Source organism: Osmerus mordax, chromosome 8 (assembly GCF_038355195.1).
Source record: "Osmerus mordax isolate fOsmMor3 chromosome 8, fOsmMor3.pri, whole genome shotgun sequence".
In the NCBI taxonomy this organism is placed as follows: domain Eukaryota; kingdom Metazoa; phylum Chordata; class Actinopteri; order Osmeriformes; family Osmeridae; genus Osmerus; species Osmerus mordax.
The window spans coordinates 8,325,971-8,465,818 of record NC_090057.1 but is presented as its reverse complement, the minus strand read 5'-3'; the positions used below and the strand labels follow the sequence as shown (position 1 = coordinate 8,465,818).

Below are 139,848 nucleotides of genomic sequence, written 5' to 3'. Positions count from 1 at the left end.
ACCATAACTCTATATTGTAATGCAGTGTGGGTACCTTGGCAAGCAGCATGGAGCCGCCAATCAAGAGGCCTGCGGGCACAGAGCCCAAGAGGAGGTGAGCTCCATGGCAACACTGAGACTACCGGACACTGATTGACCTTGTCTCTCTATCTCTCTGTACTATCTCTCTCCCTCTCTCTCAATTTGATATAGCATACTGACAGTTTATTTCTCACTTTTTCCCTCACTATAACATATACAATATATACTGTATAGTACTGTGTGTATTTATACGGCTGTCTTGAACTCAAACTAAAAAGGTTTGAATTATTTAATGATAAGATTGTTTTACTGTTTGCATTGTTAAGGAATGATCTGAACTCTTGAATCAGACCAGAATAGTCAAGAACAGATAACTGAGAGAATGTTGGATCTGCAGGAACAGAGATAGACTGTCAGCTCTCTAATCTTATGATGATAGAGAGCGAAAGAGAAACTAAAACAGAAAGAGAGAAATAAAGAGAGAGAGAGGGGTAAAGACAGAAGGGGAGCGGGAGAGAGAGAGATAAAGAGTGGGCTGGCACAGCTCTAATTAAGGCACCTAATGACCATTTAGTCTGACCTCTCATCATCTCCTCCTCTCTCCCTCTGGCATGTCACACATTCTCTCTCTCCCCCTTTTATTCAAACTCTCACTCTCTCCCTCCCTCCCTCTTTTCCTCATAATCACTCTCACACTCCCTGTCTCCTTCTCCCTCCCTTTCTCACATCCGCACCACCCCCCCTCTCCTTCCTCCCCTCCGCTCACGCACACGCCTCTCTCCCCCTCCCTCCCTCCCTCCCCCAGGGTGGGGCGCCCATGCAAGCAGAGGAAGGTGGAGGAGGAAGAGGTGGAGAGCGAGGTGTCCTCAATCACAGAAACGAAAGGTACAGTCTCCGCCACGCTCCCTGCTCTCTGCCTATCACTCTTTCTCTATCTACCTCTCTCCATCGGTCTCCCTCTTTATCTCCCTCTTCATCTCCTCTTGACGAGACAGCGGGCCATCTCCAGTGTGCCCCTCCAGCAGGGTGTGTGAGTGCGCTCCTTATCCAGCAGCCAGAGGGTTTGATTTGTATGTCTTCCACGGAGCAAGGCTCTGATAATGGTCGGATTTCATTCCTCTCGAGTGGGGTTGTCGCTGCTTCAGTCTCATCAGCACACACGTCGAGCGCACCATACCAGAGACAGTGTTACTGTACACGAGGCTTTAATGTAGTGTTGATGCACTGGTGTGTGCCATGGGCCCCCTGTCTCAACATCCCACACTCGACTCGCTCCCACGCAATGTCTCTCTGCATATGCCTCACATCTCTTTCCCTCTCTATCTCTCTCTCTCTCTCTCTCTCCCTCCCTCCCCCTGTCTTCCTCTCTCGTCATGCCTCACATCTCTTTCCCTCTCTAACTCTCTCTTTCCCTCCCTCTCTCCTCATGTCTCACATCTCTCTCAGCTTTCCCTCTTTAATTCTCTCTCTCATATTTTCTCTGGCCTTTATTCTCTCTCCTTCCCCCCCTCCATGTCTCCTTGCCAGGGTAGGGGCAGGAGTAGAGGCAGGTGAGAGGGTGGGGGTTTGAGAGAGGAGAGGGTTCATCCCAAACTTGACTGAAGCTCACTTTACACACTGCTCAAACACAACACACCCTGTACTCGTCTGTTATAGAGGTGCGGTGATATTCTGAAGATATAAATTATGGAACTGCAATTATGCTTTGTGGTTAATCCCCTGACGCTGGAAGGAGTCATGTGTGTGTGTGCGTGTGAGGGTTTGGCTCCAGAAAGAACAGATGATGTGATTCAAAACAAACTAATCTGATGCATGTGTAGAATCGTGACGTTACCATGGGAATCAGAGTGTTCCTCAGTCTCAGAATCACTAGTATGAATTATATCTTTCTCTCTTTCCCTGTGTCAGTTTGTCTTTTTCCTTCTGTCTCTCCACATCCTCTGGCAGCATGTATCTAAATTCTATCAAACCTTCAGATTAACTGTGAAGCAGTTAAACACCTCCCTCCACCAGAGCTGTCGCTGGCAATTATCTCTCAAACCTCCATAAACAGTGGAGGAAGCTCACAGCAGTGTTGACGCCTCAAGCAAGGAAACGACCGTCATTGAACACACACACAAACTCTAGTTAGCTTAAAGTGTGATTAGAGCGAACATTAATATTGTTGCACGAATGGTTCTAATTCACTTTTGTCAGAGACAAAGTTTTACTATGAGTTGTGTGTGGACTTGTTAAGCTATTCTTTTGGGGGGCCCTCAAGAATACTGAAACAAGGAAAATGTGAAATTATGAAGACAGTTTCTTGGTCCCATAGCAATACAAATATGTGCATGTGTCTCCCATCTAGAGCTAACTCTTCAGCAGGCGCTACATCAATCGGTCTTCCTGCCCAGCCCCACCCCTACCCCCTCCCTCAGCCCCACCCCCTCTCCCAGCATGCCGTTCTGCTGGGACCAACATAGCAAGCTCCTCCCCACTGTGGAAGGGATCACCGCTAGCAAGGTGGCAGCCTGGACTGTGGAACAGGTAGGAGACACACTAGAGAGTTCTACCTGTCTGTAGTCTGTCAAGGACCTAAGGGTCTTGTCTGAAGTCTGTGTAATACCTGGCCGGCTGTTTAACCTGAACGGTTGACCATGTTCAACAGGTGTCTGAGTTCATCCAAGGTCTCCCTGGCTGTAAGGAGCACATACGCACCTTCAGAGAGGAGGTACGGCTCATACACACACGCAGTCAAAAATACACACAGACAGACATGCACATCCAAATTGTTCTAGGAAAGAAGCTACACATTCCTGCTAAGGTTGGTATTTTTCTGCTGCTAAGCTCTCTGTGGTACCAAGACCTGTCTCTATCTTTACCTCTCTATGTCTCTACCTCTTTCATCTCTATCGCCATATCTTTATCTCTCCTTTTCTACCTCTCCTTTCTCTCTCTTTCTCCACCGCTCTCTTTCCCTCTTCTTTGAACTCCCTCTATTTCCATATTTCCTCTCTTTTGGAAAACGAGAGAAATTAGTTACAGTGCACAGAACTCCAATGTTCCCTGTTTAGTGAAAGTTCTGCACAGACAGGATTCTAGTTTCCGTACTGTTCCAGAGTGCGGAGAGGTTTAGACTCTCTGATCTGAAGATCAGGCCTTTCCTGCCAGCCTGGGAAACGTCAGCTGTAATTAGCCATGATACGGCCGCTCCACGCTGTCTGTTCTGATGCGTCATTAAAGGTAGAATATGATCCTCCGGCGTTTCAGTCTGAATGTGAGTGTTTAAATGTAGAAGATGACTCAGGGGCTCCATCACCTCCGCCCCTAACAAGGCCAGGGTCGTTAGCACAGCCGTCATGAGAGATGCCTAACGAGCTGTGTGTTTGAAGTCCTGCTGATCCCATGCTGGCTGGAGAGTCAGACACAGAAGCTTCTAGAGCAGGAGAGAGGTTGCTACCTGGGTGCTTCGAGGGCGTATGTCTGAATAAGACGCTCCTATTTAAATTTGTATGGTTTATCTCAAACTCTCCTCCCCTGTCCTCCTCTTTTCAATGATCCTTTATGCCCCTTTCTCTCCTCTCCTTTCCCCTCTCCTTTCCTGTGAGCAGCAGATAGATGGAGAGGCATTGCTCCTATTGAACCAGGTGGACCTGCTAAGGATTCTGGGTATAAAGTTGGGTCCTGCCATCAAGATCTACAACAGCATCCTCATGTTCCGCACCGCAGAGGAGAGAGCCTGCAATGAACTCTGACACTTTCCCTCTACCAAGCCCAGCCAATCACCAGGCCTGCTGCACTCTGGGCAACCAATTAGGAGGGCCTATCATTGACTTGCTAACCAATCAAGAAGCCTGTGGAGACAGGAAGTGAAGCACAAAGATCCCGCCTGTGTCTCCTGCACATATGACTTTATTTCACAAGTTATGATCTTAAATGTAATCTAGTGTCTGATACAGCCATTAAACCCACTAAGAGGAATATTCCATTTGTGTGTGCAATACCTAGCCTGCCCAACACCCTGCTATATGTCTGATGCTACAGGAGGCCTGTATCATGGAACCGCTCAGGGTTGTCAGGTCATAGTCTTCCAGCCAGCAGGATCTCCAGTCTTTGGCAAGGGAGACCACACTTAGTGACCCTTGTCCCTCGCAGTACATGTAGTCTCAGACTCTGGCAGACTGCTTGTGTGGTCCAGAACAGGGAGCTGAGAGAAATGCTGATTCCTCCCAGGCGCAGGTTTCTGGAAGCCATATCCAGTGGCTCAGCAGCTACCTTTTAAGCTTCCTATTGATTTATCTCTAACAAGCCACTTTATCTATGCTGTTCTATTGAGGTTTATGAGGTGAGAGGCCCTCCAGCTAACAGCCTCGACACTGGCCTGGTCTCTCTCTGTGAGAACCAGATGCATAGAGACTCTTAAGAGGGATCTGCACGTCAGGCCAAAGCAGAATACTGTAATATTTTCTTATTCACTTGCCTGAGTCTGCCGCCAGTGTTAGATGGACATGGGTTTGCATATTTCGGGATATAAGATAAGGTGTATTGAGTCAGACAAGAACAATCAAGCACAGCAAGGTAATCTAGGCTGTGTCCGACAGTTTCATCACATGGCAGATTTGTGTAACATGGCTTCAACATGTCGGCCTAGCGCTACCTACTGTGTATAGATACAGCAAAAACATGATACAGCAACATGGCGGTAAACAGCGCCTGGCTCTGCTTCAGTTTTCATGTATTACTGTCCCTGTTTAATGTTATTTATGTCTCTTAGTTGTGCAGTATCACGGTGTGATGTGGGCTGTGTATGTGTCTGCAGGGAGAGATGAAGAGCGCCTCGCTCTGAGAATATACTAACTTTAGAAGTATCTGCCTTCCCCTCCCCTCTCAGCTGTAACGCTCAGGCACCGATCAGTGTGTTTTAGTCTCATTCTTCTCCCAGGATCCTTCAGAGGACTTGCCACGTCGTCTGTGCTGGGTTTTAACTCCAGGAAGTGATCGTGAGCCAGGAGAAGGATGGCTGCAGCATTTTATTGGCAAACACAGACAAAGCTAGATGCTAATTACTTTAATTGCAAAGTATGTATTTTGTTCTGCGTGCTGATCGTCTTCAAGGTTAAAAGATGTATACCAGCTGTGTAGTAGCCAGACACACAGGGCTGGATAGAGCCAGACACACAGGGCTGGATAGAGCCAGACACACAGGGCTGGATAGAGCCAGACACAGGGCTGGATAGAGCCAGACACAGGGCTGGATAGAGCCAGACACAGGGCTGGATAGAGCCAGACACACAGGGCTGGATAGAGCCAGACACACAGGGCTGGATAGAGCCAGACACAGGGCTGGATAGAGCCAGACACAGGGCTGGATAGAGCCAGACACAGGGCTGGATAGAGCCAGACACAGGGCTGGATAGAGCCAGACACACAGGGCTGGATAGAGCCAGACACAGGGCTGGATAGAGCCAGACACACAGGGCTGGATAGAGCCAGACACACAGGGCTGGATATAGCCAGACACAGGGCTGGATAGAGCCAGACACAGGGCTGGATAGAGCCATAGAAGTGGCACTGGTTGAAGGAACCTTCATATAGCCTGGCATCTCTCCCTCCAATGCCTGCTAGCAGGACTGACAGTATAAGATGTTTGTGTGTTTGAGTCAGAGAGTGAAGTTTCTACTACATGCATTCTATTTTTCCCTGGGTTATTAATATGGATGCTATGGTGATGTTAGCTGTTGTTTCCCTGCTGCACTACAAGGTAACAAGCTTTATTTAGCATCCATCCCATGACGGGGATACACCTCCTCTTGTCAGGCTCCATGGTGAAGAGAGGACCACTTCCACAGTACACCCCATCCACGCTGGAAAACCTTCACCCCATTGTGTATCCCACTGTTTATTCTGTTAGCTTTCTCACTTGTTTCTTGAGGATCAGCTGCATAGAGTCTAAAATGCAGTTTGGTATTTCCTGTGGACTTTAGTTTACAAGTCTGAGAAGCTGCACGTACTCCCCCACACGCACACAAACACAGCCAGCCCCCAGCCTTCTCTCATCCACTCTTATACTGGATTATATTGTTGCCAAGAACAGAGGATGTATCCCCCACTGCAGTGCACACACACATACTATGTATACATTAAATACATCAACACACATACTTACAATGATATGCTGTTTGGCAGGTACTTCACTTTCTTGTAAAAGATCCTGAAATTAGAATAATTTATGATATCTCTGTGATCACATGTCTGTCATTACAGATACATAAGAAGTCATAAGAAGTGCTTACGACATAAATGATGCCTACTGTTGGACATTGAAATTAGATGTTTTATTTATTTTTACTGTATCTTTGGACAGCCTGTGTCTGTATCCTGTCTGTGGGACAGTATGCCTGGTTGGCATTGCTGACACGGTGTCTGGCAAGAATTAATGAGAGATTGTGCTGAAGTGGATTGTAATTTTCTGCAGTGAGAATAGCTTGGAGCCTTTTGAAGTCCTGTTCTCGCTTTGCTCCGCTACTTCTCTCCCATGGAAGAGGCTTGTTTGCATAAACAGGGAGGGGGGGGAGGGTGAGAGGGGAAGATAGGAGATGAGAGAAGGGGGGAGATAGGGAGAGAGAAGGCAAGACAAAAATTGAGGAGGAAGACGGATGATATCAGAGGTCTGCTACTCTGCCTAGCCCGTGGTGAGGAGAAGAAGAGGATGGAGGAAGAGAGAGATAAGGGAAGAAGGTGGAAGGGAGATAAGGAGAGAAGAGGGAGGAAAAGGGGAGATAGAAGAGAAGGGCTAGTTTTATAGAGACAGATTACACAGAGAGAGAAGATATAAAACAGAGAGAGTTATAGAGGTCCCTATTGTGTCAGAGGGTCAAGTCAAGCTCCAGGGCTCTTGGAGTAGAAACACACAAATCCACACACATACACATCCACTCTATCTCTTTCTCTGACAGACACACACACAAACAAACACATAATAACCACTTACCCTCTCGCTCTCCTTTACACACAAACCCTGTGAAAGCCAGTACTTTAAAGCAGAGATGTGGTGTGGATGAGGTGTGTGTACAAGAATGCTTAAACTGAGGCAGAACCTAATGTACGAAACCGAGAAACAAACACTATGTTTACTCGTACCCCCTACGGTGATACAGAAATGTAATAAACTCTACTGTTTCAAAGTGGTAAAGATGCAATATAAACATTCAGAGAGAAATGGCTGTGGGGGAGAAGGGGCCAGTTGTTCTGTACTGCACTCACAGATACACACACATGCAAACACAGTCATACATGCATGCATGCACACTTACAAATTCATATTAACCTCCTGAATGAGCTCGGTTTAAAAAAGGAAAAGGAGGGAAAACACTACTTTACGGTACATGCACACACACACACATACACAGACATAGAGACATACAGACACACACATACTGTAAAGACACACTCACACACAACACAGACACAGACATACACACAGAGTTTTTCAGACTCGGGTCATGAAAGTTTGATTGCAGCCTTGGGCTAGCAGGATCTGAGCTGCATCACTGATGAACATTACCCACCAAACACAAAGAACCACCACCACCCACTAAACGCACAGAACCACTATCAATTAAACACACAAAATTACCCAAACACCACCAACACATGTGGACACCTGCACTATGGAGCAGTTACTTATGCAGGAGCTATAGATATGGGAACTCTTGATAAAGCATGTACTTATACATGATTTATAGATACATGATCGACTGAAAAGTAATCTACTGATAAAGGTCTACTAATACATGATCTTCTATTTCAGAATCTACTGATAAGGGATCTAATCTGACAGGGGCTACTCATACAGGATCTACACGATCAACTAGGAGAAATCTATGACGTGAAAATCACACAACTGTGGTCTTTTGTGAAAACCTAAAATTGCATTTAAACCATGTGCCAAGACACATAGATACTCTTAGCTGTATTCCAGAAGAGCTTTTTGTGAACATGGGTTTTATGTCTGGTCTGAATCACTACTCTCTTTGTCTGGATGTCTTCCAGTGTGTGTGTGTGTGTTTGTGAAGCACTTCTGCTCTTTGTCTAGATGTCTTTCAGCATGTGTGTTTGTGTGTTTGTGTGCGTATGTGCATTTGTGTGTGCATGTGAATCACTTCTGCTCTTTGTCTGGTCGTCCCCCACCATGCTGCCACAGCAACCAGCATCACCGTTCCCATGGAGACGCCAGAGATGGGGGTGGGCGTCAATGCCATTTTTCCCGTTGTACCTGTGTGAGGGTGTGTGTGTGTGTGTGAATGTGTTTAGTGGCATCAGTCCTCCAAAGATCAACACAACACACAATCACTTGTATTCACACACCCAAAAACGAACATACTACTTGTATGCACACATACACATTGGCTAAATAATTTGCTGGATACACACACATACACACACACACAGCTGTTGAAGGCTATGAAGAGAGAGACACAGTCCTATTATGGATGTTTCCCTGATGCTGGTTATGTAAACCAGTCACACGTTGTCTCTGCACATGCTCCTCAGCCCCAGGTCTGAAGAGGGTTTCAGAACCACAGCACAACTCTGGGTCAGTGATGGTCACGGTCACGGTCCTATTCCCATGTCTATGATGTTTTATGGCTGTTCTTTCTGAGTTTCTTCCAGCTCCAAGCTCAATTTCTGGTCTCTGCCAATTTTTCCGTTGTTTTCTCTCTCATCTCTCCTTGGTCGGTTTCTCCCTGGTCTCTGGTCTCTCCCTGGTCTCTTGATCTCACTCTGATCTCTGATCTCTCCCCGGTCCCTCTCTGGATTCTGGTCTCTCTCTGGTCACTCTCTGGTCCTTGATCTCTGTCTGGTCTCTCTCCGACTTCTGGTCTCTCTTTGTGTCTCCCTGGTCACTTCAGATGACAGAGTCCTAGTTACTGTATCTGGGCACTCAGTAACAGACATTGTGGAATTATGGGCTGCCGCCAGCTGTTGTCGTAGAGACCAGCCCTGATGGAGCTCTCTGGACGTGACACCAATCATCCAGACAGCAGCTGGAGTCTCTGTAGGACTTGAGGTCACCATCCACTCAGCCAAGTTTCCATGGCCTGGCTTCCGCTGCACCAATCCATGTTTGGAGAAAAACCTGTGTGTGTGTGTGTCAATATCTTGAGGCTCCGCATGCTAGGGTTGTGTGTGTGTCGGGGGGGGGGGGGGGGGGGGGGGGATGTGTTTGTGGGTTGGCCAAGCATATTCCTTTGGCATTAGCCGGTTCGTCTGCATCAACCATAGTAGGCCAAATATTAAAGTCTTTGAATATTCACTTCTTAAAACATGTAGATATATTTCCTTGACTTTGATGTTCTATACTTGTACCATATCACATTCACCAGGACACCACGGCAATATCCATGGCAACCTCGCTTTCTTCTTTCACAACTCCATGGCTGTCAGAGGTGAGAACGAGACTCTGTGGTGAGAGGGAGTGTCTGGAAGATGGCTAGATGCTCTACAAGATGTAATATCTTGAACAGGAAAATGGCAGAAGGGCAGAAAAAAAGGGCAGAAGCCATGTTTCAAATGACACATACTCTCCAAGAACCTGACACATTTAGGACCCCTGCCCATAACATATTCCTGCATCCAGAACAACTGGAGTTGTTCAGCTGCAACCCCATGCTCAGGTAAACATACTTTAGGTGTTCAGGTCTAACCCCATGTTCAGTTTGTATGGAGGTGACTGGTTGTGTTCAGTTTGTATGGGGGTGGATGGCGGCGTTCAGGTTCAGTCAGATAGTCATTAAGACCTATCTTTAGCTCCTCGAGGATATGTCGTAAGATTACACCCACATTCCAGAGAATGAGACTGGGAAATCAGACACGATAGTTTCTATGTATTTATTGCTTTATCAACTTTAGCTGCACTCTTCTCTCTCCTTCCTCTTGTCCTCTTCTATCTTTTGCTCACATACTCCTTCCTCTCCCTCTTTCTCCTTTCTCCTTTATATATCTTCAAGTGACAGAAAGTAATTTAGATGCACAATGGCCTGCGTGCAGTGAGAGCCAGATAGATGTTAGGAGGCTGGGATAATCAGGTGGCTTTGACTGCAATGGAATCCCTCTGAGCACATGTCCGTCTCTCTCTTTCTCTCACTGTCGCATTTCTCTCTGGCACCCGTCCACCCTCTTTAGTCTCTCTATCTCTATCTCTCTCATGTCTCTGAGCCTCTTTCTCTCTCTCTCTCTCTCTCTCTCTCTCTCTCTCTCTCTCTCTCTCTCTCTCTCTCTCTCTCTCTCTCTCTCTCTCTCTCTCTCCCCCTCTCTCTCTCTCTCTCTCTCTCTTTATTCTATAGAGCCAAAGGAAAAGAGAGAGACATGCTAGGAAGCAGACAGATTCTTTAACATCCAGTGCCAATCCCAGCAACAGCTTACCTCCATGTAGATCCGTTCACAGATCATATGGCTAGTCCTCCATAGAACCTGGGCATGCTCTGAACTGGAGATCTCTGAATTCTAGAACAAGATGTGTGCTACTATTGGACTAGTCCAGGGGTCTGCTGGTTCTGGGTCTACAGTCTGCTGTTCTGCCTAGAGGGTGGTGTTCAGAGATCCAGCATTCCCTGATCTGCATAAACACAGGAAATAGCTTAGCCTCACATCTGTAACGTCTCTGATATGGATCTCTGTGGGGTTAACCCTTTAGCTGTCGACTTCTGCTGCCTAAAGAGTCAGTTGTGGACCTGGACTACTAGGATGTCCTCTTGGTCTAACGGTAGATGAATAGGCTGATTGAGCAGAAGACCTGGGTTCAGTCCATGCTGCTTCCACCAGCACCAAACTGGGCAGACAGTGGAAAAGCCAGGACTGCTGTAGATCCTGCTGTGGTGAACTACCCTAGGAAGCCTTTTTTTGTAACCAGGGAGTAGCTTCAGACTTCTGCACTAGAATGGGGGTTTGGCTAGTCTAGTGCATTCATCGGAATCTTATGTCTGTCTTCCTTTGCAAACATTGGCAGCATTAATGATAATTCTGTATTCAGATGCAACTGCTGTGAGTTCAGTTCTCTCTTTCTCTCTCTCTGTCTCTCGTGCTCATTGTGCGTCACTCCTTGTGGGGCGTCACGTGGGGATGGAGTGGTTGCTTGGTCTTCACTTCCCTGTAATACATTAATTTACCAATCTTATGGGACGGTATCTGCCAGCGGCCCGAGCCCCAGGGCCGTTATCTATACCGTTTCAAACAGCGAGAGTGAGGGGGTACACGCGAGATATTTTTTTCAAGTTTTTTTCAAGAGGAAAACATATTGATTGAGTTAATCTCGGTAGGAGGATTACAAACTGATTGGTATTTCTTTCCGATAAGAAGTACTATTTTTGACATGAAGTTAAATGAGCAACGGGGAGATTCGCCTTCGTAAAATAATTCATTAAACAAACTGTTTCAACGATGTGAAAACATAATTTTTCCATGTTCCACCGTTGACCGGGTAGTTTCTGGCTTCAATAACTTAAAGTTTTGAATGTAAAGAAGAAAGAAAAAAAGGATTCCTCCCGTGTTGTTCTTTGCTTACTGGTTTACCAAGCTTGCGACCAATGGTTCTTCTCGGTGGCGCGCGGTTCTGACATGGAGCGTGATGACAACCGAGGCTTGGTGGCTTGGATGAGTAAGATTAGTCACATCGGCACGCGATTGTAACATCATGGAAATACAAACATGTCCTTGAGCAATGTCAATGAGAGGAATATGGGCTGTCTTGTAATTCCTCGCGCGTAATGGCCAAGTAAGAAGAAGGAAGACGCAGCCTCTTACACAGGTGAGTCTGCTGCTCGTGCATTGACTGATAAATACCCACATTTAACCAGAAGCTGCCTATTTAATAGGACAACATTTTATCATTGAGAGGAACGGTTTCTTTTTTTCTATCAAATATAATTTGCGTGAGTAACATAAGACTATGTTATCCTCTTGATCTCAAACTTCTGTATCATACACCTGTATGATTTCACAGGTTCGACAGTTTTAGTTTTTTAAATACCTTTTAGCTTCATTACACTAACAAACACATCTGCCGTCCTGCTTTAATAAGGATATCGGAGCGGTTGGGAAGGACATCAAAGCTGTAATTGTCCTTTCTGGTCTCTGTGGTGACCAAACCCTGATATTTACTGGAGACCGTCCAGGAGTCTCGTGGAGGTGGTAAACGACTGTAACTTCTGATTATCAGAGTATTCTGCTCTCACACGACTGTATGATTGATGATTATTGTTTACTGTATCACCGAGACACGGCACTTCCCGGTAATCAGCGGTCCTCTAACAGCATCCACCCACACACACGGCGCACACGCGCCTGTCTCTCCTGGATTTGGTGACACAGTCCCAAAGCATCGATGTTTTCTTGGCAAGACCACGAATCATTAGTCTCAGTATCTTCGTGTCTAATTGCCTCACGTTTATTCTGTGTGCCTTATCTGAATGTCTATAACAAATTCTGGTTTATTACGTAAACTTCTTTTATTAGCTCTCCTTGCAATTCTTAACATCTTGTTATGGAACGTTCCTATTCATAACCGTTCTTAACTTACTTTTCCTTACGTTTCCTCTGTAAGAACCTCAGACTCAAGGTTCTTTTTCTTCTGTCCATAGCTGTCAAGCTCACTCTCACTGTCTAACTGAGCCTATCTCTGATCAATAAAACAATAATGCTGTGTAATGTTGGACTTGTGGTATGTGTGTGTTTAAGTGAGAGAGAAATTGTGTGTGCGTGATTGTGTGTGTGTGTGTGTGTGTGTGTGTATGTTTGTGGGTGTGTGTGTGAGAGAGAGAGCGAGAGAGAAAGAGAGAGAAAAAGCAAGAGAGTGATGACATTCTGTGTGTTCCAAACACTTGATGAAAGGTGAGAAAGTAAGAGATAGAGGAAGAGCAAGGGAGATACAACGTAGAAAAATAAAGGAAGGAATAGTCAATAGCAACGGCAATGAGGTTTTATTGACTTACACACACACACACATGCTGCCACCCGCAGGTCTCCTCTCTCATCCTTCCATTTGCTGGTGAACTTCACATCAGTCAGTATCTGAAAGGTTAGAACTCCCCTGCCTACTAACGCTCCCCAGCCTCCTCTACTAATAAAGGACTACTCCCACAGCAGATGCCTTTACTGAGAAGGGGGAGAGGGGAGGGGGAGGGTCAAGGCAACTGTCATCTCTGTCCTTGATTTTCTTATGCTCGTGTTTCAGATCAACACATGCATGTTGGATCAGCTCACCAGCTTGTACAGTGTTAAGGGCAGCCTTGTGCATTGACCCAGTACTGATTAAAGGAAGCAATGAGTGATGTTGCAGCACCACAAACAGACACACACACACACAACTGTCATTTTGGTGGAATTCAACCTTCAAAGTGTGCATTCTAAAAACAGTTTTGTTTTTATTAAAGACATGTTCACTGTCTGTAAGAAATGACCACTTCATGTGAATGGAGTGTTTCAAGTTATGCATTGGTAAACCTTTCCAAATGATTATTTCTCCAAACGAAACTGATTCCTCACTCTAGACTATTCCAGATGATTCTAGACTTCTCTATATGATAGTCCCTCCTCTTCCCAGACTGAGACTGTGCTTAGCAGGATGGAGTGTGAGGATGTGCTTGTTGCTGCTCCAACCTCCCACCGCTGGACTGAACTGTGCCCACACACGCCTTACGAGCCCCGTCCAAGAAAAGACTCTTTGAGGACTCTGCTTTAAGAGTGTTATTGACTAACTTCCTTGTCTGCTTTTAAAACTTTGTTAGTATGACACAAAGATGATGTTACTGGACAGGCAGGATGGACAGGGAGAAAATGGAATTTGTGGGTGTGGGAGAGAGAGAGAGAGAGAGAGAGAGAGAGAGAGAGAGAGAGAGAGAGAGAGAGAGAGAGAGAGAGAGAGAGAGAGAGAGAGAGAGAGAGAGAGAGAGGGAGAGAGAGAGAGAGAGGGTTGCATCAACGATCCTCCTGAGATGTGAACTGGAAATGTAAATAGAGTGTGTGTTCATAGAGGGAGAGAGAGATGGAAAGCAATCTAGAGAGAGAGAGCAAGAGAGAGGGCAGAGTAGAGTGTGGGAGAGGGCAGAAGAGGGGAGCTGGGGTTGGGGGTGAGACACAGAGAAAAGGATCTGGAGAGATGGAGAAAAACAGGGATGAGAAAGAGATAGCGTGTAAAGAGACAGAGACAGCTGGAGCAGAAGAGAGCCAAAGGTCACATGTAAAAGAGCAATCCTCAATCTAAATCTGGTTCATCCTGCTGGCATTAAAGCATTCCTTCCTTCCTGATGTTCCAGATGCACATAACCTCATCTTATCAATCTCATACCAGGATGTATATGAATCAACCGACATTTAAATGGACCACATTATGTGAGGGAGAATACCCACAATATACACTGACAGTCTGCACTGTAATCCTATACTGCAATAAAAATGTCCTTTCAAATGCCAACCTCGGGATTTCAGAATCAGAATAACCAAAGATGTTCTGAATGGCTGTCTACGTACAGTACTGTATGGTTCAACTTCTTAAACTGTAAATATTTGTGTGGACCTGAGCTATTGTGTGATTTGCTGGAGAAGCATCAGATGGTCAGCCCTCTGTTGAATGATAACAACCACACAAAGACATATGTCATCTGAATGCTGTTTGTGTCTCTATAGCTTGAAGGAGAGTGTCTATGTGTCAGTCTGTCTGTGTCTGCCTTTGTCTGTGTGTGTACGTTTAGTGCATTGTATATGTTTACCTCTATGAGTGTGTGTGTGTGTGTGTGTGAATCTCTCTGAGCATGTGACTCTCCTCCCTCCCCAGGGGTGTGTCCAGCTGCAGTGATGATAGCCACGGGTGGTGTGATCACGGGGCTGGCAGCCTTAAAGAGACAGGATTCCACCCGGTCCCAGTACCACCTCCAGGCCCCGCCCCCTGGCCCTGACGCCGCCCAACAGAGGAAGAGGAAGCGTCGGTCTGATGTGGTGGTGGTCCGAGGCAAGGTCCGCCTCTACTCTGCCTCCGGGTTCTTTCTGGTTCTGGGGGTTCTGATTCTGATGGTAGGCGTGGCTATGGCGGTGCTTGGCTACTGGCCACACAAACACCCATTCCTGGATGGCCCCGCCCCTGGCCACACCCCAGAGCTTAAAATGACGTCCAATGGGTCATCTGTGACCTCTGATGAGCCTGTGGTGACTTCTGACCCCCGTGGAATTCTAGCTAGGTTTCTGGAGCGCTACTTGCACTCAGAGAGGATGAGGATGATGGGGCCCTTCACCATGGGCATCGGAATCTTCATCTTCATCTGTGCCAATGCCATCCTGCACGAGAACCGAGACAGGTACAGCAGGGTGGAGGGAGGAAGGACTAGAGGGATGGCTGTCTGTCGATAGGGTTCTTTCTCTTCCATCCTTCATCCATTTCTTGCTCTCCTCTCTTGTCTTCATCTCCTCTAACCTTCCCTTCCTCTCCTCAGGGAGACCAAGGTGATCCACATGAGGGACATGTACTCCACCGTCATCGACATCCACAGTCTGCGCCTACAGGAGCAAAAGCAGATGAACGGAGCCTACGGGGGCCCCCAGTACACAGGGCCCCTCTACTCTGGCCCCTACGCCTCCTACTCGGACCAGGAGCTCCGGGAGGAGAAGCAGAGCGCCTCCCGCCTGGCCGCCAACACCCTGCTCACCTTCTCAGGCCAGGGGGGCGAGGGCCGGGGGCCAGTGAGGGGTCCGGGGCGCTGCAGGGGGGGGTCCCTGAGAGCCAGCTCCACAGAGGAAGAGGAAGGGTTGCTAGGTGAGGCCAAGGGGGGCTTGCTGTCGCCCCTGTACAGGGATAGGTCTGGGTCGGTGTTTGGGTTCCAATCAGAGCATGGGGCAGGACGGCAGTGGGAGGAGAGGGGCGGGGCTTTGAAGCGCTGCCAGACACGGTCCATCGTCTCCTCGTCGATCAGTGCGTTCACACTGCCAGTCATCAAGCTCAACAACTGCGTCATCGACGAGCCGGAAATGGACAGCATCACGGAGGACGGCGAGGTGGCGGGGGAGAGGTCACGACCTTCAGTGATGATGTCGTCACTGGCGGTTCCTGTTCCGGTCGTGGCAAAGGCCCACAAACCCCCCGGCCTGGCTCTGCTCAGGAGTAACTCCGCCTCCGAGTATCATAGCTCCTCCTCCTCACGCAGCTCACTGTCGCCAGGCTCCGCCTCCGGTCACTACCTCTCTCCAGGCGCTGCTCGGAAAGACTTTGGCTCAAACAACTCCCTGCACATGCTCAGTGCTCACTCCAAGTCCCTGGATCTGGAGCGGGGCGCGGTGTCCCTGAGCGTGGCGTCGGAGCAGAGGAAACATCCCAGCTGGCCACGGCTGGACCGCTCCAGCAGCAAGGGCTACATGAGGCTGGAGGACCGGGAGGAACCAGGGGACCGGCTGCTGGCGCCCCCTGTGGCTGTGCAGAGGGACTACACCAAGAAGGAGAAGCTGCTGATGATCTCACGCTCACACAACAACCTGAGCTTCGAACATGACGACCTGCGGGGCAGCCAGCTGAAGAGGGGAAGCTCAGAGACCCGGTTCTGACCCGCTGGAGTTCTAGAACATGGAACACGAGAACCCCAGACATTCGAAAGGGGACCACAGTCATGACTCAATGTCTAATATGGAACACTAAAATGTAACCTTATACAAAAGATAGTTACAACCTGGATCTTATATTTACATGGATCATTCTAACAGAACATAGAAACCATACCTTGCAATGGAACTCTGTGATGGAATGTTGGAGCGTGAGGTTCTAGAATGGCCCAAGTTGGTAGGCTGCAGGTATCAATAGGTTCTCTATGTCCAATATGTTTGTCAGATGGACACTCAGGTAGACTCACAAGTTTGATGGGAGACAAGCCACAGAGGTCTTAAAGGTGTGTGTGTGTGTGTGTATACCTGTGTGTGTGCAAGTGTGTGCAAGCATTTGTGCATCTGTGTGTGTGTATAGAGAAATGTGTGGGGGAGCTGATGTGAATTCACTAGCCCATGTTGACAGTAGTTTCAGGAGCAGGTGAGGTGGGGCTCACAGCCCCTGGTGTCGTATCAGTGTATTTACCTGTCCTGTTGTGTTGTTCCAGGATCGGGCAACAGGTAGTTGTTTGTTTTCAATGCTCAGTGTACACTTTTGAAAGTTAGCTAGATGTTTTGTTGCTTCAAAAATATTTATTGTTCTCCAAACACACTGTTATGTTTGGAAAGGCAAGAAAGGAGTCTAAATGTACATCTAAATCGTTTCTCAGAATAAAACCCATTTTTTCAGTCAAGGGTGTTAGTCTGTGAGGACACCTCTCCTCCTCTCTCTATGCTGTGAAAGTAGATAACATGTTTTTTTAATTCTAGCCACTGATGTGTAACCCAGCATCTGTGTGTTAGCAGAACTTGTCAGAATCATTATCACATTGTGAACACTTCCAGTCCTACTCACCTCCAGCCCTCTTCACCTCCAGCTCTGCTCACCTCCAGCTCTGCTCACCTCCAGCTCTGCTCACCTCCAGCTCTGCTCACCTCCAGCCCTCCTCACCTCCAGCTCTGCTCACCTCCAGTTCTTCTCACCTCCAGCTCTGCTCACCTCCAGCCCTCCTCACCTCCAGCTCTGCTCACCTCCAGCCCTCCTCACCTCCAGCTCTGCTCACCTCCAGCCCTCCTCACCTCCAGCTCTGCTCACCTCCAGCTCCGCTCACCTCCAGCTCAGTTCACCTGCAGCTCTGCTCACCTCAAGCTCTCCTCACCTCCAGCCCTCCTCACCTCCACACCTTGGACCCGTCTGTGCGGAGGTTTAGCATCAGGCGGAGAGAGGGCAGAGAAGCCGTTGGCCCTTGGTCTGATGGTAACCTAGGTAACCTTGGTGTTTGGGAAGGTTGGAGGAGAGTTGGAGACTGTGGTTCAATCTCTGTTAAGTTGTGTTGGAGACAATCGCCTGTTACTGCCAGAAGGATGGTATTGACTCTTTGATTGAACAGTGTTGACCATCATGGTGTGTGTCACCAGAGATGTACGTGTTAGAGGAACTTGTATATACATGTTGGGTATTGAACATGTAGGTGTCTAGTGTCTTTTGTTCCATCAGTTTCAACAGACGTCAAGGATAACATTATTTCACAAGAGCAACACCGAGACTACCAAGAATACTAAGAAAAACATACCCTCCCACTCTTTCTCGTTTTTCATCTCTCTCCTCTCCTCACTTTCATGCGCACCCAAAGCAGAGTGCTACCATACAAAACATGGGTATTGCAGGGCATATAGGAAGGGATATAGAAAACTGCTATTTGTTAAAAAAAATCCCTCTATTTAGCACTTTCGATATCTGTCTCTTTCCACTCCACATCACCAACCCAATTCTCCTGCATTAGTCCATAAAGCATCTTTTTATCCTATCTCCCTCCTATGTCTCTCATTTGTCAGAGTGGTTTCTCTTTTACCCTTCAGCCTTACCTCTTAAAAGAGGTAAGTGATTCATGCTTGTCTGCATGAATCACTGGTAATCCTTTCATCAGCGAGACCCTATCCCTTAGCGAGTACACAAGCGGGCCCAGAGAGACCCGCAGAGCACTTCCATGCCAATCCGGAAGATAATAGGAGTTATTTCTGATCCTCTGAGTTGGTAGGCTGATAGTTTTCCCTCATACTCTGGGTTGTACCACCAATCCTCCATGGTAGATTGGTTATCTCTATTATCTCTGACCCTGTAAGGTAGTATATTTATATCTGGAGGATCAGAATCAAATCTAGAAAATGTGGTTGCTTAAACCCAGCTGGGATCTCTGAGAGGGCCGGAGAAGATTGCAGTTGGGGTTTTAGAAAGAGAGGATAAGGTTGTTTGTTGAACACCTAATAAAATTAGCTCTATAATAACAATTCACCAATGATAATATAAAGCATTATGAGTCACACCACATACAATGCAGATGACAAGATCCAGTCCAACCATGTGAAGTCCTAGCTGCTGGGGAGGTATCTGTCTGTCCTTGGTGACAGCATGTTCACCTCAATGCCTCCAGACTCCAGTAAACTAAGGGATTATTTGACTCCTGTTTCCTAATGAGCAAACTCTCCCCAGAGATCACTCAACCCCATCCCACAGAACGCTATCCTCTTTGACCTGTGTGTGTGTGTGCATGAGCATGTGTGTGTAACGGTAAGCTGTCCCCAGTGGAACACAGGGATTCCTCTAATGATGTCTGGAAGGACGCCCACACTCTAACCCCTTCCCCGGTCTTCTACCGGAGCTCATTATAGATTGACTTTCACACGCTTCCACACATTCAAACACACTTGGACACCCATACACAAACACATGCACTTCTGTTCCCTCACACACACCTGCTGACACATATACAGACACGCATATCTTGGGGATACGTGACCACAAGAATATGAAGACCCTCTACAGTAGCATGCAGCCGGGTCCTGGAGCTCCCAGAACCCCAACACACCCAGCTCAGAGTATGAGCCACCGCTGTTAATATTTCATCCTGCTGGTAAATATTGTAGTGATGGAGAGAGGTCTGTCATGGCCTGTCTGTAGGCTGGCTGTACTGCAGGCCACCAGGGAGCTCTCTGGGACTGGGGGGTTATTGGTAAGTGTTGACCACTCTGATATAAGATGTGTGTGTGTCTTTCTAGAAAGTCTGGGAAACATTCATTTCATTTCTCTCTCTCCCTCACTCTCTCCCTCCCTCCCTCTCACTCGCTCTCTCCCTCCCTCTCCCTCTCCCTCACCCTTTCTCTCTCTCTCTCTCTCTCTCTCTCTCTCTCTCTCTCTCTCTCTCTCTCTCTCTCTCTCTCTCTCTCTCTCTCTCTCTCTCTCTCTCTCTCTCTCTCTCTCTCTCTCTCTCTCTCTCTCTCTCTCTCTCTCTGTCTGTCTCTCACTCTCGCTCTCTTTCTCTCCTGACAGTCTACATCTATTTACATGTTCCTCTCTTGTCACTGCCTCTGTACTCGCATGTTAACCTCTGACTTAATGGTACCTTCTAGAAATAGCTACTTTTATCACCTTCGCCTGGCTTCAGCCTCCAAGCCCCTCTCCTCTCAGCCTCTAATCCTCTCCTTTCAGCCTCTCCTCTCTGCATCTCTCCTCTCAACCGCTCTGCATCTCTCCTCTTAGCCTCTCTCCACAGCCTCACTCCTATCAGCCTCTCAGCCTCTCTCCTCTCAGCCTCTAATCCTCTCCTTTCAGCCTCTCTCCTCTCTGCATCTCTCCTCTCAGCCTCTCAGCCTCTCTCCTCTCAGCATCTCAGTATGACTCTATCGTCAGCTTTTAGCTCTCAGGTCTCAATCTGTCAGGTCAAAACTACTGTCTAGTTTCTGTGGCTGGCTGGCTCTGCTCTGCTCTGCCTGTGGGATGTTATGTTTCCCATAGCTAAATGGTTGGTTCTATGGACTTTCTGTCAGGTTTTGTAATAGATTGTTATAACTGCTAGTCTGCTGTTTAATGTGGTGTTCTTCAAGCAGTGGAGGTGATGTAGTTAGGTATCAGTCAGGCAGAAGCAGCCAGGCAGAAGCAGTCAGAATAATCCATCCAAAAGCAGCTTTCCATAAACAGTCAATAACAGCTTACTCTCTGATCAGCTTCAAACACCGCATGACTCACAGAGGATGTGTGCTAATACCCTGGTATGCTAACCATCCTGAGACATCGAGAGATGAAGGGACTTTTTAAATGTGTGTGTGCGTTTGATTGTGTATGTGTGTTGGGAGGGATCTTGTCAGTCTTTAGAGACATTTCATTTCAATGTGTATGCGTGTGTTTCTGTGTGTGTTCTCATTTATGTGTGTGTGAACATTCTGCACTGTAACCATCAGAATGAGAAAGAAATGATCTCTTCATCTAGCAAGCAATTCAGAACGCAGCTCTGCTCCCTCTGAGACTCCTGGGAAATGAGTCTGGTGATCACTGTTCAGGTGCAGCGTGGGTAGGATGTAATATACCACAATCCGACTTCACGTGGGACTCCTTATCAAAACAGATCACTTCCTGTCCCACACTCTCTTAGTTTGAGCTTCCTGAATGAACACCAATCGTATAGCTCTTTTCACGCAAATTGAATCAACAGTCCACATTTGAGATCTCAAGTGCAAGTTGAGAGTGAAACTGTGTTCATCTTTACCCACCACTAATGCAGATCGTGTTATGTATTTATATGTGTGTGTGTGTGTGTGTCCACACGTGCATTTGTGTGTGTGTGTTGTCCACATCCTTGAGGCACGGTCTGTGTTGATGTCAGAGCCTTGTCACGTGAATGGAGATGAAACCTATCATAAACTACCAGTTACAAACAGCTCATCTGCAGAGTAGTTCCTCATATAGCGATGAACGAGGAACACACAGCTGGGGTGCACAACATATGACTACTGCTGACTGTATACAAACATGTACAGTTGTGAATTCTGCATATCAACAAATACAGTGGTTCATGCTGTATATAAATAGGCACAGAAGTACATACTGGAAACAGACAGATAGTGACTCATACAAGAGTGACTGTCATGGCAGCTGTGCAGGTTAGGATACGTGTCCCAGCTCCACCTAATGATTTATACGTGACTCTCTTTCACTTGGCCCGGGGAGAAGCTGAGGGAGGAGCAGGGCTGGGTGGACTAACTAACGCTGTGTGTGTGTGCGTGCGTGTGTGCGTGCGTGTGTGTGTGCGTGAGTGTATGTGTGTGAATGTGGATGGAGAAGGACCAGAAGCTTGAGCCGAGATAAAAAACTGTTTTACATACTAACCCTAAACCTATTCTATTGCACATCACATGTATGTATCACTAGTCAATCGGACCGTGTAGCTGTGGTTTAATAGGGGTAGCTCTGTGAGGGTAACGACCCCCTGGGTGGCCGTCGATGTCCGACCAGGGGGGTTGAGTCTCAGACCCACTTCCTCTCTTCCGGCCCGAGCTGACATTAGCCGCCAACACGTCCAATCACAGGGGAGGAGGTTTCTGAAAGCCCCTCTACTAACAAGCTAATTCAAGTTTGGAGGAAGAGACAGAAAATGGGAAAAGAGAGAAGTGAGAGGAGGGAGAGAGAGAGACAGGGGAGATAGAGGGGAGGAAGAAGAGTGCGGGTGGAATGCCACAGACAGCGTCTCACCCACCCCCCTCTGCCTCGTCCCGCTCACTTCCCCCATCTCACCCCTTACCCATCCCTCCCCTCCCTCTCACCCCTCCATCTCTATTACTCACACCCCTCCCTCTGTCCTCCAACCCTAGATGCATCATCCTCCATCCCCCATGGAGGTCTCTCCCCTCTGCAACCATCTAACTATCTTACCTGGTACACCCCCACCCCCCCCCACACACACACACACACACATCAGTTCATCATGCTCTTCCTCATTCATGTGAATGAGCTGGACTGAGTGACTGAGTGACTGAGTGACTGAGTGACTGAGTGACTGTCCTCCATGCCCAGTCCCGGCCACAGCCATCCGTTGGCACACACATCTGTGACATGCCTGATGATAAAGTCACACGCTGGATGAGAGAGGCAGGAAGCAGGTAACAGGATGGTTGCTCCCAGAGGAGTGCTGTCTCTGCTAGCCCTGCAGTGTCATACAAGCTCCATCACTGGTGGAGTCCAATATCTAACCAATCCAAACGTTCTTCAGGGTTCATGGAGGAGCGCAGTGCTGCTGGCAGCCAGGCGGATGGATCCATCTCTCCATCCATCTCATCTTAGGAAACCATTTGTGAGACGGAGGTGACGGAGGGAGGCAGAAACCATAAAGACTCTGATTGGTTGAAATTGGTTCATTTCGACAACTAGCCCCATCCTCCTGGTGAGAACACAACCATCCAGCACTGGGAAACACACACACTCACACACACACATTTACCAAGCCACACATACATAAGCACACAAATACGCTTCCATCCACACACACACAAACGCACACACCGCACACATACACCACATTTACCAGCCTAATTAGATACATTTGCAAATCTACTTTCACACATACACACACATACATTCACACATACAACCACACTGATGTGTCTTTCTCATCTTACCTCATCTTCCAGACCTCTCCACCCTTGGCAGACCATTCACATGTCTCCATGGTGATGGTTGCCATTCCAACACCACGTCTTTGGTATTTTGATGATCAATAGGAACAGAACCATACACGTTTTATAGTATCCTGTACCCCATTAGAGGGTGACTGCCTTTGAGAGCTCTTGGAGAGTTGGTATTCACATACAAATACTGTACACATGTACAAACATACACACACAAACATGTCCATATGCACATACGGACAGACAGGTTCTCTGTTTTTATTCAAGTACAGTTGAGCTTGGCACACCAGCAGCCCTCCCAAGGTCTCCCTTTCACTCCTTTTTCTCTTTTTACACTTCACTGACTTTTCTTTCTCTCATCATGATTATATAAATATTTCAGTATTCGACGATGCAATGAGAATGAATAATGTAGAGCCTGAGCATCCACATGCCTCTGCGACTGCTTCTGTGTGTGTGTGTGTGTGTGTGTGTGTGTGTGTGTGTGTGTGTGAGAGAGAGAGAGAGATACGGGGGGGGCGAGATTCAGAGGTCAGCTTAGTTGAGGTTTGGTTTGGGTTCTCTGACTCACAGTCATTGGCTGAATATTAGTTTGTGAGTTCAATCGGATCTCACAAACTAAATGGCCTTGCCATGTGTGTATGAGAAAGAGAGAGTGTCTGATCATCTCTGGTCACTAAGGTGTAGGTAAGGTGTAGCTTTATTGACCCTTAAAACACATTAATTGTATGTATTGCTGGCCTTTCCTTGACCTCACTTTACCTCACTCCTCTCCTTCACTCTCATCCACTCTCCTCCGCTTATCTTCCTCTCCTCTCCCTCAGTCTCGGTAGGGGTGGTCATGCCCTCCAGGAGTATCACAGTAATGAAGCTCTAAATTAAAAAGAAAGTCTAAGAGGATTAATACCATAGTAACCCTTATATGGTACACCCCTAATCCTAAGAGATGGGAGTGGGGAGGAGGAGAGGAGAGAAGACCGAAGAGGAGAGAAGAGGAGGTTTATTGATTAATCCTTTTCGGTGACCCCACTTGAAAACGTAACACCAGAAATGTGGGCAGGATTACACTTTCATTATACTTAAATATATCAAAAAGTAGTGATTTGAAGATCAACACTGAATGGTTGAGAACCCCATGACAGCTGAGGACAGTGGGACCTGAACCTTTCAAACAGAGCCGAGCTGCTCTGATGCGCATGCCGTTTCTATAGCAATGCTCTTTGCTGCTGGAACCCCCACACAACCTCAATCACACCCACACACACACACACACACAAACACCCGCCCCTCCTCCTCCTCCTCCATCAAAGCACAAACAGCAGATTAATTGCCAATTATCTCATTAGTTTTTTGCTTCTCCGTGTCATTGAATAGTCATGACAGATGTGGTGCTGTGTGTTTTATACCAATAATATACTGGACATCTGATAGCATATAGCTTTTTTTGAATTCACAAAGCTCTTTTTCAGATACTGTCGTCTTGAGGATGACGAGTGCGTCCTGGGTAATTCAGCAGGAGGTTTCTTTATCTCATCAGTTTGACAGAACCTGGTCAGCTTGTTTCAGAAGAGGTGCTGTCCAGCTCATGTTTTGGACGTGTCTGTTCTGAGCAGGTTATAAAGGAGCTGTGGGAGGAGTACAGGGTAACAGATACAACACAGGAGAAGATAGGCCATCTGCCTGCATTGGTCAGTAGAGGATCATTGTAAATAAGACTGCCTCACTACATAAACAAGACTGATAGATAGGGAGCTGTGCTGCCCAACCTCACAGCAACATCCCTGTTCTGGAGTTAGTTACTGGTAGTGGGAGTCGGGAGAGAGAAGAGAGGGAGGTACGGAGAGAGAGGGAAGGGAGGAGAGAGATGAGAGGAGAGATGAGAGAGGGAAGTCGAGAGAGGTAGAGATAGGGAGAGCTGGAGAGAGAGCTGAGCAGGAGAATGAGAGATAGAAAGGACTGAGAAAAAGATGACAAAAGAGAGAGGAAAAAATGAACCTTCTCATGCATCTGTTCTGAGTTATTAAAACACATTCCTTCTCTAATCAGTTCCGTCCATGGCTGGGTATGTCACTGAAGCAGGGAGGAGTTCTGAGTCTCAGTGGGCCTGGATCCCCAGGGCACAAGTATATGGATCTAAGATGAAGAGACCTCAGCTGGCAACTACTAATCTCTGATTGGCTCCTCTCCACAGTCACCAGCCAATTGAGACAGCAGAGCGGCCAGCTGGAACACTGTTCTGTCCTCTGGTGTTGACTCATTGGATCTGTTTTCCTGGCATTCTCCACTTCAAATGTCTGGCTCTGTTATTGTGGTCAGAAGCAAGGGCTTGAAGAGACCTCGCACTCCTTCATACACTCTATCTTTTCTTGCTCTCCATTGCTTTCTGTTCCTCTCTAACTCCCCCCTTTCTCTCCTGCTAGGGCGAAGGCTGAGACAACGGAAAGGCTTGCATCATCGTGGGTCTCCTCAGGCAGCCCATCACAAAGGTCCCGAACCTTAAACAGACAACAAAAACACACCCATGATTACAGACAAGACATACATCTTTGGCTCCATAACACACACACAAACACACACATGCACGTGCTCCCATGCATATACACACCTGCAATTGGTTCTCTGTACAGTGTGTGCAGACTGACAGGCATGTGTGAGACGTGAGAGACAGGGCAGATGGCGTGATAAGACGCTGCAGAGAGACAGAGACAGAGAGTGGTGACAGAATCCGAAAATGGGGACAGATAAACAGCCCTGTGTGATGTGAGAGGGTGGCAGTGGAGTGAGATGCTGAGAGGCACAGAAAGAGAGAATGAGAGACAGAGAAAGAAAGAGGGATGGACAGAGGAGGGGAAAAGAGGCAGGAGAAAGAAAGGAAGAGAGAGAGGAGGAGAAAGAGATGCAAAGAGAGAAAGAGAGGTATTTATTTAGTGTTGACAAAAAGTGTGTGGCTTGCCTAATTACAAGCTCTAGTCGGTTTAGAATGTTTTCAAGCGCAACGGGAACTTCCTGTCGTTCTGATTAAGACCTCTGATTGGCTATCAGCCCTCCAGAGTTATATTTAATCCTGATGATGATGATCATTAACAAGGCTTTGATGATTAAGACACTGATTACAAGGGAGGGCAGAATCTCAGATCACATAGAAAATATATTATTAATAAACAGACTGCTAGGCAGTCCTCTACAGATGTGCGCATGAAATTCTGAATCCCTGATCAATCAGTGAAGAGGTATATCTATAATCTGCTAAATCTTGTGGATCACCTCTCAGCTTCCCAACACTGTAACTTTGACGTCAGTTGCTAGAGCCTATGGAGTGACTGCACATGGCAACCAAAAATCTAATATTTCTGACATACATGCAACAAAAATTGAAAAAAAGGAGAGATGTCTGGAATGAACACATAAACCTTGCTAGGAGTCTAAAGACCTACAAAAACAATACAGGTTTCACATTTTCACTTTATCTCTGAACAATGTTTCTGATCAGATCACTTCACTAAACTATCCTCTACTCAACAGCCAAGCAATCACTCAACAGTCAACCACACTGACACCCTCACAAGATTCCAACAACCTCACAACACACCTTCACAACAGCCAATCTCAGTGACTCTTGAGAGATGACATAATCATCATGCATTAATGATCATACTCATACTGCTAAGAGGTCAACGACCCTCCAGCCCTCCTCCCCTCTGGGGTAACCATTAACCCTCCTGGTCAATCCTCTTAGTAATCATGGGGTTGTTTGAGCTGAACAAAGTCCACGGCGTCATCATTAGCTGTCTGTGGCAGTGCTGCTATTTCTACAGCAGAAAACTTGGCGACAGAGAGTATTGGGAGAACTTCGAGACACGTCAACTCCTACAGTTAAGACCAGCAGAGTTGGCTTCCTGCTACTTGGTTAGCCCAGCACTACAGTTAGCTCACTGCTAAAGAGTTAGCCTAGCATTACAATAGAGGTAACATAGCACAACAGTTAGCCCACGGCTAAGAGTTAGCAACCTTCAAAGCTATAGTCAGAAGGTGACCTAGTATCTCCATCTTTCTCCAGACCGACCGGGCTGCCTGAAGAACCTCCAAACTTGCCTTCACGTTCTAGTGTGGGACAGTCCTGACCAGGACCTACCCTGCACCGTTCGATGGTGGGACACGTCCCAACACTGCTGCTGTGACCTACCCTGCAGTCTCCTACCAGACACACCTCTCCAGTAGCAGCCGGGTTGCCCTCTGACCCAGCATGGCCCTGGCCTCCCTAACCCTGCTCCTGAGAGAGGCCCCTGGCTGGCTGCTGTGGGCTGGCATCTTCCTGCCTGTCACTCTGCTGCTACTGATGCTGCTGCTTTGCCTCTGCTGGAGGCTCAAGCTGGGTGAGACACACACACACATACCCATACACATACAAGCAAGGTCATAAATGCCTACACTCCAAACCAAGGTGTGACACACAGAAACACAGCTAGTGGCTTGCAAACTGCAGCAGTGTGCAACAGGCTCCTTCATGATCCAAGTTGGTTTGACCGCTACTTAAAAGTCTTAACACTGGAGAGAGAGTTTGTCAGAAAAAAGAGATGTGTGTGTGTGTGTGTGGGTGGAGGCTGACTGGTCGATGCTCCTCTTCAGTTCTTCAGTATTGATGTGGTTACTGAAAGAGGTCCAACTCTGCTGGGAGGAAACAAACACACACACACTTCTCTCCAGCCTCCAAACACACACCTCTCTTTAGTCTCACCAAAAACACACAACTATCTTTAGTCTCACAACAAACACACACCTGGTGTAACACACACAATGTCTCTCCACAAACACACACCTGGTGTAACACACACAATGTCTCTCCACAGTTGAAGAGGAGCTAGACTCTGCCCCCAACCCCAGGACCACTGCCTATAGGCTGGCCTACGGACGTCTGCCCCCTAGAAACAGACGGAGGGCGGGGACACAGACACACACCAGAGACCTCACACACACACACGCCTGAGACCACACACACACACCAGAGACCTCACACACACACACACCAGAGACCTCACACACACACACGCCTGAGACCTCACACACACACACACCTGAGACCTCACACACACCAGAGACCTCACACACACACACGCCTGAGACCTCACACACACACCAGAGACCTCACACACACACACACCTGAGACCACACACACACGCCTGAGACCACACACACACCAGATACCTCACACACACACACAGAGAACATACACGTTCACTGAAGAGACTGTTTCTCAGTTTTAGAGTTCTGATCAGTAATCAGAGTGACATGATAATCCCTTACCATGAGGATAGACACTGTTATTGATCTGTGATTAATGTGAGAACCGGAGACACAATCAGGCCAGTCAGAGAGGTCTGAGTAGAGAATAACAACCCTTTATTCCAACAGTGTTACAGAGAGGGGGGGTGGTGCAGGGGGGACGACACACGACACAATCTTCAAGCTGCTAAAAATCTACGATTGTATGGTCTACACAGGGTTCAGGTCACATGGGGGGTGGGGGTGAGGCTGGTCAAGTAGAAGATCGCCATAGCAACAAACTCCTCCATCGTCTAGTGGTAAACTAATATGGTGGCAATTCAATTTATCATGTGTTTCTTTTTTTAGTTGTCAAAAAAACTTCTGAAATATATTAAAAATATTTAAAAGTGGGAACTAGAACTCAGCTCTAAAATCAGCTTACAGATGAGAGAAATAAAAGATTGAAAACAAACAAAAAACAGATTATAAGAATGTTTCTCTACAAATATGTTTCTTACTTATGGTCCAGAAAAGGTTTGGAAAAGTAAATACGATCCCAAGCTGCCCAGTGTTAAAATGATGTTTATTTATTTGTGTTTGTGTGAGGGAGGTAGAGGGATAGTAACTGCCTCTAGTGGAATGTTCAGACTGCATAGTAGAATGCTGAGTGTGTGTGTGTGTGTGTTTGTTGGCACTGTTCTGTAAATGTACAAGATGACACAGTGCCCCATCCTCACCTTGATTGGTCCCTAGAAAACTGTCCTCCAATTACAATTGATCTTCCTGCTTCCTCACCCCCGGTAAACTGATTAACGTGTTACCATGACAACACGGCACGCCAGTGAGTTCCGAGCTCCGCCATGCCGTCCTACTGGCCGGCTGACTGAATGCCATGGGCGCAGGTAGATGATGTCACTGGACTGTTCCCTCACTCTAAGAGCATCTGTACATAGGGAAGGTGGTATACAGGACCATGTTCTATCCTAATCCTGGCCTCTCTCATTCTCAATATGGTAGACATTTCTTTTTGCAAAAAGCACTAAAAAAAATAAAAAATAAAGACAAGCTACGAATGTTAGCTAAGTGGTTCTCTTCAGAATTATGAAACAGGAAGGTGTGTGATGCACAGACACAAAGGAGGGTCAGTCTCTCCTCCTCCTCCTCCTCCTCTTTTCTCTTCTCCTCCTCCTCTTCTCCAGACAGACTCTCTGACACTGATGTGGGAGTGACAACATACATCCATATATGGACCTCACAGGCTCTTCAACTCTGGGATAGAGAGAGGTTGGTAGAATGATAGAAGGAGAGAGAGGAAGGGGGCAGGGGGTAGAGAGAGGTAAAGGGTTAAACCTGCATCCGCCAACAGTGGAGCTGGACCGAGCTGGTCAATATCCCCCTGGTCAGGTATGGAGACGTTCTCCTCACCCCGAGTCCTCCCCCCTCACCTCAATCCTCCCCTCTTCCTCACCTCAGTTTTCCCCTCCTTCCCCCTCCTCCTCCAGCTCCGTCTCCTTGTGAACTACCACCCTGGTCACTGACATGTCAGGGTGCTGCTCTTTGGCCTCCTTGATGGCCTGGGCCAGGGCCTGCAGTGGGGCACCACCACCACAGGGGGGCAGCACGGCCGGGGAGAGACGGGACACCAGGGAGTTAACAGAAATAAAGGAGTGCAGCAACAAAGGCAACCAACAAACAAACAACAACAACAAAAACTGAGAAGCAAACAAGCAAACCAACTAAGGATGGATGTGGGGATGGAGGAGCAGGGAGGTCACATGGTAGAGCTGGACGTCTGCCCATGTAGGACCCTGGGGGAGGGGGGAAGGGGGCTACACCAGGGACGTGTGGTGGTACCTCATGTATAGACTGTCTGATATCTGCATAACAGCTGTGTTTTTGTGTGTGTGGGGGGGGGGGGGGATCTTCTATGACATGATGCATACCAGCAAATGGTATGGTGCAGGGTTGCCATAGCAACTGTCTCTAGGGTTAGGGTTCAGCCTGGATCTGAGGATGTTTCATCTCCTGCGTGGATGCAGCAGTGTGTGACAGACCTTGTAGTTCCTACAGAGGGAGGTGTGTGGGTCCCCCTGAAAGCCTTAGAGGTGATCTGTGTGTGTGTGTTTGAAAGAGAGAAAGAGAGAGACTGTGTGGGGATAAGAGCTAGAGAGTGTGTGTGTGTGTGTGCGTGTGTCTCACCTGATCATGGTCAATGTCAGAGTCTCCGGTGATGACAATGCGTTTCTCAATCCTGGTCTCTGATAGGCCGCCCTTTAGTGTCTAGAAACAACAACAGGTTGTTATTGGTCAAACCAAGGACCAATAACATGCTCTCAGTTTTTATTTGATGGAATAATTATTATTCCACTGTGGTCAGCCATAGATAACGACCAGGTAAGATTCCTATTACAGCACTATAGCTAAGGTTGCTCTCCCTTAAACATGTACATCATGAAACATCTTGTTCTCGAGATAGGCATGTGGTGGATATTTGGATTTCCTTTTCAATAATAAACAATAATTAACCACATAAACATTGTTTTTCGTTTTTATTTTCTCTCTGGTGTAGTGGAGTCAATTCAATCTTTACATTGTAGGACAGTCACCAAGCAACCGCTACCCCAGCAACATTACTGTGGATGCTGGTATATATTTGTTGAACATGAGAATAAATTGTTAAAGATCCAGATGGGGTTTTCTCCTCCTATCCTCTCCTCTCATGTCCTCTCCTTCTCTCCTCCTGACTCCTACTGTATATATTAGGCCTGAAGGGTGCAGAGGCCAGAATACCTTATGACCAATACACACACACAGAAAACCCTACAGACCAGAGAGAGAGCTGGTCTGTTACCATGGAGATGTGCAGTTACCACAGTGATTTATGTTGTTACCATGGTGACATGCATATGTTTATCCTGGCGGTGTCACTGTACAAATGTGTACCTTCAAGATATGAATAATGATCATTTGTGAGTGTGAATCTTAGTGAAGTGTGTGTGCATGTATCTTGGATATGTATGTGTTTGCGTATGTAATTTGTTGATGAGTGTGTGTGTGTGTGTGTGTGTGTGTACCTTGGTGATGTGTGTTGTGGTTGTGGTACAGAGGGATTCAGAGGTGATGGTCTGGGCTGTCATCAGAACACCCGGCTCCCCATCGGCTCCCCCGTCCAACTGATGAGACACACACACACACACACAGTTACATTACACAAAGAACTACCCACTGAAGGTGGCAAATCGGTACATGAATGCAAATAAATAGTTTAGTAGACAGTAGAAACGCACTCTGCAGTAACACACTGTGTGTGTGTGTGCACACACACACTCTGCAGAGTGTGCACACACACACACTCTGCAGAGTGTGGACACACACACACTCTGCAGAGTGTGCACACCCAGTGTGAGGCTACCTGTGCAGCTTCGTAGGTGATGGTCTTGGTCTCTGTGTGGACGATGGGGACCTCCTTGGTGGCGATCTCTGTCTTCTGAGCAGCGAACGTGTCGGAGATGGTCACCATCTCAGTCTTCACCACGGGCGGCTGGGGGATAGAGCAGGAGTTAGGTTGGCACACACACACACACACACACACAGGGCCCCATGCATTAAGCTTGCTCTACCACAGTATTACCACATGCAAGGAGAGGCAGGGTCACCACATGTCATCTCAGCTTTTACCAGGACCACAACATGAATACACACAACAAGCAAAGCTCCAATCTAGCCACCCAAACACGACCTGGCCCGAGCAGACAGCCTATCGCGTGCAAGCTGCCTTGAGTGAAACCGCATGCAGATGACACGAACAATGCTTCTTGCTTTACTGATAGACATGAGGAAATGAACTGAAAACCGACATCACTGAACACACACACATGCAGTTATTGAACCCAGGGATGAGCCAACGATCACAGAGATGACCCCCGGGATGAGCAAACCATCACAGAGCAGTTTCAGTAAGTGGTTGGTAGAATGATGTTCTACAAAAGGCTGTTGTCATGGTGATTTAGACCCAATAGTACCCATCATCGCCCCAAACACTTAATGAAGACACACACACACACTATCAACAAACCACTGTTCACAAGTAGTTGCACACACACACAGCATGCAGTAAAAAGCACTTCTACTGCCATGCATTTCTATGTAGCATTTAAACACAGGACAACCCAGGGAGAACCCCAGAGGAACCCAGGGAGAACACCAAGGAGAACCCCAGAGGAACCCAGGGAGAACCCCAAGGAGAACCCCAGAGGAACCCAGGGAGAACACCAGAGGAACAAGAGGGGGTATGGAGGCTATGTCACACAGTGATGGAGACAGTAACAGTAGAGTCAAATGAAGCAACAGAGGAGATGGTAGACTGAGACCAGGCGACCCTAAGGTGGGGCTGAGAGCAGGACTGCCCTGCTCCCGAGCTGTCTTTGAGCTGGGAAACTGAGGGGGGAGGCAGAGCGACTGGAACAGCAGGGCGGCTGGAACAGCATGTACTTAGAGGGGGGAGGCAGCGGAACTGGAAGAGCCAGTGTATATGAAGGTGGGTGTGTGGAGCAGATACACGAGATGGTGGGAAAGGTGTGAAGATGTGCATGTGGGTAGGTCGCGGGGTGGGAGGAGCTACAGGTGCGTAGGCAGTAGGAAGGGGGCAGGACTTTGCACTATGTAGCTCTGGGATTGGCCAATTACCTCAGAGCAACATATAACCTGGGGTTGGTGGCGTTCCGTCTCTCCATTTACTCTCGGCTCCACCTCTTCCTCTTCCAGCGCAACCAATCCGGGCAGGCCCTCAGAGTGGGCAGGGTCTTGGGGGTGGACGTGGCCATTGGGGGCCTCTTCAGGGGTCATCATGGGGTCATCAGTGTTCCCTTCCTCCTCTGCTACAGGCACCGCCTCTGACGCCAGAACAACTGCAGGGGATTGGTCTGTCTCAACAATGGGAAGCTGGGGCTCGGGGAGCTCAGATGGTTCTGGTTCTACTTCATGTTCCTCCTTTTTCTCCTCCTCTTCCTTCTGTTCCTCCTGTTTCTCCTCCTCCTGATCTTCCTCCTGTTCCTCCTGTTTCAGCTCCTCTTGATCTTCCTCCTGTTTCAGCTCCTCTTGATCTTCCTTCTCCTCTCTCTCCTCCTCCTCAGGCTCCTCCCTGATCTGGTTGACGGAGGTGTTGACCTCGACCTGAGGATGGTACTCTGCCTCCTCCTCGCTCTCACTCTCAGACGACATGCTTGCCCTCCTCGTCTCCTCTTTCACTTCCGGGTTGGCTTCCTCATTTACTTCCTGGTTGACTTCCGGTTCCACTTCCTGTATGGCTTCCTGGTTCACTTTCGGTTCCACTTCCTGTGGAGGCTGCTCAGTCTCCACGGCAGCGGTAACCACTAGCTCGGGGGTGGGGCATGGCAGCTTGGGGGTCTTCCTGACTTCCTGGATGACCACTGTCTCCTCTACCTCTACCTCAGCCTGCTGTCACCATGGCAACACACACACACGCATGGAGAGAAAAACAACAAAACCAAAATAAACACCACAGAACTCAAAAAACAGCAATTACAGCAACTTAAAGACAAAATGACACGATGGCTGATATGAGCGCTGCAACGGAGATGACGCACAGGAGATCACTGCCTCCAGAGAGAGATCAAGAAGGAGGGATGTAGAAAGAGTGAGACAAAGAGAGAGAGAGAGAGAGAGAGAGAGAGAGAGAGAGAGAGAGAGAGAGAGAGAGAGAGAGGGGGGAGGGGGCTGCAGAAAGAGACAGGTAAGTGCTGGCAGGTAGGATGGCTGTAATGAGACGGATAGATGAGCTGAAGGTTAGGGATGAAGGAGGTGAGGAGGGGTTAGAGGATGGGGGGGGGGCAGTGAGGACCACCTTGCTGACGTCTTTGAGGTCAGGGAGAGTCAAGTCCGTTCTGGGTGGAGTTTTCTGTAGAGGAAGAGAGGTAACCGTGGCAATTGTTACTCAAGTAAAACATGACCTCTACGATCCCAAACACACACACAAACAACACTCACGCAAACACATACGTAAACTTACACACACACAAAGCAGGCAGAAAACATGCAGTCAGAAAAAAGAGAAAGATACAGACAAGTGTGAATGGAAGAAAACAGCCATGCAGCAGTTACTGGTCAGCCTGGTGGGACGTGATAGGTCATCACCACCATGAATGAGGTAGCATGTTATTTAGCAGTTAGCATTCCAATTTAGCATTAATATCAGAACACTAAGGTTAGAATGGTAAGCTGCACCTCAGCAGTGAGCTGGGTTAGATCGCCCCCTGCTGTCTGTCTAGAAGTACTGCAGGAGGTCGCCAGACCAGAGCAAACGCTAGCCGGGTTATTGAACAAGAGGGAGTTGATCTCCTCTTCAAAGCTCTATACAGGGCAGAGGCACACAGAGCAGACAGATCAGAGCCAAACACAGATGGACAGACACAGCGAAGAGAACAGAATGAGAAGAGATGGAAAAGCAGGAAGGAAAGAAGATTACGAAGAAGATTTGAGTGGAAAAAGAGCAGAGGTCGTCACTTTCACGATCAAGCAAAGAGAGCACTGGAAAGATCTTCACTCACACGCACACATACACTTGATCTCGTATCCCCAACTGGCAATGTGTGTGTGTGTATGTGTCTGCGTGTTTATGTGAACCTGTTAGTCGTTTAGCAAGGTGGAAGGATCAGATGTGCACACATGTACATATTACAACCCTACACGGTGTGCATGTGAACATGTACCACTAGACCACAGCAAACACACTGCAACTGAAACTGAGGCGAGTCCTGCTGAAAGGAGAGGGAGGTGTTACATTGGTGCACAACAGGAAGTGAGCAAGCACAGGAAGTGAGGTGAGCACAGGAAGTGAGGTGAGCACAGATCTAAAATACAGCAGTGAACAATCAGACAGCGAACACGCCGACACGGGCAGTCCCGGAGAACAGTGGAACATCACTTCCTGTGTGACGTGAAGAAGAGCAAACACAGACTGGAGCCAGCACAGACATGGCTGCACCTTCACACACAGAGGCTCTCAGAGCAGAGGCAACAACCAATCAGACAGCAGAGAGAAGCTTAGTCATTGGTTGAATGTTCACAGATGTGAGCAGTCGTTGGAGGACTGTTCAGAGGTGAACATTCGTTGGCAGAGAGCTGAGACAGAACCTCTGGTCGTTGGCTAGTAGGTGAGAAGCACAGACAGGTTCCATCCCAGTTGGGATTGCTGGTCTATAACACTCTAAATCTATACACAGGCAGGCACAAACACACAGGCAGACATCCAGTCAGTCAGTCGATCAGATAGACATCCAGTCAATCAGTCAGCCAGACATGCTAAGTCCTCACACAGTGCACAGAAACACAGCCTCCTAGTAACACAGCAGAGATGCAGTGTAGATATGGTACATTCTAGAACAGCATAGACATGGCTAAAGGGGGGGATCCACACCCCACCCTGCCACACAGAGAGAGAGACAGAGAGAGAGACAGAGAGAGAGACAGAGAGAGAGGAGAGAGAGACAGAGCGAGACAGAGAGAGAGAGACAGACAGAGAGAGAGAGAGACAGAGAGAGAGAGACAGAGAGAGAGACACGTGCAGACGGCTCAGGGGGAGCACACAGGTTCCGTACAGTGACAGATACACACTAACGGTACGGGCGTGCGTGTTGGGCTGAGGGGGCGGGCGGCAGACGGACAGACGGACGTACCCCTGGTCCCTGCAGCCTCAGGCTGGTGGCCGGGCTGGCCGTGAGACGCTTCTCCCATTGGCTGGGACGAGGCTCCGGCGTGGCCTCCATGAAACTGCGTTTTAACTCGCTAATGCTAGCCTGGTGCTTCAACACCTCGTCCTGAGTCTTATCCAGATCCTAGCCCCCCAGGAGAGGAGAGGAGACACCCCCAGGACAGGACACCCACCGCAGGCCAGGGGAGGAGGAGAGGGGGAGGTCGAGGGGGAGGGGAGGGGGGTCAGGGTTGACATGGGGAAACAGGGAACATTAACAGTACATTAGTCTGTCAACCAGGAAGACATCATGGCCGCCTGGCCTCACTGAGCCATAGATGGAACTATTTATATTTTGGGATGATGTTGATGCTGGTATTATACAATGGTTTGTGATCAAGTGGGATTGTGGAGAGTGACTATGACCCCTAGGGGGCGATGCAGAACTACAGATGGGTGTATGGTGTGTGTGTGTGTGTGTGTCAGGCAACAGTGAGACGAGGCACAGCCACCATTTTAACCCTTCAGTTCAGTAGGAGAGTGGACACCCTCTGTAGACCAGACACTGAGTAACCCTAGAGACCTGGAACCCTCAACTCTTAAAACCCTGAAACAAAACTCTCAAAACCCTCGGACCTTGGAACCCTGAAATCCAGAGACCATGGAACTCTGGAACCTTGGAACCCAGGTTGTAGTCCAGCTGGTTCTATTCTTCCTTGGTCTAGCCTAGCTTGTTCTACCCAGCTGTTTGGAGCCTAGCTCTGCTGTCTCCGGAGAGAAGCTGACCCAGCAGGAGAACAGAATGAACCAGATTCTAGTGTGAAAAGGGGCCAGGGGCTGCCATGGTGACGAGGTGTCGCTGCCTCCCTCCTCCACGGTGGGGGCTGAGCGGCAGCAGGTCAGCAGGGGAGGGGGGCTGGGAACCTTTTCACAGTTGACAGAACAGCAGGCCCTTGATTCCTCAGTGTCGGGTCTCTGGCAGGGGGCCAGGCTGGTGTATTTAGTGTGTTAACATCAAACCACACGGACTGACACAGAAGATCACTCCAAGCCAACCAGAGCAGAAACCCCCCCAGGGGAGGGGAGGGGGGTGAGCAGGAGAACTGGGTTAGTCTGGTTAGACTCTGTTAACACCCTGGGAGATCAATACAACCAATTACCTGATCAATGTAATCAATACAACACAGAGGACGATGCCTGTGAGCAAGACAGGCACCGCCCGACCCCCTGCCCCCCGCCCCCGTGTCAAACACATGCACCCCCACCCCACACCCCCCCATCACACACATGCACCCACCCCGACCAAGAACACCCTGAACCCCACGCCATCATGCAGGGCTTCCCAACACACACACACACACCTCACACACATGCGGACACACACAGAGCCTGAGAGAGTGAGAGCAAGCAGCCTGGAAGAGAGAGGTAGAGGTTGGGATCATTGTCTCCCAGCAACAGCGCGGTACCAACCTCCAACATTAAATTGCTATGTCTGACATAAATATTGTCCCCCTGCACTCTCAGCTTGCTCTGTGGATCAGAAGGAGGGACACGTGAGGGGGAGGCGAGGCAGCTGCAGTGTTCAACCAATCAGCAGGCAGAGGTCACAGGTCAAGGGTCACCGTGACCTTTACCCTTGACCTTGAGGTAGCGCCATGATGCCCTGACCAGGGTCACATGACCAGGGCCAGCGTTGAAGCTGTGGAGGGGGGTGAGTACCAGCACTGCTGTGTTCAAGTTGGACGGAGCCAATCAAATTGTCTCAGGAATAGTGAACAAATCGTAGTCCTAGATATGTTATGTGACAGTAAGGTAATGTGTGATTGGACAGGACAGCAGTGCTTTGTACCCATGTTCCCATGACAACCAACACACACAAACAAAACTTGCTTTTATGACTGCAAACAAACAGCATCAGAAAACAACAGCAGAACCCAGCGGCAAAACAAAATCCCAGAGGACGAATCACAACACAGACAGGATGAGAAATCATAAACCCCCAAATGATTGACAAGCCAATACACCAACAGATACTCAGTCACTCGACTGGTTAATCAATCAACCTGGAGCTGGGCGGAGTTTGTCTGTCCTGTCTTCTGAGCGCGTGCGGGAGAGAATGATAGGTTAGTCAGTCACCTGCCCTACCCAGACATCTGTACGCTAGCTTAAAGGCATGATGGGAAAGAGGGCGTTGCCCTGACAGACCTCACTGGTCCCAGTGGGAGTGGCCGCAGCCCCAGACTCCGCCTCCTCTACCTGCATGATCGTTGTCATGGGGATGATCGTGGGGAGAAAAAAAACGGTGACATGGATGACGGGAAATGTGCTGTTTCTCTTTCAGCCAAAGAGTCATGTGACTGATGGGAGTCGCATCAGACTCCTCCCACAACAGAGTGAGGCATGACGGGACGCGATGATGGCGCATGCTGGTCTTGGGGCATACGGGGGGCGTGGCTAGTCTCTAAAGCCCGATCTCATTAGGGGATTGAATCCAAAAACAAGTGTGCTTTCTGTCACCAATGCCAGGGTGTACTGTACCAGGGTTGAGTAGCAGAGGCGCGCTGCAGTGTGACCTGAACAGGGACACTACATCCTTCAGACAGGTACGTTAGAACAGAGTACATCTATGTGCTGCTTAAAGGACACCGTCAGGCTGACAGACAAGCTCTCTGTACATGGTGAGGGAGGCTCAGGTGAGGGGTTAGACAATATAAGGAATTGACTTCTGTCAAACCTAACCAGGGGTCAGGGGTTGAAGAGAGATGGGGGGGGGGGGGGGGAAGAGGAAGTGCAGCACATTCAGCATTACAGGAAGAGCACGCGGGGGGCAGAGAGGTGGGGGGGCAAGGGGGGCGGGTATAGTATAGGGGACAGTTGAGGCGGACGGGTGTGAGAGGAGGAGGGGGAGGACGGGTGTGAGAGGAGGAGGGGGAGGACGGGGGAGGGGCAGGGGGGAATATTTTACGCAGCAGGGTCACACAGCTCTAGCTGCCGGTAGCAGTGAGGAGGGGTGAGCGTGTGAGGGTAGTGGTGAAGTGGGGTGAGTTTGTGTGTGGGTATGACATCCTTCACGTCAGGGAAAGGGCTCGAGCAATCTGCTTGCAACTCTGAGCAAGCCCTCAGACGATTGGATGCCCTGATCTCCAAGTAGCAGAGAGTCAGCGCAAGAGGCGGGGCCAAGAGCAGAACCAAGACAGGTGATTGGCTTGCAGATAAGAGAACAGCCAATAGGAGCAAGAGGCAGGGCAGGAGTGAGGAGGTAGAGTTGGGGAGGTGGCACTGCAGGGCTGCAGGCAGACTCAGGCTGGAGAGGCGGAGACAGCCATCTTTAACCACACCCTTCAGAGAGAAGCCACGCCCCCACTGAGAGGCTGCATCTGGTTGCTGGTCGGCAGGCTTCGCCTCTGGCTCTGAACTGAAAGCCTGGGGGAACAGGTCGGGGTTTATGGAAAGGGGAGGGGCCTCTAGAGGCAGGGGGAGGAGCTGTGCTGCAGTCATGGAGTCTGCAAGCGGCAGTTGGTGGAAGGGGGAGGAGTCAGAGCTTCCCAGGAGGTCTGAGTCTGGGGGTTCTGGCCAGGAGGGGGCGTCGTCCTCCGAGATATCTGATAGGACATCGAGCTCCGAGATGGTGTCGAGGGCGGGGGGGAGGGAGGAGAGGGAGGAGGAGGAGAACGAGAGAGGGAACATGAAAATAGACTGTGGGGGTGAGGTGTACACACACACACACACACGTGTATGCGCACGCACACACACACACGCCAGGTGCAGGTGCATGCAACATTGGGAAGAAAGCAGAGAGAACCACAAACCCAGAGAAAGAAAGGATGAGTGTGGTAAACCATAGGGAAAGGAAAGGGAAAAGAGGAGAGAAATACAGCATTAGTCAGTGAGACACAAGGCCACCAGGTCAGGGGTCAGCATAGTGGGGTCAGACAGAGGGAGGGGGGCAGGTGGGGGGAGTATAGGGTGTGGTACTACAGTGCAACAGAGAGTGATATCACCAGTAGGCATGCAGAGTGCAGAAACAGAGAGAAAGAGGATCTATAACAAGACCTGCTATTGGACGAAGGCATCCGTAACCTGCCCTGCTATTGGATGAGGACATTGTTACCCTGAGCTGCTATTGGACAAGGACATCTGCAAGCTGACCTGCTATTGGATGAGGAGCTTTGTGTGATGAAGCCTTTTCAGCACAATGTCTCTGTAAGAATCAGTCATCTGACAGCCAATCCCAGCTGAGCTTCATTAAACGTAACGTCGTAATAGGCAGAGTATAACCCATGATGTCACACAGCCTGTGAGCTGGACATGTGATCACGAGGTAGCAGCAGTCGTATGTGGTGGTCTGCTATTCCTGGGGGGGAGGAATGTGTTTGAGAGTGTGTGTGTGTGTGTGTGTGAGAGCGTGTGTGTGTGTGAGAGTATGTGTGTGTGTGAGAGAGGTTAGTTGGTCCCAGCAGCCTGCTCTTTCTCACCTTGGAGTCAGAGTTGAGTTCGAGGGCGGGGTCATGTCCGTTCTCCCCAGGGGTGGAGGAGAAGGGGGGGCCGGAGTCTGCATCAGTCACATTGATCACTGGAGCTGGGAGGAGAGAGAGCGCACACACACACACACACACACACACACAGTCAGGTCATCATGTTCAGACACATCTCTGAACATGATGAACATGATAGGGAGTCAGGTGGCTGAGCGGTTAGGGAAGCGGGCTAGTAATCAGAAGGTTGCCAGTTCGATTCCCGGCCGTGCCAAAAATGACGTTGTGTCCTTGGGCAAGGCACTTCACCCTACTTGCCTCGGGGAGAATGTCCCTGTACTTACTGTAAGTCGCTCTGGATAAGAGCGTCTGCTAAATGACTAAATGTAAATCTCGAGCAGTAGCTCTGACTGTCCAGCAGAAGGCAGTCTACCACCGGGACAGTTTCAGTGTTGTTTATCTTCATCATCTCTCCATGACTGAAAGATGGATACACGTTCACGGTTTGTACAGTGTACTCTACATGTATAGCAGCTATTCCTAGCTTGTACAGTAACTATGCCTACATGTACAACTAGCTACACTTAGAATTAGAATATCTATCACTTAGAACAGTGTTCGACACCTCAGATGTGGAGTGCTTCGGAAAACAGTCAGATGGTGTTTATGTCTCAACTAGAGCATCTTCATGCACATGCCCCTGTGTCTGTGTGTGTATTGAGCATGTGCTTGTGTGTGTGTGTGTACATGGCAGAGTGTGTGTTGTGTGTGAAGTGTGACCACCCACAGCGTGATAAGACTACACTGGACGTAGCCATATGGTCGTCATGGATTCCTGGGGCTTAGCTGTGATTGGATGATGCAGTGAGAATGCAACCTGATATCGCCATTACAGGCTGGAGCAGCTACGCTCTATGCATGCACATGCACTCTACAAACACACACTACACACACTGACCCCCCTTCAATGTACACAACCACTCCCACACGTCTACTGTACACCCTCAAAAGCTCTCCAAACCTCCTACACAAACACACCCTCTCCTGTTGGGCTAGTGAACCCTCTCCAGCAGGCCTCTCTCCTGTTGGGCTAGTGAACCCTCTCCCGCAGGCCTCTCTCCTGTTGGGCTAGTGAACCCTCTCCAGCAGGCCTCTCTCCTGTTGGGCTAGTGAACCCTCTCCAGCAGGCCTCTCTCCTGTTGGGCTAGTGAACCCTCTCCAGCAGGCCTCTCTCCTGTTGGGCTAGTGAACCCTCTCCAGCAGGCCTCTCTCCTGTTGGGCTAGTGAACCCTCTCCAGCAGGCCTCTCTCCTGTTGGGCTAGTGAACCCTCTCCAGCAGGCCTCTCTCCTGTTGGGCTAGTGAACCCTCTCCAGCAGGCCTCTCTCCTGTTGGGCTAGTGAACCCTCTCCAGCAGGCCTCTCTCCTGTTGGGCTAGTGAACCCTCTCCAGCAGGCCTCTCTCCCTTCTGGACCCGCTGAGCCTCCCCAAGCAGCTCTCATTTCCTGGTTCTGACCCAGTCCCCCCCGCCCCCAAGACAGGAAACAGATGCTGCTGCTATTTCCTGTATCTAACCCTGACACACTGTGAGGGACGGGCTGCTGTCGCTGACGGCCGCTCCGCTCCACCAGTCTGAGCATGCTCAGACACGCTGACTGAGCATGCTCAGACACACTGGGTGAGCATGCTCAGACACGGTGACTGAGCATGCTCAGACACACTGGGTGAGCATGCTCAGACACACTGGGTGAGCATGCTCAGACACGCTGAGCGTGCTCATGCAGGAGACACTTTCCTTTGATCAACACTTCTGTTGCGCTCGCCCGCTTTCTTCCTTTCTTTCTACTCTCATCTACAGCTCTGCCCCCCGTTCCACACTTTCACCCAGCGATTCTACGCTCCACCTATCTTGCAGTGCCATTCCCTACGTGTGTGTGTCTGCTATCGACTGTTATCAGCTGTCCAAGGCTATGGACCAGGTATGCAAATACTAACAACCTGGGGAACCACAATGACGAAACTGTGGCGTGTACCGTGAGAGAAAGGCATGTGTGTGTTCCTCTAAGCATTGGTGTGCAGAGCATGTTTGTGTGTCTACAGAGTGTGTGTGTGTGTGTGCGGCGACATGTGTGTCTACAGTGTGTGTGCGTGTCTACAGTGTGTGTGTGTGCAAGTGTGTCTTTCTGCAGTGCGCGTGTCTACAGTGTGTGTGTGTCTGCAGTGTGTGTGTGAGTGTGTCCCACCTCCATCCAGGCTGCGGGAGATGCGTTTGCTGGAGGTGCGTTGGAAGTAGGGAGCAGGCCGGTCTATGAGGGAGCTGGCCTGGCGGCTCTGGGCCTGGGTCCGCCCGCTGTACCGGAACTTAGAACCCAGGGTGAGGAACTTGGCCTTGGGGGGCTGCTCTGGAGCCGTCAACCTGAGAGACAGGGAGCGAGGAGGGGGCGTGTTAGTACAGAACACACACACAGGCGTGCACGTACATGCAAACTCACATTTGTTTCGTTTACTACGCGGACGATGTTGGACGCACGCAGCTTCCCAAAAGATAAGGTCACTGAAGCGAACCAGACACGTGTCTGTGTGTGTGCAAGCGTGTGTGCTCATTCAGGCCAGTCATGAGGGAACAGGTACATCTTTATCAGTGTCGTCAGTGTCTGTCTACTACAGTGAGTGAACCGAACCCTAAGTCCTACTTTCCAGATGCCCCTATCCTTTATAGCTCTAACCCTATCCTCATACCATTTGACACAGCAGCAACTCTTTACATATAGAACAAGAGAGAGAGAGGTACAGACAAAGGGGGAAGGTTCTCAGGCCAGATGTGTGCTGATATCTCTACTAGTCTCTCCAGTAGTATCAGGTTTCCCCCCTCCTCCACACCATCCCAATAACCAGTATGATTTAACGTTGTTAGCATTGACAGTCATGGACCAGACCATTAGCAGATGGAGGGGTGGGTGGACACTTGAGGGTTTTCTGGCAGTGATTGGCTGGGCAGTGCCGATGATGTCATTAGTGTGTGGAGGGGCTGGGTCTTGGTCTTGGTTGCCGTGCCAACAACAACAGGCAAGATTAAACTGTCGGGATCACGGAGTCGGGTCTGCTTTCCATTTGGACTGGGCCAACACACACACACCCACATACACACACACACACACACACACATGCACAAACACACTCCAGGTGGAACCCATTTAACAGAGGCGTCGCCGAGGGCTTGTTGGGCTGCTAGGACCCAGGGGACTTTCATCACTCTGCCTGTCTGCAGCGTGGAGGTGCCTCTTCAACAGACACAGAGGAATGACTTCCTACAGGATTCGACATGTCTGTGTGTGTCTGTGTGTTTGTGCACACGCTGCTCTGATTGGATGGGAGGCATGGCTGGAAACCCTGCCTCCTTAGAGACCAACCAATTACACACTAGACTGAGAACACACTCCAGATAACACACAGCTTAGCATGCTTCATAACAGAGATGGAGGGAGGAAGGGGGAGATAAGGAGAGAAAGAGGTTCAGAGAGACTGACGGAAAAGGGGGACAGAGGAGAGAAAGAGAGAAAAAGAAAGCTCGAGAAGAGAAACAAAGAGAGTAGGACTAAATGAAGAGAGGGAGAGCGAGATTGAGAGAAAAAGGGAGATACATAAAGAAAGAGTAGATAGAGAGATCGAGGTTAAGAGAGATAGAGAGAGATAGAGAGAGAGAGGCTGAGAGAGACAAAGGGAGAGAGGAGGGCAGTTACCTGAAGAAGGTGTGGTGTTCCACGCAGACCTTCCACACCCTCTTGGCAGCACGGTGGCTGGGGAGCTTGAACCCCACCGTGCTCTCAAACTGCTCCATCTGGAACCCACAGGAGAGGGTGGTGTGACCAAGACAACAACTACCTCCCCCCCTTCCCCCCCCCCCCCCCCCCTCCTCCTCCACCCCCCTCCCTACCTCTCCGGGGCGGATCTTGATGTAGAAGTTGTTCCTCTTGTAGGAGATCTTGAGGATCTTGGGCCAGGCGAAGCGATTGATCCTCAGGCGGTCCTTGTAGATCAGCAGCCCGCTGGAACACACACCCAGCATGATGTCCACGCCCTCAGAGTCCTGCCCACACACACACACACACACACACCAGGCAGAGACACAGGGTTAGATCAAGGCCCAGAGCAGGGACAGACAGTACTACATCACAGCCTAGAGACAGGCACGGTTAGATTATGGGACAGGCAGTCAATACTAAGTCAGTTAGTAGGATTACGTGATATTGTAAAAGGGGTTCGAGTAGCAGCCTTCTGGGCTTGAGAAATAAGTGAGTGTGTTTGTGTGTGAGTGTGTTTGTGTGTGAGTGTGCACATGTGTGTAGAGTGCATGTGTCTTAAAAGCAGTGAAATGTATTCTGCTGATGACCAGACAGGCAGACGCCAGTCCAGACACCCATCTTTAATCTCATTATCAAACTCATCTCATCTCTCCCAGCCTACACGGTCCTAAAAGCCTGTACAATTATGCTAGCATGTTATAACATGATATGAAGTTAGCGCGAGGACAGAACCAGGCCTTGTATGAGGTCATTGGCGAGAGTCGGCGCAGGCTGATGATGTCACCTTGGCATGGTGCAGGTCCACTCCATACATTGAGAGCTTCTTGGCGTTTTCTAAAAACTGGGCGTCGGCCTGCGCGGGCGTCATCCCCCTGGAGACCAACAAGTAAACAACAACAGATGAGGAGGACAGAAACAAACAGAGCACTGAGAGATGCAAGACTGGTCAGCGGGTCCAGTGCTCTGGTCATGACATGTTCCACGCTGGATACGTCTGATCTCTTTCTGTCACACTCTCTCTGTGTGTGTACATGTGTGTATGGGTCTGCTCTGCTTGTGTCTGTGCCCGGGTGGGTGGGTGTGTGTGTGTGTGTGTTTGTGCAGGTGTGTGTTTACCTGTGGCTCTTGTGCAGCTCCACCACCTTCTCCTCCATCTCCTTGCCCTGGGCCGAGCCAAAGGTGAAGTCGCTGACGTAGTCCGGGAGGCGGGACTCGTCGCTGTCGTGGTCACCGAGCTCGGCCTGCAGCGAATAGGATCCCAGGAGGGCGTGGGTGACGAAGGAGCAGGGGAGGCGACCTGACGAGATGTCCTCTCGCAGCTGGAGGCACAGCAGGTATCTGGAGGGAGGGAGGACAGAGGATGAACAGCTATGACTGAGTCATGTTATACATCTCCCCAGCCTGCCTTCTACCATGCATGAGAAACCTGGGGGTGGTGTGTGTGTGTGTGTGTGTGTGTGTGTGTGTGACATGAGCAGCAGACCCTGCAGTGTCTATCCAGTGTAGCTGCAGCCATCAAGCAGAGCACTTCCACGGCCAATTACACTCTCTGGCCCGGGGCTCTGGGACATCCAGAACAGGATGTGTGTGTGTGTCTAAGTGTGTGTGTTTGTTCCGCAGTGGGGGTCTGTGTGCCTTATCGACTAGCTGTGTCAGGGTTAATGGATGTATCTGCAGCCAAAGCAAAGACCTCCACTCCTACCCAGAACCAAGGTCACACGGCGAGAGAGAGTATGTGTGTGTGTACCTGGTTATATCCTCAGTAAGCTGAGAAGGGTCTGGAGGATAGAACTTGACATTGAAGGAAAACTGCCAGTTGTTGTCTGGAGAGAGAGAGAGAGAGAGAGAGAGGAAGAGAGAGAGGAAGAGAGAGAGAGAGAGAGAGAGAGAGAGAGAGAGAGAGAGAGAGAGAGAGAGAGAGCATACATTCCATTTCAGACAGAGTGAGTGACATATGTTAGTAATTATCCACCAGATAGACACGTGGACCAGCTTTGATCTTCACAACTTCTCAGATTGGTCCAGCAGTGCATCGGACAGTCAGACACACACACACACACACACACACTCTCCCTGGTTTGGTCATATCATTATATCATTAGAGACTAAATATCTTGACTGAAACAGACTTCAATATTTCACCTCTGTATTCCTCTCTCACCTCACCACCCTCTCTCTCTCTTTCTTGCTTCCTCTCTCTTTATTAGCATCTCATGACTCTACTTGTGAGATGCCTCAGAGTCAGAACCAACACACACACACACCTCACCTGAGGAACACACGTTGTGCTACAGCCTTGGCTGTAACCTAGCAACAACAGAGCAGCACAGCTGATCTCTAGGATGATTAAGCGCTTGCAGAGAGGACGACTGTGAGGATGATGGAGGCTATCCCTCGTCCTCTGGGAGCACAGAGACAGGAGGTTATGTAACTAGCGACCACATGTCTGATGTGAGAGACTCAGGGCTTTACTGGGTTGTACAGTAGGGTTACAGTAGGGTTACAGTAGGGTTACAGTAGGGTCCAGATAGATAGTGGGTCGTAGTTGATAGGTTTGGTGGAGGGATTTCAGATTCGACACTGGACTCCCTCGCTCTCTGTCCTCTCATGTCTGCAGAGCATGAGAATGAGACAGGCCATAACACAACGCTGACCTTTTGAGTTTCCATTCAGATAAAAACACATTCACACAAACTCAGTGGGCCCGTCCCGGGGATGCGGGAGATAAGTCATTAAGGAGGAATTCCAGAAACAAGCCGTTCTTCCCCTGAACCGAGCCTGTGTGTCCTGATGAGACACTGGAGCCACTGTGCCGCCCCCCCCCCCCTCACACCCTGAGGACCTGGGGGGTCAGTGACTAGCAGGCCAGAGAAAGGCTGGGTTCTGAGCCACATTAAGAGAGCTGGAATGTGGCCTTGATAGCAGCTGCTGCACATTGTAAGATGTCCTTCAGATCATTCTAGAAAACAGAGTCTATGTCACTGGACTGGATAAAGATCAGTATAGAGCAAAGATTTGACTGTCCTGGAATGATCTGTTCATTATAGATCAGGGCACTCTAGAATGAGACTTTTCTAGAACAGAGACTATGTCATTGGTCTCTGGAAGATCATTCTAGAACAGAAGTGAATGTGTTCATGAGCTCCCAGGATCTATCCTGACAGAGCCCCCACCTCCCCCTCGTTCTCTCTCAGACACACAGACAGGCAGATAGATGGGCAGACAGACAGGCAGACAGATAGATGGGCAGGCAGACAGACAGCAGGTTTATCTGTCTGTAGGTCTAACACTCCAGCCTCTACACCGCAGCCCTTGACTAACATGAACCAACAATGAGAACACTCATTCAGAGAAAGAAAAATAAAAATCTGCTACATTCCTTCTTGCTTCCCTCAATTCCTCCTTTTTTTGTCTCCAGTTCCTCTTTCTCTACTCCTCCCACTTTCCTTCTCTGTTTAGATCCCTTCTCAACCCTTCCACTCTCTGTCCTTCTCTCTCTGCCCCCCTCATCTCTCTATCCCCCCCCCCCCTTCCCCTCTTTCTCTCTCTGACGGGGTCCACAGTGCTGCAGATTATTTGGAAAATTCCAACCCAGAGACGACATCACAGCAAGACCATTTCCTTTTCTCTCTTCAGTCTGCCCCCAGGAGACCAGATCAGATGTTCTCCAGCCCCCAACTCTGTAACCCTGCAGCCCCCAACTCTGTAACCCTGCAGCCCCCAACTCTGTAACCCTGCAGCCCCCAACTCTGTAACCCTGCAGCCCCCAACTCTGTAACCCTCCAGCCCCCAACTCTGTAACCCTCCTGCAAACATTTTTATCCTTCCTGCTCTCAATCCCTCTACCACTTTTTGAAGATGATAAAAATGTAAATGGCCTTAGTGGTCGACAAGCCAATAAGAACTCAGCTGGTGAAGCACACAAACCAATCACAGCTGACACGAGGGTATTCAGACCAATCAGAGCTGAGGGTGTGAGCTACAGCAGGCATGGATTGGTGGGTGTGAGGTTGGGGCGAATTACAGGGTGGGGAGGTGTAGAGCTCTAATTAGAATGGTATGTAGGGTAATGTAATTGTAGGCATGCACACACACACACACACACACACACACACACACACACAGAGAACTCACTGCGGATCTGGCGTTTGATCTCCTTGGTAGGGTCCAGCCAGCACTACAGGAAGAAAGCACAAACATGGTGACTTCAACTTTGACAGGTGAAAAACACACACATTCACATTTGCACTCACAATAAAATTATTCTAGTTGTTCCTGTTGAGTAGGCATGGCTATTGGCAGGTCTTAATAAACTGTTGGATTGTGTAAAAGTCTGTATTACAAATGACACTGTGTGGAAAGAGAGAGAAACACAGAGAAAGGCAAACTTGGGGTTAGAGAAAGTTAAAAGAAAATCTCCAGTCCAGTCAAGTCCAACTTCATCCAGTCTAGTCTAGTCTAGACTAGTCCAGCCCAGTTTAGTTTAATCCAGTCTAGTGTAGAGTGTAGACTAGTCCAGTCCTAACATTGTGGACAGCTGCAGCTCTGGCCCTCGTCCACCAGACAGACATGGCTGTTATTATCACTGTGGCCTACCAATCCTCACTGTAAACACACACCCACAGACACGCACATACAAGTGCAGACACACACAAAGACACACAGACCCATTCCACACTCGGCACACCACAAACACGCTGCTCTCCCTTCCTTTTGCTCTCTCTTTACTCCCTCTCTCTCCTCCCCTCTGTTGGTTCCTCTGCGTTGTGGCTCCTCTCCACGACAGGGTCACTGTGAGGGTAGTGTCTCCTGCCCCAGTTCGACAGATATGAGCAGAACTTGTGTTCAGGAAAGGAGCAGGTCTGTACCTTCTGGTCAGCGTTGTCTCTGTAGCTCAGGCCGAAGTAGTCCTTCTCCAGCAGGTTAAGGTGCTCACACACCTTGAAGAACAGGATCTGGCCCTTGGCTCGTTTCTGGAGGACAGAGAGAGGAGGGGTCATAACCTGGAGTGGAGTTCTGCTTAACTAGCACCCAGCATAGAACATAGCTCCGCCTGAGATGACAGGGGGATTGAGAAAGAGAGAGATAGGAGTGAGTGAGAAAGATGGGGGAGGGAGACCAATAGAGAAAACAGACGGGAGAAGACAGAGAGAAAGAGATATGGAGAGAGGAAGAAAGATCTGTAGACGAGAAGAAAAAGAGAGATGGGTGGAGGAGAAAGAGAGAAAGAGATGGGGGAGCGGGAGGCACTTTAACATGTTCACAGTTATTTTGAACTGCAGAGATGGTAAGGAACACAGTATTCACCCAAAAGGTGTGTGTGTGTGTGTGTGTGTCAGGCTAACAGGAGGTAACTGGCTGAAAGTTCCAGTAAACTCTGGAGAATGCACACCCACAGGGCAAGGGAGGGGCGTGAGCTGACATTTACTCTGTAGATGCACACACACACACACACACACACAGGCATGCACACAAACACGCAAGCACACACACAGGCACGCACACACACATACACACACAAGCACACACACACAGGCACACAGTCGGACAGACTAACAGGCAGGCAGACAGACAGTGTGCCAGTGTAGCAGGCCCGTGGCCTGGGCGCTGGGCAGTATTAGCGGGCGCAGCAGAACTGGACCAGCCTGGTATTACAGGACAATCAGAACAAAAGCCTGTGGATCTGCTGGGCTGGGTCTGGTCCTGATGGTATTTGGGTTGAATGGCAGCAGGGACAAAGAAAGAACTGATCTGACCCCCCCCCCCCCCCCTCACCACCACCTCCTCCTCAGGGACACATTCCCCAGTCTAGCCTGGAGGGCAATAAACCCCCCCAGTTCTGACCCTGACCTGTAGACTGACTGAAGAGGGCACCCAAGACTGATTCTCACCAGCCCACTCTGAGATCTGCTCTCTGTCTGACTGTACAGTAAGTACAGTCTGACAGTACTGTAAGTACTATAGAAGGAGGTATCAGGATTCCAGATTCAAATAAATATGCTAGGTTGCTATAAATAGGCTAAGTCTCGATGATTTATGAAACCAAGAAAAAATATACTGAGAAGTCATGAACATGTTTAGCATCTAAACTTATATGCAAAAAAAAAAAAGAAGTCAAACTTGATGCAAGAACAGCTTTTACTTCTTGCCCAACTTATGCATGGGAAAATATGCCTGCAAAGAAGTGCAGCTTTCCCACTTCTGCCATTTTAGGATTGTTTGTGATTTGGTTTTAGTGACATAGGAGTCCTCTTGACTACCCCTAACTTTTCAAAGATTTAGGAGCTGTTTTTTAACGTTAAAATGCTTTAAGAAATTCCCAAAGATTTAATAGTCCTTAAACTAGGACTGACACGCCCGTAATTTTTGAGTTTCTCCTAAATCAAGTTGGGAGATGCATTTAGCTCTCACATGTTTTGGGAGGTCAGTCCCTACTGATCTGCTTGGGTGTTAGTGTGTGTCTTTGTGCGTTTGTGTGATTGGGACTTGTGATAGTTTGTCAACACTATGTCAACACCTTTAGTATACATGCAGACACGCACAAATGCATGTACCCTTCTGACCTGTTTGGATGTGTGAAAATCCACTCACTAAATGGATTGTATTGATCTTGTAAAAGCTATGTGCTGTTCCAGGACTGTTGCTGTTTGTTGCCGGACTGTTACTGGCTGTTGCTAGGCTATTAGGGTGTAACTAGGCTTGGTAATACACTAGGTGCTACGCTAGGTGTTAGAGAAGGGTGCAGGTGCAGGAAGTGTGTAGCTAGGCTAGATGCTACGCTAGGTGTTAGAGAAGGGTGCAGGGGCAGGAAGGGTGTAGCTAGGCTAGATGCTAGCTAGATGCTACGCTAGGTGTTAAAGAAGGATGCAGGTACAGGAAGGTGTAGCTAGGTGCTACCTAGATGCTAGGCTAGGGCTTAGCCTCATTAAGATTCTTCCAGTGGTCCCTGTAACCCAGTGCAGGTCGTTAGTGTTGAGGACCGAGGGCAGCTAAGGATAACATACACACGGTAGTGTGACTTGATGCAGGATGCAGCACCACAACCAGAGGGACTAGTCTGCAGGGTTACATGGAAAGTAGGTCAGCTGAGATTGCTGGCATTTTACTACTGAGCACACACACAGACAGACACACTTCCTCCCAGATGGTGCAGGGTGCTCGGATATGTGACTAGGTGTGGCTCTCTAGGAGAGCTTCATGAGGGGGGGTTGTCCTGGTAACACATTTAGTGATGAATAATGCAGTAGGTCAGGCAATGGTGCCACACACGTGCACACACACACCTGGCCAGACCCAGGATAAAAACAACCAGTCAGACTGTGATCACACTGACACTTTCTTTCCTCCTCCTCTCCCTTCTCTGGGGCTGAGGCTGACCCTGGGTCTGGGGCCTAGTCTGGGGCTGGGGTGGAGCTGTGGGGTTAGGGAGGGGAGACTGAGACTGGGTCTGGGATGGAGCTGTGGGGTTAGGGAGGGGAGACTGAGACTGGGTCTGGGATGGAGCTGTGGGGTTAGGGAGGGGAGACTGAGACTGGGTCTGGGATGGAGCTGTGGGGTTAGGGAGGGGAGACTGAGACTGGGTCTGGGATGGAGCTGTGGGGTTAGGGAGGGGAGACGGAGACTGGGTCTGGGGTGGAGCTGTGGGGTTAGGGAGGGGAGACTGAGACTGGGTCTGGGATGGAGCTGTGGGGTTAGGGAGGGGAGACTGAGACTGGGTCTGGGATGGAGCTGTGGGGTTAGGGAGGGGAGACTGAGACTGGGTCTGGGATGGAGCTGTGGGGTTAGGGAGGGGAGACGGAGACTGGGTCTGGGATGGAGCTGTGGGGTTAGGGAGGGGAGACGGAGACTGGGTCTGGGATGGAGCTGTGGGGTTAGGGAGGGGAGACGGAGACTGGGTCTGGGATGGAGCTGTGGGGTTAGGGAGGGGAGACGGAGACTGGGTCTGGGGTGGAGCTGTGGGGTTAGGGAGGGGGACAGGCCTCAGGGGACGGGGGTTGGTTTGCTAAAATAAAGTTTTTTCTGTGGAATGCTTTGTTGATCCCTGTCTGTTTGTGAACGCTCCCATGGCACTGAGAGAGAGAGAGAGAGAGAGAGAGAGAGAGAGAGAGAGAGAGAGAGAGAGAGAGAGAGAGAGAGAGAGAGAGAGAGAGAGAGAGAGAGAGGAGAGAGAGAGAGGAATGGTGAAAGAGTAACAGAGGTATGCAGAAGGAAAATGGAAAGAGAAAAATGGCAAGAAGGAGCAAAAAGGAAAGATGAAGAGATCGATGAAGAGAGAGGACATAACATGCCATTATAAATATGCCCGTGGCTTCTGGATGAATTAACTTCAACAATGGCTGCTAGTGATGCTGAGCCTTACTGAGGAGGACAAAGCACGGCCTGTTCAAACACCAGAGCAGAGTATTGTAGAGGAGAGTATTGTAGAGGAGAGTATTGTAGAGTCGAGTATTGTAGAGGAGAGTATTGTAGAGTCGAGTATTGTAGAGGAGAGTATTGTAGAGTCGAGTATTGTAGAGGAGAGTATTGTAGAGCAGAGTATTTTAGAGCAGAGTATTGTAAAGGAGAGTATTGTAGAGTTGAGTATTGTAAAGCAGAGTATTGTAGAGCAGAGTATTGTAGAGGAGAAATTGTAGAGGAGGGTATTGTAGAGGAGAGTATTGTAGAGTTGAGTATTGTAAAGCAGAGTATTGTAGAGCAGAGTATTGTAGAGGAGAAATTGTAGAGGAGGGTATTGTAGAGGAGAGTATTGTAGAGGAGAGTAGAGTATTGTAGAGTAGAGTATTGTAGAGGACTGTATGCTATAGTACAGCAGAGTAGAGCAGAGGAGAACAGAGTGGAGAAAAACAGAGCAGAGGAGAAGAGAGTTGTGTAGGCCTAAGTACAGTAGAATAGTGCACAGCAGAGCAGAGGCAGACTGAATAAAGTACAGTAGAATAGTGCACAGCAGAGCACATAGCTGTATAAAGTACAGTAGAATAGTGCACAGCAGAGCACATAGCTGTAAAAAGTACAGTAGAATAGTGCACAGCAGAGCACATAGCTGTATAAAGTACAGTAGAATAGTGCACAGCAGAGCACATAGCTGTATAAAGTACAGTAGAATAGTGCACAGCAGAGCACATAGCTGTATAAAGTACAGTAGAATAGTGCACAGCAGAGCACATAGCTGTCAGGAATAGAGCATAGAGATGACAGCAGATGCTGCAGGTCTAATCTGACAGGAGGGGGAGGGGGGCAACTCAGTTAGGATCCCCCTTTAATACCCTGGGGGGTACACACCCACCCCGCACCCCCACCCCGCCCGCCCAGCCACCAGACGACCCCCTGCAGAGCGTGCTCCGCCTTTCCCCAGGACATCCCTTCATCACACATCACTGATAAATCAGGAACTGAGTAGGACTCTGATTAGCTTGTTAAATCTCCTAGGGAACCAGTATAAACATCGCAATTATGGAAGTCCCCTCACGCCACACTGCTACAGCTGAGGACACGAAGCAGAGAGGTGAGAGGAGGTCAGCACACAGAGCACACAGCAGCCACGCCCTCTCAGCCCTCGTCCTGTGCAAAACAACATTAGCTATAATGGGATCTCTCCAATATTGACAGCATGTGTGCATGTGTGTGCAAGTGTGTGCGTGTTCTCATTTTCATCAATAAGACATTAGCTGCCAGTGGTTCAGCTCACCCACAGCAGTAATCCCCTGCTTCAATCTCTTGTTCTTCCACAGAACATTACATACACACACACTTCTGACCATTATGCTGCATCACAGGAAGACGATTCTGAATCTGACAGCAATGACAACACCAACGTCACTCATGTAGTGTAACCAAGGGCAACGACACAACATCCACAACCACACATTAACATCCACAACCAACATGCTCGTTGCGAGTATTCCAGAAGTTCCAATCACACAAAAATCCCTTCGTAGCTTGTTCAACGACGGTAGCTGTGTCCCTAGGGTTCCACTCACCTCCACCTCGCAGGGGAACTTGGTTCCGTCCAGCATCATCACGTGACACATGGCCACCTTCATCTTCTTGGTGAGCTTGAGAGGAGACTTGAGGATGGAGTGACCCTCCGGCTTGCAGCTTTTGTCCTCCTCCTTCTTCTCCTCCTTCGCTTCCTCCTCCTTTTCTTGCTCCCCCTCCTCAGGTGGCTTGCTCTCCTCCGCTCCCTTCTCTACACACTCCTCTTTCTCCTCCTTGGCAGGCTGCACACACACACACACACACACACACACACAAAGGATCAATAAGAGAGAGAACCGACCGTCAACATGAACAGAGAGCTCCTAGTCACCAGATCTGCAGTAGTTATACTATCAGAACCAAGTCCTTGCTTTGTCCACCCCTCAGTGTATGTGTGTCTACATGTCTGTGTGGATGTTTTAGTGAGTTGAACCCTCGGAGAGTTCTATCCAAAAACAAGAGTTTCCATTGGCCAGATGTCTGGGGGTGATGATGTCATGGGAGGAGAGAGGAGGGCGGAGGCCTAACCGGGCCAGGATGATGACCTCACTGCTCAGGATCCCTCTGATCGGATCACAATACTGACCACCACACATAGCAGCTGAGAGACAGGCTCTGGGTCTGGATGGAGGTCCGACACATCAGGGCGGGTAAGTTACATGCTGTGTGTGTGTGTGTGAGTGCTTGATGAAGTCACTCTGGATAGCAGCATCTGTTGGGCAGTTATGTTTTATTTATTTCAGCTCAGACTGTTCCAAGATTTAGCAGAAATGGGTTCTACAACCCTAAAACAGCCATCTTCTCTTTCTCTAATAGAGCAGCCATCTTCTCTCTCTCTCTCTCTCTCTCTCTCTCTCTCTGTCTGTCTCTGTCTCTCTCTTTAGAAGAGCAGTCATCTTACCACTCGCTCTAACAGAGCATCCATCTTGTCTCTGTAACAGAGCATCCATCTTATGTCTCTAACAGAGCAGGGCCCAGCTTGTCAGTATGAGCTGATAGCTTTTGACCTTGGCATAGAAAGACAGGGAGGTGGAAGCAGAGAGAGAGAAAGAGAGAGAGAGAGAGAGAGAGAGAGAGAGAAAGGTGGAGAGAACGAGACAAGGAGGTAGAAGAAGAAAGACAGAAAGAGAGGGAGGTAGAGACGGAAAGAGAAGAAGGTTGAGGTAAAGCAAGAGAGGGTAAGAAATAGAACTGGTCCCACAGGAGGAGTCTGGAATCAGGTCATGTGACTACAAGAATTACAGGATCAGGCGTTCACCGACAGATGACTGACAGCTATATCCGATAGAAAGAGCGCAACAGTCGGTTTGTGGATGATCAAACATAGATTAGAATGTTCTAGAATGTGTGTTTCCATAACAACGGCAAAGTACCTGAGTGTCTGCACTGCCTGTGGAGTGGCTCTCCTCCTTCTCTCCTTCCTCTGACTTTACTTCCTCCCTCTCTTCCACTTCCACTCCGTTCACTTCCTGGTTTTCCACTGGGGGTTCTACCGGGGGAGAGGTCTCTCCCACTTCCTGCTCTGGCTCCGCCTTCTCCTCCTCCCCTTCTACTGTGGCCACACCCCCGTCTGTGGGCGTGGTCTCCAGAGGCGTGGCTTCCTTGGGAGTCACTTGGGTCTGGGACTTCTGCTTCTTAAGCCATGGAGGCAGGAAACGAGAGATTCCCTTCTCCTTTACAGGTCCTTCCTTTTCCTTCTCCTCCTCCTTCTTCTTCTCTGGTGTGGTAGCTTCAGGAGCTTCCGGGGTGGTGTTCTCAGAGGGCGCTGCTACTTCCTGGTTTTCCTGCTCAGGGGCGGGGCTGTCGGTGGGTTGGGCGTCAGCTGTTGGAGCTGGCTCCTCCCCTTTCTCCTTCTCGGGCTCCTTCTTCACCTCAGTCTCGGATCCCACCTCTGTTGTCATGGCGACCGTTTACACTGGTAAGGGAGAGAGAGAAAGGTTGTGTTACGCTGGATGTGTACATACACAGATATCACAATAATCGTATGATAATAGCCGTATCGGGTGCAGCAATACTGTCTACTGTTACACTCTACAGAACCCCTTTATGCATCTCCATGGTAACCTGAGAGGTATAGGACATAATTTAACGACTGAAGCAGAGGTGGGAAAACACTAGTGTGAGTCTACTCGACACACACAGCACGCGCACATACACACACACTCAGCCATAGCAAGTCTTCAACCCAAATATCAGTGACACTGCTAGGTCCTGACACTCATTTGCCATGACAACAGGGCCGGGGGTTTGGTCCATCCTCAGTCTCCCTGCTTCAGGTCAGTATCGCCATGACAATGTTGTCTGAACACACAGTTATGTCACCATGATGAAGGACGTGATAGGAGGCCATATGCAAATGAGTCTTTCCATGACAAGTGTTGACACTATCAAGCCTGGGTTAGAGAATCTCTCTGATTCAACACTCAGTCAACGTGTGTGTGTGTGTGTGTGTGTGTGTGTGTGTGTGTGTGAGCATGTGTGTGTGTGTGTGGGGGGGGGGGTTATGAGGTTCACACAGCTCCCTAGAGAACTATATTCTGTGTCCATTCAGGGGTCTATTAATAGAGCAAGATTTTCATGCATGGGAGGAGAGGGAGTAGCGGATGGGAGAGGAGATGAGAGAGGAGAGGATGTGTGTTTGTGCGTCTACTTCCGACAGCCTTCAAACTCCCACCTCAGCCTGTGCTGACCACGTTTACACCGTAGCAACATGCTATCGCAACCTCACTCACCCCCTAGCAACAGGCTGTCCTAGCTCCACCCACCCAGGCAGCCTAGCACTGCCCAACTCGTGCAACAGACTAATCCCGCGGCTGTAGATGAAACAGCACCAACTGTCACAACCAATCACACTCCAGTTCACAAAATGGCTTCCTGCTACAGACCCTGACTCATGCTGACACACCCTGGTCTGTGCCGATATCATCAACCATATCAAACAAACATGCTTAAATACACACACTCACATAAGCAGAGCGAGACATACACACTCACACACAAAACTAATATACTGGTGACAGGGGTGTGAGCTTTACAGTGGACAAACCTTTCGTCCAAAATCTTCTGAGATCATGTGACCTGCATTTGTACCTGACAGTTTGTCAGGGTGTAGGTCCTGATCCAGCACCTTCCGCTGGATCAGGACAGTGGGGGGGTGTTTGTGTTAAGTGATGAGGGACAAGAGATTTGGGATTATCCTTAGTCGGATCAAACACCTTTCAACCCTACTGTACACACATGCACACCACACATAACTACTGATGACCCCACAACTGTCGATTCAAACCGAGATGTTCTGAGAACAAATGCTCTCCTAAAGAACAAGGAGTCCTTCCTGGTTTTCATCAATGAATGAAAGAGAGAGAGAGAGAGAGAGAGAGAGCAGGTCAGAGTTAGTCACGCTCTGCCTTGGCTTTCTCTCAACCACACATAGGGCAGCCTCTCCCTCTCTCTTTTTCTCTCCCTAACCTTATGTCACCCCCTCCCATGGCCCCTTCTCTCTTTTTCTCCTCTATCTCTCTCTCTCCTCTCTCTCTCTCTGCTCTGTCTCCTCCCACCTCCTCTCCCTCCAGTTCCCACAGAGCTCCAGGACAATAGGACTACCATGCTCTCAGTCTCTCACTGGCTAGAAAACACTCCTCCAGCCTGTGTGTGTAACTGTTGTGTGTGTGTGTGTGTGTGTGTGTGTGTGAAGGGACTGGGAATGGACATTTCCGTGCCCCTGCTCTCTGTAGCCAATAGTACACCCCCCCCTCCTCCCATAAGTCTATGTCTATGTAGGTTATGCTTTAAAGTGAAGTGTTTTTGTGTGAGTGTGTGTGTGTGTGTGTGTGTGTGTGTGTGTGTGTGTGTGTGTGTGTGTGTGTGTGTGTGTGTGTGTGTGTGTGTGTGTGTGTGTAAATGTGTTTATTGGGTGTCCTCTCTATGTACGGTATAAGTGAAATGTTTATGAGGCTGGTTACGTAAGGCTGTTGTACCATCTGTAGCCTGTCCCACTAGCTTCCTGCCTGATGAGGAATCTCCAGCTTATACAATCCTCATCCTCTGGTGCTGTCCCCTCTCCCCTCATCCTCTCCAACAGCACCCTGCTCTGGGTGCTGTCCCCTCTCCCCTCATCCTCTCCAACAGCACCCTGCTCTGGGTGCTGTCCCCTCTCCCCTCATCCTCTCCAACAGCACCCTGCTCTGGGTGCTGTCCCCTCTCCCCTCATCCTCTCCAACAGCACCCTGCTCTGGGTGCTGTCCCCTCTCCCCTCATCCTCTCCAACAGCACCCTGCTCTGGGTGCTGTCCCCTCTCCCCTCATCCTCTCCAACAGCACCCTGCTCTGGGTGCTGTCCCCTCTCCCCTCATCCTCTCCAACAGCACCCTGCTCTGGGTGCTGTCCCCTCTCCCCTCATCCTCTCCAACAGCACCCTGCTCTGGGTGCTGTCCCCTCTCCCCTCATCCTCTCCAACAGCACCCTGCTCTGGGTGCTGTCCCCTCTCCCCTCATCCTCTCCAACAGCACCCTGCTCTGGGTGCTGCCCCCTGATCCCTCCAAGGCCACCTCGTGCTGGGATACACTTTCTCAAAACCTTCTCACACTGTTGTTTTTAAGCCTACTGGGCCTAATTAAACTACTGTCTACCCAGTCTCCTTCCGCTGGCAATGAACCTGTCTCCTGCTAAGTGATGGATGACTATGCTAGCTCACTAGCACTGAGGTAACTGAGGGGATGGCTATGGTAAACACCTTGCACTAGTTTGCATTGCTAGCTCCTCTAGTTAGCACTCTCGCTTATTAGCTCTTCAAGTTAATATAGTTAGGTCCTACATACAGCACAGATCGCTTCTAGAGCACACATTGCTAGTTCCTAAAGTTAGCATAGCTAGGTTCTTTAACACATACACACAGCTAGGTCTGGATACTGCCTGCTTGGTGAGAACTCGCAAGGGAGGACAGAGGGCTTGTTTTTCTAACCGTCTGTGTGTGTGTGTCTGCGAGTTGTTTTGCTAGCTCTGTGTGTGTGTCTGTTTGTGTGTCTGCACGTGTGTCTCTTCTAAAGGATCTACCCCCCCCCCCCCCGCACAACCTAATAAAAACACAAACACGCACGCATCAGTGATATCACTAGATGTGTTGTATGTGTGTGTGCAAGCTAAAGCACAGGGTAAACAGAATTCACAGCAGCACCACATGTGTGATCCTGTCTGCACGCACACGCACACACACACACACACGCACGCACACACACACTTACAGTACACACAGATGAAAGGAATGCAGTGAGTGAGCGGTCACCTGAAGCAGGCCACATAAAACAGACATGACCTGACAATGACACGCCATAAAGAGGCAGCGAGCACACCCTTCTCGCACTGCTGGTGGAGGTAAACTGAGCACCTGTTCCCCTCACCAGCTCAGAGTCTACAGCCCACTGCTGGACAATATGGATCTAAACATTACTGAACTTTATAAAATCATATATAAATCTGTGTCCCCTGTTGCGTTAGAGAATGCTACAGCCAGGTCTACAGTCTCTCTCCTATCTTTCTCACAAACATGTCTGTGTCCAACCGCATGACCCAAAGAAGAAGACAGGCAGCTTATTCAACACCTATTGTAATCAGCTGACAACACATTCTATAACATATAACATAATCACATTTGACATAAAACCCATGAGCCAATCTGAAAACAGACAGGCAGCTAGACAGAAGGACAGCTAGACAGGCAGGCAGCTGGAAAGGCGGACAAGCAGTCAGACAGGCAGCTAGACAAACAGGCAGCTCGAGCCTGTCTTTGTGAAGGGCTGTGGTCCGACTAGCTCTGTGATCTTGCGGTCCTATCCCTTCTTGCAGTTATTATATATCTGTGTCTGAGATATACCTTACCGTGATCTCTCTCCCTGCAGCACTGTCTTGTCCTCTGCAACCTTCCCTCTTCACCTCTCCTTCCTGCTCTCCCTCTCCCCCTCCTCTCTCTCTGCTGAGTCCTGTGCTCGCTCAGCCTCCTGCTGTTTTACACACTGTCATTACCACTCTGTCTCTCTACAGCCCTGGAGAATGAGGCCGGGGCAGAGAGAGAGGGGAAGGGAGGAGAGGAGGAGAGAGTGGTAGGGATGGGAGAGGGGATTGTGAGAAAGAGAGGGATGAAAAAAAGAGTTCAATAGAGACCGAGAGAGAGAGAGAGAGAGAGAGAGAGAGAGAGAGAGAGAGAGAGAGAGAGAGAGAGAGAGGAGAAGAAGAAGAAGAAGAAAAAAGTGAGAATCGGGGGAGTTAATGAGGGCTATGGAACCAAAGGGGCATAGAGGTATAGTGAAAGAGAACAGGAGAGGGAGAGAGGAAAGAGAGGAGTGAAATAGGAGAGGAGGAGAAGCCAATCCCTCCAGCTTGTGAATGTGCCTAGACATGGTACAACCACACTCCAGATCCTCCTAAGGCTGGTGGTGGCTTCAAAGCACAGGACGTTCATTCATTCACGACCTGGGCCAATCCTCCTGGTCTAGTCAGAGAGCAAGACCCTGCCCCCTTAGAGACGACTGCTGTCCGGGTTTTAGAGGGCGTTGCTAAGCAACCTCAAGTCCCTGGTGGAGCATGTGGTTACCTGGGCGATGGGAGGAAGAGGAGGAGGAGCAGGCCAGCCTCGCTGCTGTTGCTGTACAACCTAGTTTATACTACTAAAGTTACATGGTGGGTTTACATGATCAATCGCTGACATTGCGATGCCTGGTAATGTTGATATACTGTGCAGGAGCATAAGTAAAGCAGGAGGTTAAGTGGTCACTGTTTACTGGTCTGTTACACAGAGTGATGCATGTTTCTAATGGCCTACTGTCAGTCAACAGTATATCCTCCCCAGAACTCTTACAAAACCAACCATTACCATAACCCCAAACGTTTAGAACACTGGTCCTTAACCCTTTACTTAAATCCCAACTTTCCTAAACTATCCCCACACCGGCCTCCCTCCCCTAGCTAACTTTGCATGGCAGCTTGCTGGGGTCATGTAGAGGGTGCTGTTACCATGTTAACATGCTCACATTTTGTTGGTCTCCGAAATTACTCTCATAGGCCCCTTTCATTGCTGTGGCAACAGGCTCCGCCCCGTGTGATGACCTCTGACCTGTAGTCAGCAGCCGGGATCTCCGGACCCTGCATCCCCACTAGAAACCCACCGTAGGACACCATGACACCAAGAACTGGCTGTGCTTGCCATGGGAGAGATGTGTGGTGGGATCAGGTCAGCCTGTGTGTGTGTTTGTGTGTGTGTGTGTGTGTGGGGGGGGGGGGTACAGGGAGGGTCTGAGTGAAGATGATGTCATGCCTGGTGCTCCAGTTGAGGGCGGTTCCCTGTTCTCCCTCTGCTGTGTTAGAACCCCCCCTGGGAGAACATCACATCTGGGTTCTAGTTTGAACCCTGACCGGTATTGCCTGGCTCCAACCCCACCTTAAGCCCAATGGGGGGCTCTGGTTCTGGTCCAACTCTGGGCTGGACCTCACAATGCCTCAGCTCTCTGGGGACAAGGAGGGGAGGGATGGAGACAGACAGAGATGTGGAGAAAAACACAGAGAGAGGCCTGCTTGACCAGAACTCCAGGTGAACCAACCAACCCTAGTCAACCACTAACCACACCCAGGCAGGGAGGGGAGCATTGAGGGATAGAGAGAGCTATGGAGGAAGGGGTGGTGGGAGAGCAGGGGTGGGGGGGGGATTGTGGGTCGATTTCTAATGGCCTCTCCCTACACAGATGCAAAGCTGTTCACTTGGTAACAGGAGCTACTAGACTCACATCCCTATACAGTTCAAACAGGCTCCATCCAAAACAAACAAACAAACCTAACAACAAAACAAAAAGAAGACCGCATGAACCTTTACTAAAGCGGCTGTTTGGCTTCACGTTTGATCAGACAAAAGATGGAGAGATTCAAAGAGCTTTTGATACCTGTCCTGTCCTCCCAGCTGTCTTTTGACAGGGAGCCATGCCCTTTCATACCCGAGCCCACACAGCTACACAGCAGAGATAGAGAGAAAGAGAAGGAGGAAGAAAGAGAGGGTGAGAATGAAGGACAGCGTGAAGGATGAAGAGACGGAGGATGGGAGGGAGACTGATAGAACATGAGAAAGAGAGAGATAGAGGTAGCAGAACAATACAGTAGTGGGAACTACTTTAAAACAGCCGTTATTACTGAAGAGTATATTTGTGTGTGTCCGTGTGGGTGTGCACATTAGGGGCATAGAAGGGACATCAGATTATCAGCCTATCAGCGACTCCTGGGGAAACAGGAAGTCCTGCCACACAGCGACACGCTTCATCCTTCCCTTTCAGGCCCCTCATTTCCTCCTCTATCTCCTCTCTCCTCTCTCCCTAATCCCTGTCATCCATCCTCTCCCTCCCTCTCTGTCGGTCTCTCTAGTAGTAACACTGAGCCTCTTTGTCTAAATCACTTCAAAACAAGGACTTGTTGCTCACACCAAACATCCCTTATCCATGAGAGGAGAGGAGGACAGGAGGAGTACAGGAGAGGAGGGAGAGGAGGAAAGGAGGGGTACAGGAGAGGAGGGAGAGGAGGACAGGAGGAGTACAGGAGAGGAGGGAGAGGAGGACAGGAGGAGTACAGGAGAGGAGGGAGAGGTGGACAGGAGGAGTACAGGAGAGGAGGGAGAGGAGAGGGGGGAGAGGACAGGAAAGTAGGGCAGGAGAGGACAGGAGAGGAGGACAGAAGGACATGAAGACAGGAGGAGTACAGGAGAGGAGGGAGAGGAGAGGGGGCACAGGACAGGAAAGGAGGACAGGGGAGGAGGACAGGAGAGGGGGACCAGGAGAGGGTTAGTCCCACTGTTGCTACTCCACTAACCAATCAGAGAATGAAGAAACCATCTTGTTTACACAGCTTGAGTTGAAGGGAATTCTCCCACACACACACATCCACATACAGAATGGTATGACCTTTCAATAGAGAAGCCCATCTCTGCATGCAGGGTCACCTGATTTTCTAACGGCCTGGTCCAGTCTATCCTACCTGGTCCAGTCTGTCCTGCCTGGTCCAGTCTATCCTACCTGGTCCAGTCTATCCTACCTGGTCCAGTCTATCCTACCTGGGTCAGTCTATCCTGCCTGGTCCAGTCTGCCTGCGCTGTTCCTGCTACCCTGCCTGGCACATGACCTGGTAAATAAAATAATCTGTTTTTCACTGGCTCGGATGCCCAGCCAAATCAGGCTCCCAAATTAGGGCCACATTCCCTTTCTGCTGTTATCTGTCTTCTACTCTCGCTGTGAGATCCCCGGCAGCCCCCCCTCCTCCACCAGAACCAAGTCCCTGGCGGTGTGTGCCTCTGTGTGTGTGTGTGTGTGTGTGTGTGTGTGTGTGTGTGTGTGTGTGTGTGTGTGTGTGTGTGTGTGTGTGTGTGTGTGTGTGTGTGTGTGTGTGTGTGTGTGTGTGTGTGTGTGTGAAATCAATAGTCATGGTTTGCTGTGGCTTTTGTCAGTGCTGCAAATGAACAATGAAAGCAGCTTGTAGAGAACACGTTTAGATGACAGACCAGTTCTGTATGGAAGGAGACTAACAAACAAGAGAAGGGGTGAACATCTCAAAAAGAGAAAGACAGAGAAAGAGGGGAAGAGAGATGATCAGATAAGCAGCCAGTACAGATAGAGAAAAAGTGGTGACATTCAAGCCTGGTTTGTTTTCTCTGTGCTGAGGATCTATGTGTTGTCCTGTGTTATCTTTGCATGTGTGTAGCGTGTGTGTGTGTGTGTGTGGTGCGTGTGTATGTTTGTGTGTGTGTGAGAGAGAATCCTGGTCAACCTAAAATGATGTGACAGTTAGTGTGACCAGCAAAGGCCAGGCAGGAAGAGTAGCCCTCCAAACTGGATGTTCCCATAGCCCTTCCGAATGGTTGGGCAATGACACACACACACACACACACAGCTCAGCAGATCAGGATCCATGAGGAGACACAGCGACATGGTGGCTGGCCCCGCCCGCTCTGACAGGAAGTTCACGGCGGGAGCCAATGGCAGACTAAATGCTCTCATCCCCTTGTCCAATCACAGGCTGACGTTGTTACCTGGAGCGACAGGTGGGCTGAGTGTTGGTATGTCTGCCTCCTTAGATGTAATTTAGACTTGGCCCATCAGGGTCCAGCTGACAGCCTGGCCAGAGCACCTACTCTCAGCTAGTCCCACCTTCTGGACCCTGGAGAACACTGCCATGGAAATGTAGGATGTGTCACCAGTCAATAGAAATGACATATCTATCCCAAACCGTATTTACAAAAGACAAATTGCAGCATGGCCACATAGTCCGTTTTTGTCTAGTGCTCACTGCCCAGTAACAGGAATTACAGGTGTAAAGGTTTTCTATTTGCATGGAACAATGTAGTAGTGTTAATGAAGTCCCCTTTGGCCTCCGGTAGCAGCAGGAGACACTTGCTGGCAGGGTTACAAACAACAACACCCATACAAAGGTACACTTTGATAAGAGGAAGTCACTCTTAGTTTTCTCCCTGCCAACTTTCTCTCTCCTTCTGCATTATTTTTCCTCTCTCATCCACTGTATATATTGCTCTCTCTAAGAAGGAAGAAAGAAAGAAAGAAAGAAAGAAAGAAAGAAAGAAAGAAAGAAAGGAGATGTAGAGTATTGAAACAGGCTCCTATCTGAGAGGTAGGAAGGTGAACAAGCACACAGGGACACGTGCCCCAACCTTATTGGCTGCTAACTGCTCTGAAACTGGGGAGATAAGAGCAACCGTTAGCCTCCAGCAGATCCAGTTCATGCAGGATTGTCAGAGGCTATGTGGTGATTTCTGTACAATAAAATGATTTGGTTACAGAATGACAGCAGTGTTGAAGGAGGATCTATGTACGATGTTTGGACAGATCTGATGTCTAGGTGAAAGGGCCCACGGGGCCATGAGACAGCATGTCCCCCTGACAGAACCAGAGCTGGACCTGTCCTGTTCATCACCTCGAAGGTAACCCTCAGACCCTCACACCCCTCCACTGACCACCTATTAGAGGCCAGTGCCTCGCACAATCACACAATACAGCCCTGTCCCCGGCCAGACCAGCCCACCATGCTGCCTGCTGTAATTAGGACAGCTCCGCACCAAACAATCAAGCCAACCCTCATTAGTCACTATGACACAGACAACAACAAAGGGACCTCTGTCCCGGTAGACCCTCTCTCCCCCCAGGGAAGGATACGGGACCTGTTGCCATGTCGGTTTAGTAAGACTGGGTCTGACACAGGTTGAACCCCGTTCAGAACTACAGCCTGAAGCCCAGGTGTGTAACTCACCAGTCGCTCTGCACACCTGCCCTTCGCAGCCAAAGACTGACTGATTCCTCTGAACTCTGCAGTGGCACCATCTAATCCATGATCTAATTAACTATAATCACAGACCACTCTCATCACCACCACCTGTTCTGCTGCCAGGAGGCCAGGAATGTGACCTTATCTAGCTTGAGGTGATCCAGCCGTGTGATGCTCCATTCGGAGCCAGCAGCACTCCCCTGCACTCCTGTGTCTCAGCATGATGACATCACAGCCATGCCTCAAAGAGGATTAGACCTAAATCTGGACGGGACAGCCATTGTCTCAATATGACTCATCCATGCCAGCTTCACATAATAATAACGACCCAGACCATGGCAGAAACCATGAAACTAGTACATCTGCAACAGTTAGGTTTCCCAAGTGATGTTGATGCTGTAGCAGGCTCTACCAACCCAGCCATCTGGCCCAACCTCACTTCTCAAGTAAGGTCCTCTGACCATCTCTCTGGTCTGGTTAATTTAAGAAAGTTGAGTTTAACTTAGTGGGAGAGTAGAGCTGTGATATAAACACATGCATCTCCTCTCCCCTCCAGACTACACACCACTCTTGACTACATAGCATGACAAAAACAGGGGATTATGGGTTAGGTTTGGGGGAGGGGGGGGGGGGTGCAGCCTCTTTGGTTATGCTATATGGGTTTACTGCCAGGCTGGTCTCTTGCGGGTCCCGCTACGACTCAACCATCTGTCAGTACATTGGACGATCCTATGGATTTGGTTTGAAGTCTAAAAATGCACACCAACACACACAAACAAACGCTATGCACAGGTGGCTAAATATTTGGAATCATTGAAAAATTCCGCGGGTTAATTAACCAAAAAGGCTATCTCAATTCTGACTTGACATGCTCATAATGTTGTTACAAGTGGTCAGCATCCCAGTACGCGTCACACGGGATCTTAAGATGGCGCCAGGGAGTCGAGACCACTCTGATCGCTGTTCAACAAAAGAGCAGTAAGCCTACGGAATTACCTCATAGAATTGGACACCATAAACAAATCATTTGCATAACGGTGTGATGTAAAGCTAAAGTGCTGCTTTGTTTTAGTGTTGACTGTAGACACATAAACACTAGCAATTTGCCTATTGCTGATTAACTAACGACACGTGCTATTTGTAAACCAGACCTTAGTAAAGCACCTCATGGGGTCATTGGAAAACAACTTTAAAACGTCTGAAAACTACTGTATTACATATTTGACTGAATTCTGTATTTTAAACATAAAATGAATAAATTAACGTTGGCCAACGTTAAAAAGCGCCATAAATGCGCATCATTTACGTTAAAGGCGTTAGCAGATGTTGCAGATGTGCCGCGCTGAGAGGAACACTACTGGACGCTCGTGCTAGGAGCGACATCCTGTTTGCAGTCATCTAACCAGTAACGCCATGACTGCATAAAAGTGTTTCAAGAACTTTACGCAAACATGTAATACATTCCATGCGTTGCTCATAAATCATGATGCCATCGAACAGCTAACCCAGTGCTAAAGAGAAGGGAGATCTATAGTGACTATAACCAGGTTGTGCCATGCTAAAGAGGAGATAGCGGATCACCAGAGAAAAGCTAACGTTGGCATTTACACCGAGCCACATTGAAGAGATTTTTGCTTATTTACCTTTAAATGCAGTGATTTGTTTACAAGATAACCCAGTTACGAGTCTAATTAACGGTGTCTTGTGTCTGGCAAAATGATCTTACCAGCGGTAGTTCCGTTGAAGATGAAATCGAACTTTCTGGACGTGGTCAGCCAAAAATGCGTCCCTCACAACCTGAACGTCCCAGGTCTCAAATTGAAATTCCCAGACCTGGGTCTAGCTGGGAATGAAGCCAACTCTGTCCATCACACATTGGCCCGCCCAGTTTAGGAAAAAAAAACGATATTCTCCATTTTCATTGGCTGCGGAGTTTCCGACGTCGAATAAATAGCAATATGACTGGTTACCGGACGTGTCTTTCTCATTGGTGGTTTGTTTCTACACATAACTGGAGATCACTGGAAATGTTGTTGAATTAGCGCCTACTGCTGGTAGTCTTGAGTAACTGCAACATGTGGGTCATTAGAAGGAAGCTTATTCATAGCCTTAGGTACAGCATTATGGACATGATTTTAAAATGTCTTGCATGTTGTACTACTCTGTTTACACCACAACATTTGAAGGCAAGGAATATTCCAAAGGGCAATAACAATGTTTGGTCTATAGGTTATTATTTGGGTCTGGTTAGAGGATTCAGCGACCAGACCCCCAGGCCCAAGACTGCACTGACCTCACTGATCTGGATGAATGATCACAGAATAGTTGATGGCACTGTGTTGTCACGTTCCACTCAGTAAGTAGGGTATGGGTTTAATCATGACTTTAGGAGCACTGACGACTTAATAAAGGCTTTAGTAATTATCTTGAGGACGTAGTAATTGTAAAACTATGCATGTCAGCGCAAAAAGTGAAACACAAATTGACCAGTTAATCTATACTGGTTATGGGCTCAACCATCACACACACGCATGCACAAGATACACACACACACAAACACCCAACAAAAGCATACTAAATTAATATGATAAGAGTATTATATGCACAACACAGAATTTGTACTTCCTTGACACACACACAGACACACAGTGTAAATGGTAATTGAACTCATTGCATGGTTGTAAACAGAAGCATGTTGGAGAGCATTAAGGGATTATAGCATCATGTGATTGTGGATCATTATGTCAACACAACAGCCTTATATCTCGTACATCACACCCAGCTCTTTCTCACACACACACACAAACACACCCACAGCACACACACTCACAGTATGCAGACACACACACACAGCTTGCCAATACCGAGTTCACGTACACACACAGTTCGCTAAACACATGCACAGTTGGCAAACACACAGCTCGCAGATACACACAGCTATCACAAACATACCAAAACACACAGCTCACAGACACATACACCTCTCTCACACACACACACACACACACACACACAAGTATGGTAACGTGTGTGTGTATGTGTGTGTGTGTGTGTGTGTGTGTGTGTGTGTGTGTGTGAGTGTGTGTGTGTGTGTGTGTAAAACATGGTAACACATGGTAAAGACATTCTTCTAAAGAGCAGAGATGATGAACCTGACCTGTACAGCCACCCAGGGGAAGGTCATATCACCCATGGGTATGGTCATATCATAACTAGATGAATACAGCACCATGTCACCACAGCACTGCACAAACCACAAATTATTCACACACTCACTGCTCTGGACAATCCTCAGACTCAACCCTGCAGCCAGCACAGTGTTGTGTTTGAGGAGAGATTGATACTATGAGAATATGAGAGGGGTGTGACCTCCTACAGTAAACTCACCAGCAGAGCATGTCCAAGTCCAGGTGAAGGAGACATGGTCCAGGTGAAGGAAACATGGCCCAGGCGAAGGAGACAGGCGTAGGAGACAGGCGTAGGAGACAGGCATAGGAGACAGGCGTAGGAGACAGGCGTAGGAGACAGGTAGGTTCCATCAGGACAGTCCATGAAGTACAGGAGAAGCAGAACACAGAGGAGTTAGAGAGGCATCTTTATCTATCGCACCATGACACTCACTCTGACAGGCTAAAACAGGTTAACCCGTTCCATCATAGGACACCTACACCATCAGGAAGCCAAATAAGGCATATACCTAAACCTACACTGGTCTCTGCTCAAGCCACCAAAGAGCAAAGGCAGTCAGCGAGGTCTCTTCCAGTGCTCCAGTGACGGTGGTCAGGCTCATCGGAGGCAGGTCAGTCCCAGAGACTCTGCTCCTTCCTTTCTGGACGCTCAGAGAACACAGGCTTCTCCCGCCGGATTAAGACCAGAATTATCACAATCCACCATCTGGCTGGCCGTTCACATCAAACGCAATGCATCAGCTAGCACGGTACTGCCTGGATGCTGGGCTGGGTACTGGGGCTGGGGTTATTGTTGGGTCAGGTCTGGTTGTTGTGGTCAGGCACGGACCTGGAACTCAAAATAGACCTGATGCTAGCCAATAAGGGAGCTGGTTTTAAAGACATGGGATTAGGGACTGGGGGAGGGGGAGAGGTGAGAAAGACAGACAAAAAGGGGAAGAGAAAAAAAGGTAAAGAAAGGGAGAGAGTAAGTGCAAGAGAGGATGAGAAAGAGAGCAAGGAAAGGAGAAAGAGGGAGTGAGAGACAGGGAGGGAGAAGGAGGAAGGGAAGGTTATAATGGTCATTCCTGCAGTGACTCCTGGGATGTTAAATCCTCTAGTGGTGACCTGTATATGTCCAAACTGGACAGCACAGCTACAGGTTACAGAGACCACATCCTCTACTAACCAATCAAGGATTTGTTATGTGGTTATGTAAATCTTGATAAGTAGGTCAGCTATTGCCTTATTATCTGTTCATGTATTTTGTCTAATTATTAATCCAAATTGAAGTGTTCCTACTGTAACGATATTGTGTTCTGACAGTCACAGGTCTATGGTAAACTGGTAGTATCCGCCTGATTTAATAACAGACAGCTATTGGTATATGTTATCTTTGTTTTCCTTTTCTGTCCTCTGACTTCAAGTCTAAGAAGATGTTGCTATGCTTTGCTGTGTCTGAAACTGACATTTTTTAAGTTGAGGTGTTTATTAATCTCTCTGTCAAATCAGCTGGTTTTCAAAACTCATGCACCCTGGACTGAACTAAACTGACAGTCACACCGTTCTAATGTGTTCTAACGATCCCTAACTAATCTCCAACCATAATCAACTACTACTTTGACTGTACTACACAGGTAGTACCTCACCTGTACTACACACCTGTACAACACAGGTATTGCATCCTCTCTCACTCACCTGACTAGGTAGCATGATGGAGATGGAGAAACACAGGCCACCGGTATTCTTTTAAACCCAACTGGTCCGACCACTGCACCTGCACCGCTGCACAGCGTTCTCTGTAACTGGAACCAGGAATAACGCTTAGAACGCACACAATGGAGGCAGACACCTCAGCCTGGGGTTGGAGTTGTTTGTTCAACACACAATACTACTGACACCTGAGATGAGAGAGAGACAGAGTGAGATAAGAACAGGTTTGGTGCTGGACTTTTCCAAGAAATTTAATTAGTGATTTAACTTATATATTTCGAAGATTTTAGAAGGGTTTTGCATTTAGAACACGTATAGTTTGTAGCAGCCTACTGCTATTAATAATAAGGAGAAGCTCAGTTGCCTGAGTCACCAAGATTTCAACCAGTTTATTTAATAAGCCCTGTCTCAGGGACACTGGGAACAGTTACTTAGTCTAATGGACCGGTCGAATTCGTAGTACACTTGAAAGCTATATTTACACACACAACACCCAGGATACTCTGTTCCTTTCTCTTTTCTCCAATGGCTCACACGCACCTTGAACTTGTAATCTGAGTTTCGGCTCAAAGGTGTGGTAATGTGTGCTCTCCCATAAGATACCTAGTGTGGATAATGTTCCTGGCATTATCCTGGCCGCATATGTTGAGAACTCCCCCTGAGGCGATGTCCTAACGTTTTATCCAGGCTTGTTGCCCATGCGCAAGTTTAGAAAAAGCTTGCGGGACAAACTAACACAGCTCTTACTCTGTACTTCCTGTAAGTGTGAACGGACTATAAAAAGGTATCATAGAGCAGAAGAAACTAACCAAAATAACTGTATTTATTAGAATGTTAATAGACTAATATTGAACATTATATTTTGAATCTCCAAGGTACCAAAGTGCGCCACATAGTACACATTAAGTCAGCCACAAGAAACGAAGAGGTGATTGGAGATGATCTGTGTCTGGAATGTGCCATCAAAGTAATACTGATGGTTCACACATCCTTGCCGATGTATGTGACATTTTTCATATGACTAGTTCAATAAAACATGCGAACAGGACACACGAATAGAAAACCATTAAAAAGACGTGTCACAGTACCAGTAACGTCCTCACAGCTGGATCAAAATGCCTGAGAATGTCATATGACATTAACTTTCATATTTGCTTAAAGCATGTGTGTTTTGATCCTTTGCAGTGTCCGTAGTTCTATAATGCTTACGTTCAGTAACATAGAGGTTGCCAGATTATGTTATAACCCTCATAATTCTGGGAGGGTAGAATTGCATCATGGTGCTACTAGAGGGTGAAAAAACATGGCAACAAAGTATTGCTATCCGCTAGAAGTGTGGCTTGTATGTATGGTTTGTTGCTGTTCTCACAGCTAACATAAAAAATATATATATTATATTTGATTAAAGGCGTTGTCAGTGCATGTTAAGTCAACGGAACGTGCTGGTTTGTTGTGAAGAAAGCAGCCAACTAGCAAGTTATTTACGACCAGTAAAATCACAAATAGATCGGTGTGTTAAAGCATCGCCAGACAGCGGTATAATGCTAATGACTCACAGCTGTGGCTGGCAAACTTGAGTTTGGGTGTTTTTAACAGGTGGTCATTCGTTTGTAATATTATCTTGGACTGACAGATCATTTTGAGTGAAATGACACGACACCTAATGCTGCATTACCTAATTCCTAATGTGATCTAATCCCGTTTAGGTTGACATGTTCGCGCGTCACAGCATCATCATATCAGTCAGAGGGATTTGTGCGCTGCGAAGAGGGTTCGCTGCAGCCTGCATAGCTGAAAGAGTTGCTCAAAGTCTCCACGCTGCAAACAGATTGAATTCAACCACAACCACTCGTCAACATACCTTCCTACTCTCAGTGTTCGCCGGGAGACGGGTCAAGCTGACCGACATGCTTCCGGCCAGCATTGGCGGGGCAGGTAGCGACGCTGGGGGTGTGGAGACTGGCACGGTGCACGACTGTGGCCCGCTGTCAGTGTCAACAGGGGGAGCTGCACCGCTCCTATCCGGACCCGGAGACTGTCATCTGCAGCACAGAATCAAGGACGCAAGCGCCACAGGTGAGAACTGTCCTATTGCAAACCCGTTTCAGTTAGACGCAGTATCAAAATAGATAAACCATTACTTAACATACAACTCATGGCTTTGACATTTAGACTGGTTGATATTTGAACCTAAAAGCATACTTGATCCATGGTTATTTTATAATACAGTAATATGTAAGTGACATTATTGTCTACCTACTACTGGAAACTACTACATTACTTTTACTAATGTAATACTAAGTCATGTAGGATGCATGAGAGAAGCTGGGTAGAGACAGTAACATTGCCTGGAGATAGAGGGCTCTTTGTCTAGTGTCTGTTGCTGCTGAGGTAATTGTCTGTGTCATGGGTGAATAATAGGAACACTCTACACACACACACACACACACACACACAATCACACTATCAAAAACACACACCCACGCACACTGTATCACAAGGTACTGCTTTGCCCAGTGTGAAGTAAAGACTGGAGGGGGTCTTACGGTCATAAACACATTCTCAGAAGGAGAGAACAGCTGCAAAAGAATGTTCGGTTTACACAACATATGTTTAGTGCTTGAATCACACACACAAGCACACTCACACACATAGACACATTTACACAAACCCAATGAACAGACAAACCCTCCCAGTAGAAACCCAGAGCTTCTTGTGTTTTATTATTCTGTTCATTGGTCAGATGGCAAGGTGAAGAGGACCAATCCTAGAGCCAAAAGGGCTCGGGGCCGGAGACAAAAGGAATGTGACAGTGTGATGTCCGAGCTGCCATTTAGCTCCGCCCCTTCCTGGAAGGATCTTGGATGTGAGTGTCGTTCAGCATTCTAGGACTGGACACTTGCTTTCTCATAGGTGTCTGCAGCACCAGTCCCTGCTTAGCCCCAGAGTAACCCAGTCACAACCAATAGCTAGGTTTGGGATAACCATAGTCCCAGTCTATAACTGCAGACTAACCCATAACTATCTCTAGGCTTACTATAGCCCCAGTCTATAGTCTGAGGCTAACCATGTAGTCCCAGCCTATGTATAGCTCCTGGCTAACCATAGTCCTAGAAAGACACTGTATAACCCCCCCCCCCCCCCCCCCCCTCATAGTCACCAGCCCCGAGGAGAAGCAGAGGAAGAGGAGGAGAGGAGCGAGTGGCCCAGTGGAAAGTGAGGAGGATGCTGAGAAGAAGAGACTGAAGAAGGAGACTCTGAGGCCAAACTATTTTGTGTCCATCCCCATCACTAACAGCAAGGTACCCCTAATCACCTTCTCTTTCCCTGAGAGGGTTAGCTGGGTAAATAGCTTTGTGGTTGCCAGGTTTGTCACATTAGTCTTACTGATCTCTCTGCTCTCTTATCCCTGGGTCGCCAGGTTCACAGTATGACCATCTGTGCTGCTTACTGGGATCACCAGGTTTTGAGTGCTGCCCTTTTGTGCTCCTGTAGATCAGTGAGGGTGTAGCTGATGTCCAGGAGGCGGTGCTTGAGAAAGACCCTAGGCTGGGGCGTGTCATGATACCAATAGGAACTCTCCACCTCACTCTGCTGGTCACGCACCTGGCCAATCAGGACCAAGTAGACCTGTGAGTGACTCCATTTTCCTGGCGTTGTTTCCCATTGACAGACAGACAAGAAGACAGACAGGCAGACAGGAAGGCAGAGTGACAGGCAGGTTGTTAGACTGAGAGGCAGGTAGGGTGATAGACAGACAGACAGGCAAGCTGTAATTAGACAAGGCTTTTCCTGTTATGCTGTACTGATGCTTTATCGTTAGACCCTGCAACAGGTCACCCTATCGGCCAACGAGGAGGGGGGCGGGAGAGATATGGGAGGCTTGTGTGTGTATGTGTGTCTTTTTGTGTATGTGTGAGTGGGGTTATGGGGCTTATGTGTGTGTATGAAAAAAAGAGGCTTACGTGTGTACATGTGAGGAGAGGCAGGAAGCAAACATAGCGAGGATTAACAAGGTTATCCGTTTCCCGCCAGAGCGGCGTCCGCCTTGGCCCACATGGAGGCGGGGCTAGCGGGGTTGCTTGGGGGGCGGGACCTTGTCCTGCCATTCTCTGGCATCGGAACCTTCAGGAACGAGGTGGCCTTTGTGGAGCTGGTACCTGGAGGCCACACACACACCCTGGCACAGCTAGCTGGTGGGTATTAATGCTCTGCTCTTCTACTACCTCTCCTTCTCTCCTTCCCTCACCTCTGTATTGATTAGATGCCAGTCTGACAGCAGGATAGGGTTGCTCTGTAAATAGCTGACTGTGACCACAGCGCTTGTGTGTGTGTGTGTGATTGGCTGAAGACTTGACGAGGAAGGCGTTTGAGGAGAAGGGTTTGTCTGCAGGAGACAGCCGAGATTTCAAACCTCACCTGACCTTCATGAAGCTATCCAGAGCTCCAAAACTACGATCCCAGGTACCTCTAACTTCCTGTCCGTCTCTCAGCTTAACCATCTGTCTCTCTGTTTAACCTGTCTGTCCATCTGTATTATATCTGAGCCCCTTAAGATTCTGGTTGTCTATAGTCCTGGCTCCCTGTCAGAAAAATGGTCTCTGAGTGACTCAAGACATGTCCTGTGTGTGTGTGTGTGCGTGCGTGTGTGTGTGTTTCCTATCTTCCTTGAGTGATGGTCCTATGGAGACAGAGAGATGAGAGGAGGGTCAGAGGGGAAGACAGTGTCATCTGGTCTCTGGCGGCGGATGATGGTTCCTGTTTCCTGTTGTAGTTATCGTCCTTGCCAGATGCCCAGGACCCTGGAGACTGTGTGTGTGAGCGCGTGAGTGTGTGTGCGTGTGTGAGTGTGCTAGTCTCTTTGTAAACAAGTCAAAATCTGAGGTCAAACATGAGCATCCTCACGTCTCTGCTGTTCCGTGAGTGTGTGTGTGAGGGCTGCGCTCTGTCAACACATTCACATCTGTGCTCAAACATGAACATCCTCACGTCTCCTCACATCCTACTGGGTGTGTGTGTGTGCAGGGTGTTAAGAAGCTGGATCCAGGGCTCTACTCGTGCTTCTCCCAGCAGTGTTTTGGAGAGGAGAGAGTGGTCAGGCTGGACCTGTGCTCCATGTTGAAGAAGAAGACCCACGATGGATACTATCACACAGACGGCTCCCTCCACCTCGGTGAGTCTCCCTTTTCCTCTGCCTCATCCCCAGTCTCTCTCTCTCCCTTCTCTGAATACTCCCTCCTATTTGTCTCGCAGCTCTTTATCCAAAGAGCTCTCAGAGGCCATAATCACAAATCTGATAATATCCTATAATATTATTATAATTCTTTAGTACGTGAAACTGCCTTGGGGTGTACGTGATCATCACATTTGAATAATTTTCCAGTTTGGCCATCAGAGGGGGCTATGGCCTCCTTTTGTGTTCCCTGGTCTACTGGTAAAATAGAGACCTCTGGTGGCAGGGTGAGGAACTGCAGCCAGTTTCAGCAGACCGCGCTACACAGCAAATATTTTATTTTCTAATGTTATAGGTAAGCCTTATTTTAGCAGACTTGTTGTTATAGTTGATGAGCATTGCAGCCAGAACGATCAACAGTAGGACAGCCTTTATCTTAGGTAGGCTTTTAGTCTTGTCTGAGCTTGACTACAGCACAATATCCTATCATCATTTGTGATATGTGTTGGCCAGGATGCTGTGATGTGGATGTGAGCCTCACGGCCTGGTTTCTACAGGCATGATTAGACAAGATATGAGAATCAGCCGTGCGCATACTGACACATACACCATAAGCACACACACTGCCATGGCACAGACACACACACTGTCATCACAAACACAAATAGACACTGTCCACGCACATGCCTCCATGACTTGTCTCGTTGCCCCGTGACTGCTCTGCAGGCAGGTCCTATAGCTGTGTGTGTGTGTGTGTGTGTGCGGCCCTATGTGTCTGTATAAATGTGTGGCGACTGTGTCTGTGTCAGTTTACTGGTCTCTGATTGGATTACAGAATTCACAAATCATTCTGCTGGTAAATAATTCAGTCATTGCAGTCTGAGGACAATAATGTTCATGTGAAAATCAATGTCATGCTGCCTCAATAGCTGTCAAGATGACAGTTATCGATCTCCGGCCGGGTATGTGTCCTGCATCCTTCATGCTCTCTTCATCTCGGCTCCCTCTCTTTGTCCTCTTCATCGTGTCTTCCTTTCCAGCTTTTTTTCTCTTTCTCTTGCCCTCTTCCATTCCTCTCCTTTCCCTCCTCCCCTGTCCTCTCCTCTCCCTCCTCCCCTGTCCTCTCCTCTCCCTCCTCCCCTGTCCTCTCCTCTCCCTCCTCCCCTGTCCTCTCCTCTCCCTCCTCCCCTGTCCTCTCCTCTCCCTCCTCCCCTGTCCTCTTCTCTCCCTCCTCCCCTCTCCTCTCCTCTCCCTCCTCCCCTGTCCTCTCCTCTCCCTCCTCCCCTGTCCTCTTCTCTCCCTCCTCCCCTGTCCTCTCCTCTCCCTCCTCCCCTGTCCTCTCCTCTCCCTCCTCCCCGGTCCTCTCCTCTCCCTCCTGTCCTCTCCTCTCCCTCCTCCCCTGTCCTCTCCTCTCCCTCCTCCCCTGTCCTCTCCTCTCCCTCCTCCCCTGTCCTCTTCTCTCCCTCCTCCCCTGTCCTCTCCTCTCCCTCCTCCCCTGTCCTCTTCTCTCCCTCCTCCCCTGTCCTCTTCTCTCCCTCCTCCCCTGTCCTCTCCTCTCCCTCCTCCCCTGTCCTCTCCTCTCCCTCCTCCCCTGTCCTCTCCTCTCCCTCCTCCCCTGTCCTCTCCTCTCCCTCCTCCCCTGTCCTCTCCTCTCCCTCCTCCCCTGTCCTCTCCTCTCCCTCCTCCCCTGTCCTCTTCTCTCCCTCCTCCCCTGTCCTCTCCTCTCCCTCCTCCCTCTCATATACTCCTTGCATGACCTTGTTATGTTGTCACCTGCTGGTTGATAATTCTGGCAATTCTCGGGAGGCAGACAGACACACACACGCACACACACCTCTAAGACAGATCTTAAGCGTTGTCTGTGGTTCCATGATGTCACACCCAGGTTGTGTGTGTGTGAACCTCTGTTACCATCAGTAATATAACATTGTGGTAATCTGGGTTTCCCCTCTGGCTACAGTGCTGATTGCTGGGTAATCCAGCTGTGGTCTGAGGGCTGTAATTTACTGCTGTGACATCAGAAAGGATCAGCTGCCCAGATGTGATCCGGCTGGATCATTTGATCTCTGGATCTCCCTCAGCACAGAATCCTGACCTGGGATCAACACTGAATATGATGGAATTAAACAGTCTTAACAAGGTGAGCTAGAGCAGGAAGGCAAGAGAGATTCTGCTTTTAGACTGTCAGACCAAGGGCTGATTGAAGAACAGCATGCACACACAGAGAGTACTGTGCAGAGATCCCACTCACAATTAATAGGCCAGCAAGATGTAGGTCAGAGAAACAGTTTTTTCTAGACTTCCCCTCTCTCTCCATCTCCCTCTCACCCGCCCCCTCCCCCCTCTCCTCTGTCTATCTCTCCCCTTTCTGTGTTTTTATACGGGCCACACATTAGTGATAGAGAAGACCTAGCCATGGGGGATTTACCTGAACCAACCCAAACTCTGACTAGCTACGCTAGAGAAAGGAGAGAGTGAGAGAGAGAAAAGGGAGGGGGGGGGGAGAGAGAGATAGAGATGTAGAATAGGCTGTGGTTCATCTCAAATTATGGTTTTCCTCCCTCTCCCCACCTCTCCCCCTCCCTCTGTGTTGTGTTAGCAGTATAACTGTACTATGTGGGTGGGTGTGTGCTATTGGCTATCTGCTACTGCATTCTAAAGATAGGAGCATCTCCTCTCTTCCCTGCCTGCAGGGATAGCAGCACCACATGATGTTCTTGTGGACAAGTTGTAGCCTCTGTGCCTTGTCAGCAACACTGATGTGTCTGACCCCGTGTCCACAGTCACAGGCGGATCATCAGTAGCCGACACAACTTTCTGACTCATTCTGATGATGTCATAGCATGGTAGTTTACCAGTGTGTTTCATTCTGATCATTTCATAGAGAGGTAGTTTACCAGAGCGGTGGGTTCTGAAGATGTCATAGCATGGTAGTTTACCAGTGTGTTTCATTCTGATCATTTCATAGAGAGGTAGTTTACCAGAGCGGTGGGTTCTGAAGATGTCATAGCATGGTAGTTTACCAGAGCGGTGGGTTCTGATGATGTCATAGCGTGCTAGCTGTGTGTGAGGTGAGCTAGCTAGCATGAGGAGGAATAAGCTTCAGCACTATCTTCTGTGCACAGCTGCTTATCTGTGTGTGTGTGTACCTGCCTTGTGACGAGATTTTATGGCACCATACTGAGTTGACCTTCACAGAATCAGAATGTTGTTTCCGAGGCCACCATGTAAAAACACGTACACACACACACTTTAAAGACTCCTTAGAAGTAGTAGAGTTAAGCCACATGAAAAGAAAGCTTGACTGATGCTGCCTCAAATGTACAAACAGCTCCTCTAGTATATAGTGCACCAATAGTCTCAGGTAAAAACATCTCTTCTAGTCTATATTACAGTTCTAGTCTATAGTACACCTCTAGTCTCTAGTGCAGACATCTCCTCTCCTCTACTGCTTTAGTCTTTAGAACATACACTTCGTCTCATCTAGTGTACAGCTGTACTGTCTAGTACAGACAGCTGCTCTAGTTTTTTATACAGACCAAAACTGGGTAGATTTACATTTAGTAATTTAGCTGACGCTCTTATCCAGAGCGACGTACAGTAAGTACAGGGACATTCCCCCCGAGGCAAGTAGGGTGAAGTGCCTTGCCCAAGGACACAACGTCATTTGGCACAGCGGGGAATCGAACCGGTAACCTTCAGATTACTAGCCCACTCCCTAACCGCTCAGCCACCTGACTCCTGTAGATATCACTACAGTATAAAACACCCTTCATGTGATCAAACAGATGGGTTGACTTCCACCACAAGCTGTATGTGTTTTGTAGCAGCAGCCTTTGCCATGTTGATGAAACCTGTAATTACACTCAATAGCTATTGATGTGCTGCAAATGCCATCGTTTTACCACAAATGTGTGTGTGTGTGTTTGAGAATAGCAGCTATGTGATGGATGCCACTGTTGGAGCCTGGGAACTGTAGTCCTGCCGCACAGATGGTCCACCTGTGTGTGAATGTGTGTGTTTGTGATGCCAGTATTGTAGTACTGATGGTCAGTTGCAGTATTGATGATCTGTGGGGTCCAGGAAGGTTCAGAAGGCAGTTCTGTGTCACTGGGAATCAGACAGGCATTACACGGACATGGGTGACAAGACTGCTGGAATTACAGAGGAAGACGGAGAGGAAAGGAGCTGTGATTCTGTTTCTGGTGTGTCTTTCTTAGAATGTTGACCAGCCAACCAGATGGCAGCTCATAACTCTGGGGAATGTTGGCCAGCCAACCAGATGACATGTCCTAGCTCCGTGGAATGTTGGCTAGCCAACCAGATGACAGCTCCTAGCTTTTTGGAATGTTTCCCAGCCAACCAGACGAGAGCCTTCTCAGTTATGTCAGTCCCATAGCCTTCATTAGGAGATGGTATTCTCATAGAAACGAAACACATGAAAACAGCTGATGAACAGTTTGAGGCTCTATAAATCATTTAGACTGTTGAACATCCTGTCCCCTTATATATTCAGCCCTTGTAAAAACACTCAGAATTATATATCCAATAAGATTACAGCTCCTGGCTCTTTGGAGTGCTTTTTGGCCAGGTAATATAGGTGGAAAAAAAAAAATATTAAAGTATTTGGGTTAGTACAGGGTAATGGCTAGAATAGGATTAGGGATAACAGGGTTACGACAAGGCTAGAATGAGCTAGTTTAGAGTTAGTACATGGGAAGGGTTAGTAAAGGATTAGTGTTAGTTTAGGGTTAATACATGGTCAGGGTTGGGCTGGGTTCAGTGTTAGAACAGGGTAAGTGCTAATATATCAATAACCTTTAGTCCTCTGGTTCATTCAGTCATGTCGGGTTCCTTCATTTGCATGCATTACTGCTGCTGTCTGAATGAATATAGCATTATCATTATTAAACCCTGTCTCTCAGAACAAGAGATGGAGGAGAGAGAGAGATACAGGGAGATGAAAGGAGAGGAGAGAAAATGAAAAAAGAGGAAGGAGAGGGAAGAGGAGGGGCAGGAGGGGGGAGCACACCAGATGTTGAGGATTCTCCACAGAGGTGTCTACACAGATTCCCAACCCTGCACACACAGTAGTAGCAATATAAAACCATTCACAGCACAGTCGCCCAGTTGCAGGCACCCATCACGCACGCAGAGACACGCGCGCAGACAACAAACACACACGCACACACACAGCAAGCTGCCTGCTGGCCATTCCAAAGCAATTATACAAGGCAGCGAGAGGGAGGTGGGGCTTGAGCCCCCCCCTCCACCCCCACTCTCTCCACGCACACCCACACACCCTCCTCTGTGTGTCGGAGCAGAGCAGAGAGCAAGATCAGCCCTGGGTGGTTTGTTCATCTGGCGCTGCGAGCCGGCTGGAGAGGACTGCTCTGACCAGGACGGAGAGAGGGAGCGAGACGGAGAGCAAACACACGAGAGGAAGAGGAGAACGAGGGAGTAGTGAGAGGAGAGCTGAGGAGAAGTGCAACCATGGGCCAGCTATGCTGCTTTCCATTTTCCCGACCAGAGGACAAAATCAGTAAGTGGCTGGCTGGCTGGCTGGCTGGCTGGCTGGTTTGCATGGGGATTCAATCAGAAGTGACAAATTGCCAGGATGATTCATGTTGCGAATAATCTTTACGGAAGTAGGTGTGTGTGTGTGTGTGTAGCTGTGTCTGTTCTAGTACTCTGTACCCGAGGTATGTTATGTGTCAGGAGTGTGTCAGCTGAAGGTTGGGTTCCTAGCTGTAAATCACGCCATAAACATGCTTGTAAAGATACACGGTTGGACCTTGCTACCATACCAACTATTTGGACTCACATCTGTGTACATGGGAAAGGAATACAGTGTTAATGTGCCCCAGAGCTGTTGATTACCAAGAGCTCTCTCTCTCTCTCTCTCTCTCCCTCTCCCTCTCCCTCTCCCTCTCCCTCTCCCTCTCCCTCTCCCTCTCCCTCTCCCTCTCCCTCTCCCTCTCCCTCTCCCTCTCCCTCTCCCTGCCTGCCTGCCTGGTGTATCTTAAGCCCTTTCTGTCGACATTGTTTTAAACTCTGTGCAGCCTGCTGCTCTGACGAAACACTAACACTGCAGCTAGTCTCACACACACACTCACAAACACACACACATCACGCTGGCTGCCCTACTTCTGGCTGGGGGATGGAGCGGAGAGAGGAGAGCGAGAACCGGGAATGAGGGATAGGGGAGAGAAAGGACAAGAGGGGAAGGGAGGGGAGAGATAAAAAAAAAATAAAAAAGAGAGGGAGGGAGGGAGCATGATGAAGGGATGGGGCAAGAGGGACTGGATGAAAGGGGAAGAGAGAAAGAAAGGATGAGTGTGAAAGGGTTAGTCGTTCAAGTCAGATGTTCCACTGGTTATGTGACAATAGTTGCCCCTCGCGTGCAGCTCTGTGACGGTGTGTGTTAGCCTGCTGATAGCGTGTGTGTGTGTGTGTATTCATTTATGTATGTGTGTGTTGTTCTAGCAGCAGCAGTAGATGTGCCGTGTCTCAGACAGCCAGACACTGGGGGAGTCGGGGGAATATGAAGTAGCAATATTTTGTGTGTGTAGCAGAGCATGCTGGGTAGTTCCGGTCTGTCTGACCATGTGTGTTTCTGCCGCATCCTTTGTTCGTCTCTATCTACCTCATCTATCATTCTCCTCCCTCTCTCTTTTTCCCCTCCTCAACCTCTCGTTTCCTCCTTATCTCCACCTCTCTTTCCGTTTTTCTTCCTTTCCCATCTCTTTTTCTCTCCTTCCTTCTCATTATCCTCCCTTTTTCTCCTTTTTACTCTCACTCTCGCTCACGCTCCTCCTCTCTCTCCTCTTCTTATCCTCCCTCTCCCTTCTGAAACTTTCTCTCTCTTTATTTTTTACTCTATCTCTATTGATTTGTTTCCGTTTATACTCTACTGATTTTTCTCGCTTGCTTTGTGAGAAAAATCTGACACACACACACAAAGACACTTTGCTGTGCGTATTCAAGGCCAGAAGTGAGTATGTGTAAGCCTAGTCCCTATGGTGACAGAACTCTGGGACTTTAGCACTCCAGATTCAGTATGAAACACACAGGTCCACAGCACCACTGTAGGACTGAACACCTGCTGACGAGGCCAGAACAGGAGATTCTTCTCCCTCTTTTTCCTTCCTCCCTCTTTACCATCCATACTTCCCTCTCTCACTTTTTCCTCTGTTTCTCCGTCCCATCTGGTGACCTGTCGGTGTCTGTCCGTCATGCTGGGGGGGTGGGGGGGGAAGTCGTGTATCAGGATCTCACAATATGGAAACTCCTTTCCTGAGGAAATACCAGGGCTCCTCCATCCCACCCCCTACGTCATGCCCTCCTCCTCTCTCCCCTCCTTCTCCTCTCTCCCCTCCTCCTCCTCTCTCCCCTCCTCCTCCTCTCTCCCCTCCTTGTCCCCTCCTTCTCCTCTCTCCCCTCCTCCTCCTCTCTCCCCTCCTGCTCCCCTCGTCCTCTCCCTCAGAACCCCTCCCTCCGCCCTTGCAAACAGAAAACGGCTCTTCATTGACACTGTCAACCAGGCAGCTAGAGGGAGGGAGAATATGTGGAGGAGAGAGTGAAAGGGGGAAGAGCGAGAGGGAGCGAGAAAGGGTCATAGTGTCATGTCTGATACTTCAGTGTTTCCCTACCATTATATTAGGGGGCCCCGCCCCCCCTGGAAGGTCAAGTTAATAAAAAATTAAAAACATTATTAGCGCCAAATCACAAAATAAGTCATTTAAGGTTACCTTTCCTATAAAACAGGCCTATAGCTTGCTCTTTTAAATAAACTAAATGGCCATATGTTATTTACACAACGGCATGTCATTTCTGTCTCTACATGGTCGCGCCACCCCCCCCAAAGCTGTAAACCTAGGGGAAACACTGTACTTGGATAGTTTAGTCAGTCTGTCTGAGTTGTACTGTACAGCAAGGTTTGGCTGTTTATGACTTGGACTAGACACCCCCCTATGGTGAAAGATGTTGAAGGCTGTTTAACTAGCCTCCAACCTTATCTTGTGTACTGTGTGTATGTAGTCCTGATTTATTGGTATGTGTGTGTGGTATAACAGCAGGGTTGTATATTCATGTCAGTGTATTATCTATTATTCTTCATCATAAAGCTGCAATCAACATTACCTGTGGGAAACAACTGGCTTTAGCTGCCGATGTTCTGTCAGATACGGTGAGCGTTTGCTTTGGTCTGAGTGGAGAGCCATGCAGGGTTAGCTCCTGCTGTGTGCCAGGACAGATTAATCAACCCAGATCCTAACCTTACTGTAACTCAGCAGTTGTCTAACAATCTGTCGCTGTCTGCTGAGATCAGTGTATGCTCTCAATCTTCCAATCATAATCACTCTCACATGTGAACCTGTGGACCAATGAAAATCCTGAAACAATAAACTGTTACTAAGACCTGTGCCCCTGATTGGGTGAGATGGAGTGTGATGTCATAACTGTTCATCCTTTTGCTAAAAAGCTTGTTTTTAGTTGTTTATTGTTTATTTATTGTTTTTATTTTGCAGATCTATTTCACACCACTCCTCGCGCTCGTTCAAGTACGTGTCTACGCTGCTCTCCTCTTTTAACGCTCTCCCTTCCTCTGTATTCTCTACGACTCTTAATCTATTTCCCACTTTCATCTCTCTCCACTTTGACCTTCACTAGGGCCAAAGGGTCAGAGGTCAGGGTATAGGTCGTAGCTTGGCATTAGCAACCCATATCTGGTTTGTTTTGCTGTGTCTCTAGCCACGCCCCTTCTTTGTTAATGTCCCACTGCTTTTATGCCATCACTAACACACCTGTCACACTGACCAATCACAAAATAAGAGTGGGCACTGAGAGAAAAAACTGTCCAATTCCAGACCAGTTTCAGATCTCTTATAGACCACACCCCTGATATGTTCAGTGAATGTTCACCCAGTCACTTTGCCTTGATACAGCTGAGTTTAAGGTGTGATAGTCTGATCCCGTGGGCCTCTGGCTCTTGTGTGTGTGTGAGGGTGTTGACCGCCCTGTGGTCTTTCTGCTCCAGGTGGGAAGAAGGGGGCGGAGCCAGATGATGCAGAGCTGCAGCGAATCAGCAGGAAGTTGGTGGAGGAGGCGGTGTTTAAGGCTGTGCAGCAATACAAGGAGGAAGCGCATCATCCGAACGGGGGCGGTCCCACAGAACACGCCACCCCCCCCGCAGCTGACAACCTAAACACTAATGTCATTGCTATGACAACAACAGACACGAACCCCAGCAAGTGACCGTGGGTCATCCAGCCAGCCAGACCCAGAGGCTTAAACAGTCAGCAAGCAAGCCAGCTAACCAGCCAGCCAGCTAACTAGCCAGCCAAATCTATACTCTAAGGCTTGACAAGTTTACTAACAGCTAACCAGTCGGCTGGCTGATCAGTCTGTCAGTTAACCAGTCGCCCAGCTAACTAGTCAGCCAGGTAATCAGTCAGCCATCTAAGTAGTAGAGTTGACAGGAAGAGTGGAGTGCCCAGCGTAGGAGGAGTTGAAGGAGAACTGAAGACCTTTTGGATTACTGACCCTTCAATACAGCTGTACTGTCTCTGTTTCCCTGACTGCACACTACCTCCCCCAATCCCTCTGTCTTATTGGGCTGACCCCAGACCAGACACCCCAGACCAGACACCCCAGACCAGACACTCCAACCTGACCCCAGACCATACACCCCAGACCAGGCACCCCAACCTGACCCCAGACCAGACACCCCAGACCAGGCACCCCAACCTGACCCCAGACCAGACACCCCAGACCAGACACTCCAACCTGACCCCAGACCAGACACCCCAGACCAGACACTCCAACCTGACCCCAGACCAGACACCCAGTCCAAACCCTGGGTCTGGAGGAACAACAGATTCCTCTCCAGGTCAGAGGTTAGTGTACATCTACATCCATCTGATGCTGTGCTAAGACAATCACCTAGCTAGAACAGCTGAACCCTGACTCCTGACCTCTAACCCCTTACATCCTAACCTTTCACTACATAATAGTAGTGTGTGCGGCAGACCTGAAGCTGTACCCACTGTCTGATCATGCACACTCTAAAAACCTAACAACACGCTGTGAGCCATGTTTACATCCTTTCTTACTCCTGTATCCTCCTGGGCTGAGCTGTCATGAGGAGGATGAAGATGGTGACAAGGATGAGAGTTTGGTGTGTGTTTGTATATCTTTTGTGGGACATATAGTATTTCTTATTCTCTAAAAGACTAGAGGAAGGACAGGGTTTTTTTCCACACTTTGAAGAATTAGTCTGGAGATTTCTGGGTAATGGAGTTTGACTGCTCCTTGCTGGACTCACTCCACCATTACAGTGGTCAGCACAAGGTGAGCAGAGCTATACCTAGCAAGAACACTACACACAGGACATGCTACAGACAATGCTGTTGAATTAAGAGGAAGGCTTTAGTACCACAAACTGTAAAGTACATTTTATATTTACCAAGAGTGATTTTTAACACACAAAAAAAATCTGTTTCTGTGCAAAACAAGAGCAACATTTAATGCATTTTGGTTTTTATTCATTTTTATATGATTTCATTTCTGAAGAAACCAAGGCTAAAATAACCACTAGTGAAGTGGCCTTAATCTTGGATTATGAGACAGTGCTGGGTCTCAGACCTGGCTGGAAGGTCCTTTCAGTTCCTCCCTGTACTATCACCACCAGAACCTTAACCTGCCTGTCCACCCTGACACATGCTGTGTGTGCGCCTGTGCGTGTTAGTGTTCGAATGTTAGTTTTTGTATGTAAGTGTGTGTGTGTTGCTCGGGTGGGTGTCATAGTGTGGAAGGGTGTGAATCAAAGCATGTGTGTATTAAGGTGTGTGCATCATTGTGTGTATCATGTTCAGCCACATTTGACAAATAAAATCAGGAAATGAAGTTGGAGCCAATATCCTTTGAAGTCTGTCTTGTTTCTTCTGAGTCACTGATCGTGTGTGTGTGCGTGTGTGCGTGCGTGCGTGCGTGCGCGCGCCTGCCTGCCTGCCTGTTTGGGACTGCCAGTGTGTCGACAACACCACTAACCCTGGACTGAAATACCACTAACCCTGGAGCCTTTATTTTTACTCTGTGGGTCTATTTAGAGAATCCTCATCATCCAAACTGCACCCCATCGGCCCTGCTGAGAACAGCTGTAGGTGTGTGCATGCAGGCGTGTATGGAAGCGTAATATGTGGGGAAATGATGGGGGGATAACATCACATAGGGAATGATAACATACTTATCATGGTATACATCTGCTTCTGCCTGCTTCAGTCTTGACTCCTCTCTTCTGTATCTTGTCTCCAGACTCCTCTCTCCTCTTCCTGTCCTTCTTGACTTTGGGATCAGATCTCCCGTGTGTGTGTATTCCAGTCATGACATATTCATAAACAAACTCCTTTTCTGTGGCATTGTTTCATTATTTAAACCACCGCTCCTCTCAACTATGACATTGACGTCTATTTTCGATGTTTCATAAAGGAACAAGTATGCTCAGGTGGAGGGCTCCTGTTAACACCCCTCCCCTCTGTCATCCCCCTCATCCCTTCTCTAACTCACCCATCCTCTTCTCCCTCACCACCTCTCCTCTCATCCTCTTCTCCCTCACCACCTCTCCTCTCATCCTCTTCTCCCTCACCACCTCTCCTCTCATCCTCTTCTCCCTCACCACCTCTCCTCTCATCCTCTTCTCCATCCTTCCTTCTTACCCAACAGACAATGAAGACATGTCCCTGTAGTCCCTCTGACAGCAGAGAGACGACAGTCTATTTATTTAATGTGTTTGAGTCCAATCCCTTCCAGATCGGTCTTGAGTCTGTCTCATGATCCCATGAGGTTACACACACACACACACTGTTGATTCTCACGCTCACTGTCTCTCACACACACAGTGGTGTCAGTGGTTAGGGGATAACTGCAGGAGGTAAATAACCAACACAAGGAAAATATGTGTCAAGGCATGAGGGACATAGAAGTCAGAAAGTAAGAGCAAGGCGGAAGGCGTAGAGAGGGAGTCACAAAGTGAGAGAGAGAGACGGAAGGAAAGTTCTAGTCTTGTGTGGTCATCTTCTGCTGTTTCCCAACCACAGGAGAAACTAGCAGGCCACTATATGAGTAGACACCAATAAGTACAGACCATGAGGATAAACCACAGAGTAGATTTCAGACCAATATTTAGTGGCTACTGAGTCATTCATACTCAAGGGGGATCAATGTAAACTCTGACTTTGATTAAAAAAAATTTTTTTATAGTCAGACACTGAGACTGCAATAATCTGGTATAATCTGGTTTAATCCAGCATAGTTTAATGTAATCTAGATCCAACCCCTCGACCTCTAATCAACCTGGTCACAACAACAGTGCTTCATTACTGGAGCTCCTGCTCAGCTAATCACTTAACCTTTAACCCCCTGAGGGCAGCATTGTGCCTGTTGGGCTGCCACGCCACACACACACACACACACACACACACACACTCACACTTCAACTCCTCTCATCTGCTCTGCTTCAGAAGAAGAGAGAGATGGGGAGGTCGAGAGCCTGCGGAGGAAGAGAGAGGAGATAGAGAGATAACGGGAGGGAGAGACGGAGATGAGGGGGTAGGTAGAGGGACTCACACAATCCTCTCCCAAACCAAACGTCTTTTTAAAAGCGGTTGTGTTCCAGATCAGACAACATTTTTATGTAAGTAGAATTAGTGTAGATTTGCAGCGGAATGACAGTAGAAAGACAGGGGAATTGGAACTCAACTACACCCTGTCTGCTCATGTGAGGTTGTCATGGCAACAAGAGCTAGCAAATCAACACGATTAAGTGGGTGGCCCACCAGAATAAATGGAGCCACTCAGCAAACAGATCCCCTCTCTGTGTCATGTCACATCAGGTGATGCCATCGCACAGCAGCATGTCACATCACCCGAGCCAGCGCTCTCCCTCCCTCTCTCCCTCTCTGTCTGTCTGTCTGTCTCCTTCCTCCATATCCCTTCTCTCTTCCTCTCTGGCACATGGCCATGTGTTAACACACAAACACCGTGATGTCATGACCCGAAAGGCTTGGCCTTCATGTGGGGCCTTCACTGTCTGATATGATAATGGCTGTGGGGAGCTGTCTGTCTGTGTATCTGTGTGTGTGTGTGCCCACTTCAGCATTAGTCACACAATAACTGTCTGACTCTGAAAGATGATTGGTACTATAGCTGTTCAACAAATGATTAGGTGACACCCCATGTCCTTCAAAATTACACATCCCATAATAACTGATTATGACCTCCTCCTGTACTGCTCAACTCCTGAGAAGAAAAGAGAAAAGGAGAGGTTGACACATCATTTATAAAGTGCAGTGGCAGGCCAGAGCAGCACTTACAGGGAATCGGACTTTGAGCTAATGGTGTCACTAAGCTTCACAAGGTTGGCTGTGTGGAGGATTACTAGCAAATGCAAGTCCCGCTGAAGCTCACACACAGCTGACAGGCAAAGTGACCCACGTTAGGTAGATGTCCAGATGTTCCTGTTACCATAGCAACACTGGCTGGCGAAAGGTTGAAGCATTTGTGTGTAGAAGAGGGTTCCTTTTAGCTATTAACAAGCATGGAGCGCTGACTGACAGGGTTTATTTCAGTGGGAAATCCCTTCGCTGCTACCCTCGACTGTTCCTTCCGTCAACCTCTCTACACCTCCCTCTTTCTCCCCCTCTACTGTCTCCCTCCCTCCCTTCCCTCCATCACCTATAAACAGGGTTTTTTAAGACCATGAAGATTGAAATTAAAGACCTACACGACGCATTACCCAAAAAATATTTAAATCAAAGAAATTCTGAAAAAATATTTTTATTTAAATGAATTCAGTCATTGAAAAAGCATTAATTTAATTTACAGATAAAGTAATCACATTAGTAACCTAATTTTATTTAATTCAGCACTAAGTACTAGGGGTGGTGGAAAAAATCGATTCACATATGAATCGCACTTCAGTCTTCTAGCGATTCACATCGATTCACATTTATTTAAATTTTATGTAAGAATATATTGAATCGCAATTTGATAAAAAATCTAATTTTTTATCAAATCGTGACCCCAAGAATCAAAAATAAATCAAAGAAATAAACCCTTCAGCAAACTTTCACTTGTTTTGTAAGATGGGTGAGCGGTTAGGGAATCGGGATATAAATCAGAAGGTTGCCGGTTCGATTCGGGCTGTGCCAAATGACGTTGTGTCCTTCGGCAAGGCAGTTCACCTTACTTGCCTCGGGGGGGAATGTCCCTGTACTTACTGTAAGTCGCTCTGGACAAGAGCGTCTGCTAAATGACTAAATGTAAATGTAAGTATGATTAGAAGGCAGAGTATTCTGTTTTATAACTTGGCATTAGCAGAAACAAAAAGTAGATTGTGCTTTGGCATTTAGTAGTGTCATAAGGGCAATTTCACTGGCTCAGTGGGTAAGCATGTGTACCATCAACTCTACTGCCAAACACGGTACCCCTGGTTCAAATCTTGCTCAAACCAATTGATAATTCATTTAACTGATATCAGTTAAGTAATATATGTGTTATTCCTTCACAGTTTCATAAGTATCGTCTCTCTCCTATCCACCAAACACACTAATCTCGGGAAGATTCTCTTTAGTTTGGTTAGAAACAGAGTGCAAATTATACAATGATAATGGGGGGTGTCAGCTTCTTTTCCAGGGCATAAAGTAATATTCATGATTATAGGTAAGAATGATGGGTAAAACCTTTTTAAAACCTGACTATATGAAATTTAAGACCTCGGTGAAAATCTGGCCGTTTTTAAGACGTTTTAAGGCCTTAAATTTAAAGAATTTTAGACGTTTAAGAACCTGCGGAAACTCTGTATATAGCTCTTTCCCTCTCTGTCTGTGAAATGCTCTGGTTGGGTATGCTGATACACACACACTGAACCTCAAAGTCCTTGTCACACTATTTCCCTCCTTCTCCCATACCCAGTTAATACTGGAGCCAGGAGAATCAGACAATAATGAGGTTAATTATAAAATGTATTTATTGGTTACTGGAGTAACGTCCATCATGATTGGCAGTGGGGTCAGAAGGCAAGGTCTTTTTCTTGACCAATCGCACACCATAGATGCGTGTGATAACAAAGACCAGTCCACCAATGAGGGACCAGAGATCAGCTACGCTGACCAATCCAACAGTCTTTATACAACAAAAACACTTTGTGACCAGCAATAAAAAATACACTCTAACATTAGAAAGCTACAGGTTATACAAAGCAGTCAGTCAGCCAGTAAATCAGCCAGCCAGAAAACCAGCCAGTCAGTCAGCTAGCCAACCAGCCAGCCAGCAAGCCAACCAGCCAGTAAACCAGCCTCACTGGGCCACAGACAAGGGGACATTGGAGGCTCCAGGGGGCGTGGCCTGTGTGGAGGGGGAGGAAACAGCGGCGGGGGCGGGGGCAGCAGGTTCCATCTTGCTGCTGTGAGTGATGAACCTCAAACGCAACATCATGGCGGGACGCAGCGTCAGGATGATCTTCTCCACCTGAGACACACACACACACACACACAGAGACACACACACACACACACACACACACACACACACACAGAGACACACACACACACATCAGCAGGGCTCTCATTCAACGGACCCTGGACTAGACTGACATCACAGTAAGATGTAGGCCAGGGGGAGGGGAGGGTGGTACCTGGTCTTTGACGCTGTCTCCAGTGAACATGTATTTGATGTGGTAGAGGAAGTCACAGATGGGGTCCATGTAGGAGAGGTGATCACTGTGCTGGTCCACCGCCTGGAGCATCTCATAGAACGCCACTCCGATCTACACACACATGCACACACTCTCTGTTATGTGTGTTCGCAGGTGTATGTCTGTGAGAGTCCGTGTGCATGTGCGCGTGCATTCAGGTGTGTGTGTGCGAGAGTGGGTTTGTGTGCATTCAGGTGCGTGTGTTTAAGAGTGTCCGTCCGTGTGTGTGTGTGCGTGTGCGTGCGTACCTCCAGCATGCAGCGCGTCCTCTCCTGTTGGAAGCGTTGCAGGAAGGGCCCCACCAGGTGGTACACGTACAGCAGCTGGAACTCTGTCTTCACCAGCGGCTTCAGCACCTCCGACAGGAACCTGCAGAGAGGCGGGGTCAGAGGCCGTGTGTGCGTGTCCCAGAAGTGTCAGTGCGGGTGTACACACCCCGCTGCCCCTGCCTCATCATGAGGTGTTCTGAGCCTGCCTACACACACACACACACACACACAGAGCTGACAGCCTAGGGACTGGAGCGTGCCTGTCACTGTCAAACTGAGCTAAGACACACACACGCACACACACACACTCTCCTACCCTAAGCCCTCCACAGACTGGCTGAACGAGTGTGTGCGTGCTGTGTCGTGGCTGTGTGAGCCAGGTGCAGTTAAAAGGGGATGAGCAGGCGAGGGGAAGGATGGAGGGGTCGAGGGCTCCGGTCCTACTTGGGGATGAGTGACAGCTGTCCTATGGAGGAGTGGTGCCAGACAGCGTGGGCCAGGGCCAGCACGTAGCTGCAGTACATCTCAGAGTAGGACTGGTGGCAGGCTGTGAAGTCCAGCAGCTGGAAGGGGTAGCCCACCCACTCTGACTCGGCCGTCAGGGCCGGGGAACCTATCACGCTGACCAGACGGTCGTGGAGCACGATCCAGTAGGGCTCCTGGAGACGGGAGATACACGCACACACACGCACGCACACACACACACACACACACACACAGCTTTAGTTGAGTTTTCATTTCTGTTAAGTGCCGCAGCTTCATGTTTATCTCTGGTCACCAAGGAAACAGACTGATGGGGATTTATTCTGTGTGTGTGCATTCTTACCGGCAGGGCAGTAATGACCAGTCCTATGGCGTTCATCCAGGCTGTGATGTTCTCACGAGGCACCAGTGGCTGGCTGACAACACAAAGACAGGCACCCACACACACACACACACATTCAGTCACCCACACACAGACGCCCTCACACACATTCAGTCACCCACACACAGACACACACACGGAGCTGCCAAGTTAGAAGATGTATTCTGACAGAGAGAGGAGCCTGACCAGTGGGTGTTAGGAACAGGATAATGATAGTAATCATCCAGATGGAGTGTGTGTGTGTTTCTGTGTATATACTGTATGTGTGTCTCTGTATGTATGTTTGCTTCTGTGAGTGAGTGACCTCTGACCTCTTGAGGACCACAGCCAGCAGGGCGTTGCCCACGTCCTTGCCCGGCACGGCCAGCGCCATCAGCTCCACGCAGGTCACATGGAGCGCGTGAGCCGCCGGGTTGGGGAACTCGTTAAACCGCCAATCACAGTTGGGGAACGGACCAGGTGACTTGCCGGCCATGGGTGGGAGGAGTCAAGGAGGGTAAACACGAGTCTAACAGGTGACAGCAAGGAGGGTGTAAAACAGTCCAACTGAAATGCTAGTCAAAAGGCGCAACAGTTCAGAACTCGACCTTCATCTCGCAGCCACCTCGAAACCAATCGCTCTCTCTCTCTGCTCTCCTGTGGACCGGGAGTGAAGGATATTGTCGACGAGCCGCCCAATCAGCTTGCAGTAGTAGGTGTCGTCGGGGATCCAGACGTTGTCGTCTCGGGGGTTGACGCCACACTTGAGGTAGGTCTCGCTCAGGCACCAGCCGGGGGTGCGGTTGTCCTTGAGGGAGGACATGATGGCGTGCACCAGCTTCCTCTTCAGGTTGGTGCGCTCGCGCAGGTGCCGCTCGTAGTAGTGGAGCGTGTTGTACAGGTAGGTGACCGGGCGGTCTGGGAGAGGGAGAGAGAGGGAGGGCGAGAGAGAGATAGAGGGGGGAGGGAGAGAGAGAGGGAGGGCGAGAGAGGGCGAGAGAGAGAGAGAGAGGGAGAGAGGGAGAGAGAGAGAGAGAGAGGGGAGGGAGGGCGAGAGAGAGATAGAGGGGGGGAGGGAGAGAGAGAAAGAGAGAGAGGGGGGGGTTAGAACTACTGGACTCTACTGTACAGGACTGACTCTCCTGTCCTGTGGTATAGCATGCTATATGGTTCCCACCCCCTCCTGGGATGTGCTCTGCTCACCGTGGAACTTGTAGAGGCCTCCCAGGTGGTCCAGCAGTGTCTCCAGGGACTTGGAGACAGGAAGCAGCTCCAGGAAGCGGTGGATGACGATGTCGAACACGGGGAGGAAGCGCAGACACACGTTCCCAAAGTAGATGGGCAGGTACTGGGGCTGCACCTGCATGGGCGGGCTCACCTGCTCCGCCAGACCCTCGAAGTACAGCTTCTCTGGGTACTTCTGCACGCCACCAAACACACACACAGTTAGAAGAAACACACACACACACACAAGAGTACAGCGCACACACACTGCCATACATGGCAGAGACACTGTGATTGAGAGTGCTGGGCCACACACACTCTGCCTGTTTGAGGTAGACCCAGTCTCCAGCAGCAGTGTGTGTGTAAATGTCATGCTGCTCTAGCAGGCCAGAGGTGAACTGGGAGCACAGCAGACTGGAGATCTGACATTTACTACACTGTCTCCTGGAGCTCCACCAGCCAGACCTCCCACACTCTCTCTGCCTCTCCCTCTCTCTCTCTCTCTCTCTGCCTCTCCCTCTCTCTCTCTCTCTCTCTCTCTCTCTCTCTCTCTCTGCCTCTCTCTATTTACCAGCCTGACCCCCCCTTTCTTTCTCTTTACTGGCCTAACCTCTAGCTCTCTCTTTGACACCCTCTCTCTTTTTTTCTTTACCATCTCTCTCCTCTCGCTCTCTATGATCCCATTGTCATGCTGTGTTATAACTGGCCCATGTGATTAGTCCATAGCCTGTACATGCTGTAATGTGATTGGTCCATATGATTAGTCCACAGTCTGGACATGCTGTAATATGACTGGCTTCGGCCGTACCTTGTGGTAGGTCATGTGCTTGGTGTGCCAGTCACTCTGCAGCCAGTGTTCCGGGGCATTCTCCTTCACAAAGTCACTGACTCGGTTCCTGAAGTCGTTTGGTTTGAGGAGCAGCAGCTGGATGATGAAGTAGCACACCTGGGCCTCGTTCCCCTCGTGACTCCTCATAGCCTGGGGGGATGGGGATGTTGAACATGGGTGCTTGTGTGGATGTTGGTTGGGGGTGAATATGTGTGTGTGCGTGTGTGTGGGGGGTGAATATGTGTGTGTGCGTGTGGGGGGTGAATATGTGTGTGTGCGTGTGGGGGGTGAATATGTGTGTGTGCGTGTGGGGGGGGGGAGGGGGGGGAATATGTGTGTGTGCGTGTGGGGGGGTGAATATGTCCTCGGGGCTGAAGCGCTAGCCTTACAAACTTCTGTTTTGAGATGAATTCATAGCTTACAAATGAGATATGTTTTGGACAGAGATAGTGTGTCCGTGTGCAGAGTGAGCTGATGAACGTGTGTGTGTGTCAGTGACTTTGTGTGTGGGTGTAAGTGTCTGTCTGTGTGTGTGCGCTTGTGTGTGAGCGGATGAGTGTGTGCGAGACCCTGTGGGTGTGTGTTCCTACCAGGCAGAGGATCAGCCTGTCCAGAGTGACGATGTTGTACTTCCACACCATGTCGTTGAGGATCTCGATACACTTGTTGAGCTGCTGGCCCCCGGCCGACGTGGAGAACTCGTACACCAGGAAGTCTGCAAACGTCCGGACGTGGGCCACCAACGCCCTGGCCCCGATCCGCTCCAACACCCTGGGCAGCAGGGAGGGACGGGGTTAGCGCGCGCACACACACACACGCACACACGACCGTGTGGAGCTTCGCTGTTTATCCTGAGTCAGATGGCAGTGTTGCTGTGAGGACAGAGGCCATCTGTCTCTCTGTTACACATCATCATTATGATTCAACAGCAAGCTGCTGCTGCTGTAAACACACACACACACACACAACTTGCTCACTCACACAAACACATGTCATACACCACCTGCTTTGGGACCAGCCTAACATGGCTGCCAGCCTTTTAAAGGTCTGGCCTTCCTTCAGTCCTGCTAGTCACCTGCATACCAGGCACTACACCACCATCCCCAGTCTAGCATCAGTCTAGCACCAACGGAGCATGGCCTCGCACCAGCCAAGTATGACTTGTATCTCCCTTTCTTTCTCTTCAGGAACAGAGAGAGGGAGGGACAGATGGAGAGGAAGAAAAGGGGATGAGAGAGACAGAGACAAAGAGGCTTAAGAGAGTGGGAATGAGAGCCCGCTGGAGAGCGCAGGATGATGATTAGATGATGGAGAGTGGGGGAGAGAGAGATGGGGGCCACCAGGGAGTGATTGGAGTGGTTAACAGGACCATAAAGCATCTCTGGATGGTTATATAAACATCAGACTGTGATAATGACGCTCTTACTGCGAACACAAGGATTAGCTGAGCTCTCGACTCCTCTCTGTCCCACTCGGTCTCTTCCCTCTCTGACTTTCCTCCCTCCCCCTGTCCGCCCTACAGCCTCACCTCCTGAATTGAAGGCGGGCGGGACAGTGGCCTGTCTGGCTCCACGTTCTCAGATCCCCCAGGAGAACCGTCACCCTGTCACTGGGAGGCTGAGAAGAGCCCCACCAGCTACTGACACACACACCCCCCTCAGCTCAGCACCAGAATGACAAGTAGGGTGTGTGTGTGCGCGTGTGTTTGTTTGTGGGGAGACAAAACTGGCCTTTGTCTGCTCGGGGGCCCAGCTGCACCCTGGGAGAACAAGCTCCGATCCCACACCAACTTAACCCTTGTGTTATTCTTCGGGTCATTCTGACCCATCAGTCATTGTGACCCACCGTCGTATTGCGACAAATTTACCTCATACAAAAACAAAGTGAAGCATTTTCTTTTAACTGTCGGGCTGTCTCAGACCCCCCACATTGGAATGGTTAAAAGATAATTATTTTTATTTGTTTTTGTATTGGGTAAAATTGGGTAAACACAACGATGGTTCGTTATGAACCTTTGGGTCATGTGACTCGAAGGCAGCACGAGGGTTAACATTCAGATCAGCCAATCAGAGACGAGCACACTGTCAAGAGGACTGCATTGATATGACAGACATGTTTACGTCCCTCTACCGCAGGTCAACATGCGCATGAAGCCTCTCCAGTATGTCTGGTTTGTCTTTTCCCACCTTTAGCCTATCTAGAAGGTGGATTATTTACCTACAGCCCATCTAGTAGGTGTATATATACCTGAAGCCTATCTTTTAGGTCTGTATCAGCCTGCTGCATACCGAGTGGGCCTGTCTCTACTGGAAGCCTATCTGGTAGGTGTATATCTACCTGAACCCTATCTGGTAGGTGTATATCTACTTGAAGCCTATCTGGTAGGTGTTTATCTACCTGAAGCCTATCTGGTAGGTGTATATCTACCTGAAGCCTATCTGGTAGGTGTTTATCTACCTGAAGCCTATCTGGTAGGTGTATATCTACCTGAACCCTATCTGGTAGGTGTATATCTACCTGAAGCCTATCTGGTAGGTGTATATCTACCTGAAGCCTATCTGGTAGGTGTATATCTACCTGAAGCCTATCTGGTAGGTGTATATCTACCTGAACCCTATCTGGTAGGTGTATATCTACCTGAAGCCTATCTGGTAGGTGTATATCTACCTGAAGCCTATTTGGTAGGTGTATATCTACCTGAAGCCTATCTGGTTGATGTGGTCTGTCTCCAGCAGCATCTTCCATAGAAGACACAGGAAGAGGGGGGGAGACCCCTGCATGGAGAAGTGTGTGATGATGTCATTCTCGTTGGTCATGGACTTCCACTTCCTGTACTCCTCCTCCACATTCTTCTTCAGGTTGAAGCGGCTCTCCTGGGGAACATTGTTCTGCTTGAAGAACGCCTGGGAACACACACGGGAGAACATGTCAGGACACACAGGGGAACATGACAAGGGAACGTGTCACAGGGGACAAGGGTCAAAGGTCGGTAGCAAGGGTGTACCTGCAGGGGTGCTGGGAAGCAGCTGAGCGTGTGTGAGGCCCAGTTGTGAGGAGTGAAGTTCATGATGGTCTGGAGGATGTCCTTGCACCAGGTGCCCTGGATGGAGTCTGACCCTGTGAAGAAGTCTGGACAACAGAGAGAGCTCAGCTCAGGTCCAGCCAGGACAGACTTCTGGAACACCAGTTTACAATCAAACATGAGATTAAGTTTGAACACAGGTTATAATCCAGCATTAAATTAAAGTCCACCCCAAGTTACAATCCAACAACATATTAAGATTGACTCCAGGTAATAAACGTAGAGTAGAAATTACTAACATTAGAATAGTGGTTAACGTAAGAGCCAGGTTAATCCAAGGTTCTAATCCCACCTGTGACATGAGTGGCCCTAGCCAGCGTGAGGATGAGTGCTCTGTTAAGCTCCTCCGACTCAGCTGACAGGACGGTCTTGGGGTCGCTAAGGAAACGGGTAAACTGAGGCTGCACCTCCGAGCTGCCCAGGGCCGTGATCAGTCTGAGTGCCGTGCTCTCAACACTGGGAAAACACACACGCACCATGTTCATGTATGGCTGTCATGTGGTTATATTGTGGACATCCTACATCATCCTGGTTGTACCTCGCCACGATGGTGGTTGGGGGTGCTGGGGTCATGGTCGGGTCGTGGTCGGGCTACGGCGGTACTAACCACAGATGGAGCTGGTTCTGGTTGGTCTGCGGCACGGCTGCCAGGGAGTGCAGGTGAGACAGCAGCTGGACGCGGTAGTGGGGCTGGATGTGGTGCATGCGGTAGCTGAACATCTCCAGCAGCGTGTGGAGGATGCCCCACGCGTGGGACTTAAACACGTTGGGCAGGAGCTGACCTGGGAGGAGCACAGGAGGGAGGAGCGCAGGAGGGAGGAGCACAGGAGGGAGGAGCACAGGAGGGAGGAGCGCAGGAGGGAGGAGCACAGGAGGGAGGAGGACAGGAGGGAGGAGCACAGGCAGAGGAGAGGAGGTCTAAGAATATAATAACACAATATCGGACTTCAGAGAACATCTGCGCGTGTGGGTGCGTGTACACTCACTGATGAATCCCTTGATGCCCAGAGACTCGATCTCCATGTAGACCAGCAGTCTGCTGTAGGTCTCCACCAGGGCTGGTGCCAGGGCGATGCTGGACTTGGCATGGGCCAGCTTGATGACCCGCGTGGCGATGCTGTGGATCAGACTGGAGGAGGAGGCCGAGTTAGAGGAGACACACACACACGTGAACAAACACTGAAGCAGAACGCACACCTCATCTTGGCATGCACAGTGAGGGAGTCGAGCAGGTTCATGGGCAGCGGGGTGACGGAGCCCGAGGCGGTGCAATTGGTGCCGGGCAGACTGATCCTCATGGTGCCGTTCCCGTAGATGGTCTCCACCAGGACGCCCATGGGCAGGGTGAAGCACTCCGAGTTGGTGGAGTAGGCGTTACACAGCAGGGCGATCTTGTAGTCCGTCATACCCAGAGACTTGCTGCGAAGACTCTGCTGGAGGAACCTGGGGGGGGGGGGCAGGGGACACTATTTAAGTCTGCCAGTAGAGGGGTATATACACAGGTGTATACAGGGGTGGCTAGGGTAATATAGAGAAATAGGTATAGAGATATATTGAAAGGTAAATATAGGTGTAGGTAGAGTTCTGTAGACTGGTACTGTAGGTAGATATGTAGTGGGGTGGGTAGAGAGGTATAGAGAGGTGCTTACTCATGGTGCAGTTTGAGAGAGTGGGGGATGGGGATCTGGAGTTTGGAGTTGTCATTCTGGGCCTTGCGGTTCAAGTGGATCCAGATGCAAGTCATTGCAAAGGAGTGGGTGGACTGGGGCTTGTTGATGTCTGGTACAGGGATACACTTGAGACACATATACACACATTAGGTCATTTGGACACATTCCTCACATCAACTCATCCTTAGAGTATCTCTGTTCCAACCCAACAGAGATCACACACACACACACAGCTACCTCTTTCTCTGGGTAGAGCAGGTCGAACAGTTTCATGACGGGCAGGAAGTCGGCCAGCGCGTTCTTCTGGATGCTTCCTGAGATGAACTGCAGGAGGACCCACATCAGGTGGTCCCGCCCCTTGATTAGGCCCCGCCCAGCCAGCTGGGAACAAACAGCACAAGTCACCTCCTGTCACCAGCATAATGGTCTACTGGTGCAGGAATGTGTGTGTGTGTGTATCTAACCTTCTGGTGCAGAGACAGCACCATGTGGGGGAAGCTGGCGAACTGGAACAGCACGAAGAAGATGAGCTGGGAGGAGAGGTGTTGCCATAGCAACTGGCTGGTGCCGCCGTCGTCGAACTGCTCCTCGGTCTCGGAGCGCTCCATGGCGTACACCACCAGGTCCACCAGCTGGTCCTCCAGGACCGGGCAGCGCTGTTTGTGCTGGGGGGGTCAGGGGTCACAGAGGGTCAGGGTGCCCTTAGGAGTAGCCCTCCTAACAGGGACCATGTTCTGATTCTCTGGAAAGTCAACCTTCCCTTGAGGCATCAGTGATCTGACAGGACGGGTGTCAGCGGAGAGTGCTGCCACCACCCCTTCATGTTAGATCTGAGATCCCCATCCAGTAACAGGAGGAGGGAGGAGCCTTCAGAGAGAATGGAAACACGGCCCGAACACAGGCCGAACACAGGCCGAACACAGGCCGAACACAGGTTCACACACAGGCACACACAGGCCCACACACAGGCCCACACACAGGGTCACACACAGGCCCAAACACAGGCCCACACACAGGCCCACACACAGGGTCACACACAGGCCCACACACAGGGTCACACACAGGGTCACACACAGGCCCACACACAGGCCCACACACAGGCCCACACACAGGCCCACACACAGGCCCAAACAGCCCCAGGACACGCCAGGAGAAGACGAGGGCATGACCATGAACAGGATCGCTGCAAACACAGCTGACATCTCACACACAGCTCTACAACATCGTACTACTCACACAGGGCAGTGCTAGAGCTGGACGCCACACACACACACAGTGTGATAGGAAAACAGCACAGCACCACTGCCATAGAAAGCCCTGATCCCAGAGAAGCACCAGAGCACAGAGACTGTTCTCTGCAGAACACTGACGTTCCTATGAGAGGAGCTGTTGAGACGGGCTCGGGTCTGATCTACAAACATGTTCCCTCCAGAAGACATCTTGGAGTATTCAACGGTTCGCTATTCAACGGTTGCCGCCTCTCTAGTTCATCTCAACAGTCAGCTCTTCCAAAGCGGCGGGCCTCTGCTGGAGAGTGCCGCCCTCTAGTGGCCAGAGCGCAGACTACGGGTGAAAGCCAAGGCGTGCCAGTGTTCTGGTGCCAGTCAGACTGTGTGCTCCAGTGTTGCCTCTCTGTAGGGGAGGAAGGGGATGAAGAGGGGGGGGGGGGGGGGGGGAGACATGCAGGGAGGGGCACACGGCCATTCATCTCAGCAACACTGGCCATGAGAAGAGCAGCGGAGAGCAGCCCTCTCCTCTCTGTCTGGAAACATGTGGACAGGAGGCTGTCTGAAGCAGCCTAGCCAACAGTACGTCCCAGCAGATCCTGATAAGTCAGGAGAGACCCGAGGTCAAACAGCCTTCACTGACTCATTCTGGAGACTGTGGCGTCCACAGCGCTAGAGGTTACATGTCAAACCTTTTCGTTCTTTCATGTTAACAATGGATACGGAAACCTCATGGCCAGTTCTTTGCATTCCCCATAATGCATCTGATTCTCTAATTGTAAATAACACACACACACACACACAAACACGTGCCTGGAGGAGAGACATTGAGGCATGCAGCAGATCAGGGCTTGAAATTAACAGCTCTGTTCATTCTCAGGTACGCCTCGACAGGTCTCCACGACAACATCACTGGCTCAGGATTTGAAAACAGCCAAACAGATATGATATAACCTCCAGGAACCAGATCTGATATGAGATAGCCCCCAGGAACCAGATCTGATATGATATAACCTCCAGGAACCAGATCTGATATGAGATAGCCCCCAGGAACCAGAGCTTCTACATGGAAGATGCTGCTCCTCTTGATACCAGAGCAGCTAGAATCCAGACTACAGATTCTAGACTCATGCAACAGCATTCTACAGGTTCAAAGCAGGTAGGGTGGAAGGAGTGGGTTTTTGTTGTGTCTCCATTTTACAAAAGTGTGGGAGGGAGAGGTGCTGGAAATCAAAACAGAGACAGAACAAAAGTTGTTTTTCCAAGTGTGTCCACTGCAGTGAGGCACCTCCACTGAACAGGTGAGACTGGGGGCAGGTTTGGACACGGTACAGCGTGTGAGAGGTGGGGATCTTGGCTGTGTGGACCGACCGCAGCAGATGCAGCTGGACAGGTGTGGACAGCACGGACCACACCAGGAGGTCAACAGCAGCACAGCTGGACTGCTGACCCCCACACAGAGCTGTACCTGTCTGTCTGTCTGTCTGTCTGTCTGTCGATCAGACACCTGTCTGCCTGCAGCGCCAGCTGAAGTAATTTCAAGCCCTAGGGTTTGACTCTAGGATGAACTCCAATCATGTGGTTAGTCACAAACAAGAGTAGGGCTGAGTCATTGTGAACATACCTGAGCAATGTTCAAGGTCTAGAGCAGGGAGGGTGGCAGGGCAGGACAGAAGTAGAAGAAACAAGAAGAGACACACAGTGACTAGGAGGCCAGGTCCCAGACGACCTGGAGATCAGCACGCCCTGACTGACCATCAGCCTGCTCAGCCAGTCAGCTGGATCCCTGACAAGTGTAGGTCAGAATCAGGCGGCAATTCAGTCAGCCAATCAGTGGTCCTCTATATTGGTGAGAAGGGAGGAAGATCAAATAGTCCATCCAGCTAGTTAAGCAGTCAGTCAGGGCACACCGATTTGAGAGATCTGGGGTCTGGTCTGGCAGAATCAGTCAACTGGCCTGCTAGCCAGTCAGAAAAGAAGTATTCTGGTAAAACAGTCACATAACAAGCCAGGCAGAGCATACTGAGGATGAACGAGTCTGGCTGGCATATAGAGTCAGAAAGGCATTCAGTCAGGGCTATGGAGGTTATGGGAGCAGTCTGGCCTGGTAAAAACAGTCATCCAGCCAGTGAAGCAGTCAGTCAGGGCATACTGAGGTGAGACAGCTATGGTCTGGCCTGGTAGGAACAGAGCAGTGGTGCTACATACCTCAGAGTTTGGCCCACTACCACCAACTATGGGAAAACGTGTTTGATTGGCTGGCCCTCCAGAACTTCCTGGTTGTACTACTATGCCCATGTTACCATGGTGAAAGAGGAAGAGAAAGGAAGAGAAAAAGGAGGTAGGAATGGGGGAGGAAGATAAGAGGGGAGAGGAGGAAGAGCAGGAGAGGGAGGAGTTGGAGGATGAAGAGGAGGAGGAGTACCTGCTTGTTGAGGCCCAGCATGTTGCAGACCATCTCTCTGGAGTAGGGCTGTTCCAGAACATAGCGCAGCAGTCCTGTCTGGGGCTCAAACAGGTCCTACACACACACACACACACACACACACACACAGTATCATAAGAAATTGTAAGATACAAGAAAGTATATTTAATAATGTATTGTAGTTGCGATATTATCATTGCTGCACCGTGCCTGGTAGCTGGAATGAGGGTATTTTGTACTGCGCCTGGTTCCTTGACTCTAAACACTAAAATAGAACTATGCACTACGCACTATATCTATCTATCAATCAGTCAGTAAGTGTGTGAGTGTGTGTTGTTCCCGACCTTGTCAAAGGGCAGATTGCCACGCAGTGGAAAGCGGAGGGTTGTGGGGTCCAGCTTCCAGGAGTTACAGATGGCTCCAGAGTTGTTGACCACTGGAAGCAGACTGCATCTGCCTACAGGCACACATGCAGACATACACTTTAGTAGACACGCATAAACACAACGCGCGCACAGACACACCCACACAAACACACAGTAAAAGTTCATCAGATGAGCTTGGTGTCTGCTCACCACAGATGGAGTTGATCCTGGCTGTGGGTCTGAAGCTGTCCACAAAGTCAGACAAGAGACTGCCCAGGAGCTGGAGGAGGAGAGTTAGGGATGGTGAGAGAGGAGGGAGAAGAGGAGGAGAAAGAGGAGAGGAGAAGAAGGGTTGGGGATGGTGAGAGAGGAGGTAGTAGAAGAGAAGATTTTTGCGAGGACATTGTGTAATAACTTTTCCATGGAGGTCTTCACGTGCTGTCAGGTTGTGAGAATGCGGTGAAGCAGTGTAAGTACCCAGTGTGACAGCGTGCCTTCAGGGTACAGCTTCCTGATCTCAGTGATGGCAAAGTAGGCAGGAAGCAGACAAGCATTCCTGTCCAGAATATACTCTACCACCTGAGAGATAAGCGACAGGTTAGGACACAACACCACCCGTATCTCAACATGTTATTTATACAACAGCTAACATATAACAACATGTTAGTAAACAACCCCCTCCTGTATCACAACACAGTATTACACAACAGCTAGAGTGTGGCAGCTGTGTGTCAGGGCTGAGTGTTACCTCTCTGGCAGCCAGAAGCTGTTGGACCACAGCAGAGCTGACAGTGTTAGGGATGGTCTGGATCTTATCCAGCACTGCCTTCAGAAGGTCCCTGACTCCCTGATGACACACCCACACAACACGTGTCACCTGACATGGGCTGAACAGCACATTTCCAACTGGACGATCAATCATCGTTCTCAGCTTTAAAGGTCAAACAGACCCTATATGTTGATGTCATTGGCAGAAAGGTCACATGTGATCAATCACATGTGCCTCAGTATCGGAACACTGTGGATCAAGAGGCATGCTTCTCTTTCCAAAGCTGTGTGTGCTTGAGAGGCTGACCTTGTAGTCCACCCCTCCAATGATCTTGCGGATCAGTCTGAAGGTGAGCGCCCACAGTTGAGTTCTCTCCCACTCCAGACTGTCTGAGCTTATCAGAGCCACACACACCATCCTGAAACACACAACAGGCACTCTTTAACACAGACACACACACACACAACCCCCTGCAGCCTCAGAGGCCCTAGTGCGGGTGCAGGTAGGAGCCGAAGCAGCTGACAGCATGCAGCCGCCATCACATGTTCTTACCTGGGAGTCAGCAGACTGGTCTGCACAGCGTTCACCAGGCAGTCGTACAGGAAGGAGATGCGCTTGGGGCTGTGCTGCCCATGGATGAATCTGACGATCCACTGCACACACTGGTCATGTGAGTCCTGGGAGTGGGGGGGGGGGGGGTAAACCACAACAAAACCAGCAAGAAGGTCAACCAATGAGATAAAACCTCACTTAAAAATATAAATAAATTAACATATTGTCAGTCTATCACAGGAGAAAAGGTGTATGTGGTAGGTAACTTCCTGTGGTAGGGCTAAAGGCAGGCTTAGACCTGCCTGTGGTTAGAGTTAGGCTGAAGGTTAGGATCAGACTCACCTGTGGTAGTGTGCCCCAGTAATGCCTGAAAGCTCCAAGGCAGGTGGAGAGTTTGGTGTTTTCATCCTCCGGCGTGTCAGTAAACATGCTAAAGAGATGGGCAGTGAACGAGGGAAATGGAGAGAAGGAAGGTGGAGAAGGATAGGGAAGAAGAGAGATAGAGGAGAGATGGAGGATGGAGCAAACGAGGAGTGAGAAAGGAAAGCAGAGAGATGGAAGAGTCAGATACCTCTCCAGACACAGGATTGCGTCAATTCAACAGGGTCAATGCCCGTTCATTCGTTAGCTAACTAATATGGGCTTGAGCCGTCTTACCCCGCAAAGACTTCTTCAATTGCCTCCGTTTTCTGAGAAAAAGAAAATAACCATGTTTATTCACGTGTTACTACACAGTAAGCACCATCAATAACTACGAATAACAATTCATGTATTCAACGCTCCCATCAGTGCAAACATTAGTTCAGCATATGTGCGCAGATGTCAAGCTTTCTAGCTTGAAAGATAATAGTTATCGTGCGAAAGGAAATGCATGCGGTTGACGAAATTATGCGCTCGCGTTCAATGTGAACGCCTGTCTAGTTCTTTAGATTGATAAGCAGGCTAACCAACCCCCTGTTTAACAATAGATGGATGTGGGCTAACGTCAGGTACAGCTAGCAAGCTAGTCCATTAATGGCTCTGTTGTGCAAAAGGTGAACGTACCACTACATCCTCAAATATGCTTTGAAGCTGGGTTTCCATTGAGATAGACATGTTTTAACCGCGTAAAGCAAATTTCAGTACAACATGTCATAAATCACTTTGTTTCATAGCTCCTTGATATCCTACATGCACTTGCTTGCAGACTAACAACGGATCACTCAATGGGCCGGAAATCATTTGTTGCAACCTCATCAACAAAACGGCTAGACACAAAATGTAGGACTACATGGTTCCGCTTAGTGCAAGTTGGCATACTGGCCACATGATGGCATTGATTTGCGGGAAGAACGGCTCAACATGACAAACCGGTCGACGAAGTATGTACTGTCGTCAAGAATGTTGATGGACTAGAAAATCTATATTTTATTTCTTTATTATGTGAACAACCAAACGTTGCCATTTTGGTACTTTATAGATATGCTGTGGGCCCACCCGTAAGCACGAACCCAAGTCTTTAACATAACAGCAGAGGCCCACAAAATAGTTTATTCATACTTTGTGACTTTTCAGAAGCAGTCACATATCAGACCTGTTGGTTTCACATTCCAGCTACGTACAGTAAGTAATTAACCCCGCCTTTTGACGCTTGCCCCACAAGGTACCTGTCCCAGGTTTTGTCAGATTCCAGAGTCTGCCGCGACACGAGACGCAGGAAGGGATCCTGTGAATAACTTAGGCTTATTTGTAAAGTTGCCTCTTTAGTTTAGGCTTGGCGTCGAGATGTCAGACAACAAGATCGTAACAACGTGTTTGTTGTGGTTTCATGTTTGAGGCATAATGTTTCAAAATAATTTAATCTGTGTTTTCCTCTTCACCACCGTCCAGACTGCAGGTGGGCTGTTCTTATCAACCACACAACATTATAAAACATGTATTTATTTGGGGCATTATGGGTTAAGTATTATAGACATTACTCAAAATAATTTATTTGAAAAGAAACTATTGTTTATTGTTGTTAAAGTTTTAAACCTTTTGCCTAACACTCGCTGCAGTGTTATAGGCATGCTGCTGAAACCGGGAAATTATTTCTTACTTGTCCTTCGGTGGAACTCTGTTGATAATAGAATTTGCATTATATTAATCAAAGTATGTCAGAATGATTTTCATTGTGATAGCTAGAATAGAAACAGAGCTAAATACCAGACAAATAAATATATAGTGTTGATGAGACACTGTGTCACTAGTGGTTAATTTGTAACCAGTGCCCCAGACCCAAATGCTGAACTGAACACGTGCAGGTGTGAGGCAAACAGGAAGCAGAGGGGTTGTGGTCTTCAGCAGGAAAGAGAGAATAATCTCATTTTGGGTATACTGTAGGATTGATAAAAAACTGTTTCTAGAAATCTTCAATCACTGTGGCTTCCTGTTTGTCTCCCGTGTTCATCATCTGTCTGTCTCCATCTCTGAGAGCACAGGGAGGCTTGCTGTTTTACACAGGTACACTCTTGCACTTTTTGATTGGGGCTATCTCGTTGTTATGATCAGTGACCTATGCACTTTTGTAAAACTCTCTCTTGGAAGTCGCTTTGGATAAAAGCGTCTGCTAAAATGCATAAATAAGGCTCTTAGAGACCTACTGAGTAAGTGAATAGATTCCATGCCCTCTAGATTCTGGCTGTGGGAGAGCAGATGAGACCTGTATCTTCTTACTTTATATGATGTCTGAATAAAAAGAGGGAGACTGGCCTCGTAGAGGTTGCCTGAGAGAGAGGAAAATATGTGATCTGGCCTCTTGGCTTAATAGCAGGGCTTCCAATGTCCACAAAATGGGAAGGGATGCGAGAAAATGATTCAAATGACAGTTTGGTTTCTTGTTTCTGTGCATGTATGTGTGTGCAGCAGTCTCTCCCAGGTCCTCTCTCCCCAAGCCTGTGGACCTCACATTCACCTCCTTCAACCTCAGGAATGAGCTCCGATGGCGTCCAGGAGGGGAGCCCCCAGACCACACCCATTACTCTGTGGATTATGCCATGTAAGCTCAACTGGACTTGAATCTTCGCTGCTAACCTCCGCCTGCCTAGGGTTGGGTAGCATAGTGTCAACCAGGAACAGTGTGTGACGAGAGAGCGTGTGTGTGTCATGTGGAATCATCTGACGAAGGACTAACCACCATATGGCTCTATTTTCTTTCCCCCAGCTACGGTGACAAGGAGGAGGGCGGAGGGAAACGATTGCGATGGAGGGTGGCGGAGCTGTGTAGGGATATCGCCCGGACCTGGTGTGATCTGACCAATGAGACAAGTGACCTGGAGGAGGGCTACTTCGCCAGGGTCAAGGCAACGGCCACCAACACCTCCTCTAACTGGACCATCATCAAGAGGAGGTTTGACCCCAAACATGACAGTAAGCATAAGAAAAGAAAGAGATTGAGAGAATGTGTGTGAATGGGTGAGAGGGAGAATGTGTGAGAAAAAGAGAGAGCAAGGGGGGCAGCATGGTATCCTAGGTTACGTATCATCCATAATGTGACCCTCTCCCCCCAGCTGTGTTGGGTCCACCGCTGGTGTCAGTGAAGGTCCAGGACACCAAGGCCGAAGTCCGGCTGAGCGGTCCGATGAGGTGGCCTGTCCAGAACCAGACCCCCAAAGTACCCATGAGCCAGATCTATCCCCAGATGACCTTTAACCTATCTGTCTACCATCAGGACAGAAACCAGATGGTCAGCTCTCTTCCTGTTTACCTCAGAATGGATTTTGCGCACGATGCTGTTTCACACAACTCATGTTGCTGTAGTATGATCTAATAAGATGAAAACATGTAGACAGTCAGGGAATCCTAAATGTCTCAATATTATGCTAATTGACCTTCCTGTGTGTACTGTAGCCTTTCCCCCTTGGTTTACTCAATGTATGTGTGTGTGTGTGTGTTTGTATTCCAGCGCCACTTCCTCCTCCCCCCTTCAGAGCCTGTTGAGTATGAGTATCCTCTGCTAGAGTATGACACAGAATACTGCTTCTCTGCCAAGGCTGACTTCTTATCACTTCCTCTGGTGTGTCTGGCTTCAGAGTGGCACTGCATACACACACCCCCAGGTACGACCTCCCGTCACCTACACACCTACCCGTGTATTGCAGACCACAGTGACACCTAGAAAGTCTACACCTACACAAGGCTTGGTTTGTGCTTCGATCCTTGATGCTAGCAACCTTTCATCTAACATTTGAGTCAGCCGAGGAATTCAAACCGATCCAGTTTCAGTTACTAGGTATCATTGAACTATAACCGAGCCATATTACAGGCTTGTATGCTACAGGGCAACATTCCTTTTAATGCACTCATTCCTCAGGAGTGCGTGTGAAAGAGCAAGAGACAGAAAGAGAAAGAGAGGGGAGAGATAGAGAGTATGTGTATATCTGTACCCCTTCCTCTGTATGTGCTGTATGTTTTAACCTCTCCCTCTAGACCCTGTGGTTGGTCAGATGCTGCGGGTGCTGCTGGGAGTTGTAGTCCCATCCGTCTGCCTCTTCCTGCTGCTCTTGACTGGCTGGATGCTATACCGTTCTGTGCAGGGCAAGGAGCATAAGAGTCCTCACACTCTGGTGAGACACACACATATACCTCACACTGGTGAGACACACACATATACCTCACACTGGTGAGACACACACATATACCTCACACTCTGGTGAGACACACACATATACCTCACACTGGTGAGACACACACATATACCTCACACTCTGGTGAGACACACACATATACCTCACACTGGTGAGACACACACATACCTCACACTCTGGCGAGATTAGATTCCGGGCTGTGCCAAATGACGTTGTGTCCTTGGGCAAGGCACTTCACCCTACTTGTCTCAGGGGAAATGTCCCTGTACTTACTGTAAGTCGCTCTGGATAAGAGTGTCTGCTAAATGACTAAATGTAATGTAAAATGTATTGATGTATTCATGCATCATGATTATCCTCTTCCCCCCGACCCCGCTTTGCACCCACAGGAGATGTCCCATCTACAGACCCCCCCTCGTACCTTCAGCCCAGAGACAGTCAACATCATGATCTTCCATGTGCCTACTGAGAGCACCATGGAAATGCCAGTAGCCCCCAAGCTTGCCCCCCTCTTCCCCACCCTGCCCACCCCACCTGGCCAGAGCAACACACTGTCTCTGCCCTCCTTTCCAGGCCAGTGGCCTCCACGCCCACTGGCCCCAGATGCATTCTGGGAGGATGAGGTTCCGGAGCACAAAAAGGAAGAGGTGGACTATGGCCTTGTAGGGTTTACCTCAGAGCAGGACCAGGGCCAGAGTCAGGGTCAGTACCGGAGTCAGGATCAAGGCCAGAGCCAAGGCCAGGGTCAGGGTGTAGAGAAGCCAGGCGAGGAGAATATCAGCGCTGGGATACATCTGGAGAGAGACCTCCACACGGGACTCTTCCATATCCCCCTGCCTGGCTCTCCACTGGGGCTGGAAAGATGGAGGGAGAGAGAGGGGGAGAGTAAAACTCTTCTCCCCTATGCCCCCCAGCTGGGCTCTAGGGTATGGAGCTCAAATGCTCAACAACTGCAGGGCAGCGTCTGGAGATTGCCTCCTCAAAGCCAGGAGCGGGACGGGAACAGTAAAGGGGAGGAGTCACAACCCTTCCTGCAGGCCAGGGTCAACCTGTTACTGTCCCCAGCTCAGACACACAGTAGAGTCAAGGAGGAGGAAGTCACGGAGGAGGAAGGGTTGGAGCAGGAGGAAGAGGAGGAGGGAGGACACTGTGTTGACTGGAGCCCTGAGACTAGAAAGCTACATATCCCATTCCTCCCTTTTTCCTGGGACAAAGTGGAGGCGGAGATAGGGACAGAGAACAGGATGGAGGGAGGGATGGAGAGAGGGATAGACAGATGGATCGGTGGAGGGATAGAGGCAGAGGGTGCTCTGGGACAGATCGACCCAGGAGAGATCCTCCCCAGTGTGATGGTGCGCCAGGCATCACAGGAGAGCGAGCCAGAGAGTGACATCACCAATCTCCAGAACACCTGGAGTCTCCAGATCAATATGGACTAAAAGCGCGACAGGTCAAGCTACATGGACCAATAGAAAACCAGATAACATCTACAGTGCATGGACAAAGAGGACAGCAAATAACCTCAATATCAGAAACAGGAATAGGAATAGGAAAATAACAAGCAAAATGTCATGATGCCAGCTGACCTCAACATTGAACAATGTGAGATTGGATAACTTATTTTGTATACTACACTTAAGATAATAATCATGAGTTGATTCAGTTGCCAAAAGAGATGAAGGAAATATGTTTACTCTCTGTGATATTCATGTTACTGTTTAATTGTATTTATCTAATCTATCCAAGCACTTTAACTGTTGCTGTCTAATTACTTCTGTTAAAGTCTGCTGATGGCTTGAATTTAAAATCGTAATATCTAACTCCATCTTATGATAATGTATTAACATAATATTGTAGTGTGAAGGAAATGCTGAAGGTGCCTACAGCCACACACCTGAACACAGCCACTGTAATGAAGGAACACACCGTATGAGTAGTTAAAGATGTATTATATAAGAATGTTTTTTTTTAAATGTTTTATGAAGCACTAACACTACCCATGGCGCGAACAGTCTGAATGCACATAGGCAAGCTACGACCCTTTATTGACATAATGAAACAATTAATGAACTAATAAAATAAAAAAAGAAACTGTTAATTTGTTTAGAAAATAACTTTTAAACAACATACAACATGTTAATGAATGCTGAATTAGATTTCTAACTTGTTTAAAGAAGCATAATGACAATGATTATTGCCCCCCAAATAGCCTTTCATGATTATTAGATGCTCTAGTTAATTTGAATTGACAGGCCAGTCTGCTGTGTCCTCTGGGTTGGATGGTTTGTCAAGTCAAACAGATTCATGGCTGCTTCGGTAGGGGGAATGTTTTTAACAGAATCTCTTCCTTATTTTAACTGTTAATAATTTATTTCCAGGAAGCTTCACTGTTACTGTGAATGCTTGTGTTTTTTTTATTTATATGGAAGTCATGATTTCCATCCTTAAATGGTTAATAAAGGTTTATTTGAAGTCAATTTCATCAAGTTTTGTTTACATAAAGGACACAAACAGGTAATGTGAGTTTGATCAGGAAGACAAACTAAACACAAATGTTTGTCCCTGCAAGTTTCCCTCTCTCTCTCACACCCTCGTCTCCTAGCTGCAGAACAAAAGCCTCTTGTTTGATGGTCTTTGAAAATCACCTTAGAGAGAGGAAGTGTGTGTGTGTTTATGGGAACCAGCTGAAACTTGATCTGCTCCAACAGCAGGTTGTGTTCAAGTGTGGTTTTGAGGAGGAGCAGGAGAGCATCTCTGAAATGAGTGTGTGGTGTGGTTGGCTGCGAGGTGGATACAGTCCAATATGTTCAGCTTTTAATGAGGCAATCACCCCTTCCCTTTATAAAATAGGAATGTGGGAGAAGGGGTGGTGTGACGGGTATGAAATAAACCAGAGCACCTCTACAGACCAGAGCACCTGTACAGACCAGAGCACCTCTACAGACCAGAGCACCTGTACAGATCAGAGCACCTGTACAGACCAAAGCACCTCTACAGACCAGAGCATCTCCACACACCACTTCAGATAAAAAAGAGTGTGTCTCTTGTCCTACAGAGACTCACATTCAGCATGAATGAATATGTGTGCTATAATACTTCTCACTTTCATGCTGTGGTCAACAGGGGCCATGGGAGTGCTGTGGTGAAAGCACAGCTCTGAGGAGATGAGCTGGCACCAGATACCAGATGAAAATCATAAACAATAAAACTGGTTTAAAGAATAATATATGCTATATGCATGGTTGCGAGTATGTGTGTGTACACAAGTGTGTTTTATAAGCGTTTAAACAAGGAAGCTATGAACTTTATCGAGAGCTCCAGGTTAGGAAATTGTCACATTGTCTGTCTATTCTCTGATGTGTGAATCTCTCAGGTATTTCCTCTATTCTATTGTACCTCTGCAGTTCCCAGAACCATTCTGAACATGTTCCCAACCTGAGGTCAAAGGATATGATGTCACACAATACAGAAAAAGCTGTTTAGAATGAGGGATAAATTAGGTAGGACAATAGAGGAGAGGAGGTGAGACACACACATATACCTCACACTGGTGAGACACACACATATACCTCACACTCTGGTGAGACACACACATATACCTCACACTGGTGAGACACACACATATACCTCACACTCTGGTGAGACACACACATATACCTCACACTGGTGAGACACACACATATACCTCACACTGGTGAGACACACACATATACCTCACACTCTGGTGAGACACACACATATACCTCACACTGGTGAGACACACACATATACCTCACACTCTGGTGAGACACACACATATACCCCACACTCTGGTGAGACACACACATATACATCCACCCATCCATACATTTAGAATAAATGTAAATGTCTATCATACACTATATGAAACACTATACACTTATTTAACCACTAGAGAGCGCTGTAGCCGCATCCCTTAGCCACCTCCTCTCCGCTCCTCTCTCTCTGACCAGGCTGTGGGAGAGCAGATACGGACTTTAGTTGCTGAGGGACGATTTCATGCTCAAACAAGTGTCATTTCTGTTGAGATGTGATAGCAGGGAAGGCAGCTTATCTGCAGTCTTTCTGTCCAAACTCAACATCTGTCTGCTGCTCTGTTCTGCATTCATCCTGACAGAGGAGGAGAATCTTGCTGGTTGCTGTGATGCTGATTAAGCTCAGCTATGCATTTCAATGCAGTGAGCCTGGAAGACGAGGATATGGAGAATTACACAGAGACTCAGTCATTCAAAACTGTAGGCTCCGCTTTAAATCAGCCCACCCGCACCAACATACCATCAAAGTAAAGACATCACACACACACACACATGTGCACACACACACATGCACATACACACACACACACACACTCCTCAGAGGAAGATGAAGGAGCTTACTCATACTGTATTAAGTCAGATTACTTATTTAATTTCAAAAGAGGTGAGAAAGAGTGTGTTTGTGCGTTTGTGTGAATGAGTGTGTGAGCGTTTGTGTAAGTCTGTGTTATCTTTCTAAATGAGTGTATTACTGTTTTATTTGAGTGAAGATATAAAACTGGGCATGGACTGTAGTCACGTGTTTGTGTGTGTGTGTGTGTGTGGAGGTGGAGGTGGGGCGGTGGAAGGGGACATACTACTGTAACAGCCTCTGTCAATTCCTATAGACATACACGCACACACACACACACACACACACACACACACACACACACACACACACACACACACACACACACACACAGACATATGTACACATCCCTCCCCCCCCAGGGGTACTGAGTACACAGGGATCTTCTACAGAGGCTGAGTGATCATAGTGATCATATCCCCAACAGGAAGTCCAACACCCCCAACAGCAGTTATGATAGACGGCCTGGTGGGGCCACTTAGAGCCCAGTAATCAGGATCATCCAGTTGTCACACTCCTCAGAAGAACCACATGGACCCCCCTCTCCCCTAAGCCACCCCTCCCAGTGATGTGTAAATCTAAAGTGTACAGGCTCCAATCCCAGGAACTGTATGTGCTAGTGTGTGTGTGTGTGTATTTCCTTCTGTACGTGTGTCATCTTAATGTGTGTGTATTTGTGCAGGCTGTGTGGGGTTGTGTGTGTGATATTACATCATGAGTGTGGCGCTGCGGAGACCTGCTGTGCTGTGTAAACACAGGAGCATTCATGTTTAATCAGAAGTGAGGTGACAGGCGGGCCGCTCACACGATGCGTTCAGCCTTTGTTGTTGAATGAATAACAGCCACAAAGGAAGCCAATAAGAGGAAATTAGTTTTGGGCTCCTAATAAAGGTGGTTGCCCACATGACATCACGCTTGTACCTGTGTAGGCTGAAGATGTATTAGATAATACCCAATTGCTCTGAAAGTGCCAAGTCAATGAAAGGAATAGTTAAGATGAGTTCAAGACAAATCAATGTATTTATTACACAAATGTAAGGTGCAGGTGTCTGTTACACTCAAGTTGAGTATCACAGAAGTCTGGACAATGAATACAGGAAATAAAGGGAGTTAAATAGTATCACAATATGGGAGAATACAATATGATTAACATTGCCTTTGCCGGTACTGAAAAAGGACACTGTATGCCAGATAGCTTTTGTTTAGGTCTTTAGATAGGGCTCCTAGAAATGGCCTTGTCGCTCCTTCTATTTTCCTCATTCAAAGTTGCATTGCATTCTACACTTTGGCATTATTGTGACCTCTGACTTACATCAGCGACACAGGCCTTTCATAGTCACACCTTACAAAGACCTAACTTTATGGCTATGCAGGCATAATAAAACAGTATAATGACAGTTTATCAATGATACAAGAAACCTAATTAATAAATAGACATATTTCTCTCCTGGACATAACCCAGGGTTATGTGCTCATGAGCTTAATATTGCAGAACATTTCAAACAGTATAGAAATAATAAAGTAATCATTATCTTTAATTGTTGTTAACTGATCAGTGGCTTATGGACAGACCTCTTCAAGGCTTTACAATCTTCTAACACCATAATGTTAGAAATCCTGAGTGAGGGATGGGCAGTCACACTGTATTGGTAGGGTTAATGGGAGGTAGTCCAGTGTGCTAATGTAGGTTAGAGGGAGATAGTATACAAAAGTAGGGTTAGAGGGAAGTATCATGTTAATAAGGTTTGGGGGGTAGGGAGGTAGTCAAATCGAAATAGCACTCCACCCCCTCGCCCATCTCTCTCTCTCTTTACCGCTCTTCCTGCTTTCCTGTCTCCAGCAGTTTTCATATGTCTTGATTGGTTTGTCCTCCCCAGGATGAGAGGTCTTATCTCAGCTAAGTTGCTGGCTATCTGAGCACACTCGGTCCCACCTAAGTATTTCGAATGCATTCTGGGATGGAATCTTCTGCAGGAAAGTGCTGACGGGACATATTGGCTGGAGCCAGACGATTACCAGCGCTCTCCCTTCTTCTCTCCCTCTCTGCATCTCTCCTTCTACCTCTCTCACCCTCCACTCCATCTCTGCTTCCTCCTGGTCTCTGTCTCCTCTAGTGCCTTGCATTGCCACCTCACAGCAAGAGGTCTTGGGTTCAAATCCCACACAGGGCACTGTTCGCTGCTCAGGTGGGCTATCTTCTGTGCCTCCCTGTTTGGAGTTTACATGTTCTCCCTGTACTCACATGGGTTTGCTGCGCAAAAGTATCCTGATATTAAAACATGCAGAACAGATTACTCTCCTGCCTGTGTCCATGGCCAAGACATGGGGTGAGCACTTAGACTTGGCCCCCGATAGACGTTGATTTGGCTGACCACTGCTCCTGGCTGTAGAGGAAGGTCAGCAGGATGGGACAAAGCAGAGAAAGAATGTCTTCAATGGACACTCTCCAGAGTGTGTTTTACAGAGTCACCACTCCCTGCATGGGAGGGAGTCAACTGTCTGACTAATAAACATTTCTTCTTTTCATTATCCCCCCCTACACACACACACACACATTACTAGAAGGTACTGTGTAAGGTATCATTTCAGTTTTAACCTCCCCCACCACACACACACACACACACCGAGATATGCTACAACAGTTGCTCCCTCCCTCTGATAGCTGTGGTCTTCACAGTACAGTGACCCCAGAGAGAGCTGCTGAGGGCCTCCAGAGCAACAGCTCGTCCTCCCAGGGTTCCAATCTCCTGCTGACATCTGTGGATAGATGAAGTCTACAAGCAATGATCTCTAACACAAACACAATTACCTCATATCTCGCCTGCAGCATTTTGTTAGGTCTGTATTGTTTTGAGGTTTACTGAACCCAGTCTATTTGTAATTCAAAGAGATTCTTCAATGGAGAAGGCTATTACCCTGGAAGAGATGAAATAAAGAGGTCTGAAACACAGGTTTTCATAAAAATGTTTTTTTTTTAAATGATACTTTGCATTGAACATGCAACTGGACCTTGCTGTTGCTCCACTCTCAAATATCACAATGTTTTGGACTGCACAAACTCTGGACAGGTGTTACAATACGTGCAAATTGAATTAATCATAAAAAATAATTATTCATCCCATCAACCCACTGTTGCACAGAACAAGCCATTCAATTCAGCTGGAGTCATTTGTGTGACCTTTTGTGGTGTGTATGTATGGGATGTGTGTTCGCATGTGGTGTGTGGTGATGTTTGTATGTGTGTGTGTGTGTGTGTGTGGTGTCAGTGGTTGTTGGGATGTACCATAAATGTTTGCCTTTATGGATCAACCACAAACACACATTTTATTAATATGACTGAATCAATATAAAACATTTAAACATCTCTCTAAATGTTTTGTATAAATAGTCAGTATATTTCCTCCAGTTCATATAAACAGGTAATCTTCTTAAAAATACTTTGTTTCCTGAAGAGCTTGTCTTACAGAAGGACCAATAAACACCACAACAAAAACACACTGATCTAGAACCTTCCATCTCTGTTGCAGCCCTACAGGCAGACGGACAAACGGACAGACACTACATGCACCCTCCGTCTGTAGAAGAGAGAGAGAAAGAAAGAGAGGGAAATACAGAAAGAGAAGGAGGGAAGGAAGAGAGGAAATGGCGAGAGGAATTACAACAGAGGGAGAAAGGGAGAGGGAAAGAGTGAGGAAAGAGACGGGGGGGGTGAGAGGGAAAGAAAGCGAGAGCAAGAGAGAAGATGCCCATCATCAGGGACTCTGCACCTCCATGTTATCTATCAGAGTGTCTTTCTTCATAAACTGCAGGTTCCGGACGGACCTCCAGACCCCAGCGTAACTATCACTGACAGCCTGTCCTGGCCCTGCCAGGCCCCCCAGGCCCACCCGGGCCGCCCCAGAGTCCAGGGGCTGGTTCTCACAGTGGAAGGCCTCTCTCTGCATCTCCAGCAGCTCTGCATCCGTCATGACGTACTGCTGAGGGGCGTCTGCTGCCACCGCAGGGGGAGCCACCAGCTCCCCGTTCCCCAGCCCCCCCTCGTCTCCACCCCTGGGGGGCTTCTCTGTGTAGGGCTGTCCGGCAGGCCTGTCCTCCTGCTCCGCCCCCTCCAGGTCCTGGTACAGGCTCTTCCTCTGGGTCTCATAGTACTTGACCACGCAGTAGATGATGGAGCCCACTGTGTTGACCACCACGCCGGCCACAAACAGCCGCGTGGGCTCCACGTCTGTGAACGCCACCATGCCCACCGTGATGGTGGCGATGCTCTTCACCACGCCCACGAAGCTGGTGGTCACGGCCGAGTTGATGTAGGTGCAGTGGAGCGTGGTGAAGTTCATGGCACAGCCGATGAAGACGCAGAACACAAAGATGCCTGTGATGTAGGGGTTGTTCCAGCCGGCATAGCTCCACATGTGGATGGCATCCATGCTGACCAGCGAGCACACCAGGAGCACCGGGGCCGCCATGATGGCGATAGCGTACTGGGCGGTGAGCGGGCCGTAGTCGCTGTCACCGCTGGTCTTCTGGATCAGGACCAGGTAGGAGGCGTGGATGATGACCGCCAGCACCCCCGTCACGTAGCCGAACGGATCGCCGGTCAGGTCACCAGCACCTGGAGAGGGACGGGAGGGAGAGAGAGAGAAAAAGAGAGATAGAAATAGAGAGAGAGAGAGGGAGAGAGAGAGGGGGGGAAGCGCTTGACACAGTGTTAAACTTCACACACATCCCCACCCAATGGCAGTAAAATTACAGAACTTATCCTGAAGAAAATACTGAATCTAAAACTACAGAAACGTATATACCAATACATTCTCAGAAGCGCTTGCAAGGCAATACTTTTGATTCAATTGTAATCACTGCAAATCATGTGCGTAAAATCAATATGCGGGTCCATTTTTCGGATATAATTCATTCGTTTCAGAGTGCATACTTTAATTACAAAAAGACTGATCGGTCTTACCGGCTAGAGCAGCTCCACCGGTCGTGATAACCACTGCCGTGATAACTCCCACGGACGGGATACCGTTTTTCAAGATGCAGACTCCTATTCCGAGCGTAACGAGAGGTAGGCACCGTTTAAACACCACGTACATAGGCAGGCTGAGTCCTTTGAGAGACCAGAGAGTCAAGGTGGACTGCAGGGTGGACAGAATGCAAACCCCCCCGAACACCTTGGCCAGCTGCAGACTGAAGGGGGGGATGTCCACTTTCCCCAGCCTCCGCAGGATCTCCAGAGTCAGCGCCGCAGTCGAGCTGGTCAGGAACTGGATGAGAGTGAGGTAGTTGAAGTGATAAGTAGTGATAAGAAATTTTAACAAAATGTTCAAAGATCCCGAGAAAAATCCGTGCGCCACTGCGACTGAGATGCCTAGCAGACGACCTTTACAAAGTTCCATGGTTGAACTCTGAAATCTCCCGTTACGCGCGAACAACACAAGAGTATACAAATATAACGAGTGAATGTGCGCCCCCAAGCCCCGTGCAACAGACTGGTCCACGCAGACTGTACTACTGGAGCGCGCGGCTGTAAATGTCCAAGTTATTAACGTCAAGCACAAATCAATTGGCTTCCAAGACCCCGTCCGTAGAAGAAATCAGAGGTGGATTCCAATAGGGTGAGCAGATTTTTTTGGGGTTGGATATGCTGACGCGTTCCGTTTGAATTAGCTGACCTCTTCAGCGCTCAATTCAGGGGATTTCAGCTTTTTTAGTTTGGCCGCATGCTGTGGTCAGCTCGACATGCAGAGCATATATGGAGAACAGCCCGGTACAATACAGTTACAGTACACTGTACAGTCCTAAACCAGCGCTTCCTAGAGCATGAAGGGGGTAAGGCGCAACACTTTGGCGCTGAACTTGCTGAGTGCAGTCTGACACTGGTGCCGCACAGCCGTAAGCTTTTGACTTCGAGACGGGCCCGAGGAGAGGAACAAACCCACTCACCGGGACGGACTTTCCCTGTTGTATTTACATATTGCGGTCCCGTTTCCCCCCGGACCAATTGGAAAGCTCGACAGGCGCATGAAATCGTCATAAATTACACCGCTGTGTTCTCGCCCCGTGCCGAACCGCAGACTGCCGACTGGACAAACGGAGTCGTTTGTTCTCTTTATTATTCAACAGAAAGCGGCTTTGAGTGCATGCAGCATCGTTATCTCAAACCCCGCGCGTGTCTGTCTGTGATTAATCCTTCCTAAACACACAATTAAAACTGTCATTTGGATGATACTATCCACACAATAGGCATGGAATGATGTTCACAATGTTTAATTAACATAAACAGAGGCATGCTCTCGTGATATCATACAAATCAACTCTTATTTATCAATTATACAAAACCCTGTTACAGTGTACAAATCCAGTTTATTTAGCTCAGTTTCTGTTTGCGCTTAAGAGCTCAAAACAGAACACTATTAAAACAATAACAACCCGGTCTAATATGAATTAAATTAATCCACTTTTCTGACTGAGTACAAAGGAAGACAGCAAATCCATTCTCTCCAAACACACTAGTTAATTACTGATGAGTCATTCCAGCCTAAGTCACAGTAAATTGTGGCCATTTTCAGGCCCTGTCATCTCCTGCCACTCTGCCTCAAATAAAACCTTCAAAGAGATGGAAGGAGAGCGGGGCTGCACGGGGAGGCGGATAGAAAAGCCGTTATGTTACGAATATTAACGGAGAAAAAGTAGTCCCCTGAGGACGGTTCGTTAGGTTCAGGACAGGGAGCAGGCTTGTGCTTGCAAAACTAAGTCACCCGCGTTAAAGCGGAGGAAGACCCGTGATTGGCTAAGGCCTCTAGGAGGACAGAACCTTTATCCAATCACCAGACAAGACATTTACATACAGAACACAAGTACATAATACTGCACTCAGAAAAAGACACAGAACACTCACACACGTGCACGCACACACACACAGAAATGCATGCACACACAGGCATGGACACACACATACACAGCTTCTGTCAGTAAGGCAAGTGGGGAGGAATCCCCCTCATCATCATCAATATTGCTCCCTCTACAACAGGAGGTATAAGTGTGTGTGTGTGTGAGAGAGAGAGAGAGAGAGAGAGAGAGAGAGAGAGAGAGAGAGAGTGTGTGTGGGGGCTGGGGGGATACCCCAGCAATCTTCTAATAGCTTTGCCATGACAACCATTGTCAAGTTCTGGCAAACACCACTATTGCAGTCACTGCGGTGATGGAGCTTCATCGCCGTGCCAACAGTCCCGGGCCCAGCCCTGTGATCAGGTGACCTCTACGGAGCGCTGGGGGGAGGGGGCATGGCCAGACAGGGGGGGGTGTAGACCTTCACAGTCTCATCCCAGGAACAGTCCACCACCTGAGAACACACCACATTTCAGTTACCCCACACACGCGCCATCACACACACTCCCTCACGTTCTCTCAGGTTCCAAAAGGGTTTCCACACACAGATACACACCCGCACACGCCTGCTCGCTGACACTCAGAATACACAAAAACAGACTTGAACTCACATGTAAACACACACACACACAAGCCTTCCCTTTCTTAAGTAGCCCTTTAAGGGATGCAATAACAGTTGCCATAGAAGTTGAATTAGGATTCATCAAAGTTTTGTTCTTATTGTGTTCAACATGGTACAGTCTGCTAGTTAAAACAAACAATACCCCTGCAATTTAATCCTGCTTTTGAAGCACCTTCAAAGACAGTGGAAATGGGCATTTCTAGGCAGACTATACTGGAGATACTTGAGAACACAAGGGGGTTGTGTGATCACCTAAAGCTTTCTAACCAAGATCACGGACTGACTCTGGCCACACGCTTTCATCTACCGCTCTAGAACACACACACGCACACACACTCACAGACAAAAGCTGTTTGTGTAACAGTCAAATGTTCCTTTTAGTTTAACCCAATATTAACCTCTCCTCCTCTCCAAACTTCTGTGTGTATGTCTGTGTGAGAGAGTGTGTATATGTGTGTGTGTGTGTGCGTGAGTTCATTATACCAGAGTGAAGACTGACGCGGTTGCCAAGTAGCTAGCCAATGACTCATCCATTGAGGGAAGAAATACCCTCCATTAATTACTTTAATGCAAACATAGAGAGGAAACACAGGGCAACACTGCAGCAGAGTGAGGAGAGGAGAGGAGGAAGAGAGGAGGGGAGGTACCATCTAGACACTAATGGCCCCTCCCCTCCCTACTCCATGGTAGGTACCACCTAGTCCAGCTGTCACCCTACCCAGGTGATGGATGACCTACTGCCAGGCAGCCACACAGGCAGACAGGTTGTAATTACAGGACTGCTTAAGGGAGGGGGGGGGGGGGGTGTCTTTAAGACGAGCGACGAGGCTTCCTGCTGAGAGGGGGATGTGGAGTATGCGTGTGTGTGTGTGAGGGGGGTCAGCTGCTCAGACCACTGCACTACCTGGACAGGTGATCCATCAGGTATAGAGAGAGGGGGAGGGGAGGAGATGGGAGGGGGGGAAGACAGGAGTATGGGGCTGGAGCAGGAGCAGGAGGCCAGAGCAGAGCAGAGGAAAGAATAGAAGAGCAGAGCTGAGAAGAGCAGAATATAGCAGAGCAAAGAAGAGTACACACAAGAGTAGAGCAGAGAATAGAAGAGTAGAGCAGACATGGTGTACACAGTTACTACCCCTAACTCAGTCACCATATAGTGATGAGGGGTAGATGACTAGCACACTGGTAGCTAGTTATAGACAGCAATTAGCCAGTCTAGGGTGCTTAAAGGTGTGTGTGTGTGTGTGTGTGATTGACAGCTCCTTGCCCGTGTTGTTCTTCCATCATGCTGAGTGGCTGTGTCAGTGCTATGTACTCTCCAGGGAACACTGTGTGTGTGTGTGTGACAGAGAGTGAGAGACAGTGAATGAGAGAAAGAGCGTGAGAGAAAGTGTGTGAGAGAGCGAGCCTATGGTTCTATGTGTGTGTGTGTTTGTGTGTGTGTGTGGGAGAGAGAGAGTATGGTTCCTGTGTATGAGTGTTAAAGCAGTGAGACAGAAGTCCAACGTATGTGAACACTGTGTGACAAGCTTTGACCAGGAAATTAAAAGCTGCCAATTAGAGTGAGTGATACTGCCACGTCATCCTGGATATGACCACACACACAACAGACCAGATTCAAACCAATCAGGCTGAGCCCTCATGAACTGGACAGGCCATGTGTAAACATGCATCACTACCACAGATTAACCCCAACCACAGATAATACCCTCATGAATGGGACCGTGTGTACATGCACGTGTGTCTGTCCGGAGGGGAAAGCCAGAGTGACATATCCAATTCCTGCTAAACACACACGCAAGTGCAAACACACACTTGTTCTTCTTGCTCGCTCTCTCGCTCTCTCTCCCACACACACCTGTCCCCCCCCCCCCCCCCCAGTCCTCCAGCTCCATCCTCTCTGAGGAGTTCCTGTCCAGGTAACAGGACTGCAGGCACACAGTGATGGATGGTCATGGACTGCACAGAGGAGTGTGTGTGTGTGTGAGTATATACTATATGTGTGTGTTACCTGGTCGGGGATGTGCAAGTTGAAGTCCAGCCCACAGACAAATTCTGAGTGATGCTCCAGGGTCTCCAGAAGGGGGTTAGGTCTGGAGTGGTCCCATAACCTGGCAACACATGCACCAATGCTGGCCAATCAGACAGAGCTCTTAACAACATAAACTCTGACACAGCCTTATCAGAGACACTGGGTTTGAACATAGCAGCCTATACTCTGGTATGGTAGAGCAGAGAGTGAATAGAGAAAGAGAGAGAAAGAGAGAGAGACTGAAGTCCAGGTCAAGACAATCAAGCTAATTGAACGTTGTCGTTTCTCAACTCGAGTGACAGCCGAATGGGGGCCAAAGTCCTGACACAGCTCTCTGCCCCCCCCATCCCCTCCTAGCCTTGTCTAGCCCAGTCAAATTCTGCCTATAACAACCTAACCTTGACTAACAGAGTCTAACAGAGCCTAGCCTAGACAATCCTAGTCTAACCCTATCTAGCCCGGTCCAACCACCCCAGCCTGGTTAAACCCACCCCAGCCCAGTCTAACCCTGCCTAACACCACAGAAGTCATTTCACCACTACACTCATTCACCCACTCTGCAAATGGAATGACATCACTCCTCCTTAAATAGTCCCCAGACTCCAGCACCATTAGACAATGCTGCTCGCTCACAACTGCACTTGAATCTGTGTGAGTGGGGATTTCAACTGTGCTGATGAAGAACACTGCAACTGCAGAGCAGCATCAGTACTAAAATAGAGCTAGCCTTTAGAACTGCAGTAGGACTACAGTAGTTAACACTGTACCAGTTGGTCCACATCATTTTAATCCCTAGTAAACCCCACAAGCATGGTTTATCTCGATTGGTTTTTAATAATAATAATAAAACTCAAAAAATTGATGTACCACCTTTTCACAACCAAGGATGACTTACAGAGGAATGAAACAAAAAGGATGTATGCACACACACATAAACACACACATAAACGCACACATAAATCTGACCAGTAGACAAAGGGAAAGGGGACTGGAGGGATGGAGACAAACATGCTGTGATCAGATGCAACCTCGTCTGTGCTTCTGTAGAATAACTGAGATTTACACAGGTGACCACTTTTTTCACGCAAGTAGGTGGGTTTTGTCTTTGTGCACGGTATGCATGTGTGTGTGTATGTGTGTGTGTGTGTGAGAGAGAGAGAGAGAGAGAGAGAGAGAGAGAGAGAGAGAGTGGAAGAGAGGCAGCTCTAATGAAATACAGCACAGTAATCTGCTTGGAGTAACTCAGCCACTCACGACTCAGATCAATAAAACATAACATGGCACTGAGCCAGAACTCAACAGCTACACACGTCCAGCCTCTCTCCCACCTTCCCCCTGTCGCTCTATCCCTCTCTCTCTCTCTCTCTCCCACCCACCCACCCACTCAACCACCCACCCTCTCTCCCTCTATTCTTCCTCCCTCCTTAATTCCAAACTCCCTCCCTCCATCTGCCTTTAATATTATTCTGGAACCCAGATGATGATCTCCATGGAAAGTTAATGTCTATATCACAGATGAACACACTCATAAAGCGGATGCAATCTAGCCTTAAATTACAGGCTTTATGACCCTGGAGCTCCAAGCCGTCTCCCGGGTTCCCTATCGTCGGAACATCTCCGTGTTGGAGCCCCTGCTGCCTGGCTGTGCCTGCTGCTGAAGCCCCTCCCCCCTCAGCACGCCTACACCCACACCAGTCACAGCCTGCAGGATGCTACATATCATCATCACCATGGTTCCACAGCTGTTAGGCTCACCTGACAGTGAAGTCATAGGAACAGGAGGCCAGCTTTGTCTGACTGTACGGTGAAAACTGGAGAGAGAGAGAGAGAGTTTAGGGACATAGGGGAGAGAGAGCACACACTGTGATTTCACTGTGAGTGGATGATATCTGCTTGTTCTGCTGCTGTTCAGAACACCTGATGCAGTTCAGCTGAGTGGAGAGCAGGGCTGGGTTATTACCATGCCTAGAAGTATTCCCCATGAACAGAACAGCGGGCACAGGAGACAGCGGAGACAGAGAGAGATACGAGGATCAGGGGACACCAGCTAATAAACGTAATCTGTTGGACCTGTGGGGCCTTTGATTTGGCTTAATAAAACGCTGTCTCATCTCTGCTCTCATCTCACTCTGCATTAACCAGTCAGCCTCTGCCAAGAACTGCTAATAGCTCCTCTCTCTTTCGTTATCTCCCTCCTTCTTTCTCATCCTTTCTCATTATCTTCTTCTTTCTCCCTCTTTCTTCCTCCAATGGATCTCCCCATCTTTTTCCCTTCTTTATAACAGTCTGTTTTAATCTCTCTTTTTGTCTCCCTACTCTCCTACTATCTCACCCTCCTCCTCTCATTCCCTCTTTCAGCTTGGTAAATCCATACCGGTTGGCAGGTTTGTCCAGATAGTGACAAGTTCAGAATGAGGTGTCTGAAAGCCCTGCTGGATCGATTAGTGCTGCCTGCTGAAACGCTGCTCTGGGATCAGCTGCCACGGCCTGAGAGAGAGGTCAGCACACTGGCCGTTGCTCCTTGCTGTGTGTGTTTTGGGGATTTGTGTGTTTTTCGGGAGTTCATCCAGTATCATGTGACACCAGACACCCATTGTGCAGTGCGGTGTATGTCTGTGTGGAATGAAGTCAGTTCTGTTTAATCTGAGTAATTGGGGCCAGTTTAGCCGAGCGCACGGCTGGCCGGCGTTCCCTCAAACTCCATTAAACACATCTGTGAGAGAAAATCTATAGCTGTCACCAAACACACACAGACAGACACCCACACACACCCACCCACCCACCCACATCGCTTGTGAGTAGAGCCAGACCACAGATGTCTGACTTGTTAACTCCATTTAGCTCTGCTCTTTGATCATGTCAAGTGCAGATACCCAGTTAGCCCTGGCTATCAGTGAGAGCTCCTGTGTGTGTGTGCACTGCAGACTGGGCTGTTTCCTGCCTCGTCTCCAACAGATTCTCAAAGCTCACAAACTGAGAGTATCAGTGCATGTGTGTGTGTGTGTACCTTGACTCTGCGTACAGCGTAGGAGTGTCCCAGAAGCTGAGACAGGGGCTTCCTAACGTTCCGAAGGTCCCACACACACAGAGAACAGTCCACCGCTCCGGTCACCAGCACATTCTGGAACAGACACACACACATATATATATACACACAAACACACACAGATCCACACACGCACACAGGGTTAACACACACATTCACAGTAACACACCCAAGACTCAAGGAACTTATATATTTAATCTGTAGGACACAGGGACAGCATAGGGGTGGTACCTGGTCATATTTGCACCAATCACAGCTCAGGATCTCAGCATTGTGGGCAGATATGGCCAATCGGCATGCGCCGGATTTCACGTCCCAAACCCTCAGGGTGCCGTCACCTGCAGACATGGTCACAGGGTGACAGGGATGGCACAGGGCCTACTTCCTGTGCTTGTCTCCCCATTCCCTCATAGACAGCTCTGGAGATCCCGAACCAGAGATTGAGAGAGGATCAGGAGAGGTGGAGGAGAGACATGGAGAGAGAACAGGAGACATGGAGAGAGGAGCAATGAGAGGAGCAGAGAGAGGAGCAGGCCTGGGGCTGGGTTTGAACTCCTGCAGTGTCCTAGTCACACATCACAGCTCCTCGCTCGGACAGACCTCTCCATGCTCTCCAACTGCCTGTGTGTGTGTGTGTGTGTGTGTGTACACGTGTGTGTACATGTGTGTGGGTGTGTGTACGCGTGTGTGTGTATCCACCTCAATGCTGTCTGGCTCCATCTAACACAGGAGCCCTGGAGCATGACGCTCATTTCAGGGGCCACTTAACCTCTTCCTCCTCCTCAGTATTGTGTGTGTGTGTTTGAAAGGAGAGGGGAAGCATACGTGTGGGTGTATTCCTGGAACAGCAGAGACTGGAAGAGGGCACAGTATGTGTGTATGCATGTGAATGCGTGTGTGAGAAGGAGAGGGGGGGAGACGGGGAAAAGAGGGAGAGAGAAAGGGGGGAGAGAGAGGGAGTGGGCTCTCGGAACAGAGAAGGCCAGCCATGTGACTGCGACAATCCCACCACGTCAGCCAGAGCTACCCCAGGTTTGCTATAGGATACCCCCCCTCTCTCCTCCTCCTCCCCTCCGCTCTCTATCACGCTCTCTCCTTCTCCATCTTACTCTCTTCCATCCTTCTCTCTCTCTCTCTTCTCCAACTGCATGGTATCCCTCCAAATCCTTTTTTGTGTGTGTGTGTGAGTGGGTATTCGTGTGTGTGTGTGTTGTAACTGTTCCCTTTCCTCTGCAGTGGAGAGTCACCTCAGCCAACGTTCAGGGTCTATTACACATGTCAATGGAAACCTGCAACATCAGCGTAACACACACACACACTTTCTCTCTCTGCCAAGTTAAAACCACCGTACTAAGGACAGTGTGTGTGTAAGCATAAAGCAGTATTTTTCCAAGCAGCCAAGTGTATATGGGAGTGTGAAACCTACTCATGTACATCATGTTCCATATAGTGGAGATGAAGGGTGGAACCTCCTCAGGCAGATATGAAGGATGCATGTAAATCTGTCAGGAAGGGGTGAGAGAGGGCCTGTGTTTCTGACTAACTGCTGTGATGGAGTTTTAGTTGAGCAATCTTTTTTTTCCCCGTTATCATAACCAGGATAGTTTCCGCCTGGACTCCAATCCTCTGTGCCTCCTTCCTTTATCTCTCCTTTCATATCTCCAATCTTCATCCCTACAACTCCAGATAGTTTAACCCTCCTTTCATCACTCTCTCCATCCTTCATCCCTCCTTCTGTCCATTTCTCCATCCATCCATCCTTCCGTCCATCCATCCGTCACCCCCTTCGTCTCCACGTCATTCATCCCTCCTTCCATCCATTCATTTCTTCATCCTTCCATTTCTCCATCTCCACATCATTCATCCCTCCTTCCCTCAACCCTTTATCCCTCCATCCATCCATTTCTCCATCCCTCTTTCCTTCCTTCCATCTCTCCATCCTTCATCTCTCTTTCCCTCGACAGAGTTCTAATCCCATTATGCTTCAGAATGGACTCAGGCTGAGGAGAAAACCCTCTGGCAATTATGAAAGAAAATTACCATGAGGAGGACGGGGGGAGCAGGATAGGGGAGGAGTAGGTCGAGGCATATGATGATGGAGGGTGGAGGAAGAGGAGGGAGGGTGGAGAGAGGGTGGGGTCTGGGGAAGAGGAGGGAGGGATGAAACTGCTCTAAAGTTTGTACAGAGAAATTGTGAGTCTTTGCCTGTGTGTTGTGTGTACTGTATGTGTGTGTTGTGTTGTGTGTGTGTGTATGTGCCAATACTGAGAGTGTGACCTAGATGCTGGGGCGGAGCAGAGCCCTGATTGGTTTAGCTGCCATAGGCGCCCGTGATATGGTTAATTGGTTGGATCTAAGACGAAGATATTCTCACACACACACACACACAATCCTTGTGAGGGGGTGGGGGTTGTCTCTGGTACTCATCTTTGAGAAAGGGTGAGGGTGAAATGGGTATGGGAGTAGAGGCGATGGGTGAGGTTGTGGGAGACCCCGATAAGAAGGTTTAATCATGAACTGAACAACACCCCTCCTCACAGATCCAACCTCTCCCACCCACCCACCCACACCCACCCACACACACACACACACACACACACCCTATCTGTCAGTTCTTCAAAGACACTCCTCATCCTGAAGATCCATGCCACTTCCAGAAAGCAACATTTCAACATTCCAACACTCACCATCCGACTAGCCTTCAGGCCCAAGCTGCACCTATGACCAGGCCACATTTTCTGCGGTTATTCAGACTGAAAATCTCAGGAAATCTGAGGAACTCCGCTAGCCTTCCTGTTCTTATGTCGGAGCGACCGAAGATGTTCCACAACAGTTTGACGCCGAATATGGTCGATTGAACGTTGACACTTTGATGTTTTTTTTGGATCCATCCTCATAAAGATCGCCTGTCTCCTCCCTGGCCCTGTCTCTTGCTGTAATTTTGATCGATAAATGTTTCTTTTTCAATTCTTTGCATTTTTGGCTAACAGTTTAATAATAGAGAAGTAATATGAGTTGAGAAGTTTATTTACATTTTGCCTCAGACCAATACGTTCTATTTGAAAATCTGCGGGTTTTCGTCTGAATTTTGCGCCCACGTATTACGTTTGGGCCTGCCCATGACACACACACATACATACATAACCCTTCTAGAGTACAATCTGACTTAATACTCTAGCAGGTCTCTGACAGCATCCACTGCTAAGCAAAGGGCAGCAGGCGTACTCCCTGAGGGTCTGCTGCTGTCCCTGCTAAGCAGAGGGCAGCAGGCGTACTCCCTGAGGGTCTGCTGCTGTCCCTGCTAAGCAGAGGGCAGCAGGCGTACTCCCTGAGGGTCTGCTGCTGTCCCTGCTAAGCAGAGGGCAGCAGGCGTACTCCCTGAGGGTCTGCTGCTGTCCCTGCTAAGCAGAGGGCAGCAGGCGTACTCCCTGAGGGTCTGCTGCTGTCCCTGCTAAGCAGAGGGCAGCAGGCGTACTCCCTGAGGGTCTGCTGCTGTCCCTGCTAAGCAGAGGGCAGCAGGCGTACTCCCTGAGGATCTGCTGCTGTCCCTGCTAAGCAGAGGGCAGCAGGCGTACTCCCTGAGGGTCTGCTGCTGTCCCTGCTAAGCAGAGGGCAGCAGGCGTACTCCCTGAGGGTCTGCTGCTGTCCCTGCTAAGCAGAGGGCAGCAGGCGTACTCCCTGAGGGTCTGCTGCTGTCCCTGCTCAAGCTGCTCTTCTGTTTCAACACAGCTGCTCTTGCATCGTCCATGTGCATCGTCCCTCCCTGCTCATCCCTCGGCTGAAGTTTCAGACCACAGTTGAGATACAGGTCATTCCTGACCCCTCCTACACCACCACTCCCAGCGTACAGAAGCAGACACGATGGGGCCATTTGCTTGTGAGTGTGTGTCCATCTGTGTGTGTGTGTGTATATGAGTGTATAATTCTGTGGTATCATGACATCAGCAGCATCCCCCCTGGCTGTTAGCACCAGGTTCAGCAGCATGGAGGTGTGATCATATGCTGTGTGTGTGTGTGTGGGTGTGTGTGTGTGCGTGAGACAGCGCACTCTGGTCCCATGACTTATCATTATGTTCCAGTAGAGTTTTGTAAGATAATAGTGATATTCTGTGGTACTATGGTTCAGGCTGGGGCTGGTACTAGGTCTAGGGATATTAATGTTACTGGTGCAGGTACTGGGTTTGGAGCGAGGAAGGGTGAACTGTGTCAGAGGGCTGCAGGCTGCAGGCACAGTGTGGAGCAGGACAGACTGATAGGATCTCTACTGCCGGGGATAATGGACCTGCTCTGCTTAATGACCACCTGTTAAGATGGAGTGTATCAGTTTGAGAGTGTGTGTGTGTGTGTGTGTGTGTGAGAGAGAGAGATACTCACCTGCACCAACTTCTATGTTGATTGTCCACTCAGGCTAAACTAATCATACTGATCTATAAACTCATCAAACAGACTTCCTGTGCGATCAGGAAGTCTGATAAAAGAGGTGAATTGCTTAACCTCTCCTCCTCCTACGTCTCCCCTCCGCCTCTCCTCCTGCCCCCACGTATTCTTTCAGACACAGAGGCAGCAGAGAGATTCCACACACTAACCTGCTTAAGCAGCAGCTAAACAAAGAGGCAGGTTGGCAGCTAGTTGGTCTGATTAGACAAGCCTCCTGCTCCGGCAGAGGGGGGCTGCAGAGGCTGCAATGCCACCATGTGGCGGAGGGAGGTACATCAGGGTCCCCGATACAAGCTCACCTGAGGCTGAAGCAAAGCATGCTGGGATGTGGGGGGACCAGATGGTGCTGTAGATGACCCCCTCGTGACCCTGGAAAGTACACAGGGATTGGCTACGGCTTGGGTCCCACTGTCAGAAAAGAATACAGATTAGAAGGACAGACACAAGCAGGCAGACAGAGAGTGACACACAGACAGGCATACAGACAGAAATAGAGACATACAGACAGAAAGAGAGACAGACAGACCATTATTTTACTCACCACCTTAGCAGTGCGGTCCCAGGACCCAGAAACAACCAAGTTCTCATCTCGGGTCTGGCTCCAGTCGACAGAATACACCTAGGGGAACACAGGTTAAAACATGTTAGAGAAAGTTAGGGTGGGCTTGGTGGCGTGTGTGCTTGGCTGCCTGCCTGCCTGCATCTGTGTGGTACCTCTTGAGTGTGTTCCTTCAGAACCTGCAGAAGTCCAGCTTGATTGCCTAAGTCCCATAGCTGCAGGGAGCCATCTCCTCCCCCGGTCACCAGAACATGTTCGTTTCTCTCACTCCACGACACGTCAAACAGACCGTCCGTCCACTCCAAACTTGGGGAGAAGGGGGACAGAGAGATACAAAAAGACAAAGAGGGTTTTGAGAGTGAGAAGGGCTTGTTAACTCCTGCTGTGCCTGGCATCCTTCATTCCACCGCTCCCTGTTCTTCCCTGCTTCTCTTCCAGTGGTAAACCAAGCTCTGTCTGAAGTCTGGGTTATGTAACAAGGAGGTCGTCTTGGTCTAATGGTACACTACTGGTCTGAGCTGATGTAGTTGGAGCAATAACAGATCAATAACAGTTCATTACCTTCTGACCAGACCGATGGCTGTGTCCGACTGCTCCAGCACCAGCAGTGTCCCCCCACCTGCATAAACACACACACGCACACTACATGAGTAGGACTACACTCTCATCTATGTTGGGTCACCATGGGTCGTATCACAACGCCCCCAACTAAGCTCGAAGATACGTTAGCCACCTGCTATTCCGTAGTGCTGGGACGTTGCACAGGCCAAGCGTGTGGGCAGGAACGGTGAGATCTCCACTGCGTAACCATGTCGGGCAGGGTAACGGAACGTTTTCATATTCTTCTCACCCCTGTGCTAGACAGCTGGGAGTACACTGTCACACAGAACTTTACCAGTAGATCAATTTTGAATAGCGGTACGTCTCCTCGAGGCTCGACTAACAGTTTTCCGGGTGAAAGTTGCAGCTTTCTAAAGCCAATAACTACGCCCATCCCAATATAATAGTCTGAAATGGAGGAGAGGGTATGCAGTGTGTAAAATGCTAATAGGCTACTAAGTTTTTCGACATAGTCAACAGTTTTTTGTCTGCCAGTTTCCACACACTTCCGTGTTTTGGTTGTCTGACAGGTCACCCGATCGTCACTGCTATGCGACGAGCATCAACTGAACTACAGCAGCCATGCTAACTTCAAACACCAGGTGGCGCTAATTCCTCTAAAACGCGGGTGCTCAAGGTTCTAAATGCGACTGCGACTTTGATGCAGGGTTCGGAAAGTCTATTAGCTTTGGTGGAAGAAACAACCACTCGTGTTTTTGCACTTTACTGTGAAACAATATCAAATTATTTTAAGATCAGATGTAGGCCTAAGCTACAGGTGCCTATTTCGGCAGCCGACCGATGTTTATGTCTTTTATTTGTTTAAAAGTTAAATTTCTATTCATGCAATTATATCGTTTTGTTTTGTAATAGGAGGGCTGGAGGGATCGATCCCTCCAGCCCTCCTATTATAAAACAGTACGCTATGTTCAATGACTATATATCATTGGACATAGCCTACTGTCAAATCTGTAGCAAAACCCCTTACAATTAAAATGTATTGGTTCATAGATCCTTCAATAATTGTGGCTATTGTTTTAGAGTAGCCTAGGCCTAGTAGGCCTAGTCTAGAAGCATTCAAAGCGAATGAAAGTTGTTCTGATATTTACACAAATTCGACAGAGCGTAATAAAACTGTTCTGGCTGTTTTTAATAAAGTAGCCTAGGTAATGGCATTGCCATGATGGCATGTTGAATTGAAAACATCAAATTCCTATCCGTATATTTCATAATTCATCCTTCAAGGTGCAAATAAACGAATTTAGCCATTAGCCCGTGGAGCCTCCCGCCGCCTGACAGTTGGGCCCTAATGATGGTTCTGCAGGTCATGCGCGCGCCAGATTTATGACGGTCACTTCAAAGCGGCTGGTGTGGCGTGAGAACGGGCCTCGGTAGGAGCAGATAACTCCTGGATTTATGGTCGGTGGCCGTTCCCATGCTTGTCGCCGAGCCAGCAGTCGCTGTTTGTCCTAATCCCCATTCACTTGGAAATTCTGATACTTTCTTCTCTTAAGAATTTAATGCTTTGACAGTGATTTACCGATGTAAATCTCTCTACCAGACCTGGGATAAAAGACACGGATTAGCCGCGTAAAGAGCCCCGTCCTGAGGAGGTGTGACCGGGTTGTTTTGCTTTTATATGCTGTTCAAAACAGCAGTTAGTCAGGGGCGTTCATACTGATGACAATGGTGTTGAAACGATTATTTCGAAAAGGGAAAGAACAACGGAAACAAATGTGAACAGACTCCTTACAGAGTCACTGTGTAAAGATTGACGTGCCACCACCATGGAATGCCAGTCTTCTTAAACGTCTTGGCGCCACCATCTGAAAATAAAACTTTTACAAAACATGTTTTTCTCCATTTCAAGGTGATAGTGAAATTGAAGGGATTTTGTTTTCGTTAACATTTGTGTGTATAGTGAAATTGAAGGGATGTTGTTTTGGTAAACATTTGTGTGTGACAGATTGATGAGGAATTGTGCAATTATAATTACAATGTGGGTAGGCTATATTTCTTTTATACATCTTATGAACAATACATCAGAGTAGAGAGGTCTATTTCTCTCCATGAGAACAGATTGAACATTTAGCCTACTTTGTGGTTTTCCATTTCTGCCCTGTGAAAAAGGCAGTCCTTTTTAATAAAACATCTTAGCATTGGCACACAGTGGGCCCATTGTGGTCAGACAGAGAAAGAGAAAGAGAATACATTCTGTATGGGACAGATATTCAAAAACAGTTTTAATCAGTGACATCTGTGTAGCAGTTTGGGTTTTTTGCATAGAAAATAGTTACATCTCTGAACAAAATAAAAGCCACACCAGTAACATGGACTGTAGCTCTCAAAACACGGGGTGTTTCAGTCTGTAGGGTGAGGTGCACCTTCAGAAACATATTTACAAACGCAAGTTAGTAGTTTGTGGATTAGAAAAACACGTTGAATGCTTGATTATCAGTAAAATATATCTGGACCTTCCTTAGAACGTTTGATCGGCTGATTGATTGATGATCAATTATTAGTAAGTCAGCTGTGTGCAGGTTAACATGGTTTAAAGACAAACAAAACAAACTCAAAAAAACTATCTGTGTTATTCAGTGCCTCAATAAAGATCAAATTGGATTATGAATCTCAGAGTGGTGAGAGAGACCTGGTGTGGAGTCTCTGAGAAGAGAGACCTACTGTTACGCTCACAGCCAGCCGGTCATTAAGATACTGTAGCAGGGCTGGTCAGATGCTGAGAGTGGAGAGAGTGGGAGCTCCAACGTCCCAGAGTCTCTCCTCAAGTCTCTCCACCAGTTTCTCCTTCAGTCTCTCTCTCAGTCTCTCCCACAGTCTACAGTCTCTCCATCAGTCTCTCAGTTTCTCCCCCAAAGTCTCTCCATCTGTTCCTCCCGACCAGTCCACCAGGCTCTCCTTTAGATCAGATCAAACTATTTTATCCTTAGACCGTATCTACACCAGCAGTCTTTTAGGTCGCTGCACCAATCAGAAGCTCCAAAGGTTCTTGTTATACCAATCAGAAGCTAGAGGCTGGTCCTTTGTTAGACCAGTAAGAGGCTCTGAAGGTCCCAGCCAGGTGTGTGACTCAGCCCAGTCAGAAGGCCCCCACCTCTGTGCCCCAAGGTCTGTAGGGCTTCCTGCTTGAGCTGCTCCCCTGGGAGGTGGAGGTGCTAGGGGAGCTGGAGGAAGGGGGGGGGCTGGCGGCCACCATGGCCAGGGATGAGGCACTGATGCTGGGATGGAAGATGGGGAAGCCCCCTGGGAAGGACAAGGGGAATGTCTGGGCTGCAGCAGCAGCAGCTTGGACTGTGGCAGACAGGGAGAGAAGGGAAGTGGAGAGGGCCGGCCCGCAGGGAGCCACACTACCAGTAGAGGGCGCTCTGAGGGAGGAGTCTGTTAGGGAGGAGAAAGTGGCAGTGAGAAGGGCAGAGGAGGAGGACGAGGAGCTGCGATGGTGCGGTCCCTCTGGCAGCCTGGAAGGGGCAGTGTTGCTGTCTGTGGAGGGCAGGGCAGCCTGGAGGAAAGCCCCGGTGAGGGGAGGGAAGGCTGCAGCCCAGTGTGGGTGGAGGGCGTGGGGGGGGTGGTGAGACAGGGAGGAGCTCATTGCTGCAGACGCCTCTCTCTGGGAGGCGCAGGAGGAGAGGTGTGAGACCAGGCGCAGTCGCAGCGGGTCGCTGCCTTCCAAACCCTCCACGGAGCTCAGGTAGCGTGCCACCTCCGTCACACACTCTCGGAACCCAATACTCAGGAAATCCATAGCCAGGGAGTGGGCGTCGAAGTAGCCTAGACACACACAATCACAGGGAATAGAACATATGGAGTGACAGGCTTTAAAAAGCCCTGGGCCTCTCCTGACCCCCCCTCCATCTGTGGGCCCCCAGTCTCTTGGGCCACACTAGCTGCTGGATGTTTGTATGTTTGTTCTGTCTCCCTTGAGTTGCCGTTTTTACACTCTGCTGAAACCCCAAACAAGCCCCCAGCAGGACTGCCTGTGAGCACTCAGCCCTGCCCCTCCCGCGGGTTAATGAAAGCAAACACAATTCCAGGGTCAAGTGCCCCTTTTGTCCTGCCAGCGCGTTCCCACGAGCTCAATCCCGACATTATCTTTGATTTCCCCTCCTTTTAATCCCGTCAAAGAGAACTGCCCCCTCCCCCAAGTTTCACCTCAAATACTGCCGTTAACTCATCAGGTCCCTTACCTTTCCCGCCAGTGGCCTGCAGCATCTTCAGGTGGTCCACCGTCATCTGTAGTATTTCCGCCTTCTCGAGCTTGGCTGAACCCTTTAACAACACACGGGTTTAGTTAAACATTTCTCAGTAGGCCTACTGTCTAGTGTCCGTTATGAAACCCATCCTATATGTGACAAGAATCTCTGTAGGAATCTGATCAACACGACAAGTCCTTAGTAGGTCACATATTCCAACACACCTGTTTTTCGAACGCAGTTGGAACCAGTCGCCGTAATTCTGTTAAACTGTTGTTTATTCGATCTCTCCGCCTCTTTTCGATAATCTTGGAATGCATGTAGAAGAATAGGCTACTTGTCAATATTAATAAAAGTAACAAGAACAAAATACAAATAAAAACGACTGCTGCTAGGCCTACCAAAAATGAGAAAATATGAAGTAGGCTGATTATTCAAATAATTATAATAATAACGCCTAATTTGTAAACTATTAGTAGGCTATAGTCTATAACCAAAACTTTCATGATAGGCTATTTTTTTTCATAATAAAGCTTTTTTGTTAGTATAATAACGCAAACATAAATCATTTTACGTTAAAAAGACCCTACCCCTCTTCTTTTTTTCCTGGCCATTACTTGGGACGTGGTGGTTGGAGACCCGCACCTGATGAACGAGCCATTACTGCGCCTGCGGGAGGAGAAGATCATTAGGACCAGGTCTGGTCACTTATCATCCCTGACTCTGGGGCTCTTTTACCAATAGGCGAATTTATAAATAGACTATGTTAAAAGAAAAGGTGAACGTTAGAACTTTTTAGAACTCTAATACAACTTTTACACATTGAACAACTGCTAGAGTTCCATTTGATCATTATTCTGCCACTTTATCATATCTGAACATCCTCTAGTTGATACCGTGTAGCCTACATCCAGTCATCAATATTTTTGAAACCTATAGTTAGAAGCCTCTTTATTTTACATCGGCCTATGTAACTTTCCTGTCTCTCTCTTCTCACCCCGAGTAGTTATTCTCACTGCCGACATCGATGGTTTCATCCATGTCACTGTCGGACGTGGTATCCTCACTGGGCCTCTTCATGGTGAACACGCGGTGTCCTCTCCGGAGCTGTGCGTGCGTTCAGGTAGACTCGACTGGTGGGGTGACCGTGCCCTCCCCTCTCTACAGTGTTCCCACGGACCGGCGGAGCCTCGATCACACACTCTGAGCAGCGCACCCGCCCACGTCCCGGGAACACCCACAACAGGAAAAAAAATGCGAGAGCGGCGAGGTTTAGAGGAGAGGGTGCTGTCGCCACGGCGCAGGTCCGTGTGCTCCCTAGATATTCATCTGTCTCCCAGTTTTAGAACTGCATAGAAACAGCCGCCGGCTGCAAGGAGCGTGAGAAACTGTTTACACGGAGCGCGAGCCATGACACAATAACACGGCACGGACGTACAGCCTCTGGTCTGAATGACCGTTTAGAATAAGACTCGGGATTTAACATCGGGTCGTTTTAGTTAAATAACATTAGTTAACTTAACAAAAAACGTTCCTGACCATGTTATTAATTTCTCAACAACACAATAAAAACGGTAGGCTACACAATGTTTAAGGACGTTTCTTCTCAATTAGTTGACTAATCAAAATTTCACAACTATTTAATAAATTATTGAAGGTGAGCTGTTGAGTGGGTAACAGAGCAGATGGGGTGGGGCTCAGAGTCTCTCCCATAGTAGAGCATCTCTGTGGACCTGACATCACCCCGCAGTCCTGGGAATGTGGAGAGGCTACACCTGCACTGGAGGGTGGAGACAGACCGAGAGAGGGGGATGGGGCAATGTGGAGTGGACGGAGAGGAGGAGAGAGAAAGGAGGAGAGAGGGGCAGAGAGAAAGAAGAGAGACACACAGGGGGTGGAGGGAGTTAAAACAGAGGGAGTGGTGGTAGAAAATCAACATTAGACTTTACCTAACATGGTGGGGTGTGGGCAGAGTTAGACCATAGAGAGAGGAGATTGCTTTGGGACCAAACAGATTGTAAGATCTACATCAGGTTAGAGGCAGCCGGACTTGGAGGCAGTTGGAGTAAAGCTGAACACAGCATTACTCCCATCCGCATGATGGACAGACTCAGAATCAACAAACTCAACTTCTGATCAAAGACCAAGTTGTTTTTTTGTTTTGAAACAAACAGCAATTAGTGGTCGAGAGAGAGGGGCACCAGCACCATAAGCCACCCTGAGGGTGAACATATATACACAATCAGGCACACACACCCACACACACACACACATGCACAGACTGCGTTGCCAGTTGGAGACTCCAGCAGTAGCTATACAGGCTGCAGGGTTAAAGAGTGAAGACAGGGCATTGTGTGGAGCCCAGACCTCCTCCCCCCTCCCCAGGCAGCCAGCCAGAGAGCAGGCTCGTTCCCACAGCTCACCCCTCCACGGTGAAACCTAATCATCGTGAGAGGAGGCCAGGGACACAAGCAGGCTGCTGCCACACAGAGGCTAGCGGTGGCCACACCACCAGCTCTCCTCCCCCTCTCCCTACTTCCTCTCCTCTTCTCTCCTCTCCTCTTCTCTTCTCTTCTCTCCTCTCCTCTCCTCTCCTCTCCTCTCCTCTCCTCTCCTCTCCTCTCCTCTCCTCTCCTCTCCTCTCCTCTCTTCTCTTCTCTTCTCTTCTCCTCTCCTCTTCTCTTCTCTTCTCTTCTCTTCTCTCCTCTCCTAAGTGTTGTTGTATGGCCTGTATATAAACACTGAGAAGCAGCTCTTCCATACAAAGCAGGGTTGCAGAACCATGCCAATGGCTGACCTTTCACACGTTTATTTTGCCATCTCTTTCTTGCTCTCTCTGTCTCCCTCATTTCTCTTCCTCTCTCTCTCACATCCTCTCTCCTCTCTCTCTCTTTCTCCACCCCTCTCTTTTCTCTCCCCTTCGCTCTCTCTTGGCTGGGGCTGGGGCATTTCTAAGAAAGCCACACATGCGTGTTATCCTCTTTCCTTCTACCGTGACCAGCCTGTGTGTGCCACTGTGTATGTGTGTGTTACTGTATGTGTGTGTGTGTGTGTCTGTGTGTGCAGCATGTGTTCATGACCTCCTGAAGTAGACACCAGTAGATTGTCCTGTCATCAACCTCTAATAGTCCCCAGCCCTGTGCACTGTCCCAGATCCCCCTCGCTCTAAAGGCCTCGATATTCTCCAGTTTCGTTCGTGTACGTATGTACGAACGCCACGCAAGCAGTATCGCTCAGATTCTCCACTCAGTACTTTATGACTGGATGTTTAACAGCTATGTCCACTTGGAGGCAGGTCAGCAACAGAATGTTTGCTACCTGACCATAAATACGTTGACACCTTCTTCCAATTTCCAATTTGACACGATGAACATGGCGACAGAGAAGAAGGGATTGTTAAAGTATGGATGAAAAAGTCGACACGAAACAGCACCACTGCGTACTGCTATTTTCCTGTTTCCATCTTGGAACATCAGAATATCTTTGGTGTTCTGCCCCACGATGTCTGTTGGGATTGGTTTTGCGTTGGTATTGCACCTTGCTTCTGCGTACACTTAAGGCATTGTGAGATGCGCACAAAGTCTGCGCAAGAAAAAGGCAGGATACACTGTGGCAGACGGCAGGGAGAGGTGACAGGCTGTGTCTCGTTGAGCGATTCATTGATTGAGTGTTTGCATATAAGAAGGGAGCGTTGACCAGAAACTGTGTCGTATGCGACGGATTAAATATACGACTGCACTGAAATTGGACTGTGTGTGCCGGTTTGTTATTGAGCTTGATGGTGTGGAAACCCCACACCC

General features: G+C 48.8%; 9 protein-coding genes across 28 annotated transcripts in view; 4 read left to right on the top strand and 5 right to left on the bottom strand.

The window, feature by feature from the left end:
* l3mbtl3 (L3MBTL histone methyl-lysine binding protein 3) overlaps positions 1-3,981 on the top strand; it is a 12,760-nt gene extending 8,779 nt beyond the window's left edge. The window contains exons 18-22 of one of the 2 annotated variants that reach the window (XM_067241964.1): positions 26-94; positions 827-906; positions 2,369-2,547; positions 2,669-2,731; positions 3,612-3,981. In XM_067241964.1, the coding sequence (XP_067098065.1) occupies positions 26-94; positions 827-906; positions 2,369-2,547; positions 2,669-2,731; positions 3,612-3,755 (535 nt within the window). In that variant the 3' untranslated portion in view covers positions 3,756-3,981. Of the gene's footprint in view, positions 1-25; positions 95-826; positions 907-1,968; positions 2,090-2,368; positions 2,548-2,668; positions 2,732-3,611 lie in introns of those variants that run through there. The other variant, XM_067241965.1, reaches the window with a different exon arrangement.
* A 7,209-nt stretch (positions 3,982-11,190) lies between these two features.
* On the top strand, positions 11,191-18,290 carry tmem200a (transmembrane protein 200A). The gene is made up of 3 exons (XM_067241886.1): positions 11,191-11,806; positions 14,831-15,347; positions 15,483-18,290. Exons 2-3 carry the CDS (start codon positions 14,851-14,853, stop codon positions 16,582-16,584), a joined length of 1,599 nt encoding a protein of 532 aa, XP_067097987.1. The 5' UTR covers positions 11,191-11,806; positions 14,831-14,850; the 3' UTR covers positions 16,585-18,290.
* A 10,164-nt stretch (positions 18,291-28,454) lies between these two features.
* epb41l2 (erythrocyte membrane protein band 4.1 like 2) lies at positions 28,455-69,083 on the bottom strand. Of its 16 annotated transcripts, none has more exons than XM_067242348.1 (23): positions 68,980-69,083; positions 55,669-56,210; positions 54,298-54,537; positions 49,189-49,293; positions 48,455-48,497; positions 46,068-46,143; positions 45,437-45,658; positions 45,105-45,192; positions 44,452-44,604; positions 44,258-44,355; positions 42,761-42,933; positions 40,520-40,623; positions 38,250-38,300; positions 38,108-38,140; positions 36,031-36,189; positions 34,580-34,705; positions 34,200-34,253; positions 33,023-33,793; positions 31,749-31,877; positions 31,411-31,509; positions 30,536-30,616; positions 29,805-29,922; positions 28,455-29,605 (listed from the first exon to the last, which is right to left on the bottom strand). In XM_067242348.1, exons 2-22 carry the CDS (start codon positions 56,194-56,196, stop codon positions 29,806-29,808), a joined length of 3,450 nt encoding a protein of 1,149 aa, XP_067098449.1. In that variant the 5' UTR covers positions 56,197-56,210; positions 68,980-69,083; the 3' UTR covers positions 28,455-29,605; position 29,805. The 16 variants fall into 16 exon arrangements, with proteins under 16 accessions (XP_067098449.1, XP_067098446.1, XP_067098451.1 ...); XM_067242345.1 differs by lacking the exon at positions 68,980-69,083 and adding an exon at positions 67,319-67,401; XM_067242350.1 differs by lacking the exon at positions 68,980-69,083 and adding an exon at positions 67,319-67,401 and having other exon boundaries at positions 33,023-33,790.
* A 2,737-nt stretch (positions 69,084-71,820) lies between these two features.
* On the top strand, positions 71,821-86,567 carry LOC136948057 (A-kinase anchor protein 7-like). Of its 2 annotated transcripts, XM_067242319.1 has the most exons (10): positions 71,821-72,068; positions 72,179-72,548; positions 73,216-73,338; positions 73,629-73,774; positions 73,968-74,104; positions 74,508-74,668; positions 74,824-74,936; positions 75,498-75,645; positions 84,174-84,206; positions 84,683-86,567. In XM_067242319.1, exons 2-10 carry the CDS (start codon positions 72,185-72,187, stop codon positions 84,898-84,900), a joined length of 1,443 nt encoding a protein of 480 aa, XP_067098420.1. In that variant the 5' UTR covers positions 71,821-72,068; positions 72,179-72,184; the 3' UTR covers positions 84,901-86,567. The 2 variants fall into 2 exon arrangements, with proteins under 2 accessions (XP_067098420.1, XP_067098421.1); XM_067242320.1 differs by lacking the exon at positions 84,174-84,206.
* Positions 86,568-90,652: 4,085 nt separating this feature from the next.
* On the bottom strand, positions 90,653-105,818 carry med23 (mediator complex subunit 23). Of its 2 annotated transcripts, XM_067241457.1 has the most exons (30): positions 105,696-105,818; positions 105,309-105,340; positions 104,994-105,081; positions 104,652-104,776; positions 104,406-104,517; positions 104,079-104,177; positions 103,808-103,909; positions 103,541-103,610; positions 103,310-103,422; positions 102,966-103,061; positions 102,165-102,182; positions 99,779-99,979; positions 99,552-99,695; positions 99,294-99,439; positions 98,842-99,087; positions 98,631-98,773; positions 98,252-98,426; positions 97,937-98,100; positions 97,567-97,691; positions 97,260-97,465; positions 95,153-95,333; positions 94,542-94,712; positions 93,713-93,929; positions 93,191-93,427; positions 92,842-93,007; positions 92,492-92,564; positions 92,110-92,324; positions 91,645-91,765; positions 91,337-91,468; positions 90,653-91,170 (listed from the first exon to the last, which is right to left on the bottom strand). In XM_067241457.1, the coding sequence occupies exons 1-30, from the start codon at positions 105,744-105,746 to the stop codon at positions 91,000-91,002; spliced, it is 4,140 nt and encodes a 1,379-aa protein (XP_067097558.1). In that variant the 5' UTR covers positions 105,747-105,818; the 3' UTR covers positions 90,653-90,999. The 2 variants fall into 2 exon arrangements, with proteins under 2 accessions (XP_067097558.1, XP_067097559.1); XM_067241458.1 differs by lacking the exon at positions 102,165-102,182.
* Positions 105,819-106,334: 516 nt separating this feature from the next.
* il20ra (interleukin 20 receptor, alpha) lies at positions 106,335-111,732 on the top strand. 2 transcript variants are annotated; one of them, XM_067241795.1, is made up of 7 exons: positions 106,335-106,527; positions 107,538-107,667; positions 107,833-108,038; positions 108,179-108,354; positions 108,574-108,727; positions 109,098-109,234; positions 109,645-111,732. In XM_067241795.1, the coding sequence occupies exons 1-7, from the start codon at positions 106,473-106,475 to the stop codon at positions 110,692-110,694; spliced, it is 1,908 nt and encodes a 635-aa protein (XP_067097896.1). In that variant the 5' UTR covers positions 106,335-106,472; the 3' UTR covers positions 110,695-111,732. The 2 variants fall into 2 exon arrangements, with proteins under 2 accessions (XP_067097896.1, XP_067097895.1); XM_067241794.1 differs by having other exon boundaries at positions 107,535-107,667.
* Positions 111,733-116,611: 4,879 nt separating this feature from the next.
* slc35d3 (solute carrier family 35 member D3) lies at positions 116,612-119,824 on the bottom strand. Its single transcript, XM_067242300.1, has 2 exons — positions 118,620-119,824; positions 116,612-118,271 (listed from the first exon to the last, which is right to left on the bottom strand). Exons 1-2 carry the CDS (start codon positions 119,053-119,055, stop codon positions 117,412-117,414), a joined length of 1,296 nt encoding a protein of 431 aa, XP_067098401.1. The 5' UTR covers positions 119,056-119,824; the 3' UTR covers positions 116,612-117,411.
* A 95-nt stretch (positions 119,825-119,919) lies between these two features.
* pex7 (peroxisomal biogenesis factor 7) lies at positions 119,920-132,343 on the bottom strand. Its single transcript, XM_067242299.1, has 10 exons — positions 131,974-132,343; positions 131,802-131,859; positions 131,396-131,546; positions 131,223-131,300; positions 130,981-131,089; positions 126,476-126,582; positions 126,206-126,319; positions 124,954-125,009; positions 123,178-123,277; positions 119,920-121,001 (listed from the first exon to the last, which is right to left on the bottom strand). The coding sequence occupies exons 1-10, from the start codon at positions 132,077-132,079 to the stop codon at positions 120,918-120,920; spliced, it is 963 nt and encodes a 320-aa protein (XP_067098400.1). The 5' UTR covers positions 132,080-132,343; the 3' UTR covers positions 119,920-120,917.
* Positions 132,344-133,944: 1,601 nt separating this feature from the next.
* Positions 133,945-137,216, bottom strand: hey2 (hes-related family bHLH transcription factor with YRPW motif 2). The gene is made up of 5 exons (XM_067241931.1): positions 137,046-137,216; positions 136,639-136,717; positions 136,273-136,356; positions 136,043-136,124; positions 133,945-135,626 (listed from the first exon to the last, which is right to left on the bottom strand). The coding sequence occupies exons 1-5, from the start codon at positions 137,126-137,128 to the stop codon at positions 134,938-134,940; spliced, it is 1,017 nt and encodes a 338-aa protein (XP_067098032.1). The 5' UTR covers positions 137,129-137,216; the 3' UTR covers positions 133,945-134,937.
* Positions 137,217-139,848: the final 2,632 nt, after the last annotated feature.

Excerpts from the sequence above, each read along its gene's own strand:
- tmem200a (XM_067241886.1), top strand. The coding sequence starts at position 14,851 with ATGATAGCCACGGGTGGTGTGATCACGGGGCTGGCAGCCTTAAAGAGA. Across the intron at positions 15,348-15,482 it reads CTGCACGAGAACCGAGACAG|GGAGACCAAGGTGATCCACA; the intron begins GTACAGCAGGGT and ends TCCTCTCCTCAG.
- pex7 (XM_067242299.1), bottom strand. The coding sequence starts at position 132,079 with ATGAAAACGTTCCGTTACCCTGCCCGACATGGTTACGCAGTGGAGATC. Across the intron at positions 131,301-131,395 it reads TGAAGGAACACACTCAAGAG|GTGTATTCTGTCGACTGGAG; the intron begins GTACCACACAGA and ends GTGTTCCCCTAG. Across the intron at positions 123,278-124,953 it reads TCCTATGACTTCACTGTCAG|GTTATGGGACCACTCCAGAC; the intron begins GTGAGCCTAACA and ends ATGTGTTGCCAG.
- slc35d3 (XM_067242300.1), bottom strand. The coding sequence starts at position 119,055 with ATGGAACTTTGTAAAGGTCGTCTGCTAGGCATCTCAGTCGCAGTGGCG. Across the intron at positions 118,272-118,619 it reads CGGTGGAGCTGCTCTAGCCG|GTGCTGGTGACCTGACCGGC; the intron begins GTAAGACCGATC and ends GTCCCTCTCCAG.
- hey2 (XM_067241931.1), bottom strand. The coding sequence starts at position 137,128 with ATGAAGAGGCCCAGTGAGGATACCACGTCCGACAGTGACATGGATGAA. Across the intron at positions 136,125-136,272 it reads CAACTGCGTTCGAAAAACAG|GGTTCAGCCAAGCTCGAGAA; the intron begins GTGTGTTGGAAT and ends GTGTTGTTAAAG. Across the intron at positions 135,627-136,042 it reads GCAGGCCACTGGCGGGAAAG|GCTACTTCGACGCCCACTCC; the intron begins GTAAGGGACCTG and ends GTGTGTGTCTAG.
- LOC136948057 (XM_067242319.1), top strand. The coding sequence starts at position 72,185 with ATGTTCGCGCGTCACAGCATCATCATATCAGTCAGAGGGATTTGTGCG. Across the intron at positions 72,549-73,215 it reads CAAGGACGCAAGCGCCACAG|ATGGCAAGGTGAAGAGGACC; the intron begins GTGAGAACTGTC and ends TTCATTGGTCAG. Across the intron at positions 74,105-74,507 it reads AATCAGGACCAAGTAGACCT|AGCGGCGTCCGCCTTGGCCC; the intron begins GTGAGTGACTCC and ends GTTTCCCGCCAG.
- med23 (XM_067241457.1), bottom strand. The coding sequence starts at position 105,746 with ATGTCTATCTCAATGGAAACCCAGCTTCAAAGCATATTTGAGGATGTA. Across the intron at positions 103,611-103,807 it reads AAGGCACGCTGTCACACTGG|CTCCTGGGCAGTCTCTTGTC; the intron begins GTACTTACACTG and ends CTCCTCCTCCAG. Across the intron at positions 97,466-97,566 it reads GCTTCCCAGCACCCCTGCAG|GCGTTCTTCAAGCAGAACAA; the intron begins GTACACCCTTGC and ends GTGTGTTCCCAG.
- epb41l2 (XM_067242348.1), bottom strand. The coding sequence starts at position 56,196 with ATGACAACAGAGGTGGGATCCGAGACTGAGGTGAAGAAGGAGCCCGAG. Across the intron at positions 45,659-46,067 it reads CTTACTGAGGATATAACCAG|ATACCTGCTGTGCCTCCAGC; the intron begins GTACACACACAC and ends CCCTCCCTCCAG. Across the intron at positions 29,923-30,535 it reads CTGACATTGACCATGATCAG|GCCCTGGCCCAGGCCATCAA; the intron begins GTGAGACACACG and ends GCCCCACTGCAG.
- il20ra (XM_067241794.1), top strand. The coding sequence starts at position 106,473 with ATGTTTCAAAATAATTTAATCTGTGTTTTCCTCTTCACCACCGTCCAG. Across the intron at positions 106,528-107,534 it reads CACCACCGTCCAGACTGCAG|CAGTCTCTCCCAGGTCCTCT; the intron begins GTGGGCTGTTCT and ends ATGTGTGTGCAG. Across the intron at positions 108,355-108,573 it reads ATCAGGACAGAAACCAGATG|CGCCACTTCCTCCTCCCCCC; the intron begins GTCAGCTCTCTT and ends TTTGTATTCCAG.